Source organism: Jaculus jaculus, chromosome 2 (genome assembly GCF_020740685.1).
Source record: "Jaculus jaculus isolate mJacJac1 chromosome 2, mJacJac1.mat.Y.cur, whole genome shotgun sequence".
NCBI classification, from domain to species: domain Eukaryota; kingdom Metazoa; phylum Chordata; class Mammalia; order Rodentia; family Dipodidae; genus Jaculus; species Jaculus jaculus.
The window spans coordinates 100117865-100262043 of NC_059103.1; the positions used below are offsets into that span (position 1 = coordinate 100117865).

At 38.2% G+C, this 144179-nt stretch overlaps 1 protein-coding gene across 1 annotated transcript; it reads left to right on the forward strand.

The window, feature by feature from the left end:
* The first annotated feature begins 2410 nt into the window (after positions 1–2410).
* Tacr3 (tachykinin receptor 3) lies at positions 2411–114922 on the forward strand. Its single transcript, XM_004662960.3, has 5 exons — positions 2411–2941; positions 46603–46791; positions 48645–48795; positions 110463–110659; positions 112128–114922. The coding sequence occupies exons 1-5, from the start codon at positions 2445–2447 to the stop codon at positions 112435–112437; spliced, it is 1344 nt and encodes a 447-aa protein (XP_004663017.2). The 5' UTR covers positions 2411–2444; the 3' UTR covers positions 112438–114922.
* Positions 114923–144179: the final 29257 nt, after the last annotated feature.

Consider the following 144179-nt stretch of genomic DNA (forward strand, 5'->3'; position numbering starts at 1 on the left):
GCCTCATACAGTGGCATATGTACAAACAAGCTCACACGGTCAGGTTTAGTGTCCTATTCTGAATCTGCCTCTGGTGTCCTGTCATTGCCCGTGCTCATCTACTCCTACTGGCCAAGTACAACTTTTGAAGTTCTTAGAGTAAGAGAAAGAAAAGGAGGAAAATTGAAAAACTGAAACAACAATCTAAACAAATTGAATGGTTTTGGATAAAAGCATGATATAGAATCTAAAGTTACATTATATACCATGATCCTTTAATCAGGAAATTATCCTTAGCCATTATCTCATAAATATATGTGTACATATATATGTGTGTCTATAACACACACACACACACACACCCATTGTGTTATTTTAGAACATTGCTCTGTCCTAACAAAAGAAGTTGAAAGAGCCAGAGACCAGTGGGCCTTACATCTGCCCACAGAGTTCAACACTCTCATATTTTACTGTATCTTCCATCTCCATTTCTGCAAGGTTTTGTCAAAATTATTACCTGTTTACCTAAAACTTATTCTTATACTCTACCTTTTACTGGTATTTTTAAACGTAAGAAAACAATACTATTTGCCTCCAGTTGCCTTAAGTGCATTGGTGCAGGGATCACAGATTTGAAGAGCATGTTCCAAACAAAGAAACTAAATGATGCAGACTTCCATGAAATAACAAGCTACCTTCCCTTGATACTACTCTTGCTCACATCCATTTCACCTGAAAATATTCAGCTGTGATGCATGGAGGCATTAGCAAGAAGGGGACTGTTAGTAGTCTCCCTTCTATAATGTGTTGTTGAAATTCCTCATACCCTTCAGTATGATGTACATATGGTAATCTTCCGTCTTCACTCTCAAATAAGGAATATGGGCCTTTAAACCCTATAGTGTATTTGGGAGATTAAGAAATATGCCAGTCCCTGTATCCCTATATACCTGCCAATACATGCTAGGAAGATTTTTCTAGGAACATTTGGATGAAATGTCTGTTAGGTTGACCTTAGTGCAAACCACTTCCTGTGGCATGCAGTCTAAAAAGCATTCTCCCTCACCACCCCCAGGTAGGGTCTCACTCTAGCCCAGGCTGACCTGGCACTCACTCTGTAGGCCCAGGCTGGCCTAGAATTCACAGTGATCCTCCTACCTATGCCTCCCCAGTGCTGATCAAAAGCATGTGCCACAATGCCCGGCCTCCACAAAGCACTCTTGCTCTTGTGTTCTGAACAATAAATCAAAAGTCAGGCCAAGGGGTCATCCTGAGAAATCATGTTCAAATCCTGAACTACGAGGACACAAATATCTGGAACCTTACAAGTGAATGAATACATTTACATTGCTCAAAGGATGCATGTTAATCGGGGTGAGGAGATCTAAATTTCCTCATCTTGGCTTCAAGCACTGTTACATCTCAGAATTCCCAACTTAACCTATGAGCATACTTTTCCAGATTAAAAAACAATGTCTATGGATCTGTGGTTTCATGGTAAGCACGCTGGCCTGAAAAAAAAAAAAAAAAAAATGCTCCCTACTTTAGGAGAGTAAGGGCAGAGGAGACTGATTTCCAGTGACAACTGTTAAAGGAAGAAAGACGTGTGTGGACATTGAAAGCGGGAGCATGAGGAGAAGGAAGCTTAAACATGGATATACATACTCCCAGGAGCAGAATGTTGAATGAAATTCCAAAAGTCATTGACACCAAAGAAAACGCTGAGCCGGCTGCCAGCAGCAGACCCTCTGAGCACGCCTCTCCGAAATGTACCTGGGCTCTTGCCCTAGCCTCCGGAGTGAATGGCTCAGTTGGTTTAGATAAACGCATCCCATAATAAATGGCTGAGAACGAAGTCCTAAAGTGAGACAGTGAGACGAGGGAGGGAGGACGGTACTGAAAAGATTTTGATTACAATGAGAAAGTGCCGCCTTTCCTGTGAGCCTCAGCCCGCCAAGCTCCAACTGCCTGGCGAGGAGTGGGGAATGAATGAATGCACGGGGCGGGATGGAGAAATGAAGCTCTACCCGAGCGAGCGCGATGATCGGAGCCTGCAAAGAGGTTCGTCAGCTCTGCACCCCCCCTCCACGACGTCACAGAAGCTGGGGACTCCAGGGGACTATAAAGCGCATTTCCTGGGCAGCATCCTCAGTGCTCTGGCGGTGCCTGGCGGGCTTTCCTGGGCTGGTACCAGAGCTCCCCCTGTGAGGGCGGGGGGACTGTCCCTAATCTTTCTTCCCGACCGTCTCTCCTTTCCCTCCCGCCAGAGCCGCACACCCCCTTGGACATCATCTGATTGCTCAAAGCATCCTGTAAGCAGCAAGGCTGCGGTACCTTTTCCACCTACTCCCAGGTGGGACTGAAGACCCGGGTGCCCAGGAGGCTGAGCCCTTGCAGGCGTGGACAGGGCAGGGCCGGCGGCGGGCGTGCAGGCGTGCGGCGAGGTCCCGGGCAGAAGCACCCTCATGGCCGAGAGCTGGACCGACGCCGCGAACCTAAGTAGCGCGCTGGGGGTCGGCGCGGCGGCCCGGGCGCTGGAGGCTGGATGGCTGCTGCTCCAGGCAGGCAACTTCTCCTCGTCCGCCCCGGGGCCGCCGGTGGCATCCGCCGCGCCCGCGCAGCCCCGGGCCAACCTTACCAACCAGTTCGTGCAGCCGTCCTGGCGCATCGCGCTCTGGTCGCTGGCGTACGGCGTGGTGGTGGCCGTGGCCGTCTTAGGGAACCTAACCGTCATCTGGATCATCGTGGCCCACAAGCGTATGAGGACCGTCACCAACTATTTCCTCGTGAACCTAGCTTTCTCTGACGCCTCCATGGCCGCCTTCAACACCTTGATCAACTTCATCTACGCGTTGCACAGTGAGTGGTACTTCGGCGCCAACTACTGCCGCTTCCAGAACTTCTTCCCCATCACCGCCGTGTTCGCCAGCATCTATTCCATGACGGCCATTGCGGTGGACAGGTAAGGAGCAGTGGAGAGGGGACGGGAGACGGGAGGGAGAAGGGACAGGCACTGGGGTGAGGTTTCCAAAGAAATGATAACCTGATGGAGACCTTTAAAGAAACTAGGAGTTCTGAAAGAAAATCTAGAGGCTGCACCAGAGGGATCTATGACAGCTCACCCCAGCCCTATCTCCAGACCCTCGCCTCATTAAAGGCATCTATTCTAGAGGGACCAGAGGAGGCAAATGGGAGTGATGTGAAACTCTTATTCCAACGGGGAATTCCAATTTAGCAGCAATGACTGAACTTTCATGCAGAATTCATGTTCTCTTGAAAGTAAAGTTTGTGGACTGAATCTTTTCTGTGTCAGTCACCATAAATGTGTAGAACCCCATGAACCTTCCCTTGTCTCTCGGCATGTTAGTTTTCGTCCTCAGTCTGCATTCTCTAAACTTGCCCCAAAGCCATCACTGTCATGGTCTCCTAATCTTTTAAAGAATCCAACAGAAGCGGCAAGCTGTTGTTGAAAGTCTGTTGCCATCTGGCAGTTTCCAGCAGGTTTCTGGTAGGTTTAACTTCCAGTAATCTGGGGAAACCACGGACCGGGTAAAGCCTGCCCTGGCAGTGTGTAGATGAATTTCCCAGAAAATGGAAACAGTAAGCCCAAAGAATATGTAATTACAACATGAGAAATAGTACTTCACAGCTGTTTAAAACATATTATTCTAGAATTTTCCTGCCTATAGTAGGAATTCTGAGATATTTAAGTAATTAAAAGAAGCTTAATGAACTTCAAACATTTGTTGCCATATTTAATTTTTTTAAATATTGACATGCATTTGTGTCTCATCATATTGGAATTGTGAAATGTACATGCTTGTGTAAACACTACAGTGCAGCCTTCCTGTTAGTGGAAGTTGATTACATTTAATTCAATGTTATGGTAAAAATGAACTATACATAAACAGTTGATTCTGTGCTCAGCTTTGTCATCGACATCTGCATGGGGTGTGATGCCTTGCACATTGTCTCAAGGTTCTGGAAAAGTGACTTTTTTTACATTAACAAACTTATTACAAAAATCAAATAAGACTGTTAATTCTTACTGCACTTAGCTGTTATTCATTATGAGACCTATTTCCCATAACTTAGTCCTCTGTGCATACAATGTTGCAATAGTAAGTGCTCATGTATTAATAACATAAAGTTATTAAAATTTTTCACATGACAGGGCCAACAATGTTAAAGAGTAAAATAGAAATGGTTTATATGTTTGTAGCTTGGATAAATAAACACAAAACGTGAGGGTTTTTTTGAAGTCTCTTAAGGTCTATCTTCTCTTTCCTCTTTATCTGATTTTCCACGCTTGTTTTCACTGTAATTTCTGCTGGGGATAGAAGTAAGTGCATGTGCAGAGTGAACAGAACTGGCCTCAAAGTTGGGCAAAGGTGAAACTGCCTCTAATCTTGCTCCTCAAAGATGAGGGTGCATGTTCCTTTGGTGTGCATGTATTCCTTTTTTGTTTGGTTTTGATTTCTTTTTTCCTCTTTAAATATTCTTATGTGTATGTGGATTTTTAATGCTATTGCAAGGGAAGAAATGTTAGCATATAAACTTATAAAATCACAACAGGTAAAATTTGATGGAAATCTTAGTGTGTATGAAACTGCTATTTCAGTTCTTTGGGGGAAACAGGCTATTTTTTTTCCAATTTCTTCTGGCCAGCATTTTTGAAATGTTTAGCTGCTAATACAATGTTATTTCATTGCATTCATTGGCTTGAAATTAACATGTATTTTGCTATTTTTATATTTCTTTAATAGATAACATTTAGCTAAATCAATAGTAACTTTATACAGCATACAACTTACTATGAAATCTGAAGCATGCTCAACTCAGATATTTCAAAATCTCTCCTAAATTGTTATGTTAAAAGGAATACTCTTCCTTAAACAATTACAGATGTAGAGAAAAGCATGCATAATATAGTTAGTAGATTTAAAGACTATATAATAGTTATTAATATTCTCATTTACCACTCTAAATGACTCCTCCTACACTGGAATCTTATCAAACACAGATCCAGAAGCTGGCCCTATGGCATTTGAAAACATTTTATAGGTTAAGCTTTGCAATGCTAACCCTTCTGAGGTTGATAAGTGAGTCAAGATGCTTTGGGTTATGGTTTTGTGTGCTTATTGCTGCATGTCGGTGAGAACATTGTTGGTGTTATATTATCACAGAATCAACTTTTCCAATATAATTAAGATAAAAGTAATTCCTAGCTGGTTCCTATTAATAAATGAAGATAAGATATGGATTCTAATGTGAACTTCAGTTATTTAACTGCACCTGTTCTCCATCTCCATTTAATACAAACCAAATTGCACAATCCGTGTATGGATATAAAGAATCTTTAATTCAGTGTTTATACTGTCTAAAATCAAAAGATTTCTTGAGGACCAGCTTAACATGTCAGGTTTGACTTGAGCAGATGGCTCTCCTTCACCTGCAACAAGTGCCTGCAAGCCTCCCATGATTCTTAGAAAATTTGGACACTGAAAAAATGATTCCCTTCATATGCAAATATCTCATAAAGTTGACCTCATGCAAACAGTCATATTTTATTGCAATAAAAGGCATTGCATGTGCTTGGAAATTTGCAGCACTTGTTCTACACTAGAAGAATTATTTTTATTTTCACTTTGGAAATAAATTCAGCGAAGGTGAGGATGTGAGAGCACGTGGTTCAGACTTCTCCTGAAACTTGCTACTTACTGCTTTATACAAATTCCCGTAAAAATTTTCTTATTGGCCCTAGATCAATCTTTCAATGCTATATAATTCATTCTTACCTGGAAGACCATTTCCCCATCATCATTTCCCCCACGAAACAACTTTGGGTGAGGATATTTGCCAGTAAGGAGTGGTTTTTCTCTCCAACATCCTCCCCAAGCTTGCCACTCTGAAATAAAATATTTGGATAGAACACTTGGGTGAAACATGCCGGTCTTACCCTAGATGGTGTCTTAAAGCCAAGATTCAAACCACCACAGTCCATACTCTGTGGCCCATGCTCCTCTTTACCACTAGGCTTGTATAGCTCCTGGTCAGTTATAAAGATCATGGTGTTTGGTTCAAGTCTCATTTTAAGACTCTTATAACTTAACATGTTTGCAGTGCTAAAGAACTCAGTTGGGAAGTGTTAGACTGAAGAACAGCACTTGTTTATGCCATGTGTCTTGCATACATATGTGTAACAAGTTTTATGTTAAAAACACTTGAATTGTGAATGTATAAGACAGAAAGTTACTAATAAGACAGTTAATATAGTAAGCAGTGATTCCTGTTCACTTGTATATGCCACTTGATATAAGAATATATAGGAAATAATTAAATATTTTCTTTCATTTTCTAAATACATATAATGAAATTAAGTTAGAAAACCCGTATAAAATTAATCAAGAATACATGTGAAAGCAATAAACATATTTGTTTAACTGATGAAGCATAATATCCACACTAAGATGTAATTAGAATTAAATACTTCTTAATAAATTATTAAGAATTGATATTAAAATTAAATAATGGCTTAAGTAATTAGTACAACTCCAGTGGCTAAGGTTACATTAACCATAGTAGGAAAAGATATGTCACAAAAGAATGGGTAGTATATACAACAGAGCATGCGCAAAGCAACAACCAAATATAAAAAATAAAGTATTTAAATATAAAACCTATAATGAATAATACAAATACCTAATAAACATGAAGCTTAATTGCTTACATTACATTTTCATTCTGTCGTGGACTATTTGCTCATTCAGTCTCTCAGACCTGTTTAATTTTCCTAATTCTAACCACAAGAGGCACATTATCAAAATCAGTGGCTATTTCATTTCCTGACTTTCCTAGCTCTTCAACAGGGTTCCAAGAGAGGGCTTCTGCCTATTAGTCTCTACTCTTGGGTATCTTCCTCCTTGGCCTCTTCCCTAATGTGCATCTGAATCTTTAACTGCATATGATATTTATATTTATTGGCTCTTTAATTCCAAATCCTGTGTTTGATTTTCTTCTTGCTTGTTTTTTATCCCTCAGTGTAGTGGCTTAAATGTGTGGGCTCATAGACTCAGGCTTGAAATTGGAGTCTCCAGTGGTGGAGTGCTACTGGGGAAAAGGTATATCACTGTTGGTGGTTCTTTGAATCCAGCCTAAGATGTGTGTGGAGAGCAGTTGGAGCTCTGGTGGATTTGTGAAGTTAGCTGTTTGATGGTGCCTGGATCTATGGGAAAGAGCCAGCTTATCCCACCATTTATGGTGTCCTCTTAGATTTTGTAAGCCTGAAATAAACCCTCTTTTCCTAAAATTTGCTTTAGGTTTCGAGCTTGTCCAGTGCGGGGCTCCTTCCCGCACAGGTAGTGCTGAGGGAAGGACCAGGCCTGATGGTTCCTCCCTAGGGGTTGAGGGGATGATGAGCGTCGGACGACTCAGAAACCTCTCCTGGCCACCGGAGAAAAACCACACTGAGTCAGGAGTCTTTGCAATGCAGGAACAACTCACTTTATTACTCTGAGCAGTTGCTTATATCATGTTGGGGACGAAGGTGGGGATTTTAGGGTGGGAGAAGAGGTAAGGGCCAATAGTAAACTTTAACTATTGAAATGGTAATTACAATTACCAGGAGGAAGTAGCAGGCCAGAAGCCTTTAGGCATCCTGCTGAGTCATAGCTGGCCAGAGACAGGTCGCCAAACTTTAGCTAGGCTCAGGAAGTTCCACTAGGCCTCACGCCTAGGCCTTTCAGGGCCCAACATCTCCCCCTTTTGTTTTTGTAAGAGCATTAGTCACCGTGGCCCCTGTCTTAGGTTGTCCCCCTCTGGGGATCTTACCCGTCATTGAGTACCAGGTGTTTAGCTCGCTGAGCCACTCCACGGCCTGTCTTAGGTTGTCCTCCTCTGGGGATCTTACCCGTCATTGGTCACATGGAGGTGGCAGTGGGTCGTCTAAGGAACTTAATTCCTGAGTTGTCAGCCCATGATATCTCGACCTGATGAGGTTTTATTACCTCTAGCCGCTGGTGAATAAATTGTGTAATTTTGTTAATTACACAAGGCCCGACAGTGAGGATAAGGAGGAGGGGAAGGAGAAGAAGGAGAAGGAGAAGAAGAAGGAGGAGAAGGATGGGGAGGGGTTCAGGTAGAGGGAGGATGTAGGGTAAGAAGTCATGTAAGCCCGTCTGTAGCAGGTTGTCTTGGGGGTCCCGTCGCCTCCTCTCCATGTCTTCCTGGAGCCTCTTAATCTTGTCCTGGACGATTCCCGATTTACTGGCATAAAAGCAGCATTTTTCCTGTAAAAACAAACATATGCCTCTCTTTTCGGCTGTTAGTAGGTCTAGTCCTCTCCTGTTTTATAGGACTACCTTAGCTAAGGAATCTAGCTTCCAGAAATGATATCTACATCTGGGATTAAGGTGGCTGGGGCACAAGGGCCCATCCAGTTGCTGGGCAGAAAGTTACAGGCCATTTTGCCTCCGCAAACATTAGCCATTCCAGAAGGCGGGCAGCGTTGAGCACTGGGCTCAGTTTTGTTAAAATTACAGAAGGAAATATGAATGTATCTCACATCTATACTGGAATTATTAGGAGAAGGAAGGGCCCAAATGCCCAGAGGGAACATTGGGAAAAGCTGGACGGGGATGGGGAAGGTGGCTGAGCAGCTTTTTAAGGTCGTATGGACAACTGTACTGCAAGCAGCCAGAGAGGCCCAGATCGGAGGCAAAGCCAGCAATCCTCCACAAGGGAGGGAGTTATTTAATTTAGCAGGGTAAAGGACCATTTTAGGAACAGTCCTCAGGGGTGGGACACTCCCTAGAGAAGTGATTGTCAGTGTCCCCTTGTTCAGACAAATATTTTAGGTCCCTCGCTGGTACCCAAATGGGTCTTTTTTCATCTTGAGGGAAGACACATCCAAACCCTCTCCCTGCTGTGAGGAGCGGATCAGGCCCTCTCCAGGCCCCAGTCAATGGGTCTCTCCATCTTACCCAGATAGAACTGTAGGTAACAGATGAGGACCAATGTTTTTGAAAAAAGGATAATTGTTTATTTTCTTTAGAAAAGTTTAAAATGTTTAGGGTAAATAATGCCTTTTTTAGGTGGTCATGTGGGGGTAAGGATTCCCCCTTTTGTTTTTGTAATTGAGACTTGAGAGTTTGATTATATCTTTCAAGTATAGCTTGGCCCTGGGGGTTGTATGGGATGCCTGTGGAATGTGAAATTTTCCAGGTCTGGAGTAAATCTATAAAGGCCTTGCTTATGAAGCAGGGGCCATTATCTGTTTTTATTTGATCAGGTAGCCCAAGAGTGGCAAAACATTGAAGCATATGACTAATGGCAGGTTTAGATTTTTCCCCAGCATGTGCTGATGCCCAGCAGGCGCGGGAGAAGGTATCGACTGAAAGAAAGATATAGTTAAGCTTTCCAAATGGAGAATAGAGTGTGACATCAATTTGTCAAAGATGATTAGGGCGGAGCCCTCGAGGATTGCTTCCTGTATTTTGAAGGGGGGGTACTTGGAGGAAAGGCTGACAGGACTTACAAGTCCGGACAATTTTTTTAAGGTTCTTGACTGGTACCTGTGGAAACCTGTGCTTGAGACCTCTCCAGTTGACATGGGTCAATAAGTGGAAGCGTGTAGCTTCTGTAATAGTATTACATTGAGGCATAGAAGCCATTTTATCAGCCAAATTGTTTCCTTGAGAGAGAAATCCCGGTAAGTTTTGATGACCCCTGAGATGTTGAAGAAAAATGGGATTGATTCTTTGTTTGAGTAGGGAACGAGCTTGAATCATCAAAGGAGATATAGGGTTGGAGTCCAATCTACTATGGGCCTCAACCAGGTTGGGTAATAAATTAACAACATAAAGGCTGTCAGAAAATAAGTTAAATGGCTCTTGAATAGTGTCTAAAGCTAGAACGATAGCAAATAGTTCTTTGAATTGTGCTGACCCCTCAACCTCATGGGAGACTGACTTTATGAGGATAGGCTCTTTTTTCTGTTTTAAAGGAGGGTAAATGACTAGGGAAGCCCCCAGGTGCCCTCCATCGGTAAACACGGTAAGAAAGTCAGGGTTAGGTTGAGACAGAAAAAGCCTGGGGGGCTTCCATTCTAACCTGGAGAAATAACTCATCCATTTGTGGGGGCCATAATGGCAATCAATTTTACCTAGAAACCCCTCGAGAGCCGTAGTAACTCTGTTATTATTTCTCTGAAGCCAGGTGAAATCAGTTATCTTAAAGGGAGTGACAATAAGGTGAGGTTCTGTGCCAAACAACCGGACAGAGGTGTCTCTGCCCTTGATAATGTAATCAGCAACCTGGTTGGTTTTAGAATAAACTCTGGGGATCCCACCGATTGAGAGGTGGATCCATTGGATGGGCTCACCTTCCTGGGCCAACAGTGCAGTACATAATGTTTCCCCAGAGGAAATGTAGAGGGAGATGGGCAAATTAGGATTGAACCTCTTTAAGGTCGCAGTATTTATAGCCTGTTGTGCCTTATAAAAAATTTGTTGATGACAAGGGGACAAAATTACCTGAGAGGAGAAGTTAAGATCCTTTAGGAGGTAAAACAAAGGGGACAGCTCTTCAGTAGTTATGGGTATCCAAGGCCTCATCCAGTTAATTTCTCCCAAGAGCTTCTGGAGTTGAGGCAAGGTGTAAGAATCCTGAATATAAAGTTGTGGTTTAACAGGTGAAACTGTATCTAGAGTAAGGGTCGAGCCCAAGATCTTAAAGGGAGGCACAGTTTGAACTTTTTCAGGAGCTACTTTAAAGCCGTGAGTATGAAGGATAGTTAGACATTGATGGGTAAGGTCCTGGAGTGTGGAGGAATCTAGGCACCCAAGAATAATATCATCCATGTAGATATAAAACAGGGTATTGGGGAGATTGAAAAGAGAAGAGAAAATGGATGACAGGTAATCTTGACAAATAGGTGGGCTATTAGCCATGCCCTGAGGTAAGACAGTCCATTTAAATCTCCTATCTGGGCCACAAAAGTTAATAGCGGGTACAGAGAATGCAAATTTTTCCATGTCTCCTGGATGGAGAGGGATAGAGAAGAAGTAATCTTTAATGTCAATGATAGTAATATGGTATATATTGGGAATAGCTGGGATCCATGGGAGTCCCTTCTGGGGGGTTCCGAAGGGGATAATGCGTTCATTGATCTTTCTTAAATCATGTAAAAATCTCCAGGACTCATTAGGCTTTTTAATGACAAAGACAGGAGAGTTCCAGGGACTAGTGGAGGGACGGATATGTCTAGCCTCCAACTGTTGATCAATAAGTATGTGGAGTTGGTGTAACTTAGAAGAAGGGAGAGGCCACTGCTCAACCCATATAGGGTCCCTCAGTCTCCACTGGATTTTAAATGGGGGGGGGCTGGGCAGTGGCCCTTAGAATTGGGGGTATTCATTGGAGTAATTAGGATGACATTCCCTCCCTTCCTTAAACCATTGTTGATATTTTTTTTTTTTTACTTAACAAATCATTATAAAAGGCCTTATGGTCAGTAGTCATGAAAGCTTCGGCATCTCCAAGGATATCTTGCCCTAGTAAGTTAGCGGTGAGCCCAGTCACCACGAGAGGGCGGACTTTTCCCTTGTCTCCACCTGGGTCAGTCCAAGGGAGCCACGTGGCAGTCTTCCCAGGAGGTGGATTGCCCGCCATTTCCCAGTAGGGGAGGATCAGGCACAAGCTGCCAGGAGGGGGCCATCTATTTAAATTATCAAATTTCGCCCCTGGCTCCCAATAGATTTATAACTATCATATATTATAAACTGTACTTAGTTTAATTTTAAAGGTCTCCACAGTCTTGACCAATATAAGATATTGAGATTTGTAAAATTAAACAAGTTAAACACTTAACATATAAAGGCACAGAGTAAACATTTTTATCTGGTATAAGACATAGCAAAGAGAGACTAAAACAATGTAAATTGAACCGTCATAACCTAAAATATGTCTCAGTGTCTGTAACTTGCTTGAGGTGTTTTAGATTAAAATCTTAAATCTCAGCTGGGCGTGGTGGTGTACGCCTTTAATCCCAGCACTCGGGAGGTAGAGGTAGGAGGATTACCATGAGTTTTAGGCCACCCTGAGGCTTCTTAGGTAATTCCAGGTCAGCCTGGGCTAGAGTGAAATCCTACCTCAAAAAACCAAAACAAAGAAAAAACAAATATTTAATTTTTTAATCCAGTATCTCGAGTAAAGCATTATCAGTCTATTACAAATTTAAACTTGATTAAACTCTTTGGGCCTGGGCAGCAGGACGTAGCCAGCCCTTATGCCAGTATTCCAGTTCCAATGAAGTTCCCTGTAGTCTTTCTTTCCTCTTAGAAAGTTTATAAGCTAAGCCTCGAAGTTTAATGCTGTCTGTACTTAGAATTTTTAAACTTTCATCTGAATAGTCCATAAAATTTGGCTTATCACTCCAGAAGACACATTTAGTTGTAAGCATTAAGTTTATGTCTATTTCTTTAAAATAAAGGTTCCAAAAGATTAACATCCACATGGTCAGGTTCATCTCAGTTCATTAGACAGCTTTAGGTTTGCTGAGATAAACTTCCAGACCAGGTACAGTTATGGAGGAAGGGATATTTACTGAAGCTTACAGATCCAGGGGAAGTCCCATAATGGCAGAAAAAGCTGGCCTGCCTTTACAGGCCCAAGCAGAGAGAGAGAGAAGCACAAGCCTTTAGAAATACAAAAGCTGCCCGGCGAACCGAAGCTGAAGGGAAGAGAAAGGGAACGAAGAGATGTCAACAAGTAAGTACAGGTTATAGAAGCAAAGTTTAGTGCACTAAATATGAAGACTGCCTCATAGCTCATGAGGGTACACTCACCCGCACACACCGATTACCTCCTCAATGACTGCCTCTCACAGGGTGCACTAGTCTGTTGGGGTCCCAGAGCCGCATGTTAGGCACCAGATGCGGGGCTCCTTCCCGCCCAGGTAGTGCCGAGGGAAGGACCAGGCCTGCTGGTTCCTCCCTAGGGGTTGAGGGGATGATGAGCGTCGGACGACTCAGAAACCTCTCCTGGCCACCAGAGACAAACCACACTGAGTAGGGAGTCTTTTCCATGCAGAAACAACTTGCTTTATTACTCTGAGCAGTTGCCTATATCATGTTGGGGACAAGGCAGGGATTTTAGGATGGGGGAAGAGGTAAGGGCCAATAGTAAACTTTAACTATTGAAATGGTAATTACAATTACCACGAGGAAGTAGCAGGCCAGAAGCCCTTAGGCATCCTGCTGAGTCATAGCTGGCCAGAGACAGGTCGCCAAACTTTTGCTAGGCTCAGGAAGTTCCACTAGGCCTCACACCTAGGCCTTTCAGGGCCCAACAGTCCAGCAACTAGAAATTGATTGCAACACCAAACTATCTCATCTTGACTCACAATTTCATTTTCACTTTTGGATTAAAAACTCCTTTTTTAGAGATGGCTTAGCGGTTAAACGCTTGCCTGTGAAGCCTAAGGACCCCGGTTCGAGGCTCGGTTCCCCAGGTCCCACGTTAGCCAGATGCACAAGGGGGCGTACGCATCTGGAGTTCGTTTGCAGTGGCTGGAGGCCCTGGCACGCCCATTCTATCTCTCTCTCTCTCTCTCTATCTGCCTCTTTCTCTCTCTGTCACTCTAAATTAAAAAAAAAAAGATTAAAATGAACAAAAAAAATTTAAAAACTCCTTTTTTTTTATTAAGTAAAACCTTGTAATGGATATATCATATGTTGACACCATTTCATTCCTCCCTGCCCCCATTCCATTGAGTGCCCTCCTCAGTAGGATTACTGGTATTCATAACCATGGGGCTATGGGTTATGAGTTGTGAGAAAAGCAGTAAGTCATGGGGTGCAATGCCTCTGGATATTCCCTCCCACCCTGTGGCTTTTACAATCTTGCTACCTCCTTTGCTGGAAAATTCCCTGAGCCAAGGTGGGTGTGTTTTAAATCTAGGTGAGTGCTGAGTTCTCAGCAGCTTCCAGATTTCTGCTTTGATATAATTTGATCAAATTGGTTTTCTTTAGAATACAAGTGATGCATATATCCCATGTGATGAATAGACAAATGTATGTGTTTAAAAAATAGGACTGGGGCTAGAGAGGTTGCTCAGTGGTTAAGGTGCTTGCTTGCAAAATCTAATTGGCCGGGTTCCATTCCCCAGTACCCACATAAAGGCAGATGCACAAAGTGGTGCATGTATCTGGAGTTGGTTTATAGCAGCTGGGCCCAGGCACACCCATTCTCTGTGTCTCTTCCTCTATCTCTCTCTGCTTGCAAATTAAAAAAAAAAATTAAAAAAAATTAAGACTGGGCTGGAGAGATGGCTTAGTGGTTAAGGCACTTGCCTGTGAAGCTTGAGGACCCATTTTTGACTCTCTAGATCGCACATAAGCCAGAAGCACAAGGTCACACATGCACAAGGTGGCACATGCATCCGGAGTTCAATTACAATGGCTAGAGGTCCTTGCGCTCCAATTTTCTGTCTGTCTCTCTCAAAAAAAAAATCAAGTGTGTTGGGCTTGACCCCCCAAAAAATTAAAAATAATACTGAAGTAAAATATGTATAAAATGTTAGCACATATTTTATATCAATATAAAACAAGGCTGTTATGAATTTATAGAACTAACATTAAGTCCTAATCACTTGGGAAACTACAATGTCACATATATTCCTCAGGCTCATTTTGAGCAGGATGATGATGGAGAACTGAGCCTTTTGATAGCCATGTATAAAAGGAAATAAATTAGCTGCATGAATTCTGTCCATAACAACAATAAATCTGCCATAAGTACTGAGGAATCCTTGATACTTGAGTTTCAATAAATTCTTTATGTAAGTAATAAAGAGAACAGTATCCACATCCAAGATGATCCCAGATGCAAAAACAAGTCTCCTATAGGTTTTCATTAGCATTGCTGTGTGAGGGCAATGTCATAGTACCAAAGCAGAACCCAGTGAAAAGCTCAAAGGATACTACTTTCTATGTGATCACACATTTTGGGTGATCTAGTCTAACCCAAAGATAAAAACACAAGAAAGGATAAAGTATATTTTTCCAGAGGTATTTTTTAAAATATTTTATTTATTTGTTTAAAAGAGAGAAAGAGGTGAGGGATGGAGAATGGGTACAACATTGCAAATGAAATCCAGATGTTCCACTTTGTGTATCTGACTTATGTAGGTACTGGGGAATAGAACCTGGACCCTTAGGTTTTGCAGGTAAGTGTCTTAACCACTAAGCCATCTCTGCAGCCTGCCAGAGGCATTTTTATCACCTTTATTTAGGACTTTTTTTTTTTTTTTTTTTTTTTTTGGTTTTTCAAGGAAGGGTTTCACTCTAGCCCATGTTGACCTGGAACTCACTACATAGTCTCAGGGTGACCTTGAACTCTCAGTGATCCTCCTACCTCAGCATCCCAAGTGCTGGCATTAAAGACATGCACCACCATGTCTGGCATGGACATCTTTATAGTAGACAAATTAAGCCTGTAATATATGAAAAAGCTCTCCAAATCGTCTTCTGTCCAGTTCCGTGTCTGATCCTGGTGCATCCATATCCTAGTCTTGTGTTTCTTTTTATTCTCTAGTTCATTGGATGAGCCAAATTCACAGTGAAAAAATAGCTTATTTATATATTTATTCTTGGGCTGATATCTCAGTGGTTAGGCACTTGCCTTCAAGGTCTAATGTCCATTGTTTGAGTCCCCTGTGCCCACATGAAGCCCGAAGCATAAAGTGTCACAAGCATCTGGAGTTCATTTGCAGCAGCTGAAGACCATGGCACACTCATTATGTCTGTCCCTCTTATCTCTATCTCTTTTAGCTTGCAAATAAATAAATTAAATTAAATCTGTGTTCTTATTTTACTTGTTTTGCTTTATTTGATTTTTGATACAAAAATGTCCCTCCCTAGTCCAGGCTACTCTGGAATGCAGTACATACTCCATGGTGGCCTTGAATTTATGAGAACCTTCCTGCATCAGCCTCCCAAGTATTAAGTCTACAGGCATGCATCAACACACCCACTGAAAAATATTTAAATACAACTCCCTATCCACATCTGAATTCCTCATAGATTTTGCCATATATCTTTCTCTGTTTCTTTCCTTCTCTTCTCTATCTAGTGTTTCCATTTATGTCCATTATATACATGAACATATACAGATACATTTCCTTTAAGTATAATAAGGCTACATTATGATGCCATCATTAACTTAATCTGCTGGATTATTAGATATCAAATACATTGTGTTATCATAATACAATGTTTTTTCTTAATCTAAAAAATTTAATTTAACTAAACAGATTATGCATATATTTGTTATGAACCTTAAAATGCAAGTTATTCACAAATTTAAAATTAGATTCTCCAACCTTTGAACTTTAGTTATTTATATTCAGTTACATAGTTGACATTACTTTTGGATGTCTGAAAGCCTCCCTATATCATAACCAATACCTTTCTTTCAATCCTCTTTTCCATTTTGATAAATCATAAAAGCACATAAGTGGTTGGGCATATATCTATTATCTTGTTTTTACTTCCACCTTCTCCACTAATCCACCCTCACGTATTTCCTAGCTACTCCACTGTACCTTCAAGTTGATCTTTCCACATCCAGTCTTAACCCACCCTACTATGTTCATGTTATGGAACAAAAATACTTTTGGGGGGCTGGAGAGATGGCTTAGTGGTTAAGCACTTGCCTGTGAAGCCTAAAGACCCTGGTTCGAGGCTTGATTCCCCAGGACCCACGTTAGCCAGATGCACAAGGGGGCACATGTATCTGGAGTTCGTTTGCAGTGGCTGGAGGCTCTGGCATGCCCATTCTCTCTCACTCTCTCTCTCTGCCTCTTTCACTGTCTGTCACTTTCAAATAACTAAGCATAAAAAAACAAAAAAAAAAATTTTTCAAAATATACATTAACCATGTTTCCTGGAACACTACTTAAAATCCTACAATGTTCTCTCACTGCCTGTGTGAAAAGAATATGCTCAGTCTGGTCTAACTCCCATACCACAATCCAAATGACCTGTTCCAAACTTGCAGATTCTCCTTCAGGTTCACGTATGTATTATGGCGTCTTTTGGACAAAAATTCTTTAGACATACAGTTTTCCTTATGCCTCAAATTGTATTACAATTTGTCATTAAAGGCATCCCTGCTTTAGAAAACAATTCAAATGTCATGTGCACAGAGAAATCTTGCCTTAACCTTACATTTAAATGAGATAGCCTTTTATGGAGTCTTTGAGTAGCATTTCCATCATAAAATATTTACATAGGATAAATTTCTTATTTATGTTTCATTAATACTTTCCTCAAACATACTTCTAAATATAGTAAAGGCAAGATAAGTTCTATACCTGGTCATTTTAACATCCATATGACTGTGCAGTTGTATCTAACATAGTAAATACACAATCCAGGTTGCTGAGCACATTAATCATAAGAAGTAAATAAAAATTAAGACGGTGAGATATGACTTTTAACTGTTTAAATTAGTGTTATGGCTGACACCTGTAATCCTAACACCTGAGAGGCTTAGGCAGGAGAATTTCCATGAGTTCATGCTAGCCTAGGCCACAGTGTGAAATCATGTCTTAAAAAAAATGACAGAGTATGCAATGAACTGAGTATTCTTACATATTCATGAATAATAGCAAGTCTATGGTTTAAAATTATCAATTTCTATTTCATATGCTCTAACTTATCATAAATTGGCATAGATTGACAAAGAGCAATCAGAAGCAGAATATGCCAATGCATACAATATTCCACTGTTAAGAATTAGTTATAACAGGATGTGGGGGTGATCTGGCTGCAATATCTGTCACCTCATTGATCTCAAGGGTATACTCAGCTGATATGGCTCACTAGAAGGTTTCCCCCTTTCTTCCTTATCCCTTCATGTGTGTCTTTAAGAAGTTGCATGCTCAGTGGAAGATGATGACCTTCCTGGAATAGAGAAGGGTCATTCTTAGGTCAAGGGTACATGAGTAGCTGTGCTCTACTGCTAGAACCTTCAAACAAACTTTCAATATTTAGCTATGAGGAAAAAACAATAGATTTTAATAACAATGCATGTTCAAGGGTTATTTTTTATAACAAGTTTTAAATAATTGAAATCACAACAAAAGGAAATAAAGCAATTCATACCCCAGGATTTTGTATGAAGATTTAAATGTTAGAAAACAACTAAAAACTCAACAAAGGAAAATAATAAACAATGAACATCTGGAAATGATGGAGTTGATAAAAAAAATCAAGAAAATAACTGTTTAAATAGAACCTTGATTCTCCAAAATTGCATTTCCATGATTATAAATGTGACATCAACAGAGAAATTCTACTAACTTTTACCCGTAACTTAATTACAAATATTTCTAACCATGGTCTCAAGTTATTTCAAAATCTCAGCCTTATGGTGCCTAACAATAGCTTATCTGTTATTTCCCATGGTCACATTTTACCCCTGGTCAATAGTCTGTTGACTATTTCTCTAGTGAAAACAGCCATCCTCTATTTTTGATCAATGTTTTGGGCACATTCAATATGAATTTATAAAACTGATAAATTACAAAATTTGTCCTATACTTGAAGTTTTTATGAATTTCAAAGAATGACATTGTCTCCATATTTGTTACTTTTTTGTTGTTGGGACAAAATATCTGACCAGAAGCACCTTAAAGAAGGAAATGGTTTATTTTCTTGCTTACAGTTTTGACAGGGTACAGTTATTCAAAGCTGCCAGGGAAGCAAGGAGGCATGGCAGAAGTAGAAAACCAGTGTCACCTCATCACACAAGGGAAGAAATAGAGAGAAGACAGCAAACAGGGTTAGACTATTCAACCACAAGGTCTAATCCTAGTGACATGCTTCTCCACCTCTTAAAGGTCACACATCCTTTAAGAATACCACCACCACATTGGGATTAAGTATTCACAAATATGAGCCAATGGAGAGTATTTTACATTCAAAACCCCATAGACTCTGGCTTTTTTTAAAAATATGTACTACCAGTTTCTTAATAGGGAAATGTAGGAGACAGCTTCATGTCATTGAGATGGAATTCTAGACCAGATACAGGTATGGAGGAAGGAATTTATTGAAGCTTACAGACCCAGGTAGTGTTTCATAATGGCAGAAGAATCTGGCCCACTTTTACAGGTCCAAGCAGAGAAAGAGAAGCCCCAAGTCCAAAACCCTAAAACCCACACCACAAACAAACACACTTTAGGAACTCAGGGATTTTGTGTAGATTTGGACTGGAATTATAAATTCATTACCACACCTTAAGGCTGGATACAAAGATCTGCCCAATAACACCCCTTCTAGCCAGGTGGCTATAGATCCAAACTACAAACTAATAAAATATTGAATTTATTTGGTAGCTATCTATTCAAACCACTGCATGAGAATTTCTTCATTTTTTCTTATAACTTTTCATGATGGGGTTGAGTCCAACTGATATGTCAATAGCATTAATGCATAGTAAAGTGATAAACACATTTAAGTATTTCCAATATGAATCATAGAATTAATAACCTCTTTTGGATGTGTGTGTGTGTGTGTGTGTGTGTGTGCATGTGCGTGTGTGTGTGCGCATGCACTTATATCCTTTGTGTGTTTGGGTGTGCCTGAGTTTGTGGAGAAGCCAGAGAATAACCTCAAGGTTGTTTATTTCAAGATCTTATTTCCTTAAGACATAGTATCTCATTGGTATGAAGCTCTCCAAGTAGGCTAAACTGGCCAGCGAGTTTCAAGAATCCTGAATCAGTCTCCACAGATCTGAGGTTACAAGTGAGCTCTCTCCAACACAGTTTTTTTTTTTTTAATTTAATTTATTAGTTTTCTTTTCAGCCAATACAGGCAGTTTGGTACCATTGCTCATCCCTGATCTACCCCCTCCCATGGACTCTCCTTGTTGCTGTAAATGGGTCGTGCATTGTGGCGTTAGCCCACAGTTATTGGTACGATAAATGTCTCTGCATATCATGATCCAACATGTGACTCTGACATTCTTTCCGCCCCCTCTTGCGCAAAATTTCCCTGAGCCATGTTGGGCTCATTTTTGGTCTGCTTCAGTGCTGAGGTGTTGGGGGTCTCTGAGGCTCTGGCTTTCTGATTTGGTAGGAGTTGATTTTTCTCTGTGTTGGTCTCCTTCCCCTTTGGCTGGTATCCAGTTCATCAGGAAAACACCACCCTTGCTTGTTTAGCCAATTATCCTTAGTTTCAGTCAGGCCCCTTTTGAGGTGTGTTGGGGCAGCTCTCTCCTTAGGAACTGCATCTATCTGAAAAAGAGAAGCAGATTCTCCAACGGAGAGCAAGTTAGCACCCATAAAATTGAGATAACACTTACTTTTTTGATAGAGAGTTTAATAGGTGTAGGCCCTCTTGTACCCCATGATTGATGGTAGCTTGATATTGGAGAGTGGGCTTATGTTTGGGTATGGTTCTGACTTGTTTCCCAGCTCCAGCTATGGGTCTCCTACCACTGAGGGGATCAGTTAGCCAAATAAAGAGCAGTTGGTTCCCCACCATGGCTGTGTGCCACTATTGCATTTGTGTGGGCATCACATCAGGTTATTTGTTTCTAATTAGGTTAGACCATGAGTTGCTTGGACAGATATTAGTCATTTCCCCCAGTCGCCCATGTAGTACCTTCTGGCACTAGATACACTGACTGTTTGTGGACTGACTCTCTCCTGGCTTCCAGCCATGCCATTCCATTTTATGTGTCAGCTGCACATGGAGTCTTCAGCAATAGGGTCTTACCACTGACCTTTGGTGGGTCATCAAGTACTCTGACAGAAGTCTGTCATTGTTTTGGGAAACCTTGTAGGTTTCTCTGATCAAAAGCTCATTGTGGATGGTAGCCCCAAGCTGGTAGTGGGGGTTGCAGGTCAGTGCCCACTAAGAAATTGAGGAAAAACATAACTAATATACAAGAGTTAGAGAGGAGAGAGAGGGGGGGAGAGGGGGAGAGGGAGGGAGGGAAGATGTAGAAGATTTAGGTTAGTCTTGGTCCTACCCTCTCCAGGGTCTTGTGGTTTAGGTGTTTCCTGTAAGGGTCTAGTGAAGGTTTAGCCATTTGGTTTGCCTTTTAGGAAGTAGAATTTTATGGTACCATTGCCATTTGGGTCCAGATGTGATGCCCTCCCCTCCTAAATGGTTTCTACCAGTCATACACAAGACCCATGCTTTTGTGGCAAGTACTTTACTAACAGTTTATTTAACTTACAAATCAAAGAAAATATGTAGATATGGCAAAGATGGAAATTCTAAAAATAAATAATTATGTAGGTGAAAAAAATCTTTAGCTTTATAATAATCAAAGAAATGCATGTTTGCCTAGCACTAAAGTGCCATATTTTATGTTAACATAGTGCTTATGAATGTTAGAGTAGTGGGCATTCTAATTTTCTGCTGGAAGAAATAGAAATTGTAACAATATTTTAAAAAATCCATTTGTTAATGAGTATAAAGAAATTCCTCATCCTCAGAAATTCACTTCTTGGTATCTACCCAGAGGAAATGAAGTTTCTAGGAAAATAATACTTGCAATCTATAGAATTTAAATAGTTCTGAGAAAACACATAGTGAAATATTAAATTTAAAGTATTAAATTATTATAAACATAGGCAATACATAATGATGTATTTACAATAATATGCATGTAAATATGCATATTCATAAATAATGTAATAAATACAAAATTAGCTAACATCAGACTAGTGAGTGGTGCAGCAAAATGACAGAGAGCTTCTGCCTATCATGCACCAGGCTCTGGGTTCAATATTCAGCCCTACACAAATGTAAATAAAATAAACTATGATATTTATTGATGTTGTCTCTTAGTTATAGGCTTGTGGATAATTTTATTTTCTTCTAAATACAGCTTTTACTTCAAAAATATATATTTAAACAGGCATAATTCCAGCACTCAGGAGGCAGAGGTAGAAGGATCACATGAATTCAAGGTTACCCTAAGCCTACGTAGTTAATTCCAGGTCAGCCTGGGCTATAGTGAAGCCCTATGTCAAATATATATAGACAGAAATGAAGAGATGGCTAAGTGGGAAAAGCACTTGCTTCTCAAGCATTAGGATCCAATTTCAGATCCCCAGAACCTACATGAAGGTGGACACAGTAGCTTGTGCATCTATAATCCCAATGTTCCACTGGTGAGCTGGGAGATACAAGAGAAACTCCAGAAGCTTGCAGGCCAACTAGCCTGGTGAACACAGTAGTCAACAAGACACCTTGCTTCTGAAGATGTAGAAGATGAGGAGCAATACCTGAGGTTGTCCTCTGACCACTCCCCGACACATACTCTGTCATGTGTGTACCTGCATTCACATGAATGAACACAAATGCATCAAAGACACACACTATGAACTATCAGTTATCAGCTATATATCTATCATCTCTCTCTCTCTCTCTCTTTCTATATATATAATTATATATATATATATGCACATATGTTGGTGTGTGTGTAATGTATGTGTGTATATATATATATATATATATATATATATATATATATATATATATGAATGAATATAAGTATATGAAGAAATGTAACTTTTTGTAAAGCAGTAGTATATTTTTCTGGAATTTTGTTTTGTACTATGAACTGAATATTCACAGCTTCACATTGATCTGTTTATATGTTGTTTATTTATAGAAAACCAAACAGTGGCATTAGTTTTAGCCTTACAGTTGACCTTTAGAACTGAGGGTGACTATGTGTGTACATCCCTCATGTTTCTATAGTCACGTAATGGCAGACATCTAAAGACACATTTACTGTATTTCATATTCATTTGTATTCTTGACATAGTTCCATAATAGACTTGTTAATATTTAGGGGAAACTATTCTAAAGAGTTTTAGGGGGAGGAAATCTTACTAACAATACACATATGATGTTTCAAATTTAATGAAATATTTGGTGTATTGTTACATAATAAATCATATTCTTCATTATACAAAGTTGATTAATCATATTATCCAAGCATTCCTTATGTTTGTTAAGTTTTGTTATCGTTTTATATTCTATGGATAATGGTTAGAGCTTGTTTCTCATTTTAGTTTGTGTTGTACATTTTGAAAAATATTAAAATAAAACTAGAATTGTTATTTATATTGGCTTAATAATTTTGATAGTGATGAAATGTTTATTCATATATTTACAAACATGTTTTAAATCATAATTTTTGTTATGTTTACATAGCCAACATTTCCTTTGGGTTAGTATATATACATGATAAACCCTTCACATAATAAATGCAAATTTGATTTCTTAATCTGTGAACATGCAAGTTTAAATCATATTATTCTGTTTATAATTTAAAATACACAAAAGTTACCTTGCATGGTGGTATACACCTGTAGCCCCAGAAATTGGTAGATTTAGTTAGAAGGGCATGAATCCCATGCCATCAGGAGCTACTTACTGAGTTTGAAACTAGCCTGAGCTACATAGCAAGACACTGCTTCAAAAAGCCAAACAAATCGAGTTAAAATTTATTTTACTTGATATAAAGACATGGGTTACTTAAAGCTTGAATAAGGTAGTCAGTAACCACCATCATTAGACATAGGATACTCCCATCCTTACAAAGTTACTCCTTATATCCTCTCCCTGACCTAAGACCTGGAGAAACAGACTTAGCATTCATCATTATAATTCAGTCTTTTGGGGAAAATGTCATGTTAACAGAATAATACAATATTCAGTCTTTGAGACAGGTTCCTTTGTCTCAACAGACTATCTCTACGATTAAGTTATTGAGTATTTCAGGTATTTGTTTCCATGTTTTGTTGTTGTTGTGAAGTAGATGAGACTGTGTGTGGATACACCAGGTATGGGTACCTTCATTTCCCTCCTAACTCTCCCGACTCCACTGAGAGCCCTCTTTAGCAAGATTGTTGGTATTTGCCATAGAGTTGTGGGTTATGAGCTGAGACATCATGAGTCAGTCATAGTGGGGGGACAATGCCTCTGGATATTCCCTACCACCCTGTAGCTCTTACATTCTTTCCACTCCTCTTCCACACCATTCCCTGAGCCATGGTGGGTCTGATTTAAGCCTATTTTAGTGCTGGACTCTCAACAACTTCTGTATTTCTGCTTGGGCACATTTGAGTGTTGTCAGGGTCTGTCTTCAACATCCCAGGGCAGGTTGTCAGGCTCGCTGTGGAAGCCACACTCTCGCTCATCTCGCCAGTTTCTCTGTGGTCTCATCTGGGCCACAGCTGCTGTGATAGGGGTGGTTCATCAACTGCCAGGGAGTCAGTTATCTATTCTTGTCTTGGTGACAGATTCTGATTATCCTTGGTTCTCTCTGCTTTCTGGAGAAAAAGAAAGAAAGATTGTCCAAAAGAGATTGAGATCAGGATAGGTTAAAGGGGATAAGCATTGTTAATTTAGAAAGATTTCCTGAGCTCAGCCTCACCTTTGGAAGACTCGTGGGAGCTTCTCATTGCAGTCCATAATCTTGGTCTCCATAGGATTCTGACTTGGTTCCAGGTCCAGCTATGCCTTGCTTTTCACTGATCAGATCTCTTAGCCAATTAGAGAGCCATTCATTACCCACTTAGACTCTGTGCTCCTATTGCACAGGTATGTACAGTTCATCAGGCTGGTCACTTTCATATAGCAGTGCCCCCTCCTTGCTCCCAATGCATTTTCCCCAGCAGGTTATGCAGTGATTGTCAGCACTATTACAAGCTAACCATCTTGGAACTGGGATGTTCTGTGTAGGTAGCATGTGGTGTGTTCAACAATAGGGCCTTATCTTTTGCCTCTAGTGAGTAATCAAGTGCTTTGACAGAAGCCTGTCTTGTCTTGGATACCTCTTAGGTCTCTCCAATCAACAGCTTGGTATGAGTTGTAACCAATTTCTGGCACTGGAAGTTACAAGTAAGAGGCAAATGGGATTAGGCTTCATTGCATCCTGTCTATCCCCCACCTTTTTTTTTTTTTTTAACCAGACATCCCTCAATGCTTGTATTGAGGATTTTATCTGTTAGTCTGCTATGCAGGAGAAAGGTTTTTTTTTTTTTTTTTTTTTTTTTGTTTTTTTTTTTTTTATTTTTATTTTTTTTTAATTTTTATTAACATTTTCCATGATTATAAAATATATCCCATGGTAATTCCCTCCCTCCCCACCCCCACACTTTCCCGTTTGAAATTCCATTCTCAATCATATTACCTCCCCATTACAATCATTGTAATTACATATATACAATATCAACCTATTAAGTATCCTCCTCCCTTCAGGAGAAAGGTTTTTATGGTACCAATTCATTTTGGATTTTGTTTCGTGTATATCTCTCTCCACCCTCCCATTCCCTTCCTCCAAATCTTTCGATATTTCATATCTGTCCCTCCAGTTGCTTTGCTTATCAGCTATGCTTGCAACTCAAGCTGCTCCAGTTAAGGAACCACAGATGAGGGAGAACATGCCATGTTTTCCTTTCTATGCTTGTGTAAATTCACTTAGTATGATTTGTTCTAACTTTATCCATTTTCCTACAGATTTTATTAGATCATTTTTCCTTACTGCTGAGTAAAATTCCATTGTGTACATGTGCCATATATTCATTATCCATCCATCAAACAATGGGAATATGGGTTGATTCCACTTCTAAGCTATTGTGAATTAAGCAGCCATAAGCATGGTTGAGCCAATATCTTTGCAGGGAAGAATAGAGCCTTTAGGGCACGAGTCCAGTAGAGGAATAGCTGGGTCATTTGGTACCACTATTTTTAACTTTTTCAGGAGTCTACACGTTGATTTGCATAGTGGTTATACAAGTTTGCACTCCCACTGGCAGTGAATGAGGGTTCCTGTTTCCCTACATCCTCATCAATGTTTATTGTCATTTGATTTTTTTTAATGATTTCTATCCTTCCTGGAGTAAGGTGGAATCTCATTGATGTTTTAATTTGCATTTCCTTGATAGTTAAGGATGTTGAACATTTTCTTAGGTGACTACTAGCCATTTGTATTTCATTTTTTGAGAGTTCCCTATTCAGTTCTGTGCCCCATATTTTGAGTGGATTGTTTGATATTTTTATTTTTATTTATTTATTTATTTATTTTTGTTCTATGTAGATTCTAGATATTAGGCCTCTATCAGTGGTATACCTGGTGAACTTTTTCTCCCATTCTGTGGGTAGTCTGTTGTCTCTGTTTATGTCATGTTTGTGAAAAGCTTTTTAATTTCATGAAATCTCACTGGTTGAGTGAGTGCCTAATTTCCTGGGCTGCACAGGTGTTTTTCAGGAAGTCTTTCCCACTCCTATATCACAGAGAATTCCACCTATTTTTTTTCATCCAGAAGCTTGAGAGTTTCAAGTCTTATATTTAGGTCTTTAGTCCATTTGGAGTTAGTTTTTGTGCATGGTGAGAGGAGTGGGTCTAGTCTGATTTATTTCTAAATGTAGCTATCCAATTTTTCCAGTACCACTTTTTAAACATGCTATCTTTTCTCTAGTGTATGTTGTTGGCTCCTTTGTCAAACAAAGATCAGGAAGCTATAGTTACTTGAATCAAGGGCTAGGTCTTCAATTTTGTTCCATTGGTCTATGTGTCTGTTTGTATGACAGTGCCTTGCTGTTTTTGTTGCTATGGTTGTGTAGTATAGCTTTAGATTAGATATAACAGTACCTCCAAAGGTGTTTCTTTTACTGAGGATATTTTTGAATATCCAGGACCTTCTGCTATTCCGTATGAATCTTGGCATTATTTTTTTTCTATCTCTGTGAAGAATTAAGCTTGGATTTTTATTGGTAGTGTATTGAACTTGTGTATTACTTTTGGTACAATTGACAGTTTCACAATATTAATTCTACCTATTCAGGAGCATGAGAGGTTCTTCCATCTTCTCATGTCCTCCTCAGTTTCTTTCTTGATTGAGTGTTTTTATGTTTTCATTATGTAGGTCTTTCATTTCCTTGGTTAGTGTTATTCCAAGGGATACTTTCACTGAGTACAGTAGTTTGGGTTGGAAGCCATAATTTTTTTTAAACTTTGAAGTGCTCCATTTCAAGTACTTCTGGCTTTCAGAGTTCCATTGAAAAATCTCAGATAATTCTGATATGACTGCCTGTGTGTGCAATGAGTTGTTTCTGTTGCTATCTTTAGCAGTCTATTTTTGTTTTTGCTGTTTAGATTTTTAACTATGGTGGGCCTTGGGGAGTTTCTTCTTTGGTCAAGTCTGTTTGGTATTCTGTGAATTCTTGCATCAGAATGGGTCTCTCTTTTGAAAGGTTGGGAAAGTTTTCTTTAATAATTTTGTTGAATATGTTCCCCATGCCTGTAGCCAAATTTGTTCCCCTTTTGATTTACCCATGATCCACTTATTTGGTAATTTTATGGTATCCCAAAATAGCCTCATATCCTGTTTGCATTAATTTTTTTTGAATTTACCAAAGTTGTTGGACTCCTGAACAGTTTTGTTTTCTTTTTTTTATTGCTGTGGGTATTCTACTACTCAGCTACCACAGACTTTATTTGTTCACTTCTGTAGTCACTTCCATGCTGCTGGGAAGAACTTCCAAAGTGGACGCAGATTATAGGAAGAAGGGTTAGTCTGAAGCTCACAGATCTAGGGGAAGGAAGTTCCATTGATGGTAGAAGAAGCTGAACCCCTTGCACAGGTCCATACAGAGAGAAAAAGTCACCACCAGCTACCAGCACCACAAACAAGCAAGTAATTGGCAACAAAGAGCAGGGTCCCAGGATAACACACTTTGATACCTGGCCTGGAAATAAGATTTGCTGCCAAGAACACCTTTGGGCCAGTCCTCAGGTTTCTACCCCCAGTGACACCTCTTTTAGCCAAGTGGCTTTAAATTCAAGTTTTAATAAAATTCCTGAGTCTGTTGGGGGTAACATAACATTCAAACTACCACATTCACCTTCTGCAAATCACTTGTGTCTTAATTTTTAAAAACTATGAATAGAGGTGTTATAAGCATCCATGAACAAGATTGTTTTCTGTGTGTATGTGTGTGTGTGTATGTGTGTGTGTGTGTGTGTGTGTGTGTGTGTGTGTATAAGTTCATATCTGTTTGTTTTAAATATGCATGTGTGTTGTGGCTTGAAAGTAAAATGTCCTCAATTGACCCTGTGTTTGAACATTTGATTCCCAGCTGGTGGCTCTGTTTGAGAAGGTTGTAGAGACTTTCTTTTTTCTCACTCTTTATTTATTTATTTATTTATTTTAGATTTTTAAAAGAACCTTTATTGTTTTTCTTAACATGTGTGTTACAGGAAACAAAAACACAAACAAAAAGCAGCCATCCAATCACAGGCAGTTGGGTTGGACATACACACCTGGATCTTGCATGTGTACACACTTGCCTTCCATTTCAGGAACTGAGACAGTACAGAATGTGTCATGCTTTCCCACACATTGTGAATGTGCACCAATTTAAACATTTTAAGCTACATGATTTGTTAGTTATATATATATAGTGTGTATACAGCCATGATGGTATCATCGTTAGCCTTTTCTCTGTCGTCCCCCCCATGAGGATTGTGGGTGCCGCATTGTGGGGGTGGCCATCAGTTATGGGGGGAGGCAATGTCTCTGTGCATTATGACCCAACTTATTGCTCTAAAAATCTTTCTGCCCCCTCTTCCACAAATTTCCCAGTTCATTTTATGTCTATTTCAGTGATGATTTCTTGGGAGTCTCTGTATCTCTGGATATCTGATTTGGTAGGAGTTGAGTGTTCTCTGTGTCAATCTCCTTCATCGTTGTGCTGGTACCAGGTTCACCAGGAACGCAGCTCTTGCTCATTACCCCACTAACTCTATGGTTACAGCTAGTGCCCTGGTGTGGTGTGATGGGCTGATTCTCTCCTCATGTTCTGTGTCCATCTGAAAAAGAGAAGCAAATTCTCCAATGGAGAGTGATGTCAGTGCAAGATACATGGACACCCATTATTATTTTAGAGAGAATTTAATAGGTGTAGGCCTTCTTGTAGCCCACTATTGGTGGGAGCTTGATATTGGAGGGCAGGCTCATTTTTGGTTGTGGTTTTGACTTGTTTTCCCTTTCCAGATATAGGTTCCATTCCACTGAGCAGATCCCTTAGCCAAATCAAGAGCAGCTGGTAACCCACCATGGCTGCATGGGCCATGAAGTTTTTTAGCCAGACGGCACTTCCTGTTCATACTCTGCTTAAGGATATTTTCTTAGTATCCTTTGGAACCATAAGTGTATTTAAACCCTTCCTTAAACTAATTTCTATCTGTTATCTGGTCACATAAAGAAATAATCTGGTAGGTAAGGTGCATGTGCTTCTTTGTATGGAGGCCAGAGGACAACCTAAAGTGTACTTCTTCATATCTCTGACCACCTTTCTAAACAAAAGGTCTCTTATTAGCCTAAAGCTCACAAATAAGACTAAACTGGCTAGTCAATGTGCCTTAGGGATCTGCACAGGCATGTGATACCACACATGGCATTTTTACATGGGTTCTGGAGATCAAATTCAGGTCTTTTTTTTTTTTTTTTTTTTTTTGGGAGAGTGACAAACAGAGAGAGAAAGAGGGAGGGAGAGAGAGAGGGGGAGAGAGAGAGAGAGAGAGAGAGAGAGAGAGAGATAGGGCATGCCAGGGCCTCTAGCCACTGCAAACGAACTCCAGATGCATGTGCCCCCTTGTGCATCTGGCTAACGTGGGTCCTGGGGAATTAAGCCTCAAACCAGGGTCCTTAGGCTTCTCAGGCAAGTGCTTAACTGCCAAGCCATCTCTCTAGCCCCAAATTCAGGTCTTTATACTTCAGGGTCAAGTACTTTGGAAGCTGAGCTTTCTCCCTAGCCCATGAACAGATTTTTGAAAACATTTTTATTTTTCTAGGTTAAGCAACTAGGAGCTAGATTACTATAACATATGGTAAATGCATATATAACATAAGAAACTACAAAATGCTTCATATGAGATGGTTTGTATTTTTTTTTTTTTTAAATATTTTATTTATTTATTTGAGAGCAACAGACACAGAGAGAAAGACAGAGAGAGGGAGAGAGAGAGAATGGGCGCGCCAGGGCTTCCAGCCTCTGCAAACGAACTCCAGACGCGTGCGCCCCCTTGTGCATCTGGCTAACGTGGGACCTGGGGAACCAAGCCTCGAACCGGGGTCCTTAGGCTTCACAGGCAAGCGCTTAACCGCTAAGCCATCTCTCCAGCCCCGGTTTGTATTTTTTATTCATACTGGCAGTTCATGCCACTTTACCTTGTTTCAGGTGATTTTTTTTATTTGAAGGATTTAAAAAACTTAGCTATTCTAAGATCATGCAGTTATTTGTTAGTGTGGTTTAATTCACACTTCACTGATGGATAATTATGTGTAATATAATTCATGTGTTTGCTTGCCAATAATGTCTTCTTTCTCTTTTTAATAAGCTTATTGTCTTAATGTTAATAGCTTTTAAATTTTTAACAAATTCCTTGAACTATAATTAATCACAAAATTCACTGATTTTAAGTATACATATACAATTTACTATTTCTTCTGTTTTATTTTAATTTAATTTTATTTATTCGAGAGAGTAATAGAAAGTGGCAGAGAGAGAGACACACACAATGGGCACACCAGGGCCTACAGCCACTGTAAACTAACTCGAGACACATGTGCCACCTTGAGCATCTGGTTTACATGTGTCCTGGGGAATCAAACCCGGGTCCTTTGGCTTCGCACACAAACACCTTAACCACTAAGCCATCTCTCTAGCCCCAATTTACTATTTCTTAGTGAATTTTTAGCTATGTAGATAGGCATACCATCTAACTTTAAAACATTTCTATCAGTCCAAAAAGAAATATTTCAATAGGTCCCTGTTACACATTTAGCTCCAGGAAACCACTAAATAGTTTTCTCCCAATATCGATTTGTTATTTGGGGATTTGCTATGAATGCAATTGTACAACATGTAGTCTTCTTACAGATTCCAAGGTAATTGTTCTGTCTTAAATTCAGTTGTATTATTAAATTTTAATGGGTCTTTGTATATTCTGCATGCAAGTGTTTTATTAGATAAGTGACTTGAAAATATTTTATCTGAATCTGTGGGTTTTTATCATGGTGTATGAGAAGAATGAAAATATTCACCTTTATTTGTATTTTTCATTTTACTGCATGAATGTGTATTGTCTATGTGTAGGGGTGTGTGTGTGTGTGTGTGTGTGTGTGTGTGTGTGTGTGTGTGTGTGAGCGTGCATGCAGGGATACATGTGTGTATGTGTATAGGCCAGAGGACAGCCTAGAGTAAGATGTCATCCTCAGAAATACTATTGCAGTCAGTTTCATGTTGCAGACACAGAGAACAAGACCAAAGGCAATTCATTGGTGGAAAGGGTTTATTTTGGCTTACAGACTCAAGGAGAAGTTCAATGAATGCAGGGGAAAATGTGGCATAAGCAGAGACTGAACATCAGCTCTTGACCATCATCAGGTGGACCACAGCATCAGTAGAGTGTGCCAAACACTGGCAAGGGGAATCTGGCTAGAACACCCATAAGCCTGCCCCCAACAACACACCTTCAACAAGGTTCCAATTCCAAAATGGCCATCAGTTGGGAATCAAGCATTCAGAACACATTAACTTTATGGAGCCCACCTGAATCAAACAATCGCAAATTCTGCACATCTTTTTTGGAGACAGTGTGTCTCATTGATCTGCAGCTTGCCAATTATGTTAGATGGACTGGCCAGCAAGCTCCAGGGATTCTGATGTCTGTTCCTCTCCATTGCTGAGTTACTAGCACATGTCATTATACAAAAACAGAGTAAAAGAGAGAAAGCTAGCTGAGCACCAGCATTTGTCACTCTTCACTGGGAACTGAATGTGATAGCTGCTTCAGCCTCTCTCCTTCATGCCTTCCACATCTTGACGGACTATATCCTTGAACTGTGAGCCAAGTTCAATCCTTCCTTAAGTTGCTTTGGTCAGATTTTTGTGGCAGTAACCAGAACAGAAACAAATACAATTGTCTCTCTACTTTTGTCAAAAAATCAGCTGAACTTAAATGTAGGCTGCCTAGGGGGTGACTGATCTCCATTTCTGTCTCTGTATCAGTAGCACAATATCTTGAATGGTGTGGTCTAGTAACAACTTTTGCAATAAAAGTTATTTTAACATTTTCCTTCCATTTTTGAATTTTTCCATTATATCTAAACTAACTTGTTGGCAAAAGATTTTTTAAATTATCACTTTTAATTCTTTTCATTAAGAAGCAGTATCACTTTTTTCTTAGATTTAGTAATATCCATCATCCTTTCTCTTCTTATAATGTTTCTTATAGTGTTTTATTTTGTTGTTCTTTCCAAAGAACCAAATTTGGTGCCTTTATCTTCTCCACAATTACTTCATATTTTATGAGTTTTACTCTGTTCTTTGCTCTTCCTTGTCTTCTGTTTCTTTTGGTGTTTAGGTAGTGCTTATAATTTTTGTTTTGTTTTAAGTTTCTTAGACGAAAACAGAGACTATGGTTTGAATTGCTCTTTACTAGTATAGAAATGCATATGTATCTAGCAATTTTTAGTCATCACTGCTTTACCCAAATCTTTTAAATATATATTTAAACCACCATATATGTGTGTGTGTGTATCTATCTATCTATCTATCTATCTATCTATCTATCTATCTATCTATCTATATGGTAGGAGAGATACCTTAGAGCTTATGGCACTTTTAGTAATCACTGATTTACCCAAATCTTTTAAATCTTTTAATATATATATATATATGTATGGCTGGAGAGATGCCTTAGAGCTTATGGCACTTGCTTTGGATGTATGAAGATCCAGGTTCAATTCTTCAGTACCCACACAAGCCATGTAAGCACCACAGGATGATGCATCCATCTCGAGTTAGTTTTCAATGGCTAGAGGCCCCTGGTGCATCTATTTTCACTCTTTCTCTGTCTGCCTCTTTTTTTCTCTGTCTCAAATAAATAAATAAAATACTTTTTGAAAAAATGCATGTGAAGCTTGGGAGATGATCGAGTCAATGGATTGCTTCCCTCACACACCTGAAGAATGAGGTCTGATCTCCCCAGCACCCACATAAAAGTCAATAATCCCAGTGCAAGGGAGGTAGAAACAGGAGGATTCCTAGGACTTGCTGGCTGGCTAGTCTACTAAATTGGTGAGCTCCAGTTTCAAGGAGACACACACTCTCAAAAAATGTGATGAATGTTTGAGGAAAACACCCAACATTGACTTCTGGCCTCCAAACATGCATGTATGCACACTTGCACATAAAACATGCATACACACACATGTACGCCCCCCCACACAAGAATGTAGAGTTTTATTTTATTTAGCTGAAAGTAATTTTTATCTCCTATATCATTCATTCCTTGCAGTACTAAGGACTGAAAGGAGAAGCTCACCCATGCTGGGCAGAATCTTTACAACCCACCCAACCATGAGAGGTTTTCCTTTACCTGTTTGTTTGGTGGTGGTTGCTGTTACTTTTGTTTGTTGGTTTGTTTGTTTTTCAGACAAAATTTCACTATGTATCTCAGGCTGGCCTTGAACTTGAGATATTTCTGCCTCACTCTCACACATGACTCCTAGGATTACAAGTTTTTGCCATCATGTCTAGCTGAGAGATACATTGTTTACCCAACTTCTTGTGTAGAAGCATGTGTTTACGTGTCTACAAGTGAATTTCAAAGGTTTCTTATTTTGATGGTTCACATTTCATTCAATTATGGTTATATTACAGACTTTGTTTATTTAAATATTTTTTATGGCTTGTTTTTACTAGTTGTCCTGAGATAAGGTTTCTCAATATCTTATTGAGAAGTATGTGTGTTCTGCCGCTGTCATGTTCAATAGTCTGTAAATGATAGGCTTTATTAAGGGATTATGTTAACACACTGAAGCATGTTTCCTGTCTATTTCTATTATTAAAAGCAGCTTATTTAACTATGCATATATATATATAGTTTTGCTTCATATATATTTCAGATTTATTATTATATGTATGTATGTTTCTTGTTTGTGTATGTTTTATCTTTTTTAAAAATTTAAATACAATATCTTACATATATGCAACAACGTATCTGCACCAGCTAATTTCTTCTTACTGGACAAAACATACAACCAGAAGCAGTTTGGGAATGAAAAGGGTTTAATTTGGTCCACAGTTTCAGCAAGTAGATCCCATCATGATAGGGAAGGTATAGCAGACTGAAATGAAAAGCTGTAGTCACCTTAGCTGACAAGAAAGAGAGCAAGAACTAAACATGGAGATGGACCATAAAACCTTGATGTCCACCTTCATGACCCACTCCCTACAAAAAGGCTACATCTCGTAAAGATTCCACAACCATCCTGATAGTAAAACTAGCTAGGGATTATGTTTCCAAACACGATCCTATGGGATGTATTTTTCACTCAAACCTCCACACTGTGCCACTGACTCGTCATAAGCTCCTTGGCAATCTCAGGATGCCAAATGTATTTATTCCACCTTCCAAAGTTCTCATAATATCTACCAGTCACAACACTGTTCCAAAGTAAACTAAAGACAGCCTCTTAACTGTAAGCCCTATAAAATCAGAATATATACATTCAATGCATAATGGCATGAAATAAATATTCGCATTCCAAATGGGATAGATGGGTCCTATTAAGGAAATATTGGATCAAAGCAAGATGAAAATCCAACAAGACAAATCTTATAGTTTCATGTCTGATATCTGGGACTTGTGATAGAATCATAAGGCTGGGTAACTCTGTACCTCCAGCTGTGATACTTATAACCTTTCTTCTGAGCAGAATCCATCCCGAGCCCACAACTATCCTTGGCAAACATCCTGCCTTGTCATAACCAACATCCAGGAATGTTCATTAAAACTTAGTATTCTCTTTCTCTCCCTCTATCTGTCTTTCTCTCTGTGTCTGTCTCTCTCAAATAAATAAATAAATAAAAATTAAAAAAAAAAAACTTAGTGTTAATCTTCACAGTTTCATTCAGTGGCTGTGGACAGCCTCAATGAAGTGACTTGGGCCCTGTTTTATATTGCTTAGGCTCACCAGTTCTCTGGCACTATGGTGAAATACTCTATAAGCCCTTCTCCCTGATTTTTTTCATGCCTCCAAACCAGTACCATGTGGACCATGCGATCAAGGTCTGCTACCATCTAACAATGAACCTAGAACCCATCTAACACAACTATATCGGCCTCTGTCTTCTAACCTCAAGGATAAGACATCTCTTTTGGCATTTTTTATTAGTTATGTACACAGTGTGTATACAGTCATGTTGGTACCATTGTAAGCCTCCTCCCTGTCCTCCCCCCTCCACAGGGATCCTCCTCGTTGGGGAATATGGGTGATGCATTGTGGCATTAGCCATCAATAATGGGGAAGACACAATGTCTCTGTGCATACTGACCCAGCCTGTGATTCAAACAATCTTTCTACTCCCTCTTCAGCAAGTTTCCTTGAGCCATGTTGGGTTCCTTTTAGGTCTGCTTCAGTAATGAGGTCTTGGGAGCCCCTGTGTCTCTGGATAACTGGTTTGGTAGGAGTTGAGTGTTCTCTGTGCCTATCTCCTTCACCCTTGTGCTGGTACCAGGTTCACCAAGAAAGCAGCTCTCTTGCTCATTTCCATAATTACCCTTGGTTTCAGTTGGGGCCTGTTGAGGTGCAATGGGATGATTCTCTCCTCAGTATCTGCATCCATTTGAAAAAGAGAAGCAAATTCTCTAATGGAGAGTGAAGTCAGCACCAGATAAATGGGATAACCAGTGTTATTTTACAGAGAAATTAATAGGTATAAGCCCTCTTGTAGCCCACGATTGGTGGGAACTTGATAATGTAGAGGAGGCTCATTTTTTGGATATGGTTCTGACTTGTTTCCCAGTTCTAGCTATGGGTTCTGTTTCACTAAGCAGATCAGTTAGCCAAATCAAGAGAACTTGGTTTCCCACAATGGCTGTGTGCCACTATTACACTTGTGAGAGCATCATGTCAGGTTGTTTGCTGCTGAGTAGCTTAGACCACAAGTTGCTTGGACAGATGTTGGTCATTTTCCCCCAGTCACACCTGTAGCACTTTCTGGCACTAGATGAGTTAACTGTCTGGGGAAAGACTCTCTTCTACTAGCAAGGTCACTCCATGTTCTGTACCAACAGTATATGGAGTCTTCAGCAGTATGCTCTTATCACTAACCTGTGGTGGGTCATGAGGTACTCTGACAGAAATCTGTCTTCTTTTGGGAAACATTGTAGGTCTCTGATCAAGAGCTCATTGTGGGTGTTAGCCACATGCTGGTACTGGGAGTTACTGACCAGCACCAAAGAAAATAAGTAAGAATAAGATAGGGATATAAAATATATAGAGAGAAAGAGAAACAGGAGATTAAGGTTGGTCTTCACCATACCCTCTCCAGGGCCCTGTGATTTAGGTGTTCCCTCTACGAACCTGATTAAGGTTCAACCATTTAGTCTGTCTATTAGGATGTAGAATTATTTATTTTTTGCCATTTGGGTCCACTTTTGTGTCCCCCATCCCCACCCTGACTGTTGCAGTCAGGTTTGCCTTGCTGGTAGAAATCACCCAACCAGAGAAGCTTGTGGGGAAAAGAGGTTAATTTTGACTTACAGGTTCAAGGGGAAGCTCCACAATGGCAGAGGAAACCAACAGCATAAGCAGAGGGTGGACATCACCCCCTGGCCAACATAAGGTGGACCGTAGCAACAGGAGAAAGTGCCAAACACTGGCAAGGGGAACCTGGCTGTAACACCCATAATCCTGCCCCCCAACAACACAGTCATTCCAGGTGATTTCTACCAGCAATGTGAACCTGACTGCAACACACACCCTTCCCTCTGACCCCACCCACCATATTGTCTAGTCCTCGAAATGCTTATAAGGTATATCAGCATCTTGGGCAGATTCAGATTAGGAGCCTCAGATAAGTGAGACCATGCAATGATTATCTTTCTGTGATTGAATGACTTCACAGAGAATTATCTATTCCAGGTTCGACCATTTTTTTTCAAAATTCATTGTGCCATTTTTCCTTACTGCTGTGTAGAATTCCATCAGGTAGATATACTACCACATCTTGGTTATCCATTTGTCTAATGCTGGACATATTAGTTGACTCCAGCTCTTAGATATTACAAGTGGAGCAGCTATAAATATGGTTGAGCAAATTTCTCTGAACTGAGGTATGGTGTTTTTAGGATAAATGCTCAGTAATGGAATACCTATGTCTGTTGGTAACTCTATAGTCAACCTTTTTAAGGGTCTCCATAATGCTTTCCATAGTGGTTGTACCAACAGTAAATGAGGGATCCTATTTCTCCACTTCCTTGCCAGCATTTTTCATTTGATTTTTTTGTTTGCTATCCTTACTGGGGTAAGGAGGAATTTCATAGGTGTTTTAATTTCATTTTACTGATGATTAGGGATGAGGAATGATGAACATTTTCTTAAGTGCATGTATGCCACTTGTATTTCTCCCTCTGAGAACTCCTTGTCCAGTTCTTTGCCCCATTTTGTGAGTCTGTTGTTTGGCTTTTTATTGTTTAGGTTTTTGAGTTCTTTGTAGATTTTAGAAATTAGGCCTGCCAGTTGGAGAGCCAGCAAAAATTTTCTCCCATTCTGTGGGTAATCTATTGGTTCTACTTATTGTATGTATCTGTGAAGAAACTTTTCAGCTTCATGAGATCCTAATGGTTGAGTGATTCTTTAAGTTCATGAGCTACTGGGGTTTTGTTCAGGAAGTCTTTTCCCATTCCTATGTTATGGAAAGTTCCTCCTATTTTTTCTTCCAGTAGTAGCTGAGGTTCTGGTCTTATATTGAGGTCTTTGATCCATTTGGACTTGATTTTTGTCCATGGTGAGATGTGTGCATTGAATTTCATTTTCCTGCATATGGTGATCCAGTTTGTCCAGCAACATTTGTTAAAGATGCTGTCTTTTTTTTTCAGTCTACAGCGTTAGGGCCTTTGTCAAGTATCAAGTAACTGCACTTACTTGACCCAAAGTCCAGGTACTCAATTCTGTTCCATTGGTCTATAATCCTGTGTTTATGACATTTGCTTTTATTACTATGGCTTTGTAATATAGCTTTAGATCAGGTAATGGTGATGTCTCCAGAGGTGTTTCTTTTGCTGAGGCTATGCTTGGAGACTTCCAGTCAAGATGGCATCTGTCTAACTGTGCCTACCTCCCAAGGAAGGAAAGGCAAAACATTGGGGGTTCACACTGGGTGTTCTAGGGAGAGCAGACTACAGTAGACCCCCAGTGGGAGAGTGTGGAGGCACAAAGAAAGGAATCAGCTGATTCCCACATTTTTCAATCTTTTAGCATTCTTTCTTCTGGCTTTTCATCTCAAAAACACATTGCACAAGGGTTTTACCTTAGAGAATCCTTAACATTGTCCTAGAAGAAAGCAGTATATTTCCATTAATAGTGACAGTCTCCTTAAAAATTATAGCTAGAGTGACTGTAGTCTCTGTACTCAGGACTTTACACTTGCTTAATTTCACATTTTTCATATCTTTCTGCTCTGCATTTTGCTCTCTTATACTGTAAATCTGAATGAGAGCATCTAAGATATGCCATACCACAGACTCATTGTTGTCTGCCTTGAAACTTCCTCTGTCAAACATATTTCATTACTTTTGAATTTAACTTCACTCAACTTCCAGGAAAAGGATAAAATTCAGCCAATTTCTTCTATAGATTATTATATCAAATGCTTTTAGTCCAACTTCAAATAGAGTCTTTTTTCCCCTCTGAAATCTCATTGACCTGACCTGTACTGTCTTCCTTTTCCTAGGTCTTTTGGTCTTCCAAACTTCAGAATGGCTCTTTATCTCTGTGTACAGTACTCTAAGGTTTGTCCAGTACAGAGTTCCAAATCCTTGTACATTTCTATTACAAACAATTTCCAAAAGCCTACAAACCATGTGGTCATTTTAATTGCAGCAGCAACCCCACTCTGTGTACCAATCTTCTGCATCAGTTACTTTCTCATTGCTGGGAAAAGTATCTGATGAAAAGCAACCTATGTAATGAAAAGTTTTAACTTGGATTAGAGTTTCTTTGGACTGCTGAAGTAGGAAGGCATCATCACCTTGGCAGACATGAGGAAGTATGAGAACCTCATATGGTGCTGAACTATAAAACCTCCAGGCTCACTCTCAATGACTTCCTCCAGCCATCTTACTGCTCCTAAAGTGTCCACAACCTTCACAAACCACACTACCAGCTGGGAATTAAATATCCAAAAACATGACCCTATGGGGGGGATATTTTACAATCAAACCACTACAATGCCCAAGTTGTTTTATCTTCTTAATAAGCTCCTACTCTCAACTACCTTTGCTTGTCTTAATGTCTATTTGGTCTGATATTAGTATAGCCAACCAGGTTCCTTTATTTATACCTATTTATTCTCATTTTATGTTTTCATAGTATATCTTTTTCTCTTTTACTTTTAACATATCTATATATTTGAGTTTAATATTTTTCATGTGAATTTGAGATATGATTCAATGTTTCTTTCAACTTGAAAATCACCTCAGTATTTATTCAAAATGGGTCTGTTTGAAAAGAAATCTGTCTTATAAATTTCTTTAACTTTGTGGAGTATATTTTATTTTAGAAATATGATTTATCTTAAGTTAATTTCTTAATCAAGTGAAAGGTTGAATTCAATGTAAATATTTTGGCACACAGATGTGCATGTTTAAAAATATTTCATAAAAAGACTATAATTTTTCCATGCAGTTGCCTTAGCACCTTTGTCAAAAATCAATGGGTCGTATTATGGAAGTTTGTACCAGATCCACAGTTTTGATTACTGCTAAAGACTACATCTTAAAATATGAAAGTGTGATCTCACTCTTGTTTGCACTTATTTTTACCATTCTATGTTTTTGTCTTTTCATGTAAGTTTTACAATGAGTCTTTATCTACAAAGAAATTCTGAATTCAGTGTAATTGCATGACAGTCAATGGTAGACTGTTTATGAAATGGTGATTCCATGAAACTATAAAGGAGCTGAATATTGCTAATGCATTGCATTGCTGGTGTGTTTGTGCTGTCATTGGTATAAAGAAAACTACCAATCAAATAGTCATATAAAAGAATGATGTACACAGTCAAGCACTAGTACTGTACTAGTATTGATAATAGATGATTGTGCTCCTGGCTTATATTTACCCCATACTGTACTTTTTATAGTTATTTTTATTTTAGAGCATATTCCTTCTATTTATCTAAAACAGCCCTTCTGGGATGGAATTGTAACTCAGTGGCAGTGTACTTTATATGATACACAAGTCCCTGAGTTCAATTCCAAGCACCAAGTTATATGACAACAGCCTCATATTTCTTATACCCATTATATATTTTGATTGTTCAATAGGCTACAGGAAAGAATTGTTAATTTCCTAATAGTCTCGTTAGCCCTGCTGTGTGAGCAGGTAAATGAGATTCTTTATTTTAGAAAGGTTAAGAACATCCTTGAATGGTTAGAAAACAAAATTAGAACATCTATGGCTCTAATAATTAATTTGGGGTGATAGATGATTTAAGGAAAAAATGCTGAGGACTGAGAAGTTAGTCTCCTAAGCAGATTCCTATCCTTATCTCCATATTAAGGTATATCAGATGCTAATATATATTTATGTATTATAAACTATGCAAAATATATACATAAATAATGAAATTCCAACTTAATGATGAGAAAAAATATTTGTTCCATTTGTTCCTTAAAATTATCTGGAAACTTTTACATGGGTTGCTACTCAAGCAAGCAAGTACCCATAGTATTTCTTGTGACAACACATACTCTTTCATTTATGGGAGGTATGACCAATTTTAAAAATTTTATAATGTATATATAATTGTTACATGTTATACTCTTTTATCTCCTCACTCTGACTCCAGTTACCCTAGATGCCCTCCTTAGTTGGGCTATGGTATTCACTGTGGGGTCATGAAGGTCTCAGTCAGTCCCTATATGGGGGTAGCAGTGAGACCATGCATCAGGGTATTCATACCCATCTCTGTAGCTCTAACAACTGTCCCCCCTCCCTACAATATTGCCTGAGCTATAGCAGACCTTTTGGCAATCTGATTTAGTGTTGAGTTCTTTGTAGCCTCTGGAGTTATGCTTTGAGAGACTTTGATTGATCACCACGTTTGTCACTGTCAACCTAGGGCTGGTTGTCAGGCTATCAATAAGAGCCATATTAATGACATGTCTTCCTATGCAGTTTCTCCTGGGCCCTAGCAGATGTGGTAGAGGTGGTTTGTCTTAATGGTAGAAAACCATCTATCTTCTTGTCTTTCTGAATGATGTAAGCTCTCCTGAATTTTATCTGCCAGCTGTCAAATAAAAGAGTCTTCAACCAGCATGAGATACTCAAAAATTTTTACCTCCTTCTCTAAACAGAATGCAATGTTTTTAGATTAAATGCATTTGTATTCACAATCTGTCACTGTAAATGCTACCTCAGTTGGTTAGCTTTTTGTGCTAATAGAAAGGGTTCAGTCTCACATGAGATGATTGACTTCTTTTGTTTTCCAGTTATTTTATCCCTACGACCATTTTTACCCTTAGAGAAGCATAACATCAGTAACAAAGAACATGGAGCAGTAGATATGTTACAGCAACATTTATTTCATTTAGAAGAATAGCTCAAACTATACCTATATTGATAAAAACTTATATTACCTGCTGTTTTTCAAGATAAAAATTTTTTAAAGGCAAATGCCATAAAACCTTTAATACCACTGAGAATGTAGTTGGCAAAAAGAAAAAGTCCTAAGCCATCTAACTACATAGCCATGTAAAAGAAAAAAAGAGAAAAGCTTTCCCATTGACACAAAGCTCTCACTAAGTACCGAGGAAATCACCTCTCAGTTCTCAACTCTGGCTAGGATTTAGTCCAGCAGTTTAATTTAGGCCATAATTTGACAGAAGTTACAGAATATCTTCATAACAGGACTTAAGAGAGCTAGAAAGGACATGTTACTTAACAAAAACTAACAGGCTTTTCATTAGTGGAATTTAAGAAGCTACAAGTCCCATTTTTCTTTCATACCATACTACTCCATACTGTAAAAAAAAACACCTTTAAGTAGGGTTTGGCTCAATTCTTGTACCATGCATGGTTCCAGTCTATCTAGTTTTGAGACAAACAGCATATAATCTTTTATGTATCTGATAAAGAACTTTCCTTATAAACCATCACTAAACTTACATTCCTCCAGAGATCACTAGAGTCACCATTACATAAATAGAATAAAATTATATAAATTTCAATATGTATCTTAAAAATAAAGTTTAAAAGTATTTTATCCTGTTAAGCAAGTAGAACTCATAGAAAAAGATTTATATCATGTCCTCTCACCAAATTTCCCCAAATTCTAAAGGAAGTCCACATTAGTATCATCAGTGGGAGTTTTGTTTTATTTTTTTTAACTGTACGGAAAAGCCTTCAAGTGAGAGAAAAACTCACGTGAGAATCTTATATACCCACTTCATGAAAACCAAAGCTACTACTGCTATGTTGAGCATTTAATTGGAATTCTGCCTTCTAAAAATAAGTGATGGCCCCTTAAAATATTTTTCCACCTGAAAAAATAGTTCCTGTCTTAAGATTTGAAAGATATTTCTGTTAAAGTGTTCATAATAGCTGGCATCTATAGGCCACAAAAATATCAGAAAATATGCACAGCACCACAGGGAGGATACAAATTCCATTTGATTGTTTCAAAACAAGAATGTAAATTCCAATGGTGGTTGTATTTAGAATAAAACACTACAACAACGATGTTTTAGGGCCACCAGAATAAATTTTCCTTTCTTGTTTATATAATAATGCATCATAAGATATGTCAGTTAAGACTATGATAGCATAATAGTGTTCCAGAAATACTGGGACTGAAATCCAGGCTTGACCATTCAATGTGAACTGTCTGACATCTCTGGTATGCTTCTATAGTGAAATATGAAAATGACAAAACTAGAAAACTCTAGCTCTTTGGAGTCAGATTGTGTGACCTAAATCATTTGTCTCTCATGGGCTCAGCAAGAGTTGAAAGAGTTATCACACACAAAAAACAAATGCTATTAAAATAATTTTGTATTCATATGCGGTATGAGAGAAAAGAAGCAGCTTTCATAAAAAATAGCCAACTTTTAACTTTATTGTCATAGCTTATTTATGAACTGATTAATGTATAAAAATCAACCTGTGTTATTTTTATATACTTATTCTGTTTTACTTTGCTTCATAGCAATTATTATTTTTTTTTTGTTATTGTCACAGCATCTCAGGCGACATTTGCATGTATTTAGTACTCCATACATGCCTGATGTATGGATTATTGACTGAATAGAGGCAAGTCTTAAAAATCTATTGTTGAAATTTTTGGTCAAGTCAACTTTCAATAAGATATCATGAAAATATTGCTAAAAGCAAAGTCAACTGTGGTAAAAGTTTCTTTGTCTCATATTTATTATCTGAGATCTAATATTTAATACCTGCTCTCTTCCGCTTGCATATTTAATTAAACATTAGTAGTACTATCTCAACCTAAATACCAATGTGATTTCCAGGAAACTTTTCCATAAATGACTAGTATAAATGAGTAAATATTGAGGCCTCCACTCTCCATTACAAAACTTTAAATGTGTAGAAACACCTAAGAGTCAAGAAACACAATGAGAAAGCTATCACAGATGTTAGGATTCCACTTATTTAATCAAAATAGAAGATCAATAAGGATTTTCCACATTTTAAGGAACTATGTCAATTTGTTCAATTTCTTTAATTCTTATTTTCTATAAAATGGAGATAGTGAGAACATTTTTGATTAGATTATTCTGAACACTTAATGTATATACTATACAAAACCAAATGCCCTGTGTTTATCAATCAATTATTGACAGTATTATCTTCATCAGCATGAGCTGAATTTGAAACAATCTTCCATTGCAATGTGCCTTACATTTTCTTTGTTTTCTTCCCACTGCTTTCCTAACCTAAGGTGCCATTTTTACAATCATTTTTTTTCAATTTTAAGATTTATTAAGGTATAATTCAAATATGAATATTATATACCTGTGATTTATACATTTTGATGAGTTTAGTCAAATATATACAATTTTTGATGCAGTCACCATAATCAATGCACTAAATATGTTCATCACCTTTAAGAATGTCAATGTGTTTACATGTGTGTGAGGGCACATGCATATGGAGGCCAGGAGTTGACTCCTGGTGTCTCCCTCAGTTGTCTGTACATTATTGATTTAGACAGGATCTCTCACTTGAGCCCAGGGCTCACCAGGGCTAGTGTTGGTAGCCAGCTTGCTCTGGGGATCCCCTCTCTCCATCTCCCAAGCACAGAGATTGCAGGAAGTTGGCCATGATCTTTGTAATTTCTGAGAATGCTTGTTCCCAATACTTGCAAAGTATTTACCAACTGAGCCATTGTTCCAGCTTTTATTTTATTTTTAAAGTAAGAAATCATGAAATCTACCTTTTAAACACATTTTTAGAAGCACTTTGTAACTCTAGGAACTATGCTGTTCAGTAAAACTCTAGAATATTTTAAACTGTACTTGCCAACCTAAAACTTGAAAACTGTTATACTCACTGATCCCCCATTTCCTTTTTCCTCTGGCCTGTCACAGCCACCATTCTAGTCTCTACTTCTGTGAATTTTGCTATTCTTAGATATTTTATGTATGCAGAATCCTACAGCTAAATGAAATAAGCCAATGACAAGACAAATATGAACTTTACATATAAAGTTCACATTTACCCAGTACTTACAACACATACTGAATTCGGAATAACCCTTTATGTAAATTATGACTAAAGTTAATATTGAGAATAATTTATAATTTGTAACATATCTACTTAAAAATATAATTCTGCCTGATAATTTCATAAATAGCAAGAAACAAATTGATTATTATCTTTGTTTTCAAAATGTTTTAGTCCTAAGTAATTATCAACATTAAACAGAAATATAATCTTTGTTTTTTCCTAGTTTTTCAAGGTAGAGTTTCACCGTTGCACAGGCTGGCCTCCCACACTGTAGTCTGAGGGTGGTCTCGAACTCCTGGTGCTCCTTCTACTCCTGTCTCCCAAGTGCTGAGATTGAAGGTGTGCACCACCATGCCTAGCTTAGAAGTATAATTTTTGAAAAATAACAAAAAGATATGAAAAACACAAGATGGACAATGGGAAAAAGGAAACAATTTAAATGTTATGCTTTATTGATGGAAATGTGAATTTAGTTCATTATACACATACTATTTTCTACTCTAATCACTAAAAAAAATGGTATACTTTATCTAAATTAAAGCTAAAACTTCTTTCTATGAGATATATATTTACTATCTTAGCCAAGGGAATACAATGAAGGTTCTTACTATATGAAGAGAATTCCTAATTTCCCATGAAGTTAAACTGCAATAGCTGTTGCTCCGTGACTTTATTCCAAAATTAAAGTGTGCACTTTCAGGCTAAAATATATTTTCCATAACTATGTTATACACAGTTGCATAATAAACACCATGAAGTTTTCCATAATGCAAGACAAACTGAACTTAGTGAGTGATATAAAAGCATAGACTCAGTCCAACCTGAATTATCCATTCTCATCTGATTTCTGAAATTCTCTTGCCGCCTTTAAATGGACATATTGGCCATATTCCCCACAAATGTTATCCATTCTTTCCATTCATAGGTATTATCTGTTGTAGCTCACCTAAATTTTCTATTAAAAAGTTAAAACAGGGCTGGAGAGATGGCTTAGTGGTTAAGCACTTGCTTATGAAGCCTAAGGATCCCAGTTCAAGGCTTGATACCCCAGGACCCACGTTAGCCAGATGCACAAGGGGGCGCAGGCATCTGGAGTTCGTTTGCAGAGGCTGGAGGCCCTGGCATGCCCATTCTCTCTCTCTCTCACTCTCTCTGCCTTTCTCTCTGTGTCAGTCACTTTCAAATAAATAAATAAATAATGAACAAAAAATTAAAACAATATGTAAAAAAAGTTAAAACAACAAGAAAGCAATGGCAATTTGGGGCTGGGGATATTGCTCACTGGTTAGCATTTCTCTAGATTTGGTGGGGTTCCCAGGTTTGATTTCAAACACTAACAAAAAGGAAAGAAGAATTTGTGAGGTGTTGAATGAGCATTTTCAAGAATTTATTACATTCAATTCTGCAGAGATTTATGAATTCAGATAATATGCTAGACAAAGTTCCAAATAATTAACACTTTTATTCACATTGTTCCTGGTGATCATAACTGAACCCAGAAAACGTTTGTGTTCTCATTTTTATTTTGGAAATAATGAGACTGAGATTCAAATGGTGAAGCAAGTGTTTGAATAGGGGTTGACTCCAATTCTGCAAATTCTTATAAGATCAACATTAACATTTATCTGTGCAGCCTCTGTAAATAAAACTTCCTGTCAATATGTTTACTGGGAGACCAATCTTAAATACCAGAATTCCTGTTATAAAGTATAGAACTGAAAGAACCAACAAAACTGTTTTTGTTTCTTTCTATATAGGTACATAGCCATTATTGATCCCTTGAAGCCCAGACTGTCTGCTACAGCCACCAAGATTGTCATTGGAAGTATTTGGATTCTGGCATTTCTACTTGCCTTTCCTCAGTGTCTTTATTCCAAAATTAAAGTCATGCCTGGCCGTACTCTTTGCTATGTGCAATGGCCAGAAGGTCCCAAACAACATTTCACGTAAGTGACTTCTCTATTAGAATTTTCAATTCAATTTGTTGAACACTTAAGGAAATGGGGATTGGAAGCAAACATTTTCCCATGAAGAATTATTACAATGGGAAATGGTGTGTTAGATTGAATGAATTACAAAGGTTTTTAATTGGCAATGTGATGACTTGTTTTTGGAGTAGCACTAGAATTTCCTAAAGAAAGTGATAAAAGATTAGAGCAATATGTGAGGGGCAGCAGGGGTGTTAGTGATTCAGGAGGGAGGAACCAAAATCCCAATGTGCTGATTACTCTTAGGAAACATGGCTGAAGTGAAGGGACACCCTGGTAGGTTCTTTTAATATTTTATTGCTTTCATTTGATTTGTGCTTGTTTGTTTCAGTATGAAGAAACCTCAACACCAAGAAAAGAAAAGAAATGGGAATGTTGTATGATAGAATCTGGCATCTTATATTTTGACCTACCTTATGAAAAGAGAAAAACAATATACTTGACTATATTTTTTCTAATCATTTTAATTATAATGCTTACTTTCCTGTATTGATGACCTACTTGCACTTTAAAAATAACAAAAGCCTGGGCTGGAGAGATGGCTTAGCAGTTAAGGCACTTGCCTGCAAAGCCAAAGGACCCTGGTTTGATTTTCCAGGACCCATTTAAGCCAGATGCATAAGGTGGCATATGTGTCTGGAGTTCACTTGCAGTGGCTGGAGGCCATTTCTCTCTCTCTCTCTCTCTCTCTCTCCCTTTGTCTTTCTCTCTCTCAAATAAATAAATAAAACTAAGATATTTTTTAAAGTAACAAAAGCTACCAGTAATGGTCATCATTCAAGAAGTCTTTATATTCAATTCTGTTGTGACAAGAGTACACATGTTTTAAGAAAACTATTAGAGGGAACTTCCTAAAGGAAAGTCAAGACAGTGATTATTAAGTGGTATGATAGTGACTGAGTTATTTCATCATTGACCTTAAAACAGTGTGTACCTATTAGGAAATGGTCAGGTAAGAAGGCTTAAGGTTTGCCTTATAAAACCAACAGAAGTTAAAGTAAGACTATTAAAATCAACTCATTAATTACTTTAAATCCTTTAAAAGATAGTAGAAGCAGTGTCAGATTATATATGGCCTATGATACTATGAATCATGTTACCATTCCTCCCTAATTACATCCTTATAATTTTGATTAAAAGGTATAAATTCTAGAATTTAACTTGACCATTTATAGCACCATGAGCTTGATGTGGCTAATATTTCTACATGTGATCTGAGAAGTAAAATGTAATAAAATATAAATGACTTAGGGAAATAGGTATGTAAATCTTTTTATCTGACATTTGTAAATTTAAAATCACTCGTATGCTTAATGTGGCTCAGAGTACCTGCTTACATTGTCATTCCATGTGGATGAAAAACAGTTTATTTCATATATGACTGATGTCACAGAGCAATCCAGAAGAGTCCCACATTGGAGAAAATAGACATTAGTGGATTACCTTATCATGTACCATCACTTTAAGGACCCATTTCAATAGTTCAACTCCTCAGTAATTACTAAGCAGAGTAACAAGGGGAGGATGGATTCCAGGTCAAGGAAGTATGTATAAATTAAAAGGAATACTTCACTTCAGTTGTAATTTTAGAAACAAAGATTAACAAAGATCAACTGGCAGTTTGAAACATGGCTATAGGTGACAATACATGCTATTTTGGTAAATTTGTGAGATGCAGACATAAAGATACAGTGAAAATTCTCATTGACATGTTATTATAATTTAAATTTTAAAAAACTCAAATTCCTGTGTGTGTGTATATATATATCATGCCAAGATTCCTCAGCTCCTGTTCTTTCTTTTATCTGCAGGTACCACGTTATTGTGATTATACTGGTATACTGCTTCCCACTGCTCATCATGGGTGTCACGTACACCTTCGTTGGAATCACACTCTGGGGAGGAGAGATCCCAGGAGACACTTGTGACAAGTACCATGAACAGCTAAAGGCCAAACGAAAGGTACTATTGAATCACCTACCAATAGTGCAAATCACATCCCATCAGGGAGGGAAGAAAGAACCTCCTCACAGGATTTAATAGTCTATGTTTACTATTTTGGCAATTGTTGTTTGAAAAAAACCTTTTTTTTTCATATTGTCATTTGTTCTTGCTGTCATTTCTCTGTAAACACAGTTCCTTTATGATATCAAACCATTAGTCTGAGATGGGATAGTTGCATCCTAATAGAACTTGTTTTTTTTAACCAACTTTTATAGCATATTCTCAATCACTTCACCTGAAATTTTCAAGATTTCAGTTTAAATGGAATCCCAGATGGCTTTTATTGCTGTGATTCTAGCTGCATTTTTACCTTGATTGAATAGAGTGCCTTTGATGTACTCTGTAATCTGCTCAAGGCCTCTTTTAGCCCTAAAGTGAGATCCCTCCTAGAAACTTAAAAAGTACTAATTCCCCCTCTACCTACCCCTCTACCTACCGCTCTCTCTCCCTCTTGCTTATTTACTTTCCTCCTTCATCATTCTCTCATCCTCCTTCTATTCTATTTTCTTTCATTAGCTAGCATGTGTAATTGACTAAGGAACAATAATTTCATGAGTGATATTCTGCAACTAATTGAATGGCACAAAAAAGACTTTTTCTGACTCATTGAGATTAAATAAGACAATTTTTAAAAATTAGACAATATCAGCATTCCACTCAAATTGTTTTCATGGGAATGATTTAGATAGCATTATGTGACCCTATCAGAAAAAGTTTTTTCCTTTATAAATGTAAGAAATGAAAAGTTTTCACCATCCTCCACATGATGTATTTCTAACATATGTTGGTGAGGTTTTATCAAGGATGAGTGAGTATGCTGTTACATGTGTATACGTTGATTACTTACTAGCTAATTAACATCTACCAATCACATGGATGACAGCTCATACACAATCTCCCTATAATCTTACAACTTTCTGCATGCATGCATATATGTATCTATATGAATTACATACATGATTTCACTTTCTTTGTCTCTCAAAGAAACATGTGATTTTCTTGTCACTTTGGCCTTTATATTCAAATATTCATATTGAAAGATGCTCTTCTCTAGTGTCTGGGTATGGTTACTCATGCTTGTAATCCCAACACTCAGGATGCTGGGGAAGAACAACCACAAGTTTGAGGCCAGGCTGGGCTGCATAGTAAGATCTTATTTCATAGAAGAAAACCAAAAAAGAAAAGGAAAAGGGGGAAAACAACAAAAAGGATTTGAGAATAATTTACTTTGATTTGAGTATATCATCATTGGAATGTAATTTGTGTAGGGTTCTTTGTGTTTCGTAATATCTTATGGCTTTTTATTATCTGCTTAGTTTCCTGTCTTTAATTTCTTTATCATTGGTTTAGATTGCTATCTTATTACTTTTTTTCCTTGTTCATTCTTAGGAAAATTAAAATGAGCCCAGTAATTATAGACACATTCATTTTGTCTTTATATATACATAATATTTTTCTAGAAATGAAAATTGAATATTTGTGCTTTTATTTTTTTAATGTGGAGTCCCAAAGGAATGAAACAAGTTTTTCTTTGTTATTATTGGTGTTAGTAAAGCATAAATATCCCTTTATGTCTCATTCCTCTAAACTTTCAAAGTAGAAATAGCAGCTTAAATTTGGAACATAACAACTCTTTCATAACATTTCAGAAAAGAAAAACACTCATAAGTTCCAATCATGTCTTTCTCTCAGACTTTCTTCTGAACTGAAGTAATGCAAGTTGACATTCAGGTCATGGACAGATTATAGTGTCACCTGTCCTTGGTTTTTTTCTGTTATATTATCAGTATCTGCTCAGTAATACTCATTTTGCCTCAAATTGTAAAGCATAAATAGTCCTTCAATTAATTTATACCTTTAAAAAAAAGGTTAGTGAATTTATTTTAACAGACACAATAATTATACATATATGAGATGAAAGTACTTTGGTATGATCTGAAGTACAGTTTCACTAGCAATCATGATATTTTCATACTTTTCATACAGTCATAGATATAAGTCCTATCTTGGATGTGCCATATAGTCATATGCTGTTTCATAGGGAATACATCCTTGATAATGCAAACTGGACTTGATATAAAATAGAAAAGTACTGGCTGTAACAATACAAAGTAAGCAAAACCATGAGGAAAACAACATTGAGCTAACCTCTCACAAATAAGATTGACATATGCTGGTCTAGGGAGATGGCTCAGTGGTTAAGTCATTTGCCTGAAAAACCTACTGACTCTGGTTTGATTCCCTAGTACCCACAGTACCCATGTAAAGCCAGATGCACAAAATGGTGCATGTATCTGGAGTTCATTTGCAACAGCTAGAGCACCCTGGTGTTCTCATATTCATAATCTCTTTCTGCCTTTCTTAACTCTCCTTTCTCTCTCTCTCTCTCTCTCTCTCTCTCTCTCTTTCTCTCCTTCCAAATAAATAAATAAAAATAAAAAGTTTTTTTTTTTAAAAAGAAAAGATTGACTAATGTTGATTGACTCCCAAAAACACATGTATACAGACAAGCACACCTGAATAAGATTGAGTTAGTTAAGTGTGGTGGTCCATACCTGTAACCTCAGCACTCAGAAGACAAATGCAGGCCAGCAATGTCAGTGCCAATCTGCCCTACAGTAAGCTCAATGCCAGCAGGAGCTACAAAGTGAGACTCTCAAAAAAGAAACTGGATTTATCTGCGTCTCACAGATCCTAAGGAGAGAACCACCCCATCATACCTCAAACGGGCCCAGCTGAAACTAAGAATAATTGGGGAAACATGCAAGAATGCTGTTTTCTTGGTGAACCAGAAACCAGCATAATGGTGAAGGAAAGAGACACAGAGAGCAATCAACCCCTACCAAATCAGATATCCAAAGACAGAGACTCCCAAGATCTCAACACTGAACCAGACCTAATATGAACCCAACATCGCTCAGGGAAATATGTGGAAGAGGGGGCGAAAAGAATGTCAAAACCACAAGTTGGGTCATGACACAGAGAGACATTTCCTCCTACCCAAAACTAAAGGCTAACCCCACAATGCACAACCCATATACCTCAACAAGGAGGGTCCCTGTGGAGGGGGGGAGAACAGGAAGGAGGCTAATAATGGTACCAACTGAACTGTATTCACTGACTACAAAAAAATTTTTAAAAAATAAACTGGGTTAGAGAGATGGCTTACTGGTCAAGGCACTTGCCTGCAAAGCCTAAGGGCTCAGGTTTGATTTCCTAGTACCCACATAAACTAGATGTACAAGATAGTGCATGCATCTGGAATTTGTTTGCAGCAGATAAAGGCCCTGGTGCATCCACTCTCTCCCCACTCTCTTAAATAAATAAATAAAATATTAAAAATAAAAACTCTAGGAGTGTAGAGTGGGTGTTGCTTCCTTTCATGTGTCTCCTACTATCTTCAGAATTATGCTTAGATTAAGTCTTGTAGATTAAACTCTTTGTAGATTAGGCAATAGAAGTGTGTAGCATCATTAAGTTTATAGGACCATGTAATGTTTAATAATTTAACTGATATTAAACTTTTAGATAAATCGGGATTAACTTCACCCTCTCAATTTTGATTATGTATATTGACTAGATATATGTAGACTGAAAGTAATAGCATTGTTTGCAGTTAGTTCTGGGTTGAAAAGATAATTCATCCTCAGAAATAAGTTGATACCTCCAGAAATATTTCAACATTAAATTTGTAGTGTTGAACCTGAAAATCAGTTTTTAAATTTTATAAGATTAGGCAGTTTATTAAGAGCTAAGATGCAATCTATGGTGTTATTACAATATTTAAGTTACATGTAAAAGATGGGACTTGAATAAGAAAAAATATTAGCATCACATTAATAAACTTTTTAATTTTTATTTATTTATTTACTTATTTGACAGAGAGGGACAGAAAGAAAGAGAGAGAAAGAGGAAGGAAGGGAGGGAGGGAGGGAGGAAAGAAGGGAGGGAGGGAGGGAGGGAGGGAGGGAGGGAGGGAGGGAGGGAGGAAGGAAGGAAGGAAGGAAGGAAGGAAGGAAGGAAGGAAGGAAGGAAGAAAGAAAGAAAGAAAGAAAGGCAGAGAGAGACAGAAAGTAGAAAAGAGAGTTGGGCTCACCCCTAGCCACTGCAAACAACTCCAGTTGCATGTGCCACCTTCTGAAACTGGCTTACTTGGGTACTGAGTAATCAAACCTGGGTCCTTAGGTTTCACAGGCAAGTGCCTTAGTCATCTCTCTAGCCCATATTAATGAACTTTTAATATAATATATTTTGCAATTTCAAAACACTTTATATATTTTGTAACATAAATAAGGGTATCTTTATAGCAGTGTTATGCTTTTTAGTCCTAAAGATTTTACATTGTCTCCAGATATAGCTGTGCAAAAGTATATATTTCTTGTCATTATAACAAAAATAGTAAAGTGGCTGGGCGTGGTGGTGCATGCCTTTAATCCCAGCACTTGGGAGGCAGAGGTAGGAGGATTGCCATGAGTTCAAGGCCACCCTGAGATGACAGAGTTAATTACAGGTCAGCCTGGACCAGAGTGAGACCCTACCTCGAAAAACCACAAAAAAAAAAAAAAAATAGTAAACTGGAGAATTCTAGCACTTTAAGCAAAAGTAGATTCAGCTGGATGAAAAATACAAAACAAACTTAACATCACACAGTCCTCAAAGCTTGACTTAGTTACCTTTCCTGTTTTTCTCCCAATGGCAATTGGTTATTAACTTTACCAAAATTCTTCAATAAATGTGCCTTATTCAGAACATTTCTGTGATAGTGGATTCAGAAAGTTATGTGATTGTGTTTCATAAATTTGTAAGAAAGTAGTTTTCCCAATATTATACTATTTACCAAACATGGAATATTAATGCTTAAATTATATCAAGAGAATAATAGACTACTCAGAACAAGAACCCTAGTTTTTGGCAACTACAGTCATATATTTTGATTACTTCTAAGAATAAAAATTATTAAAAAGTATTTAAATTCATCATAAGTACACAACAAAGTATGAAGCTTTATCTTTCAAAAAAAATTTGTTTTTTTTTTTATTTATTTGAAAGTGACAGAGAAAGAGGCGGGGGGGGGGGGCAGAGAATGGGCATGCCAGGGCTTCCAGCCACTGCAGACAAACTCCAGATGTGTGCCCCCCCTTGTACATCTGGTTTATGTGGGTCCTGGGGAATCGAGCCTCGAACCAAGGTTCTTAGGCTTCACAGGCAAGTGCTTAACCACTAAGCCATCTCTCCAGCCCATAAAGCTTTATCTTTTGATTTAATATAAGATATTGGCACAAGAAAAGTCAGATTTTAAGGATCCTGTATGCTATTCACAAGCTAATTTAAAAGACATTTACAGTTTTATGATGATGGATCATATGTAGAATATAGGATGATGAATCTAATAAACGTACAAGTTCATGAATCATTGTCAAAATCACTTACCTAAAACTAAATGGTATGTAAGGAAGAAAAAGCAAAGAGAGTGACAGATCTCATATTTAGGATGTTTGGTAAATAAATATACTTTTAAACATTTTCAGTGTTACTAACATCATTATCTTTCCTTAAGTACCCCTAAGTAAGAATTGGTCTCAACATCATTTGTCATGCTTTTCAGGATTTCAACTGGGAATATTATTTGTAAGTACCTAAATCCCTCTGACTGGAATTTGAACACATTTGGTTTGGAAATATAGAAAATGTGCCACTCATCTTCCCCACATAGGACTCTCATAAATAAAGCCTACTTCTTTATTTTCCATTTTGAGTTCAAAAAAATGTAGTGGCATTTTATTGAATGTGATTTTTGAGATTCTTGGCAATGACAAAATACATCTAAATACAAATCTATCTAAGACACATGAACCCTTGCTAGCAACTTGAAATAACTATCGAGAGCTCAAGTGCTAGAAAGCTGGTGATTAGCAAGACGAGAAAAAAGTATATTAAGTAACAGTTGTATGACATAGACATAAAACATATTTAATACATTTATTGATTATCATTACTAAATGCATCTATATGAAAAAATGCTGACAAGATAGAAAATTATACGAAATAATGAGAATAGTTAAGTCACGAGTTGTTCATCAAAATTATTTATAGGATGGTTAAAGGTGCTAGCTTGTAAAGCTTTCTGGGCCAAATTCAATTCCAAAGCCTCCCAATTAAACTGGAAGCAAAATGTGGAGCAAATACCTGGTGTTTGTTGGCAGCAGCAAGAGACCCAGGCACACTCCCCATTCCCACTTATGCAAATGAGTGAATTTCTCTAATAATGTTTAATAAAAATGCCTGTTGTGGAAATCCCACAAAGTTTCACCCCAGGAAATGTGATTTACAGTCTAATCCGAGCCTTTTAATAAAGGTCAATGAATGACTTGCCATTAGTTAGCACTGGTTTTATGTAGCCACTCCTAGTGTGTATGAGGAGCCCCCATCTGTAGAAGAGACTTCAAGAGTTGCAGAGTTCTGCCCTCAGTCCTGCAGCATGCAACAGCAATCAATATGAGCGCTGGTTCTGTAGTCGTGGCACTTAGTTGCATTGACAGAGATAGATATTATTAGATGACTAGATTATGTAGCACGAAAGCCAAGAGCCCTGGGCCATTATCATGATAGGCATGCACGCCTCAGTGTCCCAACAGTGACTCAATGATGTCCAACTAAACACAGAGAGCTATCTCTGGATGTCAGATTTGGGTTCTAGTTGTTGCCTCACCTGAGTGTAATCATTAGACCCATGGCTCCAGTTTTCCTACTTCCTAAGAAATGTTCATGTTTGAGGTTTGAAAGTTGCATACTTCTGGAATTAAAATTGATGGTTCTGATATCTAGTGCTGTACCTTTTACTTTATAAGCATTTCATACAGATTGATTCTTCCTTTTTTCTTGTGATATTTGCTCCTTTTTCAGTATGTAGAATCCTAAAATTGGATGGAGGACTCAAGTCCACACACTGATATCTTTTCTTATTTTCTTCTTTTCACTAAATTAGAATTTGTTAAGATGGCTGTAGTATTTGTCAAAACTTAGTAAAAATAAAAGATAATTTTGGTTTCCAGGTACTTTTAAGGTTTTTTGTACGCATCAGTTGTTATGAAAATATAAAAGGCAAATTCCTGACAATAGTAACAACAGAAACAACCATTAAAAGGGAGGAGTGTTATTCTTTTATTATTTATCAGACTGAAAATACCCCTTGCTCTAAGAAGAGTGTTTATTCAGACAAGCTAAGGCAAGAATTTGAGAGCATGTTTCTCACTTTGTATGTTAATACTTACATCATATTTTATGCTGCTAAATTGAATTTTGGGTAACATTTTTCATTGCTTAGTTCCCAAGAAATGGCAATCAAGGAAACAAAATATGGATCAGAAAGCTCTCTCTATGTTGTCAGGAATGGTAAACACTCAGAGTAATATGCAAGCTATTGAAAATCTGAATGTGCAAGGAAACTAGCCTTTTCCTGTTGACTCCTTTGCACTTCAATGCTTTGTTACAATGGAGAAAAAATACTTGAGATTGCTCAAATGATTGTGAGTTATACTTCTAATATTAACACATCATGTATATGTCCTAGTTTATCTACAACACATTTCATCTGTTTTGAGAGTTTTTTATTGTGTTTGATTAATCAAAAATACCACTAGAGGTGGGTGTGGTGGTGCATGCCTTTAATCCCAGCACTCTGGAGGCAGAGGTGGGAGGATTACTGTGAGTTCAAGGCCACCCTGAGAGACTACATAGTGAATTCCAGGTCAGCCTGGACTAGACTGAAACCCTACTTCTATAAATCAAAAAAAAACCCCACTAAAAAATAGTTGCCATATACCTTTTGGAAATTATGTAAAACTTAATCATCAGAAAATATGAAAAAGAATATTCAATTTGTTCTTTGAAAACTTCACTATCTAAATAACTAAAAATATTTTTTAAAGTGGTGGGGATGGGCTGGAGAGATGGCTTAGCAGTTAAGGTACTTGCCTATGAAGCCTAGAAACACATCTGACTCCAGATCCCAGGTAAGCCAGAGGTAAAAAAAAGTGAGGCAAGTGCAAGGTCATGTGTCCACTAGGTGGCAGAAGTATATCTGGCATTTGACTTCAGTGGCTGAGGCCCTGGCATGCAAATTCTCTCTTTCTCTCTCTCTCTAAAAATAAAAATATTAAAAAGGTGGAGAAATGGCTCAGTAGATAAGGAATTTGTGTGCAAAGCCTAACAACAAAGGTTTGATTCCCCAGTACCCATATAAAACAAGATGCAAAGTGGCCCATGAATCTGAATATCTTTTGTAGTGACTAGACGACCTGGCATGTCCATTCTCTCTCTCTCTCTCTCTCTCTCTCTCTCTCTCTCTCTCTCTCTCTCTCTTTCTCTCTCTCTCTATCTCTCTATCTCTATCTCTATCTCACTTCCTCTATCTCTCTCCTCTCTCTCCCTGCTTTCAAGTAAATAATATATATATATTACACTATCTTAAAAGAAAAGAAGAAGTAGAAACAAAGTCTTGTATACTTAACTTCGAGTAGGGTTGAATATCACCATCCAATGTTGCTATTGGAAACAATGAAACTTCAAATGAACCAAGTTCTGTTTGCTCACCTTGGTTAACTTCATCTCCTCTACCTCATGCTATAACTTGATATCAGGACAGCTTGTATCCCTGTGATATACATTGATTATCAGTATTCTCTCTGTTTTCTCCAGATGGCAGTTTAAGAAAAATATTTTTGAACAGCTACCAAAAGTTTATATATGTTTCTTTTAGGTTGTAAGTTATACTTGAGAAATGGCAGTGTTTATGCTTTTTTAAAAAAATAAGAATTCACTATGAGGAAAATATCCATAGCTTTTCTTAACAATAGCATGACAAGATTTTTCTAGATTATTCATTAATGTTTCTCATTCTGCAATTACAGGCTCAGAGCACATAGAACTAGGCTCAGCTTCATAGATTCCTGTGTGGGAAATAATCTTAAAATATGCAATATATAAAAATTGTCATAATTCTCAATCATTTAATACACACTATATTTGCACAATGTGTGTTCCAGTCTGGGTAAGTTGAATCCTCAAAATAAGCATAGTTAAAGCATAAACAAGTGGAAAACATTTATTGCCTGTGTCATACAAGTAGAGCACAAGAGTTATTTCTAAAACAATGCTCTCCTTGAGCAAAGAAAGTACATGGATTTTACTTAGAGAGCTTTGGCATATTCACACAGAGGTCAGTCCATTTCCAAACATGATGTTTAAGATCATGGAAGTTAAAGTGATGAGCAGGGATTTTTCTAGGCATGCTTACCTTGCTCTGGAAAGCTTGAGCCGAAAATAGAGAACACTGTGAAGGCGCATAAATATGGGAGGTTTCCTCTAATGGTGCCTGCCTTATGGAGTGGTGAAAACACCCACCTCCCCACACACATACGTATATTCCAAACATTGCATTCCTCATTCTTGAGTAGGTCATGGATGGAGGTGTTTCTTCTGAATCTACTTCTGGGGCATGGGGTGTGATATCTTTCTAGTTAGAGGACTTAAACTCTCTTGACTCTAGAACAAGAAGGGTCTTTGAATTACCTCACCAGTTTAAATCATGGCTTGTAAGGGAATTTGGTGGTGGGGGGGGTTGTTTTTTCATATGTAGTTGTTTTGTAAAAGCATTTTAAGACACATCTAAATGTGACATAAATCATAAATAGTAAATTTGACAATTGTCATTTATGTATCCCAAAAAATATAGACTTAAGGTCCCAGGGGAACCAGGCCAAAATACTTCTAAAAGAATAAGACAGAGTTGCATTGTTCTCTCTTCTACAATTAATTTTTGATTAAAGCATAAAAGAGAGTACACATTTATAAAATTAAGACTATATAAACAAGTAGACCAACTTGGATAAATTCTTGGATTTCCTTATTATCTGACTTTTTACTTTAGTGTGATTCCTATTCCCAGTTCAAAGATATAGGCATTCAGAGACTCACTTAAGTTTTTTTGGTTCTTGTATTCTCTTTACATAAGTATGATAAATCCAAGGAGTTATTCCTCATGATCTAATAGAATTTGAATTGGCTACGGCGGTGGGGGAGGGGTGGGGTTGGTCCTTGCTGTAGTGAACCATGTCTGGTCAGTATGATGGTGCTTGACTTATATATCACTGTCAGCATAGAGCTGCAAAACTTTCTCTCCCGTGGCTGACCAAAGAACCTCCTGTTCTTTCCCCATTTCCTGTTCTCCTGAATCACAGAGATGTGGGCCTCCATGTCCTAGATCTCCTTTCATTTCCAGAGTGTCAGCTAGAGCAGCTCCTCCTTTTCTACTGCCCAGGGGCCCAGGTGAAGAGGATTCAAGAACTTATAAGTATTATGGGTCAATCCATGAAGTGAGGATGGACAAGGGTTCCAGAGGAAGCCAGGGGAATGTTGGGGCAGATTTGTACTCATGTACTTGTAGGTAACATTCAGCTCTGTACCCTCTCCTCACAAAAACACAGTTGGCATGGAGTAGGGAGCATGAATTTGTCAGGAGGACATTTCTGTGGTCTTATTTGGGGCAAGGGTGGAAAGGATGGGCTGAGAATGGGACAGTTTTCCTGGGCAGGAAGAGGGAATGCCCCATTCCTCTGTCATATTGCTACACTAGTTGACTGGACACTAAGATGGATTCCATTTTCATGACATCCAGCCATGTGCACTCCCTTCATGGGAAAGACATGTTTGCCATTTACCTCAATTACTTCTTGGACTCTGTGCCTATACCTAGCAGGCATAGCTTCTGCAAGTGTGTATAACTCAGTTGTGAGAGGACAGGGATGAGTTGAACTGGTAAGAGATTGGAGGAGAGGAGGAAGTACAAGATATAGAGACAAGCAGGATTTGAGACATTCCCATGCCAGGAAGGTTATAAGGATAATTATAAAGGTAGATCCCACTGGGACAACAAGGACTATGTATGGGAGGAAGATGAGGAGGAGGAAAACTTGAATGAGATGGGGAAAGATGAGGTCATGGAAGAAGTGTTGGAAGAGAGTGGAGAAGAAGAGTCAAACCGGGTCACCCAATTGCAGATATTCCTAGCACCATGGAGGTGTTTGAACTATCCCTGGGGCTGAAAAAGTTTTCCCCAATGGAGCTTCCATCCCAACCTATATTTGGCCAACATGGTCCAGGTGAAGTCAGATGGCAATTCCTGTTCAAGGGACCAGTTGTGAATAAGTAAGACATCTGTCCCAGACACCAAGAAACCCTGAAGTTCTGTGAGGTGGATGGAGAAGCCATCTGTGTGATGTGCCATGAATCCAAGAGCCACAAATAGCACAATGCAATGCCAGTTGTGCAAGAGTAGAAGGCACGACTTCAACAGCATGTTGAGCCACTTAGAAAGCACCTTGGCGCTGTGTAGAAGATGAAGGCTAAGGAGGGGAAGCCAGTGACAGAGCTGAGAAACCAGATGAAGTCAGAGCTGGCAATTGTGCCTTCTGCAGTCAGATTATAAACATGGTTTCTAACCAAAGACCAGACGAGGAAAAAGAGGTAACTCTGAGAGGCTCAGAAAATTTATTTGGGACCCTCAGAAGCAGCAGATAGCCACCTTAAGGACTGCCAAGTTTATCTGACTACTGGCTAAGGCCAGGGCAGAAGGGGCTAGGGGTTTGTGGCTACTGCAAGACAAAAGAAAACTTTCAATAGTGTGAAGAGATATAGCTGTAGCCCTCAGAAATCCAGTCCAGTGCCAACTTCATAGCCATGACTATCTGACAAATGTCATTGTGAGGAAGAAGCCGGATGTCAAAGCTGTCAAGCTGCAAGAATGGACTTGACACTGGACTCTATCATGATAAGCCTGACCCTGATGCTGTCCCCCTGACTGCTAGGCCTCTGACCAGCAGAACATCAGCATAAAGTTGCTAATGCTCCATGAATTTCTCAGCTGACTGTTGCGTGCTGGGGACTCAGGGCTTCCACTCAATGGCACTACTGGGAGACCAAAGCGTGTACTTAGAAGGGTGGGCAAAGTGTGACGCCCATAAATCAATCCATTATAAATAAAATGTAGGCTGGGAGTGGGGGTGGTCCTCTTTTGGCCAGCTCCTCATCATTGCCATGACTTCTGACAACTCCACCTGCCTATGCAACTCCTGCTCCAGCAGGAAATGTGGTGTGGTATGTGGACATTACTGCAAACACTGTCAGCACAGAGCCCAACATAGCAGACACTGATGGACCTGTGTGAAAGACCATGGTGCATTGGTGTGTCCCTGCACCATGAGGCTGGGCACCTGGGCCTCTATAGTGCAGAAGCTCTACACCATATGCACCCTTCTAAGCTTGAGAGAGCCTTGGATATAATCTATGTTCTAGTAACCCTTTGTAGTCCATCACATAACAACTTTTGTCCTCTATTTTAAGACTGACATCAATTTATGTTCTTGAAACAGTGGCTATGCTGAGAAATAAAACATTTATGTGTCTCTTTGTTTAAAAAAAAAAGAGACTAGTTTTTAAGATTACATAAAGTGTCATCTATGTTAAATTAGCTTGAATTTAGCAGAACCCTGTATTCTACATTTTTCATATTCTTAATTCCTTACTTTGTAGTGATAAAATCTTAACCTTCAAAAACTTAAAGAAGGGCTGGAGAGATGGCTTAGCAGTTAAAGCATTTGCCTGCAAAGCCAGAGGATCCCACTTTGACTCTCCAGGACCCATGTAATCCAGATGCACAAGGGGGCGCACATGCATCGGAGTTCATTTACAGTGGCTGGAGGCCCTGGCGTGCTCTCTCTCTCTCTCTCTCTCTCTCTCTCTCTATCTCTCTCTCTCTTTTTCTCTCTCTCCTTCTTACTCCCTCTCAAATAAATAAATATATTTTTAAAATTAAGAAAGTTTTAGGTTTTTATATAACAGTTAAAGGTCAATATCATTTTTCTAGATTAATTATACTTTATTTCTCAACTTAATTTTTGTATCAGTGTGTACTTTAGAGCTAGTTTTCTTATTTCCTAGAAGAGACCTCTTTATGGCATTTTAAAGAAATTGAGTTCAAGTTCCTCTGGGGAAGCTCCTACACAGATGAGGTTTTTACCAGGTTGTATGAGCTGTTGATACGTCTTGCCTGTCACCATAATTGCACAGCCACCCTTTCAGCTGTGCCACCATGCTGCTTATCACCTGCACTTTATTCCTCACATATGGGGAGTTTTACCTGTTTCCATTTAAATAGAAGCAAGTTGTTGTTTTGGGCAGATATTGGTAACCCCAATTATGTAATTAACTTTTTTACAATTAGTTGAACTACAGACAAATTTAATAATTTTACAGACCATGTGTTTTGGTAACCAGATCTTTTCTTACCTGTCTATCCCTCCCCCTGCCCCAGTATAGTGATCCTATACTAATAGGAATAAGATGTAGCCCTGTCAGGACAGAGGAAAGGTCTCTAAATTCTAAAGAAAGACAGATGTGTTCCTTGGCTGTCAAACTATCACTTTTAATTCACTTATAAAATCCAAGTGTTTAGCAGGCATGCAGAAGTCACAGTTTGAAGCTGACCTCCAAAGAAAAGACTAAAAGGTTCTACCCTATACCTATCAAGGGAATAGATCTGGTGTCAAAGAATTTTTGGCAGGTTTAGAATGTGTACAGATCCTTCAGCCATCCTCCATAAAACCCTTGTGACTTCTCCTTTGGAAATGGGGATCAGGGATGTTATGGTCGATCATCTGACCCATATTCATCAAACCTGGATTTGAATTTAAAACAAAGCCTCTCTCTACAATGGAAAACAGAGATCATAGAGGCAACCTAGGGTCCAGTTGACTTTCCACCAGGAAAAAAATAGTTAAACTGTCTTGTAGGTACATCTATACAACCTTATCTTATAGTTTTCTATAAATTGTGTTACTGTCACAGACATGGTGGAAAAAATAAACTCCATTATGCACTGTGAACATGGATTAAGGCATATCTGGAATATATATAGTTCATATCCTCTCTTCACTTAATTATAGTGTCTCAGTTAAGCCCATTATCTCAATGATAAAAATGGTCAACAAAAATTTACAGTCCTACTTGAGAAACCTGTTCCAGGAAATCCTTTTACTATAATGTGTTTTTAATCAGATATATATGATATATTTTGTAATTTTCTAACCCTTTACCTTTTAAAAGGATTCTTTTTTTTCTGTTTTGTCAGATCAAAGCCATAGAAAATAGCCCAATAATATGAATGTTCCTAAGTCAAATGTGGCCTGGAAAAATCATGAAGTCTTCAGGTACATGATAGCAAATAGATGTCTTCAGACTGAGCATGAACATTTTATATAGGGTTTTACCTCTCACCTGCCATGCAAGACTTCCCTTCTGTGAGGGGTTAGGATAAGAGAGCCTTAAGATCAGAGAATTTGATTTTCAGAGTGGAAGAGAAAGTAATAGGAAAGGAAGTTCTTAGACTAAAATAATAAAGTAAACATTAAGACAGGAAGTAGAGATAAGAATAACACAGTAGTTTGAATGTAAGATATCCCCTGTAGGCTTATGTGTTTGAGCACTTCATCCTCAGGTGGTGGCACTGCTTGGGAAATGTGGTAGATTGAATATGATAGTTTACATTGGCCCCATAGACAGGTACATTTTTAATTAAATTTTCCACTTGAGGCCCTAGCAGTCAGATCCCTGCTATCCAGGGTAGGGGGCTATCATTTGTGATGATCTTATTGCCCAGCCCTACAGTGTATTTGGGAGATTTGAATTCCAGCCCAAAGGTATGGAGAGAGTAGTTTGAAATCTGGCAGTCCCACTTGTTGCTTTTGGTGTTTGCTGGCTGTTGGTGATATCTCTCTGCCTCAACCTATAAAAGCTTCTTCCCCATTAATGGTGTTCCCGAGGACTTTAAGCCTGGAATAAACCCATTCCTCCCATAAACAGTGTCTGGTTGGACCTTTGTCCCAGCAATATGGAGCTGACTACCACAGGAGGTTTTGTGAATCCTTTTGGAGATGGGGCCTTGCTGTGGGAAGTGGGTCACTGGAGGAAGATCTGGAAGTTTTAGAGTTCAGCCTCACTTCCTGTTTATCTTCTGATTCCTGACCACTGACAATGTGACCAGCTCCCTTAGTCTGCTATGCCTTTTCTATAATAACTAATGTAGGAAAAAACCCCCGCAGGGGGCCCCCACGCTCTGCCCGGATAAGGCGACACCCCAAATCACTCACGAGAAGCGGTCTTGATGTAAACTGCAAGAGTTTTATTCCAAGAGCGCTGGGGCCCACAGTCGTACACCTCACAGGGGTAGAGGACTGCAGAGCCCCGAATGCAGGAACAGGACAGTTTTTATAGGGTTTCTAACAAAGCCTGTGCCTTAGACCAATCATTTTCTAATATTAGGAGCCCCGCAGGGTGTTAGCCAGTCAGTTGGTGCCACCCCATAGTTTCTAAGCCAATTAGTTTATGACCTTGGTGGTCAGCATTTGCGCAGGTCCTTGGGTGGGAGTAGCAGAGTGTGGTTCCAGTCTCCTATGACCTTGGAGGTCAGCACTTGTGTAATTCCTTAGGTGGGGGTAGCAGAGTATGGTATCAGCCTCCTATGACCTTGGTGGTCTGAGGCAGGCTGCTACAGCTTATGGTGCGAGCTACTAAGGCTAACAGTGTGGGCTATTAAGGCTTATAGTGTAAGGCTTATAGTGCAGGCTATTTACAGAAACCAAATAAGTGGTTCACTTTATTACTCATTTCCCATCCTTGAGGGCTATCTCATGCCCTTTTACCTAGTTTTATATTAGGAGTGGGCTCTGATATAATGAGAAGAGGGATTCTTTACTTGCTTCCAACAGAGAGTAAAGCCTGGAGTTTGAGGTATGCAGGGGGCCCACTTAAGCTCCCTTTGGAGCGTGATAGTATTTCTGAGCTTCTGAATTCTTGGGCCTTTCACTAAATGTATTTCCTCAAAAAGTAGGTTAAATACTTTCCATGCCTATGCTGTTTCCTTCCAGGTATTTGGTCACAGCACTAAGTAAAATAATACCCATGGGTAATAAGCATATATGTTACTAAGCCCAGATTTTTTTAAAGTTCCAGAAAGGTACTCACAGGGCTATTAGCTCCTAGGTCAGTATCAGAAGCTCCAAATTCAGTAGAGGTTTTGCTAATCTTTCTAGAAGCAAATACCTTGAAGGTAGAGAGCTAGAAAAAGTGATTAGTCAAAATTTAAACTTTATAATTATTTATTATGATAAAAAATTGACTTTGGTGTTTTCTAGCATTGAAATAGTAGACTATATATAACATGGTTCTGGAAACAAGGCCAAACCAGCCAATAAAACAAGCAGAGAAAATGAATTGCCCTCTGGAAATCCAGGCTTTATGCAGATCTGCGGGATGGAAAAGGATGTTCAATTTCTCAACCTTTACATTGCTGGTAATTAAGTGGGAGATTTCCATAATCTCTCATAACTGCCTTTGAAACTTTTATAACCAGGCATCCTGATTAGAATCTCCTTCCAGGTAGAGATTCCTTTTAGTCTCCTGAATCTCTGTGTCTGCAAGGACAGGAATATCTCACAATTTCTCACACCTCAGGCATGAAATACAATTTCAAACCTGTAGACTTTTTGTGTGCTCTCCTAATCTATTTGGTCCTTTTCCAGTCTGTTATAAGATTCTATTGGCTAACTCAAGGATCATTCATGACCCAACAGTCTGAAGAAACTTCTCAATTTCAATTTAGATAGAGTGGCTAAAATTTTTTCCCAGAATCATAGTGGCTATGTAGGAGTCATGACCCCAATAAAATGCTTCCCTTGCCAACTTAGGACTCATCTCCAGCAGCATAGAAGGGCATATCTGAGACAGGCCCCTTAGATATCATTGTCTCTTATTCTTGAGGTTAAAAACCATAGCCCATGAACCGTCAAGAACAAGTTCCCATCTGGGTCACCAGTTTGAGACTGAATACAGTGGGTTCACGTTGTGGTGAATGAAAAGCCTTAATAAGCAGAGCCAAGATGTTAAAGAGTGGAGAAATACCTATCTACTGAATCAGGCACAAAATGCATGGGAGTCATCTCCAAAGCCATGCTTTCTTTGTACAAAAGAGGCATGGGAATTTTATGCAGTGGACATATGTACATATTCATATAGTGGTTGGTTCATTCCGATATATGCTTAACTTATTATTATTATTATATTAAAGTGATAAACAGGAATGGTTCTAGGAATGCTCAACTTGCACTATAATGTTTTAGTTGAAAATAAAAGATTCACTGAAGGTATATCTGACCTAAAGACCCCAGCCTCGTTTACTGGCTAACACCACCACATATGTATTCACAATATTAAAAATTATGTAAGTTATAGCTGATTTCACATAATTAGATTTATGTTCTTTAGGTGACTTTTGTAAAGCTTAAATCCTTCTAAAGGTTAATTTTTAATATTTTATTTTTACTTATTTAAGAGAGAGAGAGAGTGAGGGAGGGAGAAAGAGAGAAGCAGAGAGAATATGCACACATCTATCCACTGAAAATTCACTCCAGATTGTCCACATTGAGCATCTGGCTGTACATGGGTTCTGGGGAATCAAACCTGGGTCCTTTGGCTTTGCAGGCAAGCACCTTCACCACTAAGCCATCTCTCCAGCCCAACAAAATGGTTCTTTTTTGAGTTCTTGGCTGCAACTCCATGTTTATTTTAGAAAGAGATTACTGTGTTAGATAAGTTATATAACATATAACCAAAGGTATGTATCACAGCCAGTAATTGAACTTGGCAAAATATCCTTAAGCTTCTGTTTAGTTTTCTCTCTTGTGTCCCTAGTCAACATTTATTGAATTATCTGTCTCTGCCTACAACAATTCAAGATGTCAGAACTGCTGTATTCTAAATCCGCAAATATATTTGAGACACAGTCAGGACTTTAGCTCTGTGCTATGGCATATCCAACTATTCATGTTTTAATATCACATTGGTTCAGATATTCTCATATCTGACAAATCAACTCTGTACCCTACAAAGTGTATTTTATTCAAATTTATCATAGATATTCTTGCTTTATTTTTAAATATAAAGTTAAAAATTATTTTATGTTGTTAAAATGTTCTATAAACATTGATTCTACTTATTGATCTTGATAGAAGAAATAATATTTAAGAAAATATGGAATGGATGGATGGATAAATTAATATAATTATTAAAGTTATTTATGAGTGATAGCCTGAGACAGAAGCTTGTAATCATAATACCAAGTTCAAGTGCTGGCTCTGACAAATAAATTGGTTTATTTAGGTTAAAATTCTTCAAAAATAAAATGATAACATCAGCGCTTAACTTGGAATATTTTGTGTTATAATATTCAAAATAACAACATAATATTTAGTATTGATATACAAAGTATTGCTCCACAAAAATATATCCCAAATTACTAAAAAAAAAAAAAACTTGAATGTATGGAATTTAAATGACACAATATATGCTAAGCACACAAAAAGTTCCTAGCACACAGAACTGTCCTCAGTAAATGCCACATGTCACTTTCAGCACTGTATATAGGCCAATACTACAGAGGCCACACGTCTGCATGTGACAGAAAGTGAAAAATTACAAAATTAGCTATTTAGGGCTAGAGGGATGACTTAGCATTAAGATGCTTGCCTCCAAAGCCAAAGGACCCAGGTTCAATTCCCCAGGACCCACATTGGTCAGATGCATAAGAGGGCACACATGTCTGGAGTTTGTTTGCATTGGCTCTCTCTCTCTCTTCCTCTCTCTCTCTCTGACTCTAATAAATAAAAAATTAAATGTATTAAAAATAAAAAATAGCTATTTATATTTTTTAAATTAATAGTGACATATGTTCTAAAGTGAGTGGTTTCTTGGATTCCTGTGGACCAGAAACCATGATAAACAATCAGGTCAAGTCCCCAAATGATCTCCCTTGTCCAAATACATCTTTGAGGACTAAATATTTTGTGATCAATATACAATTTTAGAACCTAATCAAATGTCAAATGTTAAAATAAGGACTTCAGGCAGATTAAACACAACAGTTTAATTATGCAAAGAGTAATTCGGGAGCCAGGCAGCACCCAAAGCCAGGAGAGGTTCAGAGAACTCTATTCTGACATCTCCATGCTTACCTAGGATTGATGAATCCTAGCTTCTGATGGGCTGAGATTCAGCTACTTATTACAAAAGTGTTCTCCCAAATTACACTCTAGTTTAACTACTATTATGTTGTAGTTTATTGTGTAAGCATTCAAAGTACAGAGACTAAATTTAGCTTTAACACAAGAGAAATGAAAAGGCCTTAGTCATATCTCTGCTATAACATCTACACTATTCTTATTTATGAGACAATATTCAAGATGTCTTAATGGGATCAGTGCTGAGAGAAGCAAGGGTCTTCACTGAAAAAATACCAGCACGACTCATTTTACTGTGCTTTACTTTTTATGTGGGATTTCTGGTATTCCCCCTAGGGTTGCGGGTTATGAGACGTGCAAGCATCAGTCAGTCATTGTCGGGGGGTCAGTGCCTTCCACTCTGTAGCTCTTACAATCCTCCCGCTCCCTCTTCCTCAAAATTCCCTAAGCCATGGTGGGCATGTTTTATGTCCACTTTAGTGTTGTGCTCTCAGAAGGTTCTGGATTTCTGCTTTGGTGTGTTCTGAGTATCCTCAGCGTCTGTCCCCATGACTCTGGCACTGGTTAACAGGCTCGCTATTGAAGTAGCACTCTTGCTTTTCTCAATAATTCCTCTGCGGTTTCACCTGGGCCCTCCCTAATGCGTGAGGGGTGTTTTATCTCCAAAGTTCTAGCTGCCTTCCTAAAAAGAAAAAGAAAAAAGAAGATTCTCCAAAGGACACTGTGATCAGCATGGGTTCAGTTGGATAAGCATTATTAAGAAAGAATTTGGTGGGTGCGGTCTCCCTTTTTGGCCAAGGACTAGTGGGAGCTTCTTGGAGCCTATGGTCATGGTCTACATAGGTTTTTGATTCAGTTCACAGTTCCACCTAAGGGTTCCTTTCCACTAAGCAGACCTCTTAGCCAATTAGAGAGCCGTTCATTACCCACCTAGGCTGGATGCCACTGTTGCACAGGCCTGCCCATCTTGTCAAGCTGGTTGCTTTCATTTAGCAGTATCCCCTGTTAGCACACAAGGCTGTTGGCCACTTTCCCCCAAAAGTTCATGCAGTGCTTTCCAACATATACAGGCAGACCATCTGAGAACTGGTTTCCTTCCAGATTCCAGCCTAATCTCTCCATGTTCTGTGTCTTCAGCATGTGGCGTCTCAGCAATAGGGTCTTATCTTTTACCTCAGGTGGGTAATCAAGTGTTTTGACATAAGGCTGTCTTGTTTTAGGAACCTCATAGGTCTCTCCACTCAACAACTCTATGGGGATTGTAGCCTGTCTCTAGAACTGGGCCTTACAATCAAGAGCCAAATGCTTTAGGGTTAGGCTTTATCCCACCCTTTCCAGGGCCACCCTTACCAAACAATCTCTGCAAACTTCTGGTGAGGGTTGTATCATTTCGTCTTCTACCCAGGAGAACAAAGGTTTCTTTGTTTGGTGCCTATGACAATTGTTCTATACATTAATCTGGACTGCAAAAATATTTCAGCTAGCCTTAGCTAATCTCTTGCCTATTTAAAATTCCTGTGCATCATTCTGTTATACATTATGATTTGTTCCAGAGTGGATCTGCCCAGTAGAAATTTCTGCAGTAGAGTGGGGCAATGGCTCAATTGGCAAAACACTTGTCAAGCACGTATGAGGACTGAGTTCAAATTCCCAGCACCAACCTAAGTGCTGTGTGGGAGTGGGGGCCCTCTTCTAATTCTAGCACTTGGAAGGCAGAGGCAGGGAATCTCTGAGGCAAGCTGCCCAGCTAAACTAGCCAAATCAGTGAGCGGCAGATTCAAGTGACAGGCCTTGTTTCCATAAACAAGGTGGAGATGCACTGCCTACGGGGAACCGTTAACACCATGCTCTCTGCTCACCTGCCATGCTCCCTCCAAGAGTATCTACTCTCCTAATCCCTGAAGCCCAGTTAAGAGGACAGAATATTTTTTTCAGAATGTTTACAGTAAATTTATTAGTTTTTCATTTTATTTATGATGTAATAAAATAAAACTTTTCAAGCAATGTCAAAAATGCAGAACGTGCACTGGAAAGATGGCTTAGTGATTAAGACACTTTCCTACAAAGCCAAATGACCCACTTTTGATTCCCCAGGTCCCACATAAGCCAGATGCACAAGGTGGCACATGCATCTGGAATACATTTGCAATAGATAGAGGCCCTGGTATGGCCATTCTCTCTCCTCTCTCTCTCTCTCTCTCTCTTTCTCTTTTCTTCCCTCCTTCTCTCTTTCTCTCTAATAATTATATTATATTAAATAAATTAAAAAAATTCAGAGTAACTTCATCTTCTTTGCTAGAGGTGACCAGTTAGAAACAGATTATAAAATATCCTTGGAAAAAAATAAGTTAATACCTGAGAGTTGTTGTAGCTAATTTTGTGTCTTCAAGAGAAAGGTTGATGCCACCTACCTATTTAATTTTTACTCACAATTATGCTGTTTGTGTTAATAGCGATGTTGTGTCACTTAGATTCTGACCATTGTCAGCAGGAGTTGTATGTGTTTATTCACCATGTGGTTTACTCAGCATGGCAATAGGCTAATTAGTACTGACTTATAGCCATTTATTTTCTTCAGTTTTGATTCTGAAAGATTGCTTACTTGAAAGAGTATTAACTAAAGTTGGCTGGGGAAATCTGTGATCATAAAACAGAACAAATACAATTAAACTGTGGATGAATTAAACCCCAAGACCCCATTGGGCTTAAGAAACCATCTGCCTATTTCTCCAGTGGCTCAACCAACAATAGGCATGATCATATTTAGTGCCCTAGTAAATAAGCCATACTGTGGACCTCTGGTCATTTTGTTCTGTTAGCCTTTAAGATGAGAAAGTCTGCATGTGTTTTCCTTCAGATGTTGTTTTCCCTTCTATTGTCAATTATTTTTATTTATAATAAGACCATACAGCTAACACTGTTAGTCACATACATTATCTGATTTAGTAGCTTTATTAATATTGTGTGGTAATATTATACTTAAGCCAATTGATGATGTCATGAAGACATAGAATGTTTAACTTGTTTGAAACTATGGTATCAAGTAAGTGGAGGAAACAGGTATGGAATCTTGCCTAGCACTAAAATCAAGGAAATAACCAGTTAGCTTTCTTCTGTTTATAAAGTTAAAGTGCATTTTAGTGAATGCCAGAGAAAAAGTGCACAATGTTTTTAAACATTAGAAATGGATAGAAATATTAATGCTTTTTAACCATTTCTATAATGTCTCCTACTACATAAGGGTTTTGTGTGTGTGTGTGTGTGTGTGTGTGTGTGTGTGTGTTACACATGTGTGCAGATTCACACACCAGTACAGGTACAAAGGCCAGATGAGAATGTTGGGTGTCTTTCTCTGATGACCACTCATCCATGTGTTTCTTTGAGATGGAGTCTCAATCAACCAGGAGCTGCCATCTTTAGTCAGTGAGCCCCAGGGGTCCTCTAGTCTCCGTGCCCACAGGTCTATGGCTATAGACGTGTCAGGCCATGCCCAAGTATGCTTTGACACGGGTAGCGAGGAATCAAACTCAAGCAGTGTCAAGCCCCATGCTAATGCAGCAGGAGTTCTTGCCCATTAAGTCACCTCATCAGTGTAGTATATAACTTAAAAAAAGATTTCTTCTATCCTGTAATTCTAGTTACCATGCAAATAATGGTGCATTTTACCTCTTTTTAGTATCTTTGAATAATTATGGCAACTGTTAGATGTTATATTTAATGGTAAAATACCCTATATCCATATGGAATCTATTATGGAAATAAATTGTTCTTGGTCTTCACTATGATTTTGTTGTTGTTGTTGTTCATGAACTTTCCTCTAACTTTCAATGTAGTTTTACGTATATTTGTTAGAATTTGTTTCAATGTTGTCTATGTCTTTCTGGGGAAATAAATCTTCCCAAGAATTACCATATTTTTTTTTCTTTTAAGAGTAATATTAGTCTGTAAACTATATCAATATTGTCTTATAAAACTTTCTTGCAGTATCTTTCAGTGTAGACTTCATTTTAACTTGGCTGCTTCTGGATACTTGAAATATCTACTTTTGTCAAGAAAAATGATTTTGTCATATAATTTAACAACCATTTATAATTCTTCAGTTCACAATTAAAGCCCATCTAAAATATGTGCAAAAGGCAAATCAAGTAGACAAAAAGGTAGAAGAGAAAAGAACAAGGTAGATTATAACCAGACTACATTAAAATGAGGCTTTGTAGTCTTTCTAAGAAAGGTGGAGAACTTTATCAATTCTTGGATCTATTGTAAGATAATGAGCAAGAGACTACTCACTCCTGCATACTGAGTGGTTAGCATAATGCTGAATGGAAGAATGGACGGATGGATAGTTTTATAAATCATTGTTTTGTCATTTTATATAGAAGACAAAGTATTTACATTATGTGGCTTTCTCAAGATAAGAATTATGAAGAGGTGATTCTAAAACTTAGTATACTAACTAAATGCTACTCTGCCTTTAGCCTCAATACACAAAAGAAGTATCTTAGACTAAATTTTCATACAAAATGAACATCAACGTTTCCTCCAGACAAAACAGGAGGTCTACTCTTCTCACTGTTCAATCAATTAAACTGTCCTTCAAACTATCCCATATTTAACTAAATGCTCAATTGAACATAATTTTGATTGTTGAGCTTATACCCGAAGTAAGCTAAAACTTCTAGCCAGTAATAACAAATTTTCTGTTCATATCATCCTCTTTATATAATTCCACAATCTTTGAGCCTCAAACTATGCTGAAAAATGATAACAAAATTAAACTTAACCCAATCTTCTTTATTTCATAGTGCAGAAAACAGGTAGTCTCACTGTATTTATCATAATTAAATAAATTATTAAAAGAATAATTGGTAGCAAGGTGTATACTGTTAAGCATGCATATTGAAAATCTCTTTGCTATATTTGATGTCCTAGAACATATTTTTGCACATGTCTCATTGTGCCTCTAGCCATTGCTTACAACATGAACTATAAATGTCTCCTAAACATAAAAATACCCTCCAAAAAAGGCCAAAGGACATATGAACAATAGGAATTTTTCCTGATGTCTTGTGGCTGACAGTTATGATACAGGAATGGCGTGTGCCCAAGCTGTCTCTTCTGTAGACAGCTGGCTAGCTGAATTAGCCATACTAGTTCTTAGGGCAGCTATGAAAATTACCAATGTGTATGCATATGATTCACCACGATTCAACTAGGCTTAGTCACAGTGTAAATGTCAATTATGTGTCAGAATATTTGCCCCATGTAATTTAGGGATTGGGGTACTCACTGGAGATGCAAATGCAGGGGAGTTAATACAGTATTCATTTGCTAGAGTTGCTGCCATAACTATGACAAATTAAATGGCTTAAACAACAGAAATACATTTCTCCACAGTTCTAGTGGTTAGACATCCAAAATGAAGGTGTTGTCAGGGTTCATTTCTTCTGAGGCCTCCCTTTCTCTGTCTTCCTCTGGTGTTGTCACCTGTGTCTCTGTGTGTTCTCTTCTCTCCTTTAAAAGAGTTTTCTTATTTGTATGTGTGTGTGCATGCACATCAGGGTCTCTTCCTGCAGCAAATGAATACCAGATGCATTCAGGCTTTTCAAAAAAATGTCTTTAACCACTGGGCCATCTCTCTAGCCCTGCTGTCCCTTCTTATAAGGGCATCATTCTTGGTGGATTAGTCTGGCCACATAGTTTCATTTTATCTTAGACTTTACTGCTTAAAAGGGTCTATCTTGAAATTCAGTCTTAAATGTTGGGGACTGGGAGTTGGCAAAGATGCAATTCTGCCTATAACAAAGAGGTCGTGGAAGGCCTTTAGAAAGCAAATACTTTGATCCAAGTCACCTCACATTTTTGTAGCTACCTTGCAGCAAGTAGGGATACTGCTATGGGGATTATAAGGTCTTTGGCAAGTGTGAGCAATGCTAAGTAAAGGACCATGCACCCCTCCTGATGTCATTCTGGTTCCATCTTTTAGCTAAAAGAAAATGGGAGTGATATTTTGATGTGTATTTGACTTTAATATCTTGCTTCTATTCTCATCCCTAGTTGCCTAGTTGGCAGAAATTGCTTCCACTTCTCCTTGTTCCTCCACATATTTTTCCTCTATCTATATGTTAGAGAAAAATAACTTCTGAAATTATTTCATTGTCGTATCTTGACATAACTTTTTCAACAAGGAAAAATAATAATCTTTTATATGTCTAGCATGATACCCCTCTTCCTCTAAGATAGCACTAAAAATGACCCTTGCCTCTTCAGCTTTTTTGCTGTCTAGTTTCCAATAATTCCAGTACATTATTTATGTAGCCCATATTTTACCTAACATCACATATACTCTGGCTTATGATCTTCTTGTGTCCTGAATGATGAAAATGCAGATTTTAATGAGGATTTGGTACATTAGTCTAAAAACAGAATTTTCTATCACAGCATAAATTCCTTCCAGCCTTCAATTGCCTGGCACCAGGCAAGCATGTCTGGCTTTCTCCTTCTTTCCACATCCTTAACCATTTTCTTCTCCCTAACTCTCTTTCCTTATTGGTGCTCCTCCTTGTTCCATGTCTCTACTTTTTTTTTTTTTTAAAATTTAATTTATTGGTTTTCTTTTCAGTAAATACAGGCAGTTTGGTACCATTATTTAGGCTCATCTGTGATCTACCCCCTCCCATTAGACCCTCCTTATTATTGAAAATGGGTCGTGCATTGTGGAGTTAGCCCCCAGTTATTAGTATGATAAATGTCTCTGAAAATCATGACCCAACATGTAACTCTGACATTCTTTCCGCCCCCTCTTCCGCAAGATTTCCCTGAGCCATGTTGGGTTCATTTTTGGTCTGCTTCAGTGCTGAGGTGTTGGGGGCCTCTGAGGCTCTGGCTCTCTGATTTGGTAGGAGTTGATTTTTCTCTGAATTGATCTCCTTCCCCTTTGTGCTGGTATCCAGTTCACAGGAAAACATCACCCTTGCTTATTTCGCCAGTTGTCCTTAGTTTCAGTTGGGCCCCTTCTGAGGTATGTTGGGGCAGCTCTCTTCTTAGGATCTGCATCTATCTGGAAAAGAGAAGCAGATTCTCCAACGGAGAGTGAGTTAGCACCCAGAAAATTGAGATAACACTTACTTTTTTGATAGACAATTTGATAGGTGTAGGCCCTCTTATACCCCGTGATTGATGGTAGCTTGATACTGTAGAGTGGGCTTGTGTTTGGGTATGGTTCTGACTTGTTTCCCAGCTCCAGCTAAGGGTCTAGTACCACTGAGTGGATCAGTTAGCCAAATCAAGAGCAATTGATTCCTCACCATGGCTGTGTACCACTATTGCACTTGTATGGGTATCACATCCGGTTAATTGTTGCTACTTAGGTTAAACAATGTGTTGCTTGGACAGATCTTGGTCACTTCCCCCAGTCGCCTATGTAGCGCCTTCTGGCACTAGACACGCTGACTGTCTGGGGACTGACTCTCCCCTGGTTTCCAGCCATGTCATTCCATTTTACGTGTCAGCTGCGTATGGAGTCTTCAGCAATAGGGTCTTACCACTGGCCTTTGGTGGGTCATCAATTACTCTGACAGAAATCTGTCATTGTTTTGGGAAACCTTGTAGGTTTCTTTGATCAAAAGCTCATTGTGGATTGTAGGCCCAAGCTGGAAGTGGGGGTTACAGGTCAGTGTCCACTAAGAAATTGAGGAAAAAGATAACTAATATACAAGAGTTAGAGAGAAGAGAGATAGAGGGGAGAGGGGGAGAGGGAGGGAGGGAAGATGTAGGAGATTTAGGTCAGTCTTGATCCTACCCTCTCCAGTGTCTTGTGGTTCAGGTGTTTCCTGTAAGGGACTAGTGAAGGTTCAGTCATTTGGTCTGTCTTTTAGGAAGTAGAATTTTATGGTACCATGTCTCTACTTTTTAATGACAAATTTATAGCACTATTCCTATAAGAAATAATTTGAAAGTAAAAGCAACCTTAGAGACATGTTGGTACAGTTGTTTGACCAACTTTAATATGAATAAATCACAAGAGCTGGTATTTCATTAAGTACTCTGATAGTGTTCAAAAAAAACTTTTCAAAGGCTAACCAAGTGAAATTATTTCTTAGCACATGAAGATTTTAAAATATTTTGTTAAATTTATTTGCCTATGTATTTGAAAGCAATCAGACAGAAAGATAAAAAGAAAGAGAGAGTGAGTATGGATGACCTAGGGCCTCCTGTCACTGAAAACAAACACTCAGATGCATGTGCCACTATGTGCAAATGGCTTTACATGGGTACTGAGGAATCAAACCCTGGTCATCAGGCTTTTGCACATAACCACCTTTAACCACTGAATAATCTCCCCACCTGTTAAAAACTTTTTGAAAAAAAATATCAAGTCTCTGTCTCTTGAAAATTTAATGACACAGATAAAATTATAATTCTCTAAAATTTATAACTTTGAGCACATGTTTTAACCAAACTGAGGAATATGGTTACATTATTAGAGTAGAAAAAACATAATTGTACTTATGGAAATTTTAAGTGTAAGAGAAAAACCATTAATATTTTATATATTCATTTAGAATCTGTTTTCCAAGATAATTATAGATATACTCTAGATTGAGGACTGGTAGAGCTAACAAATAATTTCATATGGCAATTCTATCTTTTTGTTTTGACCTCTGATTCATCTGGATGAGAACTTTCATGTGTGTTTCATTTTGCTTTTGGATATGTGGCTCCTTAAAATTGATGCATGTCCTTGCCCATATACCTTGACATTGAACTGATTGTTCCTTGCTCCTAGAGATCCTTAAGTCCACAACAGAGCAGTTCTTCTCCAATACAGGAATAATTCCCAGGACTTCATTTTATCCATTTCAATAAGGGGCTTTGGGACCAACTGGTCACAAACCACTACTTAATCTCACAATCTGAATACCTCATCAAGCATCTGACATTTTCTTCTGGACTCTATCTTTCCATGTTCTTCATCCAATAAGTAATGATTTGTGTTCTGTATCCTTGGGTCTTCCTTTCTGTAGCAACTTCACGACTTAAGGGTTAAGATACATCTCTTCTGACCTAAGGTCTATTTCCCTTCACTATGTTCCCCTCAAAATGCAAGCATGCTAGCATCTCTTCCATTTAGGTTGTTTACATTTGTGTTAGTCACATTTTTCATCACTGTCACAAACTCGTAAGATAGCAAGTCACAGTTTCAGAGGTGTCAGCTCAGCATTGGCAGGTTCTATAGCTTCGGGGCAAAAGCGGGGCAGAATATCATGTTAGCAGAAGCATGGGAGAGCAAAGCCATCCATCTCATGGTAGATAAGAAGCAGAGAGAGAAGCAAAAGAAAAAAAAGAGGAAGATATTTTGCTTTGCATTCTTCAAAAACCAACCCCAATAACATGTTTCCTCCAACCAGGCTCCACTTCCTACCAGCCCACTTGGTATGAATTTATAAATGGATTGATTTGGAGAGTAGATGGCTCTGAAGTTAAAGGCACTTGTTTTCAAAGCCTGATGGCTCAGGGCTCAAATCATCAGTACCCACATAAAGCCAGATGCACAAAATGGTATATGGGTCTGGAGTTCATTAGCAGTGGCAAGGTGTCATGACATGCCTATTTCCTCCCTCTCTCTCCTTCTCTCTTTCTCTCCCTCCCTACTTGCAAATAAATAATATTATTTATAAATAGCTTATGTCACTGATAAAGTTAAGGCCCTTATGACTGTACCATGCCTCCACAGTGTTTATTAACTATTTTCTAACATTTGATACATGAGCTTTTTGGTGAGGGAGCTTCATATCCAAACCTCAATTTGCTTTCTGCTTTTACACCTTTGTTTAGTTCATTGTGATTATAGATATATTACTGTAACCTAACTAGCCAAAGTAACTTTAGCTATTTCTAAATTCATTGATAGTCACCTGTGACTAGATTCAAGTGATAGTCAACTTTTGATCATACCCACTTGACAAGGAAGAAATTTGCTTCTGAAATTTCTCTATCCAGTTCATAGTGTTCCCAATAGACATAAAGTGGTCTAGACAAAAACAATATAGACATAACCAAAAGCTTCTACTTTTCCATAGCTGACATCCAAAAAAATGACAGCAGCGTTTGAATTAATTCAAGAGTACAAGTAGATTCTTTCTTTTCCTAAATTGTTGTCCAAATTTTGCTTAGAGCTACATAATTCCTCACCCAGATTAGTATATCTATGTAAAGAGGCTGAAAACCCCATTATATCTCACTTAGGTGACATTATTTCCACATGGCCTTCAAAGTAATCATTGTAAATCTGAACTTACAATGACCTTTCTAAAAATTCCTCAGTGGCTTCTGTGGCCCTGACCCCCCATATATATATATATACTCACCAGGACGCACCCGTACATAGAACCCTGATCTCAGGGATCAGCCTTAAGAACCATGAAAAATAAATTACACATGCTGCAATAGCAGCTCTAGTTAAGACAATTACTATTTTATTATTAGCTATTCAAATATAGTAACAGTTTTGACAGGCTTCCTCCTCATCACAACCCTCAGAAGTTAACCTCACTGTACAAATTGGAAAACCAAGGCCTTAGGTGAATGTATATGCTCATAGGCATATTGACTAGCAAAGCTAGGAGAGGCCATATCTCCTGGCTCTTTACCCATTCTTGTATCACCTGTGCTATATTAAGAAGTGAAGTCTTTGGCCATGAGAAGACTCATTGTTGCAAGCACTGTCTATGACTATTAACAAATGACCAGTGTTATGAACCATTATTGTGCAACTCAAACAATCCATGTATTATTAATTCATTTTATATTGTGCAGATTCTGAAAAACAAAAATCTGTTTAATGTTCCTTTAGCAACCTATATGGTAAGAGCTATCATTATCAGGGATATTACCACTCTAGGATATTTATGCAAATTTTAGTCTCCTATCTGGGCTTACCTGTAAATTTCCCATTTCTAACCTCATTCATTCATTCACTCATTGAAAGGAATGAATCTAAATACTTGAGAGAGAAAAAACAACAAAAATAAAATAAAGTTTAAAAAAACAAAAACAGAACCTCATAGATTTTGCATTCAGGTGAGACGGAGAGATCCTCTCATAGATAAAAAGGATAAAATGTGGCTGAAAATGTTGAAGGAAATTGGAAGAGTAATAGAAAAAAAACTGAGGTGTGAACAGTCTTTAGTAAGGGTGGCAGGGAAGGTTTTTAGGAGACAACAAGCTTATAGTTGAGTTTTTGTTGATACCTGAAACAGTCAATTGACTAATGTGTTGAGGTCATGAAGAAGTCTGAATGCTTTGGCATGAAGGCCAGAGGAGTATATGTAATGGATAGGATTGGAATAGGGTACAACCAGCAAAGTACAGCAGACATTTTAAGCAATAATAAGAGAAAGTGGCTTCAATCTAGATACAATTAGAAAAACTATTTTAGGTAGAAGGCAATATATTTTACATGTTTTTTTTAACAGTCATTTGAGCTGCTGCTTGGAATCAGAACCCAAAGATGTGGCTGCAGAGTAAGTCTAGGAGAAGACCAACAACACTTCCTCAGGAGATTAGAGCAGTATGACAAGACATGGGAAGATTAAAGACAGATTGCAGTGTCTGGGTCAACATGATTTGCCAAAGTATTGAAAGAAGTTATGAAAATGAGAGAAAGCAAATAAGCCATGGCTTTTCAGAGTCTGGCTTCAGCAACTGCATGGGAGGTGCTGCCACTCAATGAGCTGCAGAGGGCCCAGGTGATCGGTTCAGACAGGAGGTCCTTGTGCTTTCCTTATTTATTTATTTATTTATTTATTTATTTATTTATTTATTATTTCCTTATTTGTTTGGGTGGTTGGTTTGGGGTTCCCAAGCATTATTTAATACAAAATATTCCAGATCAAGGAGGTTTACTGTTCTTCTTTTCATCCTACTTAGCCAGGACATAACTCCTTGCTGTCAGCAACTATAGACAATCAGTCAGGTAGTTTATTCTTCAAGAATATTTGGTGAGATACTTAAAATTCCTCTTAGAAAAAGTCACCTCAGAAATTACGGTGAGCCCATTGTCATGCCATCCCTTTAACATTAGGATTTAAAATGCTACAAATTCTTCCTGAATTGTCCAATACACAATGCAAAAAAAAAGAACAATATTAAGTCCTTGGAGAAGAAGAAATGGAACACTTATCTAAACTATCATACTTTTAAATAATCAAACATAAATATCTTCAATTGAATTATGAAAGTTTCCTTGGACACAATTTCAAAGGGGTAATGAATGCTTAAATTTGGAATTGAAAAAGAAGAAAACAAAAGAAAAGTTTGGCCAGGGGTTTATGATGACAAAAATGACAGAAGTCATGCCACACAGATGAGTGAGGCAGGAGAGAATCAAAGCTGAAAGTCAGTGTCTGGGGGAACCCAGCACGGGTCTATGAAAGAGGTTGTGAAAGTGTTCAATTGAATGGAGTAAATAAAATAAAAAACAATGCACAGAGGAATGAATATGATTTAATGAGTTATCTGTAGTTTCTGTAATATCTATGGCAAGCTTGGTCTTGCTCTGTTCAATTGGTCAAATCCTATCTACCAAGATTCCCACCTTTTCTGCTCACTTTAAGTCCCTCGGAGAAACTGCTTGAAACTGACATCCACCAATGGTCCTGTTTTATAGAAGTGGGTTCACTCAAGAGTGCGCTCAGAAGGAGCTATATTCTTTGTTCGCCTTCACCACAGGATTTTTATGAGTGTGATGGCACAATGGAGGCAGAAAGTGTGAGGTTTTTGCATGCTTTTTTAAAAAGACTTATTTATTTATTACAGAAAGAGAGAGAGAATGGATGCATGCCAGATCTTCCAGCCACTACAAATGAACTCCAGATGCATGTGCCACCATGTGCATCTGGCTTATGTGGGACCTGGAGAATAGAACTTGGGTTCTTAGACTTTGCACCTTAACTGCTAAGCTATCTCTCCAGCCCTCTGCATGCTTTTAACATAGACTTTTGTTATGTGCTTGGGACACTCAGGCAGATAAACTCATATGGGGGATGTTGATATCTTCTGGTCTCCACATGGCCAATTGTCTGAGAGTAGAAGCAGCTATGGCAGGACTGTAGGGAGACTTCAGACCTTGTGAAGCCCAGAGAGTGGCAAAGTCAGGAATGGCTTTGCTCACCAACCTCATCATTGCTGACACCATGAGAATACCGATGCTGCCTTTCTGCTTTCCACAAAACTGCTTGGCCCCATGAATTAGGAGACTGCTCTCCCTCATAGCAGGAATATGTAGCCCTGAAAAAAAGTTTAAGTTATCTTTATAGACCAAGTTTGACATAAGCTATATTTGGGAAAAAAATTTAAACTATAAGGTCTTAAGTAACCCAGCTGTTAGAAATAAGACAAAATGGAGAATTTATGGTAAGCTATAGTTCATAAACTCTATACCATCAATGACAAAATCACTTAAATTGGGTCATGAAAATTAAACCATGAGATTATCTGATTTTTAAGTTTGAGACTCTATTTGTTGAAAAAGATGTTACTGCTTAGAAGTGACAAGATCCACCAACACAATATATAAAATGCCTTGCCATTTGTAATACATGTCTATTATCCCAGCACTAGGAAGACAGCTGGCAAGCTTGACTCCAGCCTGGGCTACATATATATTTAAACGTTGTCTCAAAAACAAATGAACAAACATAACTCCTAATGCCCATGAGAAAACAAAAAATTCCAACTTAGGAGACAGGAATGGGTTAGAGGTATGAATTCATTGGCTTGAATACCCAGACTTTACAGAAGAATGCTTTATTTTGTCTCACAGGACCAATTTCGTCTACTCCCTGAAATCCCTATTAGAAAAGAAGTGCTGGCACTAGACTTGTAGCAGTTACTGAAGATCTCCACATGCATAGACTGTGCTAACAAATGAGTGTGCTCCTGTACATGCAGCACAACACTTTCACAGAAGCCTTTAACAAATTATCATTTTCCTACCTTAAGTGTAATTTGGTTATTAATGAACCCTTCTTAAAAAGTATTTATTTACTTATTTATTTATCTATCTATTTATTTAACAGACAAAGAGAGAGTGAGAGAGAGAATGGGCATGCTAGGGCCTCCAGCCACTCCAAACAAACTCCAGATGGCCCCTTTGTGCATTTGGCTAACTTGGGTCCTGGGGAATTGAACCTGTGTCCTTTGGCTTTGCCTTAACTGCTAAGATATCCCTCCAGCCCAACGATCTCTCTTAATAAGTAGTCTTATGAAACTTCATGTAGATCCCTTTCTGAATTTTTCTTATGGTAAAAAGCAACTTCTTCCTTTTTCACATTATTAGTGTGAAGTTTAGGAATTGTAATCTGAATTGTACATACTTTAGGGTGTAAAGAAATTACACATATATATGTAATACTATTATACAAAAGAAATTTTGTGCATGAAAATGATTTTTATGGACATTGCTGAAATAGGGCACAGAGAATAATACAGATAATTGTCTTTTTCCATTAGTAATGTATCAAAAATCTGGGCTGGAAATATAGCTTAACAGTTAATGCATTTGCCTGTAAAGGCAAAGGACCTTGGTTCAATTCCCCAGTACCCACAGAAGCCAGATGCACAAGGTGGTACATGCATCTGGAGTTCATTTGCAGTGGCTGGAGACCCTGGTGTGCCTATTCTGTCTCTCTTTCTATCTCTCTACCTCTTTATCACTCTGAAATAAATAAAAATAAAATATTTTCAAAATCCAACCAATAACATAATAAATTCTGTGCTGTGATACCTGTAATAAACTCTCTATTATGTTTTACCTATTTTAGAAGAAATCTAATATATGAGCAATTTCAACATCTTATATATTTATGTGATATATGAAAGAATGTATAGTTTTTGATAATTTTAAGTCCATTCTTCAATTTACACAATGGTGTTTTCTCATATTTTAATTTAATGAGGTACAAAAACATTTATTGAGAGCATACATGTGCTGTCTACACTTCTAGGCATACTGAGTGCTGGTCATTAAGAAACCTGAAGACATTGTATGAAATTGCTCAAGACTTCCCATGCTATAATCCACAGTCCATCTATACAGTGAACACTCCATATTCTCTACTCCTATTAAGTGAGGAAAGGCCCCTCTCAAATATTTGTGTATCCCTTTCACACCTAATCTCTTGGAAAACATCATTAGCCTCCCACTGTGCTCTGTGACCTAAGGGCTAATTCCAGTTGCATTCAAATATCTTTGAGGATGGTTACTTTAGAAAATAAGCCTTCATTTTCCTCCACTTTCCTTCCAACCTACGTCCCTGCACTATTACTAAGCAAAGTCATAAGAACATAGTTTCTCAATGTCTCATTAACACTATCATTCTTTTGATTTGGATGTTTTTCCACATTCCCATCAGAGGTGCTCTTATTTAGTTCATCTTTGACATAATGGAAATTGTAGTTCCTCATCTTCCTCCAAGTTGGAATAAGGATTAGCAATATTCCTTCCTGAGGAGCAGAAACTCTTCTTTAAACTTCTTTAAACTCTCCTTATGACAAACTTCCGTATCAATTTTTCTTCCTTCATATCCTTTCCAGTTCTTTGCTTCTATCTGACTTCAAAGTACCTGAGTTCTCAGGGCTTTGTCTGGACATTTTAGTCTCTGATTAACTGATTTCATTTCATGACATTTACATCTCCTAGTATGTCTGAAATGTATATTTCAAATATGTACTTTCTCTTAAGTGCTAAGTTTATATAACCAGCCACATACTTTGCATCTTTGTCCTGATAATTTCTTGAATATCTTTAAATTACAATATGCAAAACTAATCTCTGAGTTGAGTTTAATTCTCCATGAAATTCTGGCATGAAAATATACCTGTCCTGCAATTATCCCATATCAGCAAACGGCATAACCTTTCACCCAGACACTCTATTCAAAAAAGAGCCCTTGAATGTTCACCTATCTCTATCCCTCTCCAACTCCATCAAAGGTACGAAGTACTTTCTTTCCTAAGGATATCCCTCGTCTCTCCTCCATCACAGTATTTCTCTAAGACAACATTGCTCTTCACCAGGACCATCACAACAGCTTCCCAAACAGGTTCCCTAAATCTGCACTTGGTCGTCTCAAGATCATTCTCTATTCAGCAGTGAAGATGATGCTCTTTTAAATGCAACTCAGTTTGTGCACTTTGCTTACAAATATTCAGGATTTCCCAATATATTTAAGAAAGTAGCCTGGCATGGTGGTGCACGCCTTTAATCCCAGCATTTGGTAGGCTGAGGTAAGAGAATCATGGTCAGTTTGAGACTAGCTTGAGTGTACATAGTGAATTCCAGATCAGCCTGGGCTAGAGTAAGACCTTACCTCCAAAAACAAAAACAACAACCAAAAATGTAAGTAAATAAAAGAAATTTATGCCTTGAAAATAACGTATAAGACCCTGGGAAATCTTTCCACACCTTATTCTGCTGACCTAATTTTGTATGCTTTTGCTATTCACACACTATATTCTAAGTATATTTACTCCTATTTTCTTGAACCTGCTAAGTCTTTTTCCATTTTGAAGCCTTCATTTACAGCATTTCAGAGCTTGGGATGTGTGACCTTCACTCTTCTACCAGGACATTTTCTAGGATTCAGCCTGAATATTGCTTCCTCTGAGACATCTTTTACTGTCTTCCAGAATCTATATATGATATCTTTCTCTACAAAATTTAGCATAATTTTAAATATATTCACATAACCATTATTATTTCTATAATAGTAGGAAAGTATAAAATAAGAAATATTTTTCATTTTTTTCAACTCACTACTACATTCCTAGAGTCAAGGATCTTGGTTTCTTTGGAAAACTATCATTATTCAAGAGTAATTGTAACTAAGGATATAATAGATTATGAAAGCAAAAATAACATTTGTAAGGATTTGATCTCACTGACTATAAATACTTTTTCCAAGTATCCTGATAAACACAAAAGGTAAGCATAATAAAATTAATATAATTTAGGTGTAAAATAATTTATTATTTTAGGTTTTTCACTTTATTTATTCTAAGAGTTTATATTACGTACATGGCAGGAATAAGCAGTGGTAAGTAAAGCGAAGTTCAATAATGCTTCTTTCAATTAAAGTATTCATAACATAAGCAGGAAAGGCAGATTCTCTTATTCATCAGACATTTACCCACTGTCACAGAGTACTGTAACTTTTGCAGACACAACCATGAACAGTATGCATGCCTTAATCTGGACTGAAACAAAGAACAATATGCCTGTTAACAGCAAGTGTCTATGTTATAAAAGTGTGCTGTATTGATTCTATGTTAGAAATGAACACCAACTGAAGAAATGATGGAGCACTATTCAGAGTGGACTTGAGGCAACCTTCCAAAGAAAGGGCATTTTTGAAGTAAATATCTAAGATTTCAAACACAGCAGCCAAAAGGATAAGCATGAACAAATCATGCACATTTACTTCACTGTGAGTAGAAATGAGAGCACTGTGTATACTCTGTGCTGACTTAGTTCACTAGCCACTGCAGAGAATTAGATTCATTTTCAGTGACCAATCTTATTTTCTGCTAGATTTCTACTGTGAAAAATCATCTTAAATAATCTATACTTATGCTTTTTCCAAAAGAAAAATTAAGTTTTTACACTTTCAAGATGAAAACCTACTGCAAACACATTGACTAGCTGACTCAACATTACATTTTAGACAGTACTAATAGTGCTGTTTTCAAGAGGACTAGCATAAATATCAGCATACAGCAAAATGTGTCTATGATCCTGGAAGAATATGTCAGCATAGCCCTTTAAACCTGGGCTGTCACTTTTGAATGGCTAGATCTCTCCTTGTAACTCCTGAAACAGAGGGGGTTGGGGGGGCGGTCTGTGCACATAGACAGCAGCTGGGTGTAGATGGCAGCTCTCTTCTGCATTGCTTACCACAGGAAAAGTGTTTAAAGCATGAATCTTCCTTAGTTTCTCCCCTACTGTGAATTTCAAAAGATCGTAAACCAAGACACAGTACTTATTTATTTGGGACTAAAATAGTCCTTTGGTAAATTTCTTGTATGGCTTCCAGCTATATCGAGTGTATACGTTTGTTAAGGATTTATAGATCCTATCCATTTGTCTTCAAATGCACTATATATAAATGAATGTGGAAGTAGGTTTCACTCTAAGAGCACATAAAATATGTGAAACAAAGTCTTTATTTCAAAATTAGGATTGCACAGTGAAACTTATCCATATAGGTTTAAATCCAGTCTTTAACCATGAGCTGCCCACATCAATATTCCACCATCTTTTCTCTTTCTTTGGCCTTCTTGCTTGAGGAAAGTGTCTTAATCCACATAAAGCAGCTATGGGGCATTTGGGGGGAAAATAAGCTTCTATGGATTCCCTTCCACTTCAGTATATGTCATAGCAAGCTTCACATTGCCAGGATGAACTTCCAAACCAAGAAAAGTTTATGGGAGGAAGGGATTCAATGAAGCTTAGAGATCCAAGGGAAGTTCTATAATGGAGAAAGAAGCTGGACCCTTTACCAAATCCATGCAGAGAGAAAAGGCCACCACCAGCACCACCAAAACAAAGTACACCCCCATCCCTGGAACCCCAAGCAGAGATCAAGCACTCTGCATACCCTTAGGCTGAAAACAGATCTGCTTCCCCCCACCCCAGTAAGACCTTAGGGATGGACCCCATAATCTGCTACAGTGACATCTTCTCCAGCCAGATGGCTGATAATCAAAGTTATAAACTTGATTAAATCTCCTGAATCTATTGAGGGACATCCATTCAAACTATCACAGCATCCCTTGAGAATGATAAATGACGAGGAAATTATAGACTATTTCTAAAGTTCTTTCTTTATTTTTTTTTATTAGTTTTCTATTTAGCAAATATAGGCAGTTTGGTACCATTATTAGGCTCATCAGTGACCTACCCACTCCCCATTGGCCCCCTCATTATTGAGGTATATGGGTCGAGCATTGTGGAGTTAGCCCATAGTTATTGGTATGATAAATGTCTCTGCACATCATGACCCAACATGTGGCTCTGACACTCTTTCTGCCCCCACTTCTACAAAATTTCCCTAAGCCATGTTGGGTTCATTTTTGGTCTGCTTCAGTGATGAAGTGTTGGGGGCCTCTGAGGTTCTGACACTCTTATTTGGTAGGAGTTGATTTTTCTCTGTGTTGGTTTCCTTCCCCTTTGTGCTGGTATCTGGTTCATCAGGAAAAGAGCACCCTTGCTTATTTCACCAATTTTCCTTAGTTTCAGCTGGGGCCTTTTTGAGGTATGGTGGGGTGGCTCTCTCCTTACAATCTGCATCTATTTGAAAGAGAGAAACAGATTCTCCAAGTTAGCACCAGGGCAAATGAGATAACCCTTATGTTTTTTTATAGAGAGTTTAATAGGTGTAGGCTTTCTTGTAGCCCATGATTGATGGCAGCTTGATATTGGAGAGTGGCCTTATGTTTGGATATGGTTCTGACTTGTTTCCCAGCTCCAGCTATGGGTCCTGTACCATTGAGATAAGTAAGCCAAATCAAGAGCAGTTGGTTCCCCACCATGGCTGTGTGCCACTATCACACTTGTGTGGGCATCATAACAGGTTATTTGTTGCTAAGTAGGTTAGACCATGAGTTGCTTGGACAGATATTGGTCATTTCCCCCAGTCGCCCATGTAGCACCTTCTGGCACTAGACATGCTGACTGTCTGGGGACTGACACTCTCCTGGCTTCCAGCCATGCCATTCCATTTTACGTGTCAGCTACATATGGAGTCTTCAGCAATAGGGTCTTACCACTAACCTTTGGTAGGTCATGAAGTACTCTGACAGAAATCTGTCATTCTTTTAGGAAACCTTGTAGGTTTCTCTGATCAAAAGCTCATTGTGGATGGTAGCACCATGCTGGTAGTGGGAGTTACAGGTTAGTGCCCACTAAGAAAATGAGGAAAAAGATAACTAATATACAAGAGTTTGAGAGGAGAAAGATAGAGAGGGAGAGGAAGAGGGAGGAAGAGAAGATGTAGAAGATTTAGGTTTGACTTAATCCTACCCTCTCCAGTATCTTGTGTTTCAGGTGTTTCCTGTAAGGATATGGTGAAGATTCAGCCATTTGATCTGCCTTTTAGAAAGTAGAGTTTTATGGTACCATTGCCATTTGGGTCTAGATTAGTATTTCCCACCCCTTCAATGCCCTCTCCACCCTCCCCATCCATCCTAGTGTCTAGTCCAAGAGATGCTTGGTGGGTATGTAAGGTATCTTGGGTATATTCAGGTTAGGTGCTGTAGATGAGTGAGACTATGTGGCGATTTTTTTTTTTTTTTCTGTGATTGGATAAGTTCACTGAGAATGATCTCTTCCAGGTTCAACCATTTTTCCTCAAATTTCTTTGTGTCTTTTTTTTGTTGTTGTTGTTACTGCTGTATAGAATTCCATTGTGTACATATACCACATCTTAGTTATCCATTGTTCCAGTGATGGACATCTGGATTGATTCCAGGTCTTAGCTATTACGAATTGAGCCACTACAAACATGGTTTAGCAAATCCCTCTGGCCTGTGGTTTGAAGGTTTTAGGGTAGATGCCCAGTAAGGGAATAACTGGGTCTGTTAGTATCTCTATAGTCAGCTTTTTCAGGAGTCTCCATATTGCTTTCCAAAGTGGTTGTACCATCCTACATTCCCACCAACAGTGGATGAATGTTCCTACTTCTCCACATCCTCGCTAGCATTCATTTTCATTTGATTTTTTGATGTTTGCTATCCTTATTGGGGTAAGGTGGAATCTTATAGTTGTTTTAATTTGCATTTCTCTGATGATTAGGGATGGGATTATGGGATTTTCTTAAGTGTGTGTTTGCTATTTGTGTTTCTTCCTATGTGTACAGCCTGTTCAGCTCTTTGCCCCATTTTGTTAGTGGAGTGTTTGACTTCTTACTTTTTTTGTCATTCATGCTTACTTAGGCAAGACTTACTGATCCCTAAACGGGCTGGATCCCTCCCATCCTCTGCTCCATGAGCCATAAGCGTCCATGACTTTTCAGTCTCTGTTCCCCACAGGACTTGGGTTAAAGATGAGTTTTGGGATGGCGTCTCTCGGGTCTCTTACATATACAATCATTTCATCAGTATATAGAGCTAAATGAACTTCTTCCTTTCCTAATTGTATCCCTTTTATTTCCTTCTCCTGTCTTATTGCTTGAGCTAGGACTTCCAGTACTATAGTGAAAAGCAGATGTGAGAGAGGACATTCCTGTCTTGTTCCTGATCTTAATGGGAATTCCTCCAGTCTCTCTCCATTAAGTATTATTTGGGCCTTCAGAGCTTTGTATATTTCCTTTATTATGTTAAGATATGAACCAACCATGACAATTCTCTCCAATGTTTTGATCATGAAGTGATGTTGTATCTTGTAAAAGGCCTTTTCTGTGTCTATCAGAATGATCATGTGGTTTTTATGTTTAACCTTGTTTATGTGGTATATTACATTGACAGATTTACGTATGTTGAACCACCCCTGTGTTCCTGGGATGAATCCTACTTCGTCAAGGGAGATAATGTTTTTGATGTGTTGTTGGATATGGTTTGCGAGGATTTTGTTCAGGATCTTTGCATATAAGTTCATTAGGGAAATAGGCCAGTAGTTTTCTTTTCTTGTGGCATCTCTGCCTGGTTTTGGAATTAGGGTGATACTAGCTTCATAAAAGGAGTTGTGTAGCTTTCCCTGTTCTCCAATTGTGTGGCACAGTTTTAAGAAGATTGGTTTGAGTTCTTCCATGAAGGTTTGATAGAATTCAGCTGAGAAGCCATGTGGTCCTGGACTCTTCTTTTGGGGGAGGTTTTTGTTATTACTTTTTCAATCTCCATGAGTGTCATGGGTTCATTGAGGTGATTAATCTGCTCTGAGTTTAGCTTTGGTAGATGGTATGTGTCCAGGAATTTATCCATCTCCTCCACATTATCCAGTTTTGTGGAGTAGAGGTTTTTGAAATAAGTCCTGATGATTCTCCAAATTCACTTATGTCTGTTGTGATCTCTCCTTTTTCATTTTGAATTTTGTTAATTTGAAGCTTCTCTTTTTTTGCTTGATCAAATTGGCCAGGGGTTTGTCAATCTTGGTTATTTTTTCAAAGAACCAGCTCTTTGTTTTGTCAATTGTCTTAATTGTTTCCTTAATTTCCAATTCATTAATTTCTGCTCTGATTTTAATTATTTCCTACCTTCTGGAGCTCTTTGGGTTGTACTTTTCTTGTTTTTCTAGTGCCTTTAGGTGGATGGTTAGGTTGTTGATTTGGGATCTTTCTGTCTTTTTTTATGAATGCATTGAGTGCTATGAATTTCCCCCTGAGGACCACCTTCATTGTGTCCCACAAGATATCATATGATGTGTTCTCATTGTCATTCAATTCCAGGAATTTTTCAATTTCTTTTTTTATTTCATCCACTATCCATTTATTGTTTAAAAGTGTGCTGTCCTGTTTCCAGGTGCCATTGGGATTCTTGGTGGATCTTTTGTTGTTGTTTTCTAGCAATATAGCATTGTGATCTGATATCATGCAGGGAATTATGTCAATTTTCCTAAATATGTGGAGGCAGCCTTTGTGACCCAGTATATGGTCTATTTTAGAGAATGGTCCATGGGCTGCTGAGAAGTATGTGTAGTCTGTGGATTTGGGATGGAATGTACTTTTGCCTGGTAGAGTAGTTTGGGTTGGAAGCCATAGGTTCTTAGTGGTGTGCTGTTTTTCCCTGGCTGCTTTTAGGATTTTTTTCTTTGGTGTCAATGTTTAAAGTCTTAATGATATTATGTCTTGGAGAGTTTCTGCTTTGGTCCAGACTGTTTGGAATTCTGCTGGCTTCTTGTATCTTGATGGGCCTTTCTTTTAATTGACTGGGGAAGTTTTCTTCAATTATTTTGTTAAATAAGTTCTCCATGCCTTTAGTCTGAAATTCTTCTCCTTCTGGTATTCCAGTGAATCTGATATTAGGGCATTTAAGTGTATCCCACAATTCCCTCATGTTCTGTTGGCAGAAACTTTTGAACTTACTAAAGTTTTTGAACTCTCGAACTGTTTCTTCCATCTTGTCTTCCAGATCAGAGTTTCTATCCTCCACTTCACTGACTCTGTTCTTCTATGGTGGTTGTACTTGTTAACATTCCTGCCAGCAGTGTCTAAGTTTTCCTTTGACCCTGCATTCATGCCAGTATCTGTTAACATTCACTTTCTTCCTGATAGTGATTGTGAGTAAAGTGATTAGAATCTCAAAGCAGTTTTAATTTTAATTTCTCTAATGGATAAGAATCTCAAAATTTTTTGAAATATTTATTGTCTCTTTGTATTTCCTCTTTGAGAAATTTGTATTCATTAATCCAGTTATTGATTGTATGCTTTGGGGCATGTTTAATATGTGAGTTCTCCTGACTATTAACCCCCTGCCTACTATGTAGTTGAACAACATCATCTCACATTCTGTAGGCTGACTCTTCACTTGGGCAATGGTTTCTTGTGATGTGCAGAAGCTCAGTAGAACTCCATGCTGTCAATTCTTGGGATTATTTCTGGGCTATAGGATACCTTTTCAGATAATCCTAGCCTGTATGTATATCTTGTCACTTACTGACTTGAGGTTTGCCTTGCTCTTGTGATTATGACACTTTGAGGTACAGTATTTGGTTATTTATTTTGGATCTTTTTTTGTTTTTTAATGTGAGTACTCTAACTATAAGTTTTCCTTTAACAATGTTATACCTATATCCCAAAGGTTCTGGTTTCATTTTCATTTGATTCTAGGATATCTTTTTATATTCCCTGGAATTTGGACATTGTCTGCTATAATTTCACTGGATGCATTCTCTATACCTTTACTTTTTATCTTAGGTACTTCTTCTGGCTCATAGATAATTGGTTTTGTGTCTTCATTGTAACCCAGAGTTCATAAACATTGTGGTAATGATCATTCTTCTCTTTATTGATGTTGGGATATTGCATTTTCTTGACCTTCCCTGATATGCTTCTTCTGCTCAGCAGAGTCTACTCATAAGACTTCTCCTAGGCTATCTGTGAATCTATGAACTTTCATTTCCAACATTTCTATTTCATTTTTTCCTTCTACATTGATGACTTTTTCATCCATATTGCTGATTTTTCTCTTCCAGTTTGCTTTTGCCTTTCTTTTTCAGGGCTGGGATTAAATTCATCTGCTTGTTTATATTCCCTATGAGGTCATTGATGCTAATAAACTTTGAAATCTTCATCTAGTATTTTACCTATTATAATATCTTTGAAATTCATAGTTGAGGAGTTGTGATCTTCTGTAGGAGCCACGTTGCCTTGTTTTTTCATGTTTCTTGTCTCTGTGTTGTGATTTGTACATCTGTTTGTTGGGATATCTCTTCCAGTTTTATACAGAATTATCTTTATTGATAGTCTTCTCTTGAGGGCTCAGTCCTCACTACAGCTTTTGCATGAAGTTTCTGCTTCTCCTCCCCTGGCCAGAAGCTGCATGGTTGGAGCTGTGTTCACTTTGGCTTACTTCATTTTGGTGCATAGTGAATCTTTTCTGTGCACTTTTCAAGTTTACTAAATCCTTTGTGAATTTATCAATCTTTTCCTCTATTTCTCTATTTATAATAAAGCCTCTTTTTTATTATTCTGATTCTTTTCTGGGTTTGAAAGATTTTTAATGAAAATAATAATTACTCAACTTTTCCCTAAAATCAAATCTGGGCACATTTCATCAGTGCATGTCTTCTGGTCTTCTCTTTAGAAGATAAGAGTTGTTCCCAGGGTGAGTTGCCATAGTAATTCTCCAAATGAGTGTTGTAACCACCTGGCTGATATACAGAGCAAATCCCTTCAGTGTGCAAAACAGTGTTTACATCAGGACAGTATCAACTGAAATTGGTTGTTGATAGATAATAGGAGAAAAATAAGGAAACAGATGTGTGAAAGATAGAGTGAAAATGTTCTTAACTAGACCAAAGTTAAAAACTTTGAATATAATGCTAGAGAATTCCCAATTTACTTGAGAGAAACTTGAAGAGATAAAGAGTTACTCTCTATGTTGTCACAGTATAACTAACTAGCCCATCTCCATAAGTAAGAATAGAACGATAGTGCACACCTTTAATCCCAGTACTCAGGAGGCTAAAGCAGAAGGATCCTGTGTTCCACACAAGCCTGCACTACATAGGAATACTTTGTCTCCAAAAAGCAAAAACAGCAGAAAAAGAATACCTCCTATCCCTGAGATAACTATGTTCTTATACTCCATTTGGCATATGTATTTTAATGATTTTCTATACAACATGATTAGCACACTTTGATTACATGGTTGTGTTAATTTACAGCTATATTATGTTAAAACAGACTACATTTGAACTATATTTGATATTGTTTCATTTTGTAATATGACAGGCACTTCAAAATCAAGACTCACTCACAGTGTCGATTGAAATCTATTGGGATCTTTTGGAATCTACGTGGAAATCTCTTCCAAAAAAATCATTGTTGAAATTGATCTTGATAATTTTGATTGCTGCAATAATGCTAAATAAAACTGTTTAACCATAAGTCATTCTCAGACTATGTTCTAATTTAGCTCTCTTCCTATAACAGCAGACAAATTGTGTCAGCCCTGCTTTTTCAGAGGTGAATATCTAGTGTGATAACTAAAACACCTTTTGCTATCGTCAAAGGAAGCAAGTCTTCAGTCTAAGCTCAAGTGACAGATTCTATTTCATTCCTAGTTAAAAAAATAAGATAGAATCCTCCCATAACTCATCCAGCATGTGTTCTTGTCATTCATTCTGTAATAAGGGAATTAGCATGGAAAACAGTGCTTCTGAGGAAGACCATATATAACCTAAAAGATGCTCAACTGATGGGAATGGAAATCCTGGTGTATCCCATACACTGCTGACAGCAAGTCCACAAGCAATCTAACCACTGTGACAACTCCATGTTATCTAGAACCCTGTATAATACTTTGCAGGAATAAAGCCATATAGTTTATGGTCCATAGAAACTCAAACATTTTACATTTCAGTATTTATTTATTTATGAGAAAAAGAGAGAGAGAGAGAGAGAGAGAGAGAGAGAGAGAGGGTGCTCCAGAGCCTCTAGCCACTGCAAACAAACTCCAGATGCATATGCTACCATGTGCATCTGGATTACATGGGTTATGGAGAATTTAACCTGGGTCTTTAGACTTCACAGGCAAGTGCCTTAACTGCTAAGCAATCTCTCAAGCTCCTCAAACATTTTAGTGAAGACATCTGTTTAGGCTACCATGATAAAATACCTTAGACTAGATACTGCAAAGAACAGAAATTTACTTTCTTATAGATTTGAAGGTTGTAAGTCCTGGATCCAAGTGTCTCCAGGGTCGGTTTCTTCTAAGGCTTATTGATCTCAATTGTTCAATCATATTTCTTCACAAGGTTATCCCTCCACATGCCAGTGTGCTAACCTTAGTTTTAGAAGGTTACTTGATATATTGAATCAGGGCCAACTCTAATAACTGCATCTTGTTTAACTATCTTTTAGATAACTCTCAGTCCAAAAACAGTCACATTCTGTGATACTAGACTGGGAATTCAATAAGTGAACTTAGGGAGCATACAGTTCAATCCACAATACTGTGCCTTCTTGGTCACACTTCATTTTCCTCTCACATTAAATATATATGTACCTCATCAAATAGTCCCAAAAGTATTCATTAATTTCAAAATAAACCCTAAGCTCAAATAATCACTTGCTAAAGTATGAGTTAAACTTGAGGTAAGATTCACTCTGTTGCAGTCAGGTTAGCATTGCTGGCAGAAATCACATGACCAAGAGCAGCTTGTGGGGAAAAAGTTTATTTTTCCTTAAAGACTCAAGAGGAAGCTCTATGATGGCAGGAGCATATGATGGCATGAGCAGAGGGTGTACATCACCCCCTGACCCACATATGATAGACAATAACAACAGGAGAGTATGCCAAACACTGTCAAGGGGACACTGGCTATAATACCCGTAAGCCCACCAATTGCCTTCAGGAGTGTTAATTCCCAAATCTCCATCAGCTGGGAACCTTGCATTCAGAACACCTAAGTTTATGGGGGATACTTGAATCAAACCACCACATTCTGCCTCTGGGCCCCATAAACTGATAACCATACATGATGTAAAATATAATGCATTCATTCAACTTTAGAAGTCCCCATAGTTTTTACCAATGTTCATACATGCCCATAATCCAAATTGTTTTAACTGAGCCATAATATAAAGAACTAATCTCAAAAAATCCCATAATGGTACAGAATAAGCGTTCATACTGCAAAAGATGGCACTGTGTATAGCAAAGAAATACTCAAGCAATACATGATTTTAAACAACCAGGGCAAACACCAAAATCTATAAGTCCAGCAACTCTAGCCAATGACAAATCTCCCAGTCTGACAATTTTAACCAGCAACAGATCTCTGGAGTTCCAATTCCATCCTTCCAGCTAGACTACACACAGCCCTGGAAAACGTGTTCAGGGGCTGGCCTCTTTCCTTAGCAGACATCTCATGGTCCTGGCATCTCCACTGGGTCTCCACTACAACCCACAGTTCACCCTCACAGTTCCATCAGGTCTCTGTGCAAGCATCCAGAAAACCTGTTTCACACTACCCGTGGCCATTTCCAAAACACAAGACTGCATTGCAAACTCAATGACCCTCTCTTTACTGCATTTACAATACCAGGTAGTATGCCAATTTGTTAATCCGGGGGGGGGGGGGAAGCAGACTTTGAAGAACACAACACTCCTTGAGCACTCAGGCCCCTTCAAAAGAATCTACATTCTTCCTGTTGACCCAGTGCAGGTCAGCTGGCCCAGTCTCAAAGATTGTAATCTCTCAATTGCAGCTGAATGGGCAGCAATTCACCCAAAGATTTCATTATTTCTGTGCCATATCCATCTGCTCACACCACTCTGTTTCTATGCAAAGCAACCCTGCACAACTTCTCAGGACACAGGAATAACAGCAAACCTCTCACACAATCTGCTTCTAGCCAAGTCTAGGGAAAAGCTCTTTCTCACCCTCATGAGCCAAACTTCACAGTCCATAGGTCTTACTGCATTCAGGTCTTGCAACTCTGACCAGAATAGTCCATCAAGCTGTACTTACAGCACTGCAAACTGTTGCTTAGGCCAAGATTCCAAATCCTTCTACAATCCTCTTGAATCAGTTTCAAAAGGTCAAAGCCACACAGTCCGGTGTTTATCAGCAATCCCACTCCTTGGTACCACTTTACTGTTGCAGTCAGGTTTGCATTGCTGGTAGAAATCACCCAACCAAGAGCAGCTGGTGGGAAACAGAGGTTTATTTTGGCTTACAGGCTCAAGGGGAAGCTTCACGATGGCAGGGAAAATGATGGCTTGAGCAGAGGGTAGACATCACCCCCTGGCCAACATAAGGTAGACAATAGCAACAGGAGAGTGTGTCAAACACTGCAAGGGGACACTAGTTATAGCACTCATCAGCCTGCCTGTCTCTAGGAGGTGTTAATTCCCAAACCTCCATCAGCTGGGAACCTAGTATTCAGAACACTTAAGTTTATAGGGAACACTTGAGTTGAACCACCACATACTCTTTAAGAAAAAAACAAAATACACTTTCTACTTGTGAACTTATAAAGCCAAGGATGTTGCTTGTTTCAAAATAGGCATTCCCATTCAATAAGGGAAAATCAGGAAAAGGAAATGGATGGTGGATCCTAAATAAGTTTGAAACCTAGTACAGCAATGTCCATTGAGTTTTAATGCTTGAGAATAGTGCTCTAGAGCTCAATGATATGTTGTCTGGACCCATGATTGCAATGCAGTCCTTCCAATCTCTGAATTATCTTTGAGTTCTAGGGAGGGTGAATGTTCAATGTTCCCTACAGGTGTATTGTTTTAAATACTTGATCCCCAGCTGGTGGCAATTTGGGAATTAGGGCCTTTGGGTAGTAGATTCTTGCTGGAGGAGGTGCATTGCTGGCTTTGGGGGGTAATACAACTGAACTATAAACACAGTATCAAGACTAGTTTCTTATTGATGTTGTGGCAATGTGGTGCTCAGGTGGCTCTCTTTTCCTACCATAATGAAACTTCTCCCTGAAACTATAAGCCAAAATAAAAACTTCCCTTCCATATGTTGCTTTTGATCAGACATTTTGTGCCAGGAATGAGAAGGGCCTCCATTTAACAGAGGATAATGACTCTCTCACAATGCTGCATGACAAAAGTCCAAGAAAGAGTGGCAGCAGTGCTGGCTTCTCCTGAGGCCTCTCTCTCGGGAACACAGAAGGCTGACTTCTCCCTGTGTCTTCGTGTGATGATCTCTTGTCTGTGTGCCTGTTTCCTAAGTACTTTTTATAAGAGCAGCAGTCATCTTGGATTAAGACCTACTCTACTACCTCACTTTAACTGAGTAGACTCTTTAAAAGCCATTTATGCAAATATAGTCACATCTTGAATTAGTGGGCATTCAGGCTTCATGATAACAATTTGTTTTAATTTAATTTTTTTTAAGTTTATTTCATTTGTTATGTAGGAAGAAAGATAGAACAAGGGAGAGTGAAAGTGAATGGGTGCTCCAGGGCCTTCAGCCACTGTAAACTAACTCCAGACTCATGCACCATCTTGTGCATCTGGCTTACACGGGTCCTGGGGAAATCAAACTTGAGTCCTATGGCTTTGCAGGCAAATTCCCTAACCACTAAGCCATATCTCCAGCCCTCAGAATAACAATTGTAAAGGGTACATATTGTAAGCCATTAGTGCACTTTTGTGAGTCATGTGTAATTTCCTTCCATAATGTCATAAACTCTACCTTCATTTCTTTTGCTTTAATGTACTTACATTTTTCTGATGCCATCTATCTCTTCATTCAGGTGTCTAAATCCTTTACATTATTTTAATGTTTTAATGTGCTTAAACTTTTATTATGATTTAAAGATCAAATTTCCAATTAAAATGAAATGCTGGAGGACTCAGTAAGTAACCCGCCATTCAAGCCTGAATACCCAAGTTCAATGTCAAAACCCTACATAAAAAGCCAGAGTTGTGGTGGCTTCTGCAGTCCCAGCAAGATGAAAAGCAAGGGTGGGAGAATTCCCCAGAAGCTCCTAGTGAATGCAACAAAGAACAGAGAGAGACTTTCGGTTAAGATGGCGGCATAGGTACCACGCCAAAGCAGCTTAGGGGGGAAAAAGACCCAAAAAACTCAGCAAAATACACACTTTTACTAAAAACTGACGTGTATAGGAAATTGAAGCGGCAGTGGAGAAGTAGAAGAGTTATAGAGCATCCAGAGCCCGCACAGGCGGGAAAAGTGGCTCCGGCAGCTCAGCCAACCGCCACGGCCACGGCGCAGCAGAAAACCACCAGACTCGGCTCGAGCCGCAGGAAAAGCCAGGTGCGGGATTTTCCCCTCACACCGCGCTCTCCACAACTCAGGACACGTGAGGGGAGAGCGGAAGCGAGCAGCGGAGGAGCAGACCGCGAGGTAGAAGAACACGTGGAGCAGTGAGACAACCAGAGCAGCCGCGGCTCCCTCCCCTCCCCCACTGCCTGAGCCCAGCTCCAGCAAACACAGCAGCGGCCCGGGACCCGGCCACGCCAACTTGGGCTGACAGCGGGACCCAACCAGGAGCAGAGTTCGGCAGCAACTTCAGCGGCTCCAGCACCAGTACCAGCGGCCCCAGCAGCAGCGGACCCAAGAGCAGCAGCGGCGGCAGATCCCGCAGCAGCGGCTTCGGGGGGAGCAGCAGCAGTGGACACGGCAGCGGCAGCTTCAGCAGCGGTGGTGACTCCGGTGGTGGCAGCTACGGCAGCAGCAGAGGCAGCAGCAGTGGCTCGGTTTGCCCCATAGGAAAAGCAAGTGCCCAGCTCCAGAAATCAGAACAGCAGCCCGACGACCCATGAAGCAACTTGACTGAGACCAAAATCACCCAAGGTAACTGGGATTGCACCAGGGAAGGGTCTCACTTGGTCACAAGCTGACTTGGATCCCTCAACAGACCAGAAATCTTAACCTCTTTGTTGATAGAGGATCTGGTCATTATAATAACTACTCTTGCATACATACTTGGGGCTGTTTTTAATTGAATGTGTACAGTGTTTAGTTAAATTTTAGAATCTACCTGTATTTTATTCCACTCAGCCTGCTTGAATACTCCTATAGCAGGGAAACTCAACCCCTAAGAACATCTTTGTAGATACTCTGAGAGTCTTAAGAGCCACACCTAATACCTTAAGGTCCTACCCTGAAAATATATTACATCAAATCAATTGATACAGCTAAGAATACACAGCTAGCTAGAAAATCCAAGCATTACCTTAATCCAGATGCAAAAATATATACATTATAACACAAGAAACACTAAAAAGCAAGACGATATAAATCCACCTAAAAGTATTAATGCATCATAAATGTCCTCCAGTGAGAAAGAGTTAGAGGAAATGCCTGAGAAAGAGTTCAAAAGAATAATTATAAATATGTTCAAAGAGGTCAAAGAACACATGAAAACAATCAAAGAAGAAATCAAAGAGGAAATCAAAGGAATCAAAGAAGAGGCAGGACACCTATTTAATGAAATAAAGAAGGCAATACAAGACATAAATAGGGAAATAGAAATAATAAAGAAAAACCAGTCAGAATTACTAGCAATGAAGAACACAGTTAATGAAATAAAAAACTCTGTAGAAAATCTCACCAGTAGGATGGATGAGGGAGAGGACAGAATATCTAAGCTAGAAGACCAGGTGGCAGACCTAATGCAGTCCAACAAAGAGAAAGACAAACTTATAGAAAAGTATGAGTGGGAATTTCAAGATATTCGGGACACTATGAAAAGATCCAATATAAGAATTCAGGGCATAGGAGAAGGAGAAGAACTCCACTCCAGAGGCATAGTAGGCATCTTCAACAAAATCATAGAGGAAAATTTCCCCCAAATTGGGAAAGAGGTGCCAATACAGATACAGGAAGCCTTTAGAACCCCAGCCAGACAAAACCCAGAAAGAACCTCTCCTCGCCATATTATAATCAAACTTCCAAACACACACACCAAAGAAAAAATATTAAAAGCAGATAGAGAGAAAAATCAAGTTACCTACAAAAGCAAGCCCATCAGGATTACAGCAGATTGTTCAACACAAACTTTTAAAACCAGAAGGGCTTGGAGTGATATATTCCAAGTTCTGAAAGATAACAACTGTCAACCAAGGTTACTTTATCCTGCAAAGTTAGCCATTCAAATAGATGGAGAAATAAAGACATTCCATGACAAAAGCAGGTTAAAGGAGTATTTGAAGACAAAACCAGCTCTACAGAAAATACTTGATAGAATCCTCCATGCTGAACAAAAGGAAAAGCACACATATAAGGAACCTAGAAAAAACAAGCTATACTCAAATACCAGTTAACAGAAGAGAGCACAGGTAGAACCGGAAACACACACACACACACAAATGGCAAACATAAATACACACCTTTCAATAATATCTCTTAATATCAACGGTCTCAATGCCCCAACGAAAAGACATAGATTTGCAGACTGGGTTAAAAAGCAGGATCCTACAATTTGTTGTCTCCAAGAAACTCACCTTTCTACAAAGGATAGATATTATCTTAGGGTGAAAGGTTGGAAAATGGTGTTTCAAGCAAATGGGCCTAGAAAACAAGCAGGGGTTGCTATCCTAATATCAGACAGGGTAGACTTTAGTCCGACGTTAGTCAAGAAAGATAAGGAAGGTCACTTTATATTGATTAAGGGCACACTCCAACAGGAGGACATTACAATCCTAAACATATATGCACCTAACATGGGGGCTCCCAAATTCGTCAAATAAACACTATTAGAACTAAGGTCACAGATAACACCAAACACAGTGGTGGTGGGTGACTTTAACACCACACTCTCATCAATTGACAGGTCATCCAGGGAAAGAATAAACAGAGAGGCATCTGGACTAAATGAGGTCATAAAAGGAATGGACCTAACAGATATATACAGGACATTTCATCCAAAGGCTGCAGAATATACATTCTTTTCAGCAGCACATGGAACATTCTCTAAAATAGACCATATATTAGGACACAAAGCAAATCTTAACAAATTCAGGAAAATTGAAATAATTCCTTGCATTCTATCTGACCACAATGGAATTAAACTAGAAATCAGTAGCAAGAAAGGCTATAGAGCATACACAAAATCATGGAAACTAAACAATACACTACTAAATGATGAGTGTGTCAATGAAGAAATCAAAAAGGAAATCAAAAAATATATAGAGTCAAATGATAATGAGAACACAGCATACCAAAATCTCTGGGACACAATGAAGGCAGTTCTAAGAGGTAAATTTATAGCCTTAAGTGCCTATATTAAGAAATTAGAAAGGTCACAAGTAAACGACCTAATGCTTCGCCTTAAAGCCTTGGAAAAAGAAGAACAAGGCAAACCAAAAATCAGTAAACGGGAAGAAATAATTAAGATTAGGGCAGAAATTAATGAAATAGAAACAAAAAGAACAATCCAAAGAATTAATGAAACAAAGAGTTGGTTCTTTGAAAGGATAAACAAGATTGATGAACCCTTAGCAAATCTGACCAAAAGAAAGAGAGAAGAGACACAAATTAATAAAATCAGAGATGAACAAGGTAACATCACAACAGATTCCAGAGAAATTCAAAAAATCATAGGGACATATTATAAAAGCATATACTCCACAAAGTATGAAAATCTGAAAGAAATGGATGATTTCCTTGATCTATATGACCTACCCAAATTAAATCAAAATGAGATTAATCACTTAAATAGACCTATAACAAACATGGAGATCCGAACAGTTATCAATAATCTCCCAACTAAAAAAAGCCCAGGCCCGGATGGATTCACTGCTGAATTTTACCAGACTTTTAAGGAAGACATAACACCATTGCTTCTTAAGCTTTTCCAGGAAATAGAAAAAGAAGGAATTCTACCAAACTCCTTCTATGAGGCCAGCATCACACTGATACCAAAAACCAGGCAAAGATAGAACAAAAAAAGAAAATTACAGACCAATCTCCCTCATGAACATAGATGCAAAAATTCTCAACAAAATATTGTCAAACAGAATACAAGAGTATATCAAAAAGATCATTCACCCTGACCAAGTAGGCTTTATCCCAGAGATGCAGGGATGGTTCAACATACGCAAATCTATAAATGTAATACATTACATAAACGGGTTGAAGGACAAAAATCACATGATCATCTCATTAGATGCAGAGAAAGCATTTGAAAAAATCCAACATCCCTTCATGATAAAAGTCCTACAGAGACTGGGAATAGAAGGAACATATTTCAATATAATAAAGGCTATTTATGACAAGCCTACAGCCAACATATTACTAAATGGGGAAAAACTGGAAGCTTTTCCACTAAAATCAGGAACAAGACAAGGGTGTCCACTGTCCCCACTTCTATTTAATATAGTTTTGGAAGTCTTAGCCATAGCAATAAGGCAAGAGACACACATAAAAGGGATACAAATTGGAAAGGAAGAAATCAAGTTATCATTATTTGCAGATGACATGATTCTATACATAAAGGAACCTAAAGACTCTACTAGCAAGCTGTTAGAGCTGATCAAAACCTACAGCAATGTAGCAGGATACAAAATAAATACACAGAAATCAGTAGCCTTCATATATGCTAACAACAAACACACAGAGGATGAAATCAGAGAATCACTCCCATTCACAATTGTATCAAAAAAAAAAAATACCTTGGAATAAACTTAACCAAGGAAGTAAAGAATCTATACAATGAGAACTTTAAAACACTCAAGCGAGAAATTGCAGAAGACACTAGAAAGTGGAGAAACATCCCTTGTTCCTGGATTGGAAGAATCAATATCGTGAAAATGGCAATCTTACCTAAAGCAATCTACACATTTAATGCAATCCCTATCAAAATTCCAAAGGCTTTCTTCATGGAAATAGAAAAAACAATCCAAAAATTCATTTGGAATCACAAAAAACCTCGAATATCTAAAATAATACTGAGCAACAAAAAAGAGGCTGGTGGTATCACCATACCTGATTTTAACCTATACTACAGAGCCATAGTAACAAAAACAGCATGGTACTGGCACAAAAACAGACATGTAGATCAGTGGAACAGAATAGAGGACCCAGATGTAAGCCCAAGTAGCTATAGCCACCTGATATTCAATAAAAATGCCAAAAATACTCATTGGAGAAGAGACAGCCTCTTCAGCAAATGGTGTTTTGAAAACTGGATAAATATCTGCAGAAGGAAGAAAATAGATTTTTCTCTCTCGCCATGCACAAGAATTAAGTCCAAATGGATTAAAGACCTTAACATCAGACCGGAAACTTTGAAACTGCTAGAGGAAAAAGTAGGGGAAACCCTTCAACATATTGGTCTTGGCAAAGACTTTCTGAATACAACCCCAATTGCTCAGGCAATAAAACCACAGATTAACTACTGGGACCTAATGAAATTACAAAGATTTTGCACCGCAAAGGACACAGTGAAAAAAGCAAAGAGGCAACCTACAGAATGGGAAAAAATCTTCGCCAGCTATATATCTGATAGAGGATTAATATCTAGGATATACAAAGAAGTCAAAAAGTTAAATAATAAGGAATCAAACAAGCCAATCAAAAAATGGGCTATGGAGCTAAATAGAGAGTTCTCAAAGGAAGAAATACGAATGGCATATAAGCATCTAAAAAAATGTTCTACATCACTAGTCATCAGGGAAATGCAGATTAAAACTACATTGAGATTCCATCTCACTCCTGTCAGATTGGCCACCATCATGAAAACAAATGATCATAAATGTTGGCGGGGATGTGGAAAAAAAGGAACCCTTCTGCACTGCTGGTGGGAATGTAATCTGGTCCAGCCATTGTGGAAAACAGTGTGGAGATTCCTAAAACAACTAGAGATTGATCTACCATATGACCCAGCTATAGCACTCCTAGGCATATATCCAAAGGACTCATCTCATTTCCTTAGAAGTACATGCTCAACCATGTTTATCGCTGCTCAATTTATAAAGCTGGGAAATGGAACCAGCCTAGATGTCCCTCAACAGAAGAGTGGATAATGAAGATGTGGTACATTTATACAATGGAATTCTACTCAGCGGTAAAGAAAAATGAAGTTATGAAATTTGCAGAAAAATGGATGGACCTGGAAAGTATTATACTAAGTCAGGTAACCCAGGCCCAGAAAGCCAAGCGCCACATGTTCTCTCTCATATGTGGATCCTAGCAACAGATGACTGGGCTTCTGTGTGAGAATGAAAATACTTAGTAGCAGAGGCCAGTAAGTTGAAAAGGAGACATAAAGGGTGGAGAAAGGAAGGGAGGAGGATACTTAATAGGTTGATATTGTATATATGTAATTACAATGATTGTAATGGGGAGGTAATATGGTGGAGAATGGAATTTCAAATGGGAAAGTGTGGGGGTGGGGAGGGAGGGAATTACCATGGGATATATTTTATAATCATGGAAAATGTTAATAAAAATTAAAAAAAAAAAAAAAAAGAACAGAGAGAGCCAGAAAGAGTAAAACCTTGTCTCAAAGGAGGAGGACAGGCCAGGACAACCCAAAAGTTGTCCTCTGACTTCCACACACTCATCCAGGCACACACATGTCAACATTCACACATGTATAAACATGCAAAAATTTAAATAAATTATAAAAGATGAAATTTAGGACTATAGAGATGGCTTAGTGGTTAAGAGCAATTCCTATACAAGCAAGTGGACCTACAAAGGCCTGAGAGGCCACCTGTGGGTCCATCCTCAGGATCCACATAAACAGCTAGGCATGGTCACACACATGTATAACCCACATCCTGTAAAAATTATAGAAGTAGTGGGGGTACAGAAAACTCTAGGATCAATAAGAGACCACAGGTCAAGTAAAACTGGGTGGAAAAACAGTGGAGCAGAACACCTGACCACCTGATGTTCCCCTCTGGCCACTTCCAACAAGAGCACAAGGCACTCCATGGGCACAAACATGTACATACACCCCCTACACACACACACACACACACACACACACACACACACACACACAAAGAAGTGAAATATTAAAAATTAGATTACAACACCTGTATGCAAATATTTGCCCTATGTATGTGAGCACAGGTACTTTTTACCTTTTGTTTGGGCTTCAAATAACTCTGCTAGTCATTGCTCTAGACTACTATTGAATTGGCTGTACATGTAAGTTAGGTTCAGCAGCAGAGTCTGTTTTAATAACCTTTAATAACCTTAACACAATATACTTATATTCTGAATTTATACTGCAATAACACAAAATTCAACTCCTTCCCTTCACCATACTTCTTTGCTTCCATAGGAATTACTAAATTCTTATTTTCTTAGATTAAAATTCATAAGCATTGTCTTTGAATCTGAAGTGCCAAAAACCAAGTTTAAATAGCCCATGAAATTATATTCTTTAGATGTGTTTCATTGTTTTTGAAAATTGTACTTATGAACATTATTTTAACTTTGTAAATCTGTTGTTATAGCAACCAAGCCTGTATTGCTCACTATAGCAAATGGAGTGGACCCCCACGTTTGGAGGATTCCTACAATGAGGACATGTGTAGAGAAGTGGTAGGCCATGGTCCAATATAAAGTTCTTTAACTCTCAAGCTCTCTAGAGATTCTCAGCAAGATAAATTTTTTCTTTACACAGGATTGATTATTTAGAGCTCAAATACTTAGAAAGAATAACGATCACACTGAAGAATAATGGTCCTAATTCTTAAAAAAATATTTGGAAGTAGTTTTTGTTTGGGAGAGGGTTCAAGGTAGGGTCTCACTCTAGCCTAGGCTGACCTGGAATTCACTGTGTAATCTCAGGTGGCCTCAACCTCATGGTGATCCTCCTACCTCTGCCTCCCAAGTACTGGGATTAAAGGTGTGCACTGCCATGCCCAGTTATTTGGCAGTATTTTAACTTTCTAGTCTAATTTTTTGTTTTATGACCTACATCTCAAAATCATCCATCTTGTTCTAATTGAATGTAAGCGATAAGAATATCTGCAGGCACTACAGTCTAATGTGCAAGATACAAAAATCAAACATTTAGTTGTCCCTTGGATACATGAGGAAAAGGAGGCACTACTCTCACTAACAGATGATGTGCATTTCAATACTGCTATGTAACTAACGTGATTCCTAAGGATAAATAAGCACTGCAGCTTTTTAGTATCTCTGTCGTTTGTCCCTTCTGTCCTTTCTCCTGCTGCTAATAAGTTTCTGCAATGAGTAATAATAAATCATGCACACATTCTTTGAAAATAACTCCCATTGTCTCAGAAAGCAGGGCGCCTTTCAGCTTCAAGATAAACCCAGCCTTAATCAACCTTACAATACAATTATAATAAAATTTGTTAGAACATGATGAAATATTTGCATTTTCTGCCTAGACTTTCATCTTGCCAAAACTTCTCAAAAGCTGCAAGACTCTAACAAGTGGCTCTCTTGCCTGCTCAGCGTTTGTAGCCTAACAGTGCCAGTGCTCTCGTCCAGCACAGCAGCATGGAGGCAACAGCTCTCCACATTGTATATTATCATTGCTCAAAATATGTCCCTCAGAAAGTACCTTTCCTTTGTATTTTATAAATAGAATGATTACATTTTTTTTAATTTTTATTTATTTATTTGAGAGCGACAGACACAGAGAAAGACAGAGGGAGAGAGAGAGAATGGGTGCGCCAGGGCTTCCAGCCTCTGCAAACGAACTCCAGACTTGTGCACCCCCTTGTGCATCTGGCTAATGTGGGACCTGGGGAACCGAGCCTCGAACCGGGGTCCTTAGGCTTCACAGGCAAGCGCTTAACCACTAAGCCATCTCTCCAGCCCTGATTACAATTTTTGATGCCAGTGCTTCACCAAATAATATCTCCCACCCAAGTGTCTAATTTTGTATGTACATCAAAACTGAGTCCCTCAAAGTTGGATGTCAAAGAACGACAAGATTATGTGAGCAGAGAAATAAGGCAACACTATTTTATAGGAATAAAGTAAATATATAAGAATTAAGAATTATATCACTTGAAAAGAAGCTGTTTTAGGCTCTTTTTTATTTGACCCAAAGCCTCCAAATATGTTTCTAAATCCTTTGAGAAGAAACCCAGATGGCCATGTGTAGGAATTAGAAGTTATTTCAGACCTCTGTTCCATTCTTTTATACATTTTAATTATGTCCATGTGCTTCTAGAGTTTTTCTATGTGGACATTTGGAAGCCATTTACCAGTATTCTGATAACCCTGATGGATCTTCAGTGTTAATATAGAATAATTTCATGATGCCTATGAAATAACTTCATGCCTCTATGAAAATATTCAAATAATTTTCACATTCACATTCTCATATATACCTTCTTGTTCTTAGCATTTATTCAGAATGAATTCTGATGCTTTCACATATCCCAAAATTATATATTCATGTTGTTTTCATACTAATCCTCTATATTAAATTTATTTGCTAGAAAGAAGAAATAGCAGTAAATGGATGTTTATGTTACATGTACATGCCCACTTTAGACTTAAAGAACAAGTCATACCCATAACATAAATGCTGTGTAACTTCTTGGCTATTACTTAACTACCTATGTGTTTTTCAATGTCTTTCATTTTATATTATTTCATTATTTTATTTAAAAAGATTTTGAGAACCATGTAAAAATCCTATCTTGATGCCTGGAATAAATCAGTGAACAGCAAGAGTCTTGATGTTGTTGTTTTTTAATATCCCAGCATGACGAGTCACAATGAGTAAGCATAACAAATGAAATCAAAGTGGGAACAAATTAAGTGGTTCTGGTTGTGCTGAAAGGGCAGATCACATTATTAAACAGCAGTTATGGAAAAAAATGACACTTGCAAAGGCAAGGATATGAAAGCATTAGCAAATAGGAACTCCACAGAAGAGTGCTATAAGAAGAAGCAGGAGGCCAGGAAAGGTCTAGATCAGACGCTTCTCACCTTTACTTAAGGAATACCAATGAGGGTTTTCCATAGTCAAGAATATAGGCATCAATAGTTAACAGTCATGCATTCTATCATTGATTTTATTCAAGGTAGGGTCTCTTTCTAGCCCAGGATGACCTGAAATTCACTCTGTAGTCTCAGGGTGACTTTGAACTCACAGTGATTCTTCTATTTCTGCCTCCTCACTGCTGAGGTTAAAAGCATGTGCCACCATGCCAAGCTCGTTCTATCATTATTTTTACAATAAAAAGTGCTCTTATAAATAGCATTAGTTTATTGATAACTGTTTGTACTCATCACATTCCTGTGTGCAATTTTACAAAGAGTTCGCTTTTTTTTTTTTAAATTTTCTTCATTATATTGTAAACTGTAGGGTAAGGAGTTGATCAATCCTCCATTGTTACATTTCCCAAAATTGTTTTCTAAACAAAGTGATATTAAGCAAATGTTTTCAACTATAAGAAATATAAAACAGTGAAAAGTCTGAGTATAACTTCATAATCTTGTCCAATTAATTACCATGTTCAAATCCCTTGGTCTTCACCTTAGTTTCCTAAGGTGCAAATGAAAGATAATAAGCCAGTAAAATGTGCAATGTGCAATAAATGTAAATTAAACTACAGCTCTTACCTCAATTTCATAAGTTTATAAGTAAGAGGCATAGGACAAAGTTCAAAAATTTAAATGCAGCTCCTCAAAGAAAAATGAAATTTGAAGTACAGTGAGAAAATCAAATGACTTTAGATGGCATAGCCAATGTTCCTTGAGCTATTGACCTGGATTTTTTGCTCTAATAGCCAATTTTCCATCAGTCCAATACTAATCACCTGGAAAGTACAGTGTTCAGGCCCTAAGGGAAGCTTTGCCTTCCACATTGATCCATGTCATGCTTTGTCTGTTTCTAGAATAATCTCTCTCATGGTGCTTAACCTTGCCAACTTTCATCTAAATTCACAACTTGCAATCAAATGACAAGTCCACTTTATAAATAATGCATTTTCCTACTTTTAAAATGCTTTCTAAGCCATGCATCAAGATTTTCTCTGATTTGTATTGCTCTGACTGCTGGTAACCCTCAAGATTTATCTTGTTCAATATATCTTATCCTTAATTCTTTGCTACTTAAATTCCTAAAGACATGAGCAAATTTAAGTGACAGCTTATGGATAAGATATATTAAAAGAGATAATAATATGTTATGTTAATTCCTTTATATAATAATGATATGTTGCATAGTGTACAATACCTTTAATTCCATCTTTCCTATAAATATACAACAGAACACATTTTATATCACTCAGAGACACATAAAATATTCTCCCACTAAACTTCCTTTTACAAATTATATGTTGTCATTTATTATGGATACACATCTACTTATTCATCTCCACTACATGACAGATGCTTATTTTAGTCTGGGTTCTCCCTGGCTTTCAGGAATTTAAAGCTGAGTAGAAGAAAAAGTAGAAGCTGATATTCTACTTAGCCAGAACTTACTATGCTATCAAGTTTCATGCTAATGGAATCGAATGAAAATGGCCTGTGTTTACCAAAGTCGCAATCAGTTTTATGAGCAATTTCCTACTTGAAAATTAATGAGATTACCTTAGATGATATGAATATTCATATCACTGTTCATGTAAAGCTTCCTTAACATAATAGAAACAAGTGAATATTCAGATATTTGCCTAGTGAGCATGGTATTGAAAGAATTGAAATAGTCTTAAGCTTTGGATAGCCTTAATAAGTAATAAAGAACCTGACTACTCCTTACTCCATATAGCCTAATATATTTATATAATAATGTATTAAGCTTCCCTAAATATAATGTCTTTCTATTCAACAGTGCAGGCTACTTCTGATAAATGTAACTCAAAGGGCTTTGTAAACATTTTCTCAAGAGAGAAAGAGAGAGAGAGAGAGAGAGAGAGAGAGTCTTGCAAGGAATTGAGTCCACAACTTTATATATGCTAGACAAGTCCTCTACTATTGAGCTAAGTCACTGACCCTTCTCCAAACTTCTTATAATACACTTACTTATATTTGTGTTAATACCATTTCTTTATTCAGATATATACAGATGGAATAGCAACATAAAGTAACTTACTGAGATTTTCTTTAGTTAATTAAGTCTATATGGGTGTTTTCAAGAAAGTTTGTATGTGTACATGTACATAAAGTATATATATAATCTTTACTATATACATATACATATATATATATATATATATATGTCTTTACCATTTTCATGTATTAGCTATTGGCTATTTCTTGGGTATGCTATATATTTCATGGCTTCAATTTGTATTGGTAAATATATGATTTGTAGTAAACAGTTGATAGTATTGTACCTACTGACTTTTTGACTTGTCCAGAGTGACTTTATTCTTTCTTTCCAGGTTGTAAAGATGATGATTATTGTTGTGGTGACATTTGCAATCTGCTGGTTGCCCTATCATCTTTACTTCATTCTCACTGCAATCTATCAACAATTAAATAGATGGAAATACATCCAGCAGATCTACTTGGCTAGCTTTTGGCTGGCAATGAGCTCAACCATGTACAATCCCATCATCTACTGCTGTTTAAATAACAGGTAAAAGGAAAACTACATATTGCATTTTTTCTCTATTTCCACCTTCTTTGAAATCACATGCTATTCTGGTTTCTTAATTTAAAATACAGAGAGAAAGCAGAATGTTAAAATTCACAGAGAAGATCAGAGACCCTGATTTTGTAAGACTTTCTCCTACTTCATAAAACATTTTACCTTGAAATATACATGGTCATAACAGTCATCTTAGAAGTTTTTACTGGATAATTTTAATACAGGCCAACTTCAATAACGTTTTACAAGTAGGAATATTTCTTCCAAGTGTGCTAGCACACACCTATAATCTCAGCACCCTGGAGCCTGAGGTACAAGGACTGTGAGTTGAGATCACCCTCAGCTACATACCAAGATCTTATGTAGAATGGGGTGGGGGTAGGAGGAGAGGTTAAAAAGTAGGGACATTTGGGCTGGAGAGATGGCTTAGCAGTTAGGGTGCTTGCCTACAAAGCCAAAGGCCCCAGGTTCATTTCCCCAGGACCCATGTAAGCCAGATGCACAACTTGGTGCATGCCTCAGGAGTTCATCTACAGTGGCTGAAGGTCCTGGTGCACCAATTCTCTCTCTACCTGCCTCATTCTTCTCTCTCTCTCTCTCTCAAATAAATAAAAAATAAGAATAAACTTTAAAAGTTTTTAAAAAGCAGGAACATCTATAATCAAATTTAATAATATAAAGGGTAAAATGTGGTTTCCAGATTAAAACAACCAAAAAACAATCTTGTTGATGTATCAAACATATGGAGGGGTGAGATTAAACTTTGCAGGGTTGACAATTCTCTTAGTCCCCTTAATCCTTAATACACAAATAGAATGGCTCTCTATGTAAGGTACAATGTAATTTGCATTCTGAATTGCCCTCCTAGTTGAAGAGGACACCAAGAGATCCCATGCCTCAAGTTTGTTAGATGCATTTAACTCTTAGTCAGAAATTAATATAACAAGCTATATCTCAATTTAATAAATCTTATTTGGATCAGCTTCATTTAATGTTTACAGTGACAAGAATTTCACATCTTTATACCCGACTATATAAAAACCATTCAAATTAACAATTAATTCTAACATTAAGTGAAACTAATTCATAAATGTGCAAATATTTATGGAAAAGCTATTTTGAATCACAGCATACAATTTTTAGAAGCATTAAGTCATAGCCTAGTACAATTAAACATATGTAAATATATGAAATTCCCACAGACACATATTTCCTTTCTTTAGTATATTGATAAACTCATATTGTGCTTTGGCTATTTGATGAAGTTGCTTCTTAATGCTGAAAAATGAAGCTTCTACTTAAACGCTAACTTAAAGGACAAATAATGTTCCACTAATCCTATGTGACTAGAAAACTAAATTCAAAGCCAGAGTTAGCTTATCTGCCTTAAGTGGGCTTTCTGTGACAACAAAAGGAAGCCTCCGTTTGACACATAACTATTCTTTCTTTTTCTCAGATTTCGAGCAGGGTTCAAGACAGCATTTCGCTGGTGTCCTTTCATCCATGTCTCCAGCTTAGATGAGCTGGAGCTCAAGACCACCAGGTTCCGCCCAACGCGGCAAAGCAGCCTGTACACGGTGACCAGGATGGAGTCAGTGACGGTGCTGTTTGACTCCAATGATGGGGACCCCAAGGCCAACCGAAAGAAGAGAGCTCTGCAGAGAGACCCCAGCATAAACGGGGGCTCACGCAGGGATTCCAAATCTGCCTCCACTACTTCAAGCTTCATAAGCTCACCCTATACCTCGGTGGATGAATATCCCTAAATCCATTTCCTAAGATGAAAGATTGGTGTGAGGCTATAGTGGAGCCAAGTAGGTCCCCATTCTCCTAACCCTGCCAGTCCTATCCTAGGTATCCTCTGAAAGAGAAAGGTCAGTTCTTAGATAGCTTTCCTTTACAAGAAGAGGAGAAAAACATGAAATAAAGATATTACCCAAAAATCAGTCCACCTCAAAAATGAGTTTTAAATTTATTCTTTAAAAACCTTACATAACAATCAAAAATACAGATTTGGAAAATGCCTGTGAAAGATCTTATTTCTCCCAGTTAGCAACCACAATACAACTTTGTGACATTGTAATGATAGACACATTTTCAAAGAAACTAAAGAAGCTCTAAAATACAAACCTGGCAGTGAAGAGAAACAGGATCTCTATAAAACAGAGTTGTGCATTGAGAACTATAAAGTGAAAAAGGTAAATGATTTTCCTACAGAGTGATGGAAAATTAACTTCAAGTAGGTAGCAAATGAAAGTCTTTGCTCAAGAAAATTCATTTTGTAGAATAGAGTCTTAGAGATTTCCTCCAAGACATTTAACTGAATAGGAATTGTAGTCAAATCATTCTCTATTTTTCTGGGAATTTTTTAAAAATAAATACCCAATTTTTTTCAGTACATATTTTAAGTGCCAAGTTAAGATACAATAATCAATTTAGGACCTTAAAAAGACAAAAGAAATTCCTATGATGAACTTTTATTTTTGCAGATGTTTTTAAATTAGGCAAATTATAAGATACTAAAGATTTCCCCAGTGTGAATGGAAAGAATCACATTTACTTTTATAGCTTGCTACCTGTTTCTAGGAAAGAACCATAGGTTCATATCTAGTCAGATAAGAGCATCTCCCAACCAAAGGCAGCTGTTTCTTCCCTGTAGTCTAAGGAAAAGAACTATAGACATTAACTTTCACCTGGGCTACATCCTCCTATCATTCTTTCATTGAAAAAATAAACAAAGAGTAGGGAAAGTGTCATTATATATTTCAAGTGCAAACCCTTAAGGGAAAATGTTGTAAGAGACACAGAAGGAAATGTAGAAAAATAATAATATACAACTTAGGAAATCAGAAAGGATTTAGAAAGGACTCAATTTTTAAAAAGATTTCCTTCATGTATTTTAGAGAGAGTGAGAGATAGAAAGAAGCAGATAGAGAGGAGAGAGAGCAAAAGTAAGCATGGGTGTGCCAGGGCCTCCTACCAATGCAAAAGAACTCGAGATATATTTGCCACTCTGTACATCTGGCTTTAGGTGAGCAGTAGGGAATCAAACACAGGCCACAAGGCTTTTCAAGCAAGCACCTTTAACTGCTTAGTCATCTCTCCAGCACAGGATGAGTCAATTTTAGAAAAGAAAGCTGCACAATAGTCCATGTGAGCTAACTCCAGCAGGGCAAGAATATAGCACACACCCTTCCTTCCACACAGATACCAATTCTTCTCTCCACTTAGAAAATTCCAAGTTCCTACAAAAAGAAATGAAATCATTGTCCTAAAAACGTATAAATTTTTATTACATATATATGTATATACATATATATCATATATAAGTACATTTCTGAAATCTACCACAAAATAGAGAACTTTAAAAGTATAGATTTTATCTTCCAGACCCTTGCCCATATACATCAGTTTTGCATAAGAAATAAACTTGCTAAGCATGTGAATATGCTATACATACTTTCCCTTTGTTCAGTTAGGTTTTCAGAGCTATCTGCCTAAAATAATTTCCTCTAACACTTTGTTATGCTCCATCAGCTTAAGAACCAAATACCTTTTGAAGAGCAGAATAAAACCAATTATCTAATGATTAATCATATTGGGTTACTATCATGACACTAATCTCCTAATCCTCCTCGTTATTTTTGGGACCCAAATCAGAATTACCCAACCATTACAAAATGGTAAGTGTTTAAAACTATAAGTATATGTGTTTCAATTGAATTTCTTTTAATGATACCAATAAACAAACATGCATATATGAGTGAGAAGACATATACTATCATGTCATGAATATAACATGTATATATAATTTGATTAAATTCAAAGTTAATTCTGAAGTAGTAGGCTGCCACTATAAGATTGCTACAATCAACTCAGTTAAATCTGTAAAGTTTGTATGCATGCTTTGGGATAGAAAACCTATTATTATTTTGTATCTAACTGAATACAATGTTTTGCATTATTCATTCCAAAACATGTGAAGCTTCTCAAATGCAAAAATATAAGGGAAAAAAACCTCATGTGTACAAACAAGTATAATTTCTCATTGAATTTATGAATGGCCTTGGGCTGGTGTCATTAAGTACACACAGGATACATGGACCATATTCAGTCTAGAACATGATTGAAGTTTGGCCTTCAAATTTACCATAGTCTGTGACCCCCAAAATTCTGAAAAATGTAACTCCTAATGTTCATGCTTGTTGAGGAAATTCAATGGAATTTTCTAAGATTTTTCTGAGGAAAAATATTGCCATAATCAGTTTTTGTTCTTTTTTTTTTGTTTAGATTCCTTTTGTACTATATTGGTTACATTGTTTCTTCTACTGTCACAGTCATACCCAAGATCTAGTTTGTATCTTTTTAATACATTTTAAGGAAAATTGACACTATTCACTCAATATTCTGGATTTTACACAGAATGATAAGGCAGAATTTTTTTTCAACTTCAAAAATTTAAACAATAATAATAAAGTGAATGAATAAAAGGTAAAAGATAAGCCCTTTTTCTCCAAACTTCAACACAATTACAGAACAATGCTCATGGAAATCGGCTCCAACATGGCTTGTTTGAAGTAAGTCTGTCTTTTCATATTTGCCAGGGCTTAGCAGCATTTGCCAGCAAAATTCACTCCAGTTTCTAATGTTAAAGTTCATAGTGAATCTTTTTCACTGTTTGCAGGCAAACACTGACTCTGAATCCTAGACAGAAGGTTAAAACACTTATATATTTTTAGAGTTACCTAGGTACAAAAAAAGTCTAAATATTTTGAGGGAAATTAGAAAAAATAATCCCAAAGCCTTGTATCATCTTAAGTTTCTCTTTTAAATAAAAAAGTAAAGTAACCATGAATCTTTTCATTTTCATTATTTTTGCATCTGTAGAAAGCACTTGAAATTACCTACATAAGAAAAAAAAAATACAGCAACCATGTTACTGTAGAGTACAGTTTAGCATATTTTTAACAGTTCAGTAAACTGTTCCATTATTCTACCTCCAACTTCAAGACTGTGACATTTCTAACCCAGCAGCTACATTCAGACTCTCTACAAGCTTGTGAAAATCTCTCCTAAACAGAAGGCTGACCAACTTCAAAGTACCTCTGCCCTTACAGCCCTCACAATATGCCAAAAGCTTAGTTTCAGACCTAGAAATACAAAATGAATGTGAAAACTCAGTGCTGGCCAGATCAAAACTTGGATTTGATTTTTCTTCAGGCATGATTTCCTCAGAAAGTCTAGTGTCTGGTAAATTAACCCATCAAATACAAAGGCAGGAGAATTACTACAGCTTAAGATGTAATAGGAACAGGATTCCATCTCTGATGGTGTGCCAAAATTCAAGAAAATCACCCATGGCACTGGCTATGTAAAATAATAAGATTAAAATAATTTCCCTTCAGGCCAAACAAGAATTGAGAATAATGTCCATTAGGACTACACGAGGTTACTACTTGTCTGGTTTAATATATATTAGTGAAAAATCTGTGTTCATAAAAAAAAAAGACCATGTGCATACAATTTATAACTGGTGAAAAAAATTTTCAAGTAGTAATTATGCTGAATATATTTAATAAATCTGCACCCTTTATGTACTTGTAACTGTGTTTATCTATGTCAAAATTATTTCTGTGTTTTTTTCTTTAAATGCATTAAAATAATCAGAAAACAGTTTAGAGACCTAGTATTTTCCTATTAGCTATTAAAACATATTATGGAGAGTCCTAACAATGCTAAACACACTTAGCCAACCAACTCTCAAACCACATTGTGCATTCTCCCTTATTTTTCCCCATGAAAACAGTTTTTTTTTAAGTTGCCTTGTTTCAGAATATAAAGCATTTTTTTTTTAAATAAACTCTCTCCAAGGAGACAAGAACAAACATCTATTCACCTCAGATAAGGCACAGGCAATAGAAACAAAGAAACAATTCCACAGAAGGGCAGCTTGGAAAATCAGTGATTTTAATTTGGGTATGCCAAAAATATGGGCAATTTATGGGCAGCTGCAATCTCAGTCACTTCCTATTGCTCTCTCCTCTCTCTTCTCTCACTCTCTTTCCTCTTTTCTCTCTCTCCTTTTTTTCTGTTCTCTCCTGCTCCTCCTCTTTCTTCCTCTTCCACTACCTCTTCTTTCTTTCCTCGCCCTGTCTCTTCTTATCTCTCTCAGCAACTTTTGTGTGTGTGTTGGAGGTGGGGGTCATTCCCGGGTATCCTTGGGCCAGGATTAGGCCTTGTGAGCTCCTTCCCTAGAAACTATTGCCTGTCTATAAAAACGTGGAAAAGGGGGCACATCTTCATAAGACTCTCCTCCCTTCCAGGAACATGAACAGAAAGTTAATGTGCCAAATCTTGTGCATTCCTTCTGGTAGTCATAGCTGCTGGCAATTCAAGAGGGCAACAGCAACATCATGCCTGGAGGACAGCATTCCAGAACAAATCACTTAGGAGGAACAAAGTTATCAAGTGCAGAAGAATTTAGATGAATTGGAATAGAGCCAAAAGTGTGTGAGCATTGCATTTTAGAACACTAGCCTTCAGACTATTCCAATTGAAAGGCTAGAATTTAAATTAAAACTAGTGGCAGAGATATGGCATTTAGAGTCCTGAACCCCACTTCACTTTTCCATGGAAACAGGAAAATAAGTGTACTAATGTATGGACAGGCACAGCCAAACAGAAGAATGTTTAAAATACCATCATTGTTGCATGCATGTAGGGAAATAGAGAAACCCCTTTTTGCCTTTCATTCTGCCTCCATCCAAAGTTCCAAGGGACTGTATGTAGTCTTGCAGCCTACTATCATGAATCCTTGAGCTGTTTACAGAAACCCTACAGAATCTCACAAGCTATATATGAGTATTCTGTGACTTTATTCTCTGACTTTGTTTACTGGAATAAGAAAGCTTCCCAGCAATGACCCATCAATTAAGGTGTGTCTTTGAGCATATAAGACTAAAGTTACTCCTTGAGAAAGAGGCAGTTAAGAACAGGCATAGTTTAGTTCAGGAATAAGAATGTTAATCTTTGTACAACAAGAGATGAAGAAAAAAAGCTGAAATTTTCATTTACAAGTTCACTTGGAAGCTCGACTGACTGCTTTTATTTATATCTCCTGCCTGGTGCTCTGAGGAATAGAACACAATATCCACATCCAGTAACCATAACAACTCATCACCAATTCAACTGACAGTTACAAGGATAGTCTTCATGATCTACTCACTCAGTCCAAAATAGGTCCAAACCTCTCATCCCCTACCAACTCCTTACATAAGGACAGTAAAGGGAAGCAAGACATCTTTAATAGACCATCACAATCCAAAACAAAGGAAAGCCACTAAAATACTTCAAATGTTTCTCTCTTTGCACTATATCATTCTGACAAACCTGATCTAAGTTACAATCATCTCTTTTCTAATTTATTAGAATAATTTTCACTCCCTGCCCCCTCCACAGTCACCATCCAATAACCAGAAAACTTTCTTTTAAATAGGACCACACCATTTCACTTCTGAACTCAAAGCCTACACTGTTTTGCCATTTCACTCAGAATCAACACCAAATGGAGTGGTCCAGATAGATTTAATCATGTGGTCTTTATCACCTGACTCCTTGTTCTGATCTTCTTCCTGCACTTTCCCTGGGATCTGAGGACCCATCTACATTGTATTTGTCATCATTCTGCACCTTTACCAATTATGTTCCTGCAGGAAAACTCACAAAGTTTACTGATTCTGATTAAAGTGTGGTCCATCAAGATAGTGACATGTCAAACTCATTTTCTTTATATCTTTCCCAAGTATAGCCAGTTCTGATTGCATTAGTTAAGATCACAAATCCTCAGCCTCTTCTTACATTAATTTTCTTGGTCCCTACACTACTCTTAGTTTTTCATAGTGTTTATCACCTTTCAAAATACCATATGATATTCTAATTAATTGCGCATATTGTATAGCCCTAAATTGAAATATATGTCCTGAAATGGCCAGGAGTCATTAAATAACTGTAAATGAATCAAATGATATGTTCTGAGGAAAGGTGTGATAGAGATTCCATTTCTTCACATATCCATCATTTTTCATTTTCAGAATATTCACTTGGGATTTTGTAGTCATCTCTTACATTGAGTCCCAGTTGACATACGCTGCTCTTTGATAACTATGGATGGGGTTTTTATAAATTTTTATTTCAGACTCTGACTGCTTAATACTTTTACACATTCTCCCCTTGTTTCCCACAGTCTCTGGGACATCTCTTGAAGAAAAAATGTATTCAGTCCAACTGTAAAACTGCTCATAGTATTTACAAGTAAAAACACTATTCAAAAATGCTCATCTGAGACTCAAGACAATAACTTTTATATTTTATTTTTATTTATTATTTGGGAGAGAGAAAGGCAGAGTGAGAGAGAAATAGAGAGAGAATGGGCACACCAAAACCACTAGCCACTGCAAATGAACTCCAGACACATGTGCTGCATTGTGCGTCTGGTTTTACATAGGTACTGGAGAATTTGACCTGACTTTGCAAACAAGTGTCTTAATGGCTAAGCCATCTCTCTAGCCCAAAAGACAGTATCTTAACTGTGAAGCCTATCAAATCAAAACACAACTTACACAGGTGTTTTTGTAAGAGCATTAGTCACCATGGCTCCTGTCTTAGGTTGCCCCCCTCTGGGGATCTTACCTGTCACTGGGTACCAGGTGTTTAGCTCACTGAGAACCCACTCATGGCCTGTCTTAGGTTATATCAGTCAGTCTGAGATCTTACCCATCATTGGTCACATGGAGGGCAGAGGAGGTGCCAGTGGAACATCTGAGGAACTTAATTCCTGAGTTTCCAGCCTGTGATAATTTATCTCAACCTGATGGATTTTTAGTGCCTCTAGTCGCTGGTGAATGAATTGTGTAATTTTGTTAATTACACAAGCCCTGACAGTGAGGAGAAGAAAAAGAAGGAGGGGCCCAAGTAGGGGGAGGAGGTAAGGTAAGAAGCCATGCAGGCCTGTCCACAGTGGGTTGTCCTGGAGGTCCCATCATCTCTTCTCCAGGTTTTCTTGAAGTCTTTTGATTTTGTCTTGAATGATTCCCATTCTATTGGCGTAGAAACAGCATCCATTAAAAGGAAGTGTTTTATGTGTTTCTCAACATTCACAAGGTTTTCCCATCTGTTTGGCCAAGATAGTTCTGGCATCATGTGGGTTTCCAAACCCTTCATCACTGGGCGGAGTGAAGGTTGCCAGCATCAGGAAGAGCGGTAGCATCCACTTCTCCACTCGTTCCTGGGGAAAAAACAGAGGAACAATCCTCAGGGATGAAACACTCCCTGGAGGGGTGATTATCAGTGTCCCTTTTGGGGGTAAAAATTGTATGTCCCTCACTGGTATCCAAATGGGTCTGTTTTCATCTTGAGGGAAGATGCATCCAAACCCTCTCCCTGCTGTGAGGAGTGGGTCTGGTCCTCTCCAGGCCCCACTCAATGAGTCTCTCCATCTGACTTTAATCGAGCTGTATGTGACAAAGGCTGACCAATGTTTTTGGAATGGAGACATTTTTTCATTTCTAGAAAAATTTAAAATATTTAAGATGAATAATGACTTCTTTAGCTGATCATGGGAGGTAGTGATTCCCCCTTTTGTTTTTGTAATTGTAATTTAAGTGTTTGGTTATATCTTTCCATGATGGCTTGGCCTCGAGGGTTATATGGAATGCCTGTGGCATGTGTAATTTCAGGTAATATTGACAAATGGTTGGGCTATTAGCCATGCCCTGAGGTAAGACAGTCCACTCAAATCTCCTATCTGGGGCTGGAGAGATGGCTTAGTGGTTAAGCGCTTGCCTGTGAAGCCTAAGGACCCCGGTTCGAGGCTCAGTTCCCCAGGTCCCACGTTAGCCAGATGCACAAGGGGGCGCATGCATCTGGAGTTCGTTTGCAGAGGCTGGAAGACCTGGCGCGCCCATTCTCTCTCTCTCCCTCTATCTGTCTTTCTCTCTGTATCTGTTGCTCTCAAATAAATAAATAACTAAAAATTAAAAAAATATATTTAAAAAAAATCTCCTATCTGGGCCACAAAAATTAACAGCGGGTACAGAGAATGCAAATTGTTCCATGTCTCTTGGATGGAGAGGGATAGAGAAGAGGCAATCTTTAATGTCAATGGTAGTAAGATGATATATATTGGGAATAGCTGGGATCCATGGGAGTCCCCTCTGGGGGGCTCTGAAGGGGATTATGCATTCATTGATCCTCCTGAAATCATGTAAAAATCTCCAGGAGGAGTAGCCAGATCAGGCTGTATACTATCTTTTCCTTTCCCCCTGTCTTTTGTTTTTGTTTGGTTGGTCTTGGAAGGAAGCAGCCCTTAAGGGCTGAGATCATAGGAAGGACCCCTAAGGGGAGTACTGACCCTTCTCCACATGTGCCCAACGAACAAGGGCCTCCACCCTGTCCCAAGTGTCCCAATCAACGAGATTTCCTTCAGGCAGCTGTGGTGCCAGCTTAAGAAGGCAATCCCAGGTCTGTCAAGCCTGATTATCAGTCAAATCAGGCCCTCTACTCTTTAGGAGTGTCCTGAGAGATTCTAAGGCAGGACTGAATTTAGAGTTAGACTGTCCCATATTATAAGGTCGAGAGAGAAATGTCTGTAAAATTAGGACAATAGCAACCCACAGACACATGAGTACAACACAACCACAAGGACACAAAAGATAGGTAAACGTGCTGTAGAATTAAGTTCAGATTTAGATCCGTGATGGCCAAATGAGTCTGTGTCCTTAGGGGATGGCTCAATGATACCAAACATGGTGCGGATGGAAGCAGGTCTACCCAGCAGATTTTCTTAGTCTTTCAGGACACAGCCCTCACTCAAATGAGGGGGCAATACACCTTGAGTCTCCTCCAGGTCTGCCTACATGGTGTGTCCACTAGGGACGTATGACCCATTCAGAAATACAAAAGCTGCAGATGCAGCTCACTGGCAAACTGAAAGTGAAAGGAAGGAGAAAGAGAACGATGAGATGTTGACAAGCAAGTACAGGTTATAGAAAAAAAGTTTAGCACATTAAATATGAAGACTGCCTCATAACTTATGAGGGTACACTCACCCGCACATGCACACCAATTGACCTCCTCAACAAGAATGCCTCGCACAGGGCACCAGTCTGCCAGGTTCCTGTAGCCCCACGTTGGTCACAGACTGCCAGGCTCCCCAGCAGGTAGTGCTGAGGAAGGACCAGGCTCGCTGGTTCCTCCCAAGGGGTTGAGGAGGAGGATGAGTGTCCACGGCCAGGAACACACCACCAAGCTGGGAGTCTTGTCGAAGCAGGAACTCACTTAATTGTTACAGGTGGTTGCTTATATAGTATTGAGGATGAGGGTGGGGATTCTAGGATGGGGGCAGAGGTAAGGGCAAGTAGTACACCATGACTTTTGAAATGATTGGTTCTAAGCACACGTGCATGGGAATTCCAATTGCTATGTGGAAGTAACAAGCCAGAGGCCATTAGGCATCTTGCTGAGTCATAGATGGCCAGAGGCAGATCGCCAAACTTTAGCTAGGCTCAGGAAGTTCCACTAGGCCTCGCGTCTGGACCTTGCAAGGCCCAACATCCATGCATGTGGAAGCCAGAGGAAAACACTGAGTATTGTTTTTCAGGAACTTCTTGTGAGTTTTAAGACTTGGTCTCTGATTAGCCTAGAGTTTACCAAATACTTTACACTGTTTGGGTAGCAAACTCCATGGAGTCTACCTCCCTAGTGTTGGGATTACCAGTGCATGCTATCATGCCCACATAATTGGTGCTGGGGCTCAAACTTTGGTTCTCATGCATATAAGATAAGCATTTTACTCATTGCTCTATATTCCCAGGTCCCTTCTTCTGTTTTATAGATGACAATCTTTTCACTTTCTTCTCTAATGATGGAGGAGGTAAGGGATTCTAACAGAGAAACTTCAGACAGACACCAACATTTGTTTTATGGCAATGCATGAACACAGAAGATTTTTATTAAGCCCTAACTATGCATGTCTGGCTGATCTCCAAGCTCAATGACTATTTGGTAATGTGTCATAGAAGCTCAAGCATAGAGCTATTCTGGAAATCCTTTGAAAGGTGGCTGTTCCTTTATTTACCTATTCCTAGCCAGGGAAATTACTGTCAACAGTAGTTGAACACAAACTGAAGGAAGCAGGCCTTTGGTGATAGCACATGAAAAAGCAATGCATCCTTTGCAAAAATAGTTTAGAAAACATACTAAAAGGTGGGAGACCCTGGAATGCCCATTCTCTCTCTCCCTCTCTTTCCCCTTTCTCTATCAAATAAATAAATAAATAAAAATAAAATCTTTTTTAAAAATTCTAAAAGATCATGGACAGTAAACCAATGTAAATCAGCAAAACAATGTATGAAAAATATATAATAACAAAGAAACATAACTGTGGTAGTTTGAATGTAAATGGTTCCATAGCCCCAGGTATTTTTGATTAAGATTAAGCTCATACTTAAGTCTCCAGAAGGCACAGCCTTGCTGAAGAAAGTGTGTCACTAGGGGAAGATCTTGAGTCCAACCCTTAGGTGTGTAGAGAGCTCTGGCTGCTCATGTTGTCTCTCTGAAATGGGTGTATGATGAAGTGAGCCAGCTTTTTACACCATGATGAAGTTTTCCATAGAATCTATAACCTGAAATAAACCCTTTCCTTCCATAAGATGCTTCTGATTAGGTGTGCCAGCAATGAGAAAATAACTGAAAAAATACTCAAAAGCAGTTACGGTACTTGCCTGCCAAGCCTATTGCCCCAGGTTTGATTCCCCAGTACCTACATAAGTTGAGATGCGCAAAGTGAGACATTCATCTGGAGTTTGTTTTCAGTAGCTAGAGGCCCTGGTGCACCTATTTTCTCTCCCCCTACTCACTCTCCATCTCTCTCATTCTCTTTCTCTCTCTCAGTGTGTGTGTGTGTGTGTGTGTGTGTGTGTGTGTGTGTGTCACTTCTCTCTGTTGTTTTCTGATGTCAAATACATAAATAAAAATATTTATTAAGTATGTCTTATCGTTGGATGAAAATAGAGCTACCAACTGATGCAGCCATTCCTCTACTGGGTATCAACCCCAAACTCACCCCTCTTCACTGCAGAGATATTTGCTAAATCATATTTATACTTACTAAATTTACAATATCTAAGAACTGGAATTAATGCAGCTGTCATCATTTGATAAATTGATAATGAATATATGGTACATTTACACAATGAATTCTACTCAGCAGTAAGGAAAAATGATATAATGAAATTTGTAGGAAAATGGACAGACTTGGAACAGATCATATTAAGTGAAGTTACACAAACACAGGAAGACAAATATTGCATGTTCTCCCTCATCTATGGTCCCTAAACTGGAACAGCCTGAGTTTTGGAGTAACTGAAGGCACAGATGACAGGGTTGGAAGATTTGGGGGGAGGAGAATGGGAAGATGGGGGAGACATATGCAAAATTAAATCCAAAATGAATTAGTACCATAAAAACCTTCCTCCTGGATAGTAAACTAAAATATATAACCCTCAACAGGAGCATGGAGGGATTATGTGGTAAGAAGGACCCTGATGTGGGTGGGATGAAGCCTAATCCTAAAATATTTGGCTTGGTTTGTAACTCCTACTATAAGGAGTTGGTTACAACCCACATTGAGCTGTTTATTAGAGAGACTTACAAGGTCCCCACAATAAGAAAGCCTTCTGTCAAAGCACCTGATTATCCACCAGAAGTAAATGGTAAGACACCATCACTGAAGATACAACATGTTGCCAACAAATAACATTGAGAAAGCTGGTTGAATCTTGAAAGAATCCATATCCCAGATAATTAGTCCATATAGTGTTAAAAGGCACTACATGAGCTGCTGAGTGAAAGTAGCCAACAATATTGTGAGCAAGCAGGGGACACTGCTATATGCAAGCAACCAGCCTGACAAGATGTACACACCTGTGCAATAGTAGCACACAATCTAAGTGAGTAAACAATGGCTCTCTTATTGGCTAAGAGATCCACTTAGTGGAAAGGAACCCATAGCTGGAACTGGAAACCTAGTCAGAATCTTATAGAGACCAAGATTTTGGACTCCAGTGAGAATTTCCCACTAATCTTTGGCCAAAATTGAGGATACACACATCAAAATATTTCTATCAATGCTTATTCACTTTAACCTATCCTACTCTCACTCTCTGTTGGAGATTTTTTTTTTCTTCTTTAGAAAGCAGAGAGAATTAAGAACAACCAAAATCTATGAACAAAATAAGAAGAGATAGCTGATACCCTGTCAGCAGATGAACCATCACCTGCACAACAGCTAGGGCCCAGGTAAAACCACAGAGGAGCTGTGTGTACCCACCAAGGCTTAGAGAATTTTGTAGAAGAGGGGGCAGGAAGAATGGAAGGGCCCAGAGTGGTGCATAATATCTAGAGGAATTGCTCCCCTCCCAAAATGACTGACTGCTATTCTCATAACTTATAACCTACAACTCCATGGTGAGTACTAGAAATCTCACTGAGGACGGCCCCCAGTGGAGTGAGAGCAGGGAGGAGGGAAATGATGGCACCAACACATAATGCATCCATATGAAGTTTCTACTTAATAAAAATTTATTTTAAAAAATGGAAGACTAATGGAGGAGGAAAGCTCAATAGTATGTTAGCAGGCAAGAGAATTTTAGTGAGCTTCAAGATAGGATATATGAAGTTATTCAGTATGATAGGCATAGAAATGAAAAAATAATAAATATGAACAGAACATAAGAGATGTATACAACTTGATCAGCCAACCCACCATATAAATGGGAAGTTATATATGAAAATCCAAATGGTAGGAAAGAGACATGAGTACTAGGAAATATATTAAGAAATAATGGTTGAAATTTACTCAGATTAGATGCATAACATGAATCTATGGGTCCAATCTATAGATTCAAGAAGCAAAGCAAATTTGAAGTAGAAAACAACTCAAAATAGGACCACTGCAAGACATATTACAATCAAACTGTCAAAACATATAATGTTAAAACAAGAGAGGTGTGATTTCTTATCACTAACAGATCCTTAGTGGGATCTTTCTGAAAACCATGAAGGCCAAGCGATTGAAGTGGTACAGCTGAGGAAAGGAAAGGCAAGTCTGCCCATGAAGAATGCCAAGCCCAGTAAAGCTGAGTTTCAAACAATAAGAAATTAAGATATTACCAGGGCTGGAGAGATGGTTAAGTGATTAAGGTCCTTGCCTGCAAAGGCAAAGGACTCTGGTTTGATTCCCCAGGACACACCTAAGCCAGATGCACAAGGTGGCACATGTGTCTGGAGTTCATTTGCAGTAGCTAGAGGCCCTGGAACACCCATTCTCTCTATATATATCTGCTTCTTTCTTTCTGTCTATCTCAAATACATAAAAAGTTAAAAAGACATTACCAAATAAACAAGGAAACAGAAGTTATTTTACCAATAGATCTTCCCTGCCAAAAATATCAAAGGTTGGTAGCAGAGGATACAAGACTGTGAAATATTCTGTGAGGAAGCATCAATCCCTTATAAAGGACACTCCTGGGAAATTGAACCCAGGATAGCATACTTTACAACTAAGTGCATTTAATCTCCCCCCAACCTCCTTCATCATAATTTAAGCTACAAAAAATACATATCCAATCCATAATGAACAACACCCCATACCGAATAGGGTAACTATAATTGAAAGTATAATAGTAATACAGTCTGACAAAAATATGGACAAATGGAATGATTTTGATGTAGGTAATTGAAATTAAATTAAGTATAAAATGGTGAAGCCACTATGACAAAAAATATGTTTATCAATTCCTTAATATATTTAATACAGTTACACAGGACTTCAAACATTCACCTTATAGCTATATGTCATACAAAATGTGAACATAGATGTTTATTACAACATTAGTCATAATAGACAGAATCATATAATGAAGCCCATCAACTGAGGGAAAAAAACAAAACATGGTATTGAATTAAAATATAACATTACTGGACTAGAGAGATTGCTTAGTGGTTAAGGCACTTGCCTGCAATGCCAAAGAACCCAGGTTCAACTCTTAGGACCAATGAAAGCACAAGGTGGTGCATGGATCTATAGTTCATTTGCAATAGCTAGAGGCCCTGGCATGAAAATTCTCTCTCTCTCTCTCTTTCTCTCTCTCTCTCTCTCTCTCTCTCTCTCTCTCTCTCTCTCTCTCTCTCTCTCTCTCTCTCTCTCGCAATAGAGTAAATGTACCAAAAAACATGGATGATCTTGAAACTACTGTGCGCATTGAGAGAAGTAAACAAGACAGCAGAGTATATTATCACAACTGTGTAATGAATAGAATAGGTCTACAGAGGAATAAAGTAGACTTCTAATACCTTGGCCACAAGTGATAGAGGCATGAGAAAGGAATGTAGTATTATCTGCTTAGGGGTACCAAACTTGTCTTAGGACTGATGAAAGTATTCTAAAGTTAGATGATGATTGTGTTGGCCATACAACTCTATAGATACACTAAAAACTGTTGAATTGGATAGTTTAAACATAAAAATATCAAGAAAGTAAAATTCTATGGAGTCACATTCTAAGAAAAGTATTAATGACCATGTGGTGGTTTGAGTCAGGTGTCCCCCATAAACCTAGGTGTTCTGAATGCTAGGTTCCCAGCTGATGGATATTTGGGAATTAATGCCTCCTGGAGGGAGTGTATTGTTGGGGGCGGGCTTATGGGCTTTATAGCCAGTTTCCCCATGCCAGTGTTTGGCACACCCTCCTGTTGCTGTGGTCCACCTTATGTTGGCCAGGGGGTGATGTCCACCCTCTGCTCATGCCATCGTTTTCCCCTGCCATCGTGGAGCTTCCCCTCGAGCCTATAAGCCAAAATAAACCTCTTTTTCCCAGAAGCTGCTCTTGGTTGGGTGATTTCTACCAGCAATGCGAACCGGACTGCAACAGACCAATAAAGAAATCTTATGAAAAAGTTCTTCAAATCCTCAAGGAAAACAGTTGAGAGAAAACCTCAGGCAGAATAGATAGCAGGAAAAATCACATACTTATGGGAAGGAAGAGGAGCTCCAAATCTTGGCCTTTAGTTAGTGCTCTTCTGTCTGAAAAGCATGAATTCCAACACAATTAAAATTTTGTGTTGATTGTGAAGAGATAATATTCCTTCAGTGTATAGATAATTTATGTTAAAAATATCCATGAACCAGACTTAATCCCTGAATGTGTATGACATTAGTGGGGCCTCACCATTTTTCCTGGACATTCTGGGAATCTCAAACAAAGTTTTTAACTTTATTAACACTAAAGATATCTTACCTTCCCACAACCCTTGTCATCTGCTGCTTTACCTAATAAATTGGAAAGCCATAAATTACCCCTAAGGAACTACCCTGTGATCTCATTTAGGTTTCTTTGCAATTATTTGATGACGAAGCTTCAAAAGTCTCCAAAGTAAATAAAGTGTGACTCTTTGCTGAGAAATCCACACCTATACTCTGAGGTATGTCTTACTTTCCGTCGGACTACCTCTCTTTTTCTTGACCATCATGCTTAAAGTCTATATTTAAATATCATTAATGAACCCCCAACTATGCTGCTGTATACTGGTCAGTCCTGGAATTCTTTTCTGTATTAAAAAAGTGCAAATCCTAGGTTTGCTTGAGTTGAGATCTTTAAAAGACTAGTGGAATTCTTCAGGCCATAAGCTATGCCTCAACCCACTTCCACTGACAGAACTTTTTAAAAAACATGTAAGGATAAGTTCTCTTCACAAATGCACATGACATTTTAAATTAATCAGTTCTTTCCATGTTAAGAACATAGCCCTGGAATTTTACATAAAATTTACTTCATAACATTCTTGTCCCTTCGTAGGTTTCCCGTGTAACATGATTTCAGTAAGAATAAAAATAATCTACTGGCCAGGCGTGGTGGCGCACGCCTTTAATCCCAGCACTTGGGAGGCAGAGGTAGGAGGATTGCTGTGAGTTTGAGGCCACCCTGAGACTACAGAGTGAATTCCAGGTCAGCCTGGGATACAGTGAGACCCTACCTCAGAAAACCAATAAATAAATAAATAAATAATAATCGACTAACTTAGTAGTTTTATTTGTAAGTAAGAGTAACTAACCCTGGCAATCTTAGGCCAAAAGAATTTTGCTAAACATATTCACTAACTCTCAAACTGTCCAAATGCTGTCAGAATAGGCCAGGGTCCATGCAGTCACTGGAAATACACAAACTACACCCGGAATTACTCTGGTCACCCTGCCAGTAGAATTGCTAAATGCAAGCACTACTGTTTGCAGAACTTTTATCCCCACAGCAAGCATGCAGGGCTGGAGGTAGTGCTCCTCATTCAAAGACCAGGAAAAAGGAATATCAGGTCTTCTACTTGTAAAATGAGAGATAGGATCTGCCTCAGAAAAACTCCCCAAACATAGATATTACACATTCAAGAATAGCAAAATTCAGGCTAGAGAGATGTTTAGTAGTTAAGCTAAGGACATGGGCTCAGTTCCCTAGGACCCACATAAGTCACATGCACATGGTGGCACATGCGTCTTGTCTGCAGTGGCTAGAGGCCCTGGTGCACACATTCTCTCCCTCTTCTCTATTATAAGTAAATAATACTAAAATATTTTTTAAAAGATATTACTTCTTTTTTTAAAAAAGTCAGATATAGATGTCTTGACAAAACAAAATATGCTTAAATGTTAAATAGAAATCATTTTATTCAGAAATTTAATCTCTAGTTTCCTTTTATACTTTTCCATGTTTTCATTTTATTGCTATCAAAGTGACAAAAAATATTCAACATTATTTGTGGAAAAGAGCAAAATATTGTTTTCGCTGAACTCATTGAAGATGCCTCCATTTTTTTCAAGGTTATTGTTATCCTGACTTGCAAACATGAAAAACAATTGCTTCAGGTTTTAAAGGTTAGATAGTTGGCTATTGATAGGCAGATGATATCACAATTAGAAGTAATTAGCATAATTGCCATCTAGATAGAATGTCACTTTCATAAAGGTACTATGTAAATTAAAAAGTAACTACTGTGATTAAGACAAGTCACACAGACAATGATAAACACCTCGCCCTATCCCAGGGACCTTGAATTTCTACTCAGCTTACGATTCCAGGACAAGGTAAAGACCTTCTTTGATTATGCATTTTGTTATACTGAAACGTTCTTCTCACTTTATAGCATGATGACCATAGTGCACTATAAAATGTGTTGGACAGGCTATCAAAAAAGATCCTAGTGCATGAGTAAAAATCATCAAAATATTGCTATGTGTACTAAAACATTGCTGATATCACAAAGAAGAAACAAATATTAGAAATGATTGATATAATTAGCATGATTTGCTCATTTCACAGTGTACACATATATATATAACCACATTTCACCTCATAACCATATAGTTATAATTACTCTAATAAAAATAAAATAACTTTTCCTTAAAAAATTCTCCCACATATCAGAAACATTAATCATTTTGTTCCCTCTTACAACAACCTCCAAATAGTCTGAGAGTGAATTTTCATGTCACCATCCTAGGAGTTCTGAAAAGACAAATGGATTTCAATAAATTCAACTCCTAGAATTGTGTTGATAGCCCAAGTTAAGAATAATGGCAAAAGACTTAAACTCTCAACTTTATGCTCCAAAAAAAAGAATGGCTCCATAATTACATGGTTGTGATTTAGCAGAGCATCATAAATTTTTGATATTCAAGTGTACTGATGGGAGAAAGCATCAGATGTATGATGGAATGAATGCATTTCAGAGTATGTGATAATAATAGCAACAAATTCTAATCACATAATAAGCCACTGAGAATCTTAACTTGACAACGGGCAAAAAAGAAAGTAGAAAAGTCTAGAGGATATGGTCCAGTGAAGACTATATCTGTAAGGAATAAAATTTTAAGCAAGAGAATCTAATTCAGCAAATAGGGGTAGAAGGGAGAGAGCTATAACAAAATTTTGCATATACTTAAAATATATTTACCTGCTCAAAGGATTGATGCTAAAGTGAAAATTCTAGTGAATATGGGCTGAGCATATGAAGTTAGGAGTAAAAACAAAGGGCAAAACTCCTCCAGCCAGAACCTTTTCCTTTTATTCCAATACCTTCTAAGCACATAACAGAATAATATAGTGTCCTAACCTCAAAATAGTAACCCAGGCTAATGTGCTTCAAAAGTGAGTGGCATTTTTTTCTACTCACCACAATAGACCTCTACCATACAGGAATTTCACTGTAGTGCATACTGCTTTGTGATGTATATCATAGATCTTTCCCACGAATCCTCCGCCACCCCACGTATAGGCATTGTTTAGTTTTTATTCTTTTACTCATAATCTCAAGATCTGCAATATAACCATGGAGATAGCAGCAGAGTTGTCTGTGAACCCATTCAAGGCTTTAGAAAGAATATGAGGAACAAATAATTTCTTAGTCCTCTATAATTTAAAGGGCAAGATGAGAGTATACAAAGGAGAGGTCTGTGATGAAATTACTAAAATATACAGGTTACCTGCCTCAATGAAAAATAAGACAGCTGTAAAAATTGTATATTCCATCCATTTAAATAAAACCCTTAAGACCCAAAATGAATGGAGAGATCCAGCATTTAGCTCCTCTTCCAAAGAACTGAAGTAACAGGTGCACAAAGGTGCACTTTAAGTGAATGATCATAAGAGAACATGAGAAATCAGCCAAAGAGCACCTGTAATCTTGTAAATTTAAGAGCACTAATCTAATAACATACTAGGTGAATAAAGTTAACTCCAATTAAACTGGTATTAAAATATTTTTTAAAAATAATGACTTGTGAGAATGTAGAGGAAGAGGTACTCTTACATGTAGGAATGGAAATTAGTACAGTCATCCTGAAGAACAGTATGGAGGTTTCTCAAAAGGCTAAAATAGATCAATTATATATATTCAGTTATCCCTCTTCTTCAAATATATCCAAAGGAAATGAAATCAGCATACCAAAGAGATACCTAGACACCCATGTTTACAACAGCACAATTCACAATAGATAGGATATAGAAGCAGTCTAAGAACCAATCAATAGATTAATAGAAAAAGAAAATGTGCCTCATATATATTCATACATACATACACATGTATGTATATACACAAAAATAGAGTATAATTTGGGCTGGAGAAATGGCTTAGCAGTTAAGGCACTTGCCTGTAAAAGCTAAAGGACATATGTTTGACTCCCCAGGACCCACGTAAGCCAGAAGCATGAGGGGGACACAAGCATCTAGAGTTCATTTGCTATGGATGGATACCCTGGTGTGTCCATTCTCTCTCTCTCTCTACCTGTTTCTCTCTCTCTCTCTCTCTCTCTCTCTCTCTCTCAAATAAATAAATAAAAATAAAATATTTTTAAAAATAGAATATAATTCATCTACAACAAAAAGTGAATTTCTATTATTAGCAGCAAGATAGATACAGCTAGAAGATATGTAGGTAAGCAAAATAAGCCAGAAAGGAACTACAAATGCTGCATTATATGCAGAAGCCAAAACCATTAATCTAGGAGTAGAATATTGATTGCTACAGATTGAGAAGAGTGTTTGGGTGGAGAAATGGAAAAGGATGGTTGGATTTGATCAGTGCATATTATATGCATGTATGACACTATCACAGAAAACTCCACTAATATCAAGGTACATTTAATACCTCACATTACTGCATAATAATCACACATATGGTACCACATACATGTAAAGGAGTTAGAGAAAAAATAGATGCTATCTAGGCAATGGTGGTAGTTTGAATGGATGTTCCCTAATACATTCAGGAGTTTGTAATTTCGATCTCCAGCAACTGACTGGAGGAAGTATCACTGGGGTGGTTCTGAGTTCCACTCTGAGATGTGCACAGTTCTGAGCTTTGCCTGGGCTCCTGAAGCATTTTTGCTTGCTTGCTTCTGGTGGTGGCCTTTCTCTCTGTATAGACCTGTGAAGTTGGGCCAGCTATTTCTGCCATTATGAAATGACCCTTCTATCTGTAAGCTTCAATAAATTCCTCCAGTAACTGTGCCTGGTTTGGAAGTTCATCCCATCAATCTGAAGCTGTCTACTACCACATCAGAAATCTCAGCAGCAACTTTGCAGTGAAACACACAGCCTAAATTTCAGTACAAACCTAGCCATTTCAGATTGTCTATTGCTCACATATTTCTGAACATCATTTGTGCCTAACACAGAATGCAACACATACCCCAACATACCTCATCATGGAGATTCCCAAAGAGCATTAATTTAACTCAAAATTCATTATATCTAGCAGGAGTGAAGTCATTTCTGTATGCCTCAGATGGAGTTGCTCATGGTTCAGCCGTCTACTACACAAAGTGATAAGCTGTGTATTCTACCTTACATCCAATATACGACAGAATCAAAAGTGGAATTCCAAAACAGAAAAAACTGAGAAGACTCACCAAGCTCTAGTCCATAGCAGTAATGAAATTCCTTAAGATAAATTTCATGTAGGCCTGCTATCATGTCTGTGGTATACTTCAAAGTCTGTTTGTAATGACTGTCAAATCTGAAAACACAGACATGAGAAAGATATGTGCATATAGAGATGTATATTATTAGCTGCATTTATTTTTTTTCTTTTTTATTAGTTTTCTATTCTGCAAGTACAGGCAGTTTGGTACAATTATTAGGCTCATCTGTGACTTACCCCCTCCCCATTGGCCCCTCCTTGTTGAGGTATATGGGTCATGCATTGTGGAGTCAGCCCATAGTTATTGGTACGATAAATGTCTCTGTATATCATGACCCAACATGTGGCTCTGACATTCTTTCCGCCCCCTCTTCCGCAAAATTTCCCTAAGCCATGTTGGGTTCATTTTTGGTCTGTGTCAGTGATGAGGAGTTGGGGGCCTCTGGCGCTCTGGCTCTCTGATTTGGTAGGCATTGATTTTTCTCTGTGTTGGTCTCCTTCCCCCTTGTGCTGGTGTCTGGTTCATCAGGAAAACAGCACCCTTGATTGTTTTGCCAATTTTCCTTAGTTTCAGCTGGAGCCCTTTTGAGGTATGATGGGGTGGCTCTCTCCTTAGGATTTGCTTCTATCTGAAAAAGAGAAGCAAATTCTCCAACGGAGAGTAAATATTAGCACCAGGATGAATGAGATAGGCCTTCTTTTTTTATAGAGAGTTTAATAAGTGTAGGCCTTCTTGTAGCCCATGATTGATGGTAGTTTGATATTGGAGAGTGGTCTTATGTTTGTATACGGTTCTGAATTGTTTCCCAGCTCCAGCTATAGGTCTCATACTACTGAGGGGATCAGTTAGTTAAATCAAAAGCAGTTGGTTCCCCACCATGGCTGTGTGCCACTGTTGCACTTGTGTGGGCATCACACCAGGTTATTTGCTGCTAAGTAGGTTGGATCATGAATTTCGTGAACAAATATTGGTCATTTCCCCCACTTGCCCATGTAGGACCTTCTGGCACTAGACGCGCTGACTGTCTGGGGACTGTCTCTCCTGGCTTCCAACCATGCCTTTCCATTTTATGTGTCAGCTGCATATGGTGTCTTCAGCAATAGGGTCTTACCACTAACCTTTGGTGGGTCATCAAGTACTCTGACAGAAATCTGTCATTCTTTTAGAAAACCTTGTAGTTTCTCTGATCAAAAGCTCTTTGTGAGTGATAGCCACATGCTGGTACTGGGTGTTACAAGTCAGTGCCCACTAAGAAAATGAGGAAAAAGGTAACTAATATATAGGAGTTAGAAGGGAGAGAGAGGGAGAGGGAGAGGGAGAGGGAGGGAGGGAAAATGTAGAGGATTTAGGTTAGACTTGATCCTACCCTCTCCAATGTCTTGTGGTTCAGGTGTTTCCTGTAAGGGCCTGGTGAAGGTTCAGCCATTTGGTCTGCCTTGTAGGAAGCAGAATTTTATGGTACCATTGCCGTTTGGGTCTATATTAGTGTTTCCCACCCCTTCAATGCCCTCCCCTCTCTCTCCATCCCCCCTAGAGTCTAGCCCATGAGATACTTGCTGGGTGTGTAAGGTATCTTGTGTAGATTCAGGTTAGGTGCTGTAGATGAGTGAGACTATGTGGCAATTTTTTTCTGTGATTGGGTAAATTCACTGAGAATGATCTATTCCAGGTTCACCCATTTTTCCTCAAATTTCTTTGTGTCACTTTTTCTTACTGCTGTACAGAATTGCATTGTGTAGATATACCACATCTTAGTTATCCATTCTTCTAGTGATGGACATCTGGGTTGATTCCAGCTCTTAGCTATTATGAATTAAGCTGCTACAAACATGGTTGAGCACATCTCTCTGGCCTATGGTTTGAAGGCTTTAGGGTAGATGCCCAGTAAGGGAATAACTGGGTCTGTTGGTATCTCTATAGTTAGCTTTTTCAGGAGTCTCCATATTGCTTTCCAAAGTGTTTGTACCATCCTACATTCCCACCAACAGTGGACAAGTGTTCCTGCTTCTCCACATCCTCACCAGCATTTATTTTTGTTTCATTTTTTGATGTTTGCTATCCTTATTGGGGTAGGGTGTAATCTCAAAGTTGTTTTAATTTGCATTTCTCTGATGATAGGGATGATGAACATTTTCTTAAGTGTGTGTTTGCCCTTTGTATTTCTTCCTCTGTGAACTGCATGTTCATCTTTTTGCTCCATTTTGTGAGTGGGGTGTTTGATTTCTTACTGTTTAGATTATTGGGTTCTTTGTAGATTCTAGAGATTAGGCCTCTATCAATTGGATAACCCCCAAATATTTTCTCCCATTCTGTGGGTGATCTATTGGCTTTGCTTATTGTATGCTTGTCTATAAGTAAGCTCTTCAGCTTCATATGATCCCATTGGTTGAGTGACTGTTTAAGATCATGAGCTACTGGGGTTTTGTTCAAGAAGTCTTTTTCCATTCCTCTATCATGAAAAGTACTTCCTAAATTATCTTCCCGTAGTATTCAAGTTTCTGGTCTTATATTGAGGTCTTTGATCCATTTGAATTTGAGTGTAGTACATGGTGAAATGTGTGGATCAATTTTCAGTTTCCTGCATGTGGTTATCCAGTTTGTCCAGCACCATTTGTTAAAGATGCTGTCTTTTTTTTCCAGCCTATATTGTTCAGGCCTTTGTTGAATATCAAGTAGCTATAGTTGCTTGACCCAAAGTCCGGGTCTTCAAGTCTATTCCATTGGTCTATACTCCTGTTTTTATGCCAGTACCATGCTGTTTTTATTACTATGGCTTTGTAATATAGCTTTAGCTCAGGTATGGTGATGCCACCAGAGGTATTTCTTTTGCTGAGGATATGTTTGGATATGCGAGGCCTTATACCTTTCCATATGAAATTTGAGATCATTTTTTCTATCTCTGTGAAGAATACTGTAGGGATTTTAATTGGAATTGCATTAAATCTATATATTGCCTTTGGTAGATTTGTCATCTTCACAATGTTAATTCTGCCTATCCAGGAGCATGGGAGATCTTTCCATCTTCTCAAGTCCTCCTCAATTTCTTTTTTGAGTGTTTTTATGTTTGCGTTGTATAGATCTTTCACTTCCTTGGTCGATGTTATTCCAAGGTATTTTTTGTTGTTGTTGTTGCTATTGAAATTGGGACTATATCCCTTATTTCTTTCTCTGTATCTTTGTCATTTGCATATAGAAATGCTACTGATTTTTGTGCATTTATTTTGTATCCTGCTACTTTGATATAGGAGTTAATCACCTTCAGGAGTTTGGATATGGAGTCTCTTGTGTCTCTTACATATACAATCATGTCATCAGCAAATAGAACTAAATTAACTTCTTCCTTTCCAAATTGTATCTCTTTTATTTCCTTCTCCTGTCTTATTGCTTGAGCTAGGACTTCCAGTACTATAGTGAAAAGCAGAGGTGAGAGAGGACAACCCTGTCTTTTTCCTGATCTTAATGGGAATTCCTCCAGTCTCTCTCCATTAAGTATTATTTGGGCCTTTTGAGCTTTGTATATTGCCTTTATTATGTTAAGATATATATCAACTATGCCAATTCTCTCAAATGTTTTGATCATGAAGTGATGTTGTATCTTGTCAAAGGCCTTTTCTGTATTTATCGAAATGATTATGTGGTTTTTATGTTTAACTTTGTTTATGTAGTGCATTACATTGACAGATTTCCATATGTTGAACCACCCTTGTGTTCCTGGGATAAATCCCACTTGGTCAAGGTCGATGATGCTTTTGATGTGTTGTTGGATTCAGTTTGTGAGGATTTTGTTCAGGATCTTTGCATCTAAGTTCATTAGAGAAATAGGCCAGTAGTTTTCTTTTCTTGTGGCATCTCTGCCTGGTTTTGGAATTAGGGTGATACTAGCTTCATAAAAGGAGTTGGGTAGCTTTCCCTGTTCTCCAATTGTGTGGCACAGTTTTAAGAAGATTAGTTTGAGTTCTTCCATGAAGGTTTGATAGAATTCAGCTGAGAAGCCATCTGGTCATAGACTCTTCTTTTGGGGGAGGTTTTTTATTACTTTTTCAATCTCCATGAGTGTGATGGGTTCACTGAGGTGATTAATCTGCTCTGAGTTTAGCTTTGATAGATGATATGTGCCCGGGAATTTATCCATCTCCTCCATATTATCCAGTTTTGTGGAGTATAGATTTTTTTAAATACATCCTGATGATTCTCCCAGTTTCACTTATGTCTGTTGTGATCTCTCCTTTTTCATTTTGAATTTTGTTAATTTGAAGCCTCTCCTTTTTTTTGCTTGATCAAATTGGCCAGAGGTTTGTCAATCTTGTCTGTTTTTTCAAAGAACCAGCTCTTTGTTTTGTCAATGTTCTTAATTGTTTCCTTAGTTTCCAATTCATTAATTTCTGCTCTGATTTTAATTATTTCATACCTTCTGGAGCTCTTTGGGTTGGATTTTTCTTGTTTTTCAGTGACTTTAGGTGGATGGTTAGGTTATTGATTTGGGATCTTTCTGGTTTTTTTTGTTTGTTTGTTTGTTTTTTTACAAAGGCATTGAGTGCTATGAATTTCCCCTGAGGACCACCTTCATTGTGTCCCATAAGTTTTGGTATGATGTGTTCTCATTGTCATTCAATTCCAGGAAATTTGCAATTTCCTTTATTATTTCATCCACTATCCATTTATTGTTTGAAAGTGTGCTGTTCTGTTTCCAGGTGCCGTTGGGTTTCTTGGTGGGTCTTTTGTTGTTGATTTCTAGCAATATAGCATTGTGATCTGATATCATGCAGGGAATTATGTCAATTTTCCTTAATATGTGGAGGCAGTCTTTGTGACCCCATATATGGTCTATTTTAGAAAATGTTCCATGGGCTGCTGAGAAGAATGTGTAGTCTGTGGATTTGGGATAGAATGTCCTGTACATGTCCGTTAGGTCTAAGTGCTCTATGGTTTTGTTGAGCTCTCTTACTTCCCTGTTGAGTTTCTGTTTGGATAATCTGTCTATTACTGATAATGGGTATTGAAGTCCCCAGCTATGATAGTGTTGGTGGTTATTTCTGTTTTATTATTAATTAGGTTTTGTTTTATGAACTGTGGTGCCTCTGTGTTTGGTGCATACAGGTTTATGATTGTAATATCCTCTTGACGGATCATTCCCTTTATGAGTAGGAAATAGCCTTTTTTGTCTTTTTTGATTATATTTGGTTTGAAGTCTATTTTGTCTGATATTATTATAGCTACACCTGTTTATTTCTTATTCCCATTTGCTTGGATATTGTCTTCCACCCCCTTTCACTGAGGAGGTGTCTTTAGTGTTTTAGCGGTGGGGTGGGTTTCTTGAAGGCAACAGATTGAGGGGTCTAATTTTTTGATCCATCCTGTTAACTTGTGTCTCTTGCTGTGTGAACTAAGGCCATTAATATTTAGGGTAATGACTGTGAGATTTGATTTGATCCCTGCCATATTGTGCTTGTAGATGTTTTTCTTTCACTATCTATTATGAGGGATACTTTTGCTGGGTAGAGTAGTTTGGGTTGGAAGCCATAGGTTCTTAGATTTTGGAGAGTTTCACTCCAGGCCCTTCTAGCTTTTAGTGTTTCCATTGAGAAGTCTGAAGTAATTCTGATGGCATTACCTTTGAAAGTGGTACGCTGTTGTTCCCTAGCTGCTTTGGGGATTTTCTCTTTGATGTCAATGCTTAATGTCTTAATGAGCCGGGCGTGGTGACACATGCCTTTAATCCCAGCACTCGGGAGGCAGAGGTAGGAGGATTGCCATGAGTTCAAGGCCACCCTGAGACTCCATAGTGAATTCCAGGTCAGTCTGGGCCAGAGTGAGACCCTACCTCGAAAAAACAAAAAAAAAAAAAAAAAAGTCTTAATGATAATATGTCTTGGAGAGTTTCTTCTTTGATATAGTCTGTTTGGAGTTCTTTTGGCTTCTTGTATCTTGATGGGCCTTTCTTTTAAGAGACTGGGGAAGTTTTCTTCAATTATTTTGTTAAATAAGTTCTCCATGCCTTTGGTCTGAAATTCTTCTCCTTCTGTTATTCCAATGATTCTGATATTAGGACATTTAAGTGTATCCCACAATTCCCTCATGTTCGGTTCGCAGAAACTTTTGAACTTACTGAAGTTTTTGAACTCTCGAACTGTTTCTTCCATCTTGTCTTCCAGATCAGAGTTTCTATCCTGCACTTCACTGACTCTGTTCTTGGGGGCCTCTGCAGAGTTTTGGGCTTGTTCAATTAAGTGTGCATTTTCTACTACTTTTCTATGTTTCATTTCCATCACTCTGTCAAGCTCCGTTTTCAAATCTTTTTCTGATTTTCTTAATGATTCTTGGAATTCATTCTTGCATTTCTTTATGTCTTCATTTAGTATGGCCAACTGATTTTTAAGGTCCTCCTTTTTCACTCTCCCTCAAATCTATTCACTCTCTTTGAATCCTTCCAATATATTATCAATTTGTTCTAGCTTAGTGATTGTAGGATCCACATGATTATTGGTCCTTTGTTGCTTTCCTGCAAGTTCCATCAGTAGGTTGGTCAGGGTTGCATTACTCATAACTTCAATTTGATGTTCTGATCCAATAACTCTTCTATGTTTTGGTTAGATGCATTCATTGTAGGACTGGGTGGTCTAACTGGGTTTTCTTGTATTTGATTTTTCATGTTATTTCTTTTGCTCTGTGGTCTGCCCATCACAGTGTATGGGCAGGTAGGTGGGTGGATCAGCCTGGGCTCTAGTGCAAATGGGAATCTGAGGCATCCTGGGACAGTTATTAGGCAGCCTGTTCTTTGGCTCCCACTTGCCAAAGACACAAATCTACTGCCTGACAGGGGCGCCAAAGTTGCCTGAACTCTAGAGTGTTAATGCTCCAAAGCTGCCTGTCTTCGAGTTTGAAGGGGGACTGAGTTACAAAGCCCTGAAGCACCCAAACTGTGGCTGGTAACCCTGGGTCCCGGACACAGTCTGTACTCCCCTGCCACAGGAGAATGTAGGATGGCGGGTGGGCAGACTGGTAGGAGAGGGCACCTGAGCTGGTGCAAGCAAGAGACACTCTGGGCTTGTGTGGCAATTGCTGTGGGACTGGGCTTGCTGAACAGTACTGTGGGCAAGTGTGCAGAGTGGTTTAAGCTTCTGCACAAAGGGATCGATCTGTGCGCGTGATCTGGGCGTGGAAGCAGGTGCAGTGGTGGCAGCGGGGTGTGGGACCCCAACGGTGGGTCCCGGGTCTGCAGAGGTGGGCACAGGTCCCCTGCGGTGGCATGGAGCTGTGTTGGCAGGCACAGATCCATGGCTGCAGCAGGCGCATAGCCACAGAAGGGCGTTCTGAGCCGCAGTGATGGTCCCGTGGGGTCACTGTGGTGGGACATGAAGGCTATTTGGTGTTAGGGTGGTCTACCCACCCACCAGGGGATCCACATTCACTGTCCCCCTTCCCCATGCCCTCCCACTGATAAGAAGTCCCAGAAAACCCTTAATGTCTTGCCTTTCTTTCCCCAGATTTGCAGGGCAGCTAGGTGGTCCCCATCTTGGCCGGAAGTCCCATTTTCATTTATTATTGATAATGGATATTGAAATGGAAAATAAGTGAAAATGATCTTATATGTGAGTTTTAGAACACAAAATATCAATAACACTTCTTCAACACAAGTTTTTCTTACTATTCTAGTCTGAAATGTTCATAACCCTCCACTCAATGACATTTTATATATGGAAATATGTTATCATCTTAAGTTATTAAAATAGTTGACACATGTTATATAAGCATTAAAAAATAAAATTCAATGTAGAAGATTTAAATGCCTTAGAAAGCTTTTTGTTCAAGCTGTGTAAGAAATCACACAAGATGGGCATGGTGGCGTACACTTCTAATTTCAGCACTCAGGAACCAGGGGTAGAAGGGACATCATGAGTTTGAGGGCAGCCTGAGACTAAATTCTAGCTCAGCTTGGAATAGAGTGACCCCCCCACCTCAAACAACCAAAAAAAAAATGCAAAAAAGAATCACATAAGAAAAATATAGGAAGCACCTTTCTTTGCCTGTAGATTGTGAGAGGCTTAATAAAGCCTAGAACCCAAAACCCATAGTAAAATTAAATCAAGAAACTGCTTTGAAAGTCCTTTTGACCCTGATTATGATGACTGGAGTACATGAAGCCAGCTGTTCTCCTCAAGCTGAAAGCCTATCATCCCAACTTAAGTTCAAAGAGACAGCTGCTTTCTCTCTGTGCCTTAACCTTTCTTGGATTTCACCTCCTGATTTCTCTCAGGAATTGAAGAAACTTCTGCAAACACAAATCAGCTTTCTCTCTTTTATGCCTGTCAAGCTCCATGGAAATCATGTAGCATGAATGCAGTCCACCTACTTCACGATAATAGAAAAGACTGTGACTGCTAAAGGCAAAATAATTTTTGTGTGTGTGATACAGGTGAGAGCAACTGAAACTAATTAAATGCTGAACAACTGCATTGCTAATACTTGTCAGTATTACCTTCCAGTATAAAAAGAATATTTAAGAGCATGTGAAGAAAATAAGAGTCATTAAATAATCATTTTAATTTATCATTTTTTATTGCTCATGGACAATTGTTATCCATGACTAAGAAACTGCTAATTAACATATCATCAGTCCTTACTAAATCTATCTTATTGAATTACAAAATGCAAGTTAAGCCCAGTTACATTTGTAAGCGAGTAATTTCAGAATAATATAATAAATGATAAAAGAAAAAAATGAACAAGGTACCATGAAAGCTGACTAGGGAAAATACTGCTATTTACCTGAAGGAAAGAAGAGACAAAAGGAAACCATTTTCAAAGAAGAGATGACTTGTGCTGAATCCTGCAAGATGAATAGAAACTCTCTGAAGAAAGAAAATTCCAAACATAAGAAACAGTGTTCCATAGCCAAGGGACCTAAGTGGCCCACAATTTTCCCCGCTAACTTCTGAATTGCTTTAAAGTTAAGGGTAAAGAAAGCTAATGGCCTATAATTTGGCAATACTCCAATTATGTTAAGGTTTGATAATGGAGAGCCATAATTTCCATCTATTATACAAAGCCTGATACATTCTACAGCATCAACTGAGAATCACCCAAAAAAGGCTAATATCCTCCTTGCCTTCTCACATTTGCCTCACTGTGCATCAAACTCTTAAGAACAGATGCTAATCTGGTTACAAATGACCAAGGACTTTCCAGTGTGTAACATTTCAGATACAATTCTGCATGCAATGTGTTTCCTGAATTTTTATTAGCAAATAAAAGGAATGGTGGATGTTTTCATACCTTTGGACAAGCTACTGGGGTATCTGGATGCATCACATTTTGACACAGAAACAATGCAGTCACTTTCATTTTAGGAAGATGCTTGGTAAAGTATCCAGCTTTGGTCTACCAGCATATAACTGCTAGAGTGGATATACTCATTTCAAGCCTAAAATTTATCCCTTAAGGTCAGAAATGAAATGAAAGGATGCAGGGTAAGAATTAGTTGGGATACTAAAATTTTGGAATGGAAGGAGGAAAAATGTAAAGATCAGGAATAGAATGAGATCAAGTTCACAGTAAGGACAAAAATTGGAGTCACAATAATGTATGAAATAAAAATAATGACCCATGTCAATATACCCTACCATGAAAAGATAAATTCTGAGGCATTGTTTCATTAACAAAAATATCCCCATGTTTGTTATTCATTAATATTCTGAAGGTATAACAATGCAAAGAAATAGATAGAAGACTATATATAAGGATGAAAAGAAATAAAGAAAAAGGAAAGGAGGGAGGAAGGAAGGGCTGGGCATAGTGGTGCACACCTTTAATCTCAGCACTCTGGAGGCAGATGTTGGAGGATCATTGTGAGTTAAAGGCCAGCCGGAGACTATGTAGTGAATTCCAGGTCAGCCTAGGCTAGAATAAAACCCTATCTTGAAAAACAAAAAAACAAAAAGAAAGAAAGAAGGAAAATAAAAGGAAGAGATGGAGGGAAGGAGGGAGAGAGGAAGGGAAGAAAGGAAGAAGGCAGGCAAGGAAGAAAGAAGAAAGTGTGTCAAGAAAACTGAAAACAAACATAAAATGCTGGTGAGGATTAGGATGCAGGGAAAGAGGAATCTTCTTCCATGGTTAGTGGGAGTAAAAACTAGCATAGCCAGTATAGAAATCAATACAGTTATTTCTCAAAAAGTTAGAATTAGACTTCCCATATGACACAGTCATACCAATCCTGAGCATTTTCCCTAAGGACTCCACACTCTACTAAAAGAGATACTTGTATATATATTTTTTGTTACATATACAGTACCTAATAATTGGAAATGGCCTAGCTGCCTAACAATAGATGACTGGATAATGAAAATGTGGTACATATATACAATGGAATTCTACTCAGTGGTATGGAAAATGAAATTATGAAAATTTCAGGAAAATGGATGAATCTGCCTTATTCTCACCAGCTATACCCTTTCATAGTATGGGAGGCTTACCAACAATACAATTAATTCCCCTGATAGCTGGGCCTTACCCACTCCTCAAATAACAAGTATCACATTTTTGCCAACCCACACCTATTCAAGCAAGCCTCTTCCTCCAGAAATCCAAACAGCATCACTATCTGGAGATTAAATATTTAAACACATGAACCAATGGGAGCTACTATACATTCAAAGCACTTCACCTTTTAACACATCTAATCAGTCTGAACATTCTTTCAAACCCTGTCTCATCCTTATATATATTCTTCTACCTATTTCTTTGCATTGTTATACTTTCAGAATATTAATGAATAACAAACATGGGGATATTTTTGTCAATGAAGCAATGCCTCAGAACAGGTAGCTCTTGGCTTATTCACCATGTCCCAACGTCACTGCTTCTCCACTGCACCACCTTCTATGTTTACCATGCTCTGGGGTATCATTAGAATGGCCCCTGGGATGCTCTGCCTTTACTCCTATCATGAACAATTCATTCTTTACACAAAAACAAGTTCATAAAAACC

Bases quoted from the DNA above. Each gene is read 5' to 3' on its own strand.
- Tacr3 (XM_004662960.3), top strand. From the start codon at position 2,445: ATGGCCGAGAGCTGGACCGACGCCGCGAACCTAAGTAGCGCGCTGGGG. The intron at 2,942-46,602 runs GTAAGGAGCAGT...CTTTCTATATAG, and splicing joins ACGGCCATTGCGGTGGACAG to GTACATAGCCATTATTGATC. The intron at 48,796-110,462 runs GTACTATTGAAT...CTTTCTTTCCAG, and splicing joins AGCTAAAGGCCAAACGAAAG to GTTGTAAAGATGATGATTAT.